The following is a 121,896-nucleotide window of genomic DNA, read 5'->3' as shown; positions in this document are numbered from 1 at the left end:
ATGGTGGGAGGAAGGAGGATCAGGGTGAGGATTATGTGGTCTAGAATCACGACTACTGAGACTGGACCGTGTGGAAGACAGGGTGATTGTCACAGTCTAACTCTTGGATCTGTGTCAGATTCTGTATTCCCTCATTTAGCCTTTTTTTTCCTTTCAGGCCTTTGGGGCTTTAATATGGGTTTTTGCCCTCCGGTGGCCACAGGTGTTATTACATGTCTGATAGTTTCTTTGCTTTACCTTTTGCCCCCGTTGGTCACTGTGGTCATTACATGTCTTTGCTTTCTCTGCTGATGGTGACCACTCCTCCTTTGCTATATAAGGTCACCTGGTGTATCAGCTGGGGTTTTGGTTGTAGCAGGTCCTCGGTGGATTCCCACCACGGTGAAGTGAGCAGCTGGCTCTGAGGTGTTTAGCCACTGCTGAAAGCTGATCTGGTGCTGAACTCTGCTGCCCGATGTTTGCAGCAGAGAAAGATGGTGAAGGTAGCAGCTGGCTCATAAGTGTTGAGCCACTGCTGAAGATGGTGAAGGTAGCAGCTGGCTCTTAGGTGTCGAGCCACTGCTGAAAGCTAATCCGGTGATGAACTCTGCTGCCCGGTGACTGCAGCAGAGAAAGATAAGTGTTTTGTTGCTTTCCCCTGTTTGGTGTATTTTCCTTCGTGTGTATAAGTGCAGCGGTGGAACCAGTGTCCACACTAACCAGTTCCCTAGTAAGGAATAGGTGCAGGGCTAGTGAGGGATTCAGGTATCCTGGTCGGCGACAGGTGAAGAGCCTGTATAGGGAACGTTAGGCGTGTTCAGGGACACTGCCTCAGGGGAGTGCAGGAGGTCTCCACGTCCCCGTTCCCTATTGCAGGGCCCACAGTTGTAACTGTTTCCCTGGTGTTCCCTTTTTGTCTTGTTGTTTCAGTTACCGACCTGCGGATCGTGTCACACAGGACAAGTATACGTGACAGTCTTGTTGTTTCAGTTACTGACCTGTGGGTCTTGTCACACAGGACAGGTACACATGACAGTTTATAACCAACTGCTCATTTTCTCTGGTGAGTCATGGGCCAAGAACAGATCTGTGACCAATTGCTTCTGGTCCTCATTGAGGAGAGTGAGGTGCTGCATGGTGTGTTGGAGCAGCAGCAGCAGTTGTCGGGGTCTGCGGCCTCCCCTCTGACTCAACCAGAACCCCAATGTGCGGCTTTGGCGAATATGCGCCCTGTGGTCCCTGCTAGGGAGCAAGACTTGCTCATACACGCGGACGCACCCGAGCAGGTGGGGGGAGTTGGTGTCCCCAATGTGCTGCCTGGTGTTCCCCGTGGTGAGGGGGCACGTCTCTGTTGTGAACAGACTGATAATTTGGTCCGCGGGGCTCACGCCGAAAATTCTATACTACCGAAGAAGCCACCTTCCCCTGGTCGTGTGGGGGAACATGACCAGGGAGTATATTTCTTTCATCTTTCCCTCCTCAATTGCAGCTCTGGCAAATATGCCCCCTGTAGTCCCTGCTAGGTAGCAGGACTTGCTCATACATGTGGACGCACCCAGGCAGGTGGGAGGAGTTGGTGTCCCCAATGTGCTGCCTGGTGTTCCCCATGGTGAGGGTGCACATCCCTGTAGTGAGCAGACTGATTATTTAGTCCACGGGGCTCACGTTGTAACTTCTATACCTTCGAAGAAGCCGACTCCTCCTGCTTGTGTGGAGTAAGATGACCAGGGAGTGTATATTTCCTCCATATTCCCGTCCCCTTCTCTAGTAGTGGCAGCAGGGGTGCTGCCAGGGAGTAGAGGCAAGTCGCAACCCTCACCACAAGCTGCCCCACAGAGTCGGAGTCCTCTTAGGAGGGGGGGCAGAGAGGAGTGGTTACCTCTGAGCCTTGTGGGGGTGTGAGTGTTACAACATGGGGGGACCCCTCTGTTGTCGGTTCTGTGAGGAGTTCACCATCTAGTGGCAAGAGAGTGAATGACAATAAACGTTCAGGTCCGGACCTGGGCGTGTACGTGTTTGTATGGGTGTCTGCCATTCTCGCGCCAGCGAGTTATCATTTGGAGTTACCCTTTTTATACCCAGGCCTAGCTCATTCCCCAGGTCGGCACTCTGGAGATTTGTGGTACCTCCGGAGTATACGTCGTCACCTCCATCTGCCCTCTCTTGCTATGACCCGGAGTGTCCGATGATTGCTGAAGTGAACTCTGGCGGAACAAGGCGTCCTCACTGTAGGTGGTCTCCAGTGTGGTACGGTGTTGAGGATCCGGAGGCCCCTCTTTGAGGGAGGGGTACTGTCACAGTCCAATTCTTGGATCTGTGTCAGATTCTGGATTCCCTCATTTAAACCTTTTTTTTCCTTTCAGGCCTTTGGGGCTTTAATATGGGTTTCTGCCCCCGGTGGCCACAGGTGTTATTACATGTCTGATAGTTTTCTTTGCTTTACCTTTTGCCCCCGGTGGTCACTGGGGTCATTACATGTCTTTGGTTTCTCTGCTGATGACCATTCCTCCTTTGCTATATAAGGTCACCTGGTGTATCAGCTGGGGTTTTGGTTATAGCAGGTCCTTAGTGGATTCCAATCACGGTGAAGTGAGCTGCTGGCTCTGAGGTGCCTAGCCACTGCTGAAAGCTGATCTGGTGCTGAACTCTGCTGCCCGGTGTTTGCAGCAGAAAAAGATGGTGAAGGTAGCAGCTGGCTCTTGTCATGGTTTGGACAGTGTTCTTGCCCTGCACTCACAGGGTTAAGTGTATGTGGCCTCTTTCTGGATCTGGGAGGGGTATTTAGACTCACTCTTTACCAGGGTTCTTTGTCAACTATACTGTTGTTCTGGCTGTTTGTCTGACCCCTGGTGTGCTTGTATACTGCATAGCTTGTTTGCTTCCCGTGTATGACCCGGTCTGTCCCCTTACTCTGTACTCCATCTCTCGTTTTGGTATTATTGTCTTTTCCGGTTCTGACCTCCTGGCTTGGCTATCGTTACGCCGTTACAGTTTGACCTATTGGACTGTCTATTGCCCGTTCAGGTTTTCTGATCTATTGCTACGTCCTGACTATCCATTCTGTCTAACCCTTTGGTACTGTCGTGCTATCTTGTGCTTTGACCCTGGCTTGATCTGGTTTCTGTCTCTGTCTATGCCTCTTGGTAACATTGTCCTGTAGTTACCCTTCTAGGAGTTTTCCTCAGCTCCTAGCTCTCTGGAGTTTAGACCACGCCCTCAGCAGTCACATGCTTCAGGTCCTGTGAGCCTGGAGCATGCATTGTCACCACTTCTGCCCCACTCCACAGGTATCTTTGTGCACAGTTTTGTACTCAGGACATGCGCACTGGCTCAGTGAGTAAGTAAGGCATAGGTTCAGGGCTAGTGAGGGATTCAGGTATCCTGGTCGGCGACAGGTGAAGAGCCTGTATAGGGAACGTTATGAGTGTTCAGGGACACTGCCTCAGGGGAGTGCAGGATGTCTCCACGTCCCTGTTCCCTATTGCAGGGCCCACCGTTGTAACTGTTTCCCCGGTGTTCCATTTTTGTCTTGTTGTTTCAGTTACCAACCTGCGGGTCGTGTCACACAAAACAGGTATACGTGACAGTCTTGTTGTTTCAGGTACCGACCTGCGGGTCGTGTCACACAGGACAGGTACATGTGACAGTGATGCTGGCAAAATGACTGGAAGCATTATCTGCTATCCATCCAACAACTTTTTTACACTGGTCTTACTTCAAGAGTGGTATTCCGTGCCCCCACAAGGTTTGACAGTTAGCTAGATCGACATGTTGTGTGTGTTGTGCTCCCACAGCAAGCACAGTTTCACTTTGCCCTTGGCCTTGGCCTCTGCTCTCACCATCAGCATCATGTCCACTGACAGTAGTCCATCAGTCAGGTCCCCAACACCACGGACACCCCAAAAGAATGGGTGGGCGCTAGCGATGGCCTGGTAGGTGAAAGGCCTCGGTCATGGTGTTCCGGACAGTAGAGGGTAACGACAGGAAGAGCAGTGGGAGGTACACGCCATAGAGTAGTCCGGGTGGACCTCGCCAACCTGAAAGAAGTTGTCACGTGGCATGCGTGCCGGCGGGTAGCAGTAGGCTGCTCGGAGCATGGTGCTCCCGGTTTGGTTCGGCCCCCCGCGTGTGGCGGGTTTGGCCCAACAACCGGTCCGACAACAGACGGTGGACAGGCTTCAGGACGACGTAGGTAGGGAGTACGATTGTCGGGGACGACAATAGGCGAAGGAAGTGGGAGTGTGGGGAAGGTGACTTGACGGACAGACTTGACTGGAGGAAGAAGGGACGGTTTGTGCACTATAGACGGATATTGGCATTGGCAGAAGGGTAACAGCTTGTGAAGATAGAAAAGGGAGTGCAAGACCTAGATTTGACCACAAGATGACAGGAGGGAGTGTAGCTTAGGACTTGACAGCAGCTTACGGCTATAGAAACTGCTTAGTAATGGGGGCGGGGAGATAGGAACCCAGGAGGGAAATTCCTGAGGGAGGGGATAAATAGGACAGGACGGGGTTCCAGGAGAGTCTAGTCCCGGGAGGAGCTCTGGAGCAGAAGACTTACAATGGTGGAGAGTTCGACCAGGGGACTGACAGGGAGAGAACATCAAGACATCAAGAACCGCAGGACAGACGAGGCCCTGGGGGTACCGATTGGACGACGACCTTGGGCAGGTGAAGCGCTGGCGGTAGATAGGTCTAGGACAGCCCAAGCGAAAGATCCGCGAGGAACGTCACTACAACTGAAGGAAAGGTGAAGGTACCCAGGCCTGAGTACGGAGAGCTGTAAAGGAACTGCGGTGTATGGCTACAGTTGTCAGGAGGATGGACAATAAAACATGGACCTGTTGCAACTGAAATCTACCTCCGTCTCATCTCTGTGTCGGCTGTGCGTGGTAAGCAGTGGACCACCCCCCAATCTGGGCCCCTACCACACTTCTATTAATCTGATCGATGCCAAAGTTGTGACTTTTCATAAGATAGGGACACCCAGGTTAAAAGATCCTGTTAAAATTGTGGCAAATGATTCTTCTTCTATCACCCAGGAGGGAATTTGTTTCATGACTTATACCTTTTCTCTGAAAGTGGGTGCCACTCACGTGGAAAAATTAAGGTGTTTTGTTCTAAATAATCTGCCGGCTGGACTGGTACTGGGTATGCCTTGGCTTCAACGCCACAATCCTACTATTGACTGGGTCACAGGGGAGATCATTCAGTGGGGTTGTATTGCTAACGGTCTATGTTGTAACTTGACAACTCTTGTCACCCGAGTAAAATCTGTGTCAGTGTCGTCTGTCAGTCTGGAAGGCATTCCGGAGTACCTGAAAGATTTTGAAGACGTATTTTCCGAAAGTGAGGCTGAGGCGCTACCACCACATAGACCCTTTGATTGTGCCATTAATCTAGTCCCTGGAGCCAAGTTACCCAAGGCTCGCCTGTTCAATTTGTCCAGGCCCGAACGTCTAGCCATGAAGGAGTACATTACCGAGAGTCTCCGCAAAGGGCATATTAGGCCTTCTGTTTCACCTGTGGCGGCGGGCTTCTTTTTGTTAAGAAAAAAGATGGTGGTTTGCGGCCGTGCCTTCGACTTTCAGGAATTAAACAAGATTACTGTGAAAAATACATACCCTCTCCCCCTAATTCCTGATCTATGTAACCAACTCACCGGGGCCAAGTGGTTCTCTAAACTGGATTTACGTGGGGCATATAACCTTATCAGTCAGGGAAGGGGACGAACGGAAAACAGCATTCCTGACGACTGAAGGGCTGTTTGAAAACTTGGTTATGCCCTTTGGTCTCAACAACGCTCCTGCTGTTTTTCAGAATTTTATTAATGTAATTTTCTCTGATTTAATTGGTCGTTTTGTGGTTATCTATTTGGATGACATTATGGTGTACTCGGTGGACAGTCAATCTCACTTGCACCATTTGCGTATGGTTCTCATGAGACTGAGGGAGAATCATTTGCATGCCAAGTTGGAAAAATGCTCATTCTTCATGAAAGAATTATCCTTTCTGGGTTTGATTGTGTCAGGGGAGGGGTTCCGCATGGATCCTAAGAAGGTCCAGGCTGTTACGGATTGGGTGCAGCCTTATGACTTGAAAGGGTTGCAGCAATTTCTGGGCTTTGCTAACTTCTATAGGAAATTTATTAAGGGCTTTTCGCAGGTGGTAAAGCCTCTAACGGACCTCACTCTCAAGGGAGCTGATGTAAAAAATTGGTCTGTAGCTGTAAAAAATTCTTTCATGACATTAAAAAATGCTTTTCTTCAGCCCCTGTATTGGTACAACCTGACCCGTCAAGACTAGAGTTGAGCGACTTTTGGTTTTTTATGGTCGAGTTTCGTTTCGTGAAACCCGACTTTTCCAAAAGTCGGGACGAGCAAGATCGGCCGATTATAGGGAAAAGTCGGGGTCGTCCCGAAACATGAAACCCAATGTAAGTCAATGGGGAATAAAAGTCGGCAGTGAGAGGAGGACAGGAAACACACCTACAGTGCTCATTTGAATGCCAAAAGCATCAATTCTTCTTACTTAAGCTGGTCAACCTTAATTAACTTCATAATACAAGTTACGCACTGAAAAATGGTGGTTATTTGGCTAAAGTTGTGGGGGGGTAGGGCTGGCTCCAGGTTTTCATGTGCCCTGGGCGAAAGAGTGCCCCTTTAACACATAATACCACAACTGATCATGCTCCGATACGGCAGAGAAATAGCGGTATAGTACAATGAAAAATACTTCACTTTTTACATCTCATGACGAGGCCCATCTATTTCTCCATACAGAATCATTGGTCCCATATAATGTTTGAAACAGTATATGATGAGCTCCACATAATGCTACAGTATATGTTGGTCCCCATGGATGAAGCTCCACTGTCTTATGGGCCCAAATAATGCTCCAAACATAATGGGCCCCATTTCTAATGCTTAGTGTATAATGGGCCCCGTAAATGCTGCTCCAGTGTCTGATGTCCACCTTTGGAATGTTCCAGTGTATGGTGGGCCCCATCTATCATTCTCCAGTATAGTGCTCCCCAAAAATTGCTGTCCCAACATTGAAAACAATCAAATAAGTCTCCTCGCTAGGGAATCCCTGTACTAGTCTGGACTCCTCGTCGTCCCCATCTTCCATCTCACTGCACAGTATTTCAACCTTGCAAGTGCTGTGATCCTGAGCAAGCAGGGGGGGCCCACTCGTTGGCGAAGGCACTGGCACAGGGCCCCTGATAGTACGGTGGTGTGTCTGATGGCGGGTGGGCCGAACCTGCACTTTCATCTGCATCTTCCTCTTTGTCACCGTGTAAGATGGAACTGTATATGGGAAGGGTAACCTGAGTTTCATCAGGGTCAGATTCAGGCCGGGTAGCGTGCGAGGGGAATGTAGTGGTCTGGGTCAATGTACCAGCAGATTCATCGAGCAGTGGCTGGGCATCAGTGCACTTGTGTCGCCCCCAGGAGTACGGTCGCCACAGTGGCATTACCTTCCTCCTAGGGAGTGTGATGTCATGCTTGGGAGCAACGAAGGATCTCTCTAGCAGGTTAACTGATTGGGCGGCGTTATTCCCATGAGTCAAGACCCTCCAAACAGCGTTCATGAAGGCAAAGTGTTTGTTTTACGTGGGCAGTATGGTTGCAAAGCTGAACCTTAAAGGAATGCCCAGGAGTGGAGCCTACGGTGTAATTTGACTCAACACGGGCAACCTAAACCATGCCAGCTACAGAACAGATGCACACATTGCAAGCTTAATTCCGTTAACGAACGAGACTCCGTCATGCCCCGCGGTCCAAGTCCGGCTTACTAGAGGGACACGTGAGGCTCTGGCACATGAGATTGGCCAATAACTGGTGTGTCATGCCCTTACATGTCCGTGGCTGCATGTGCGCTACACTGAAAAGGCCAGCGTTTGTCGCTTACAGGTGCAGATAACCCGCTGAACAACGTTAGTGATGGGGATCACTGATTACAATTATTACTCGTGAATGATGATTTCCCAGTAAGTGCAGGTCAAGCGCAGTTCCGGAATTAGGCCTAACCGTCATTCCTGAAAAAAATGAAAAACTTACGTGTGCAAACCACAGGTGCTGTAGCTTGCTTAACAGCTCGCCAGCCGTTCTCACTCCCAGTATGGGTTACACGTGATTGCACAAAGGTGAGAAAGGGTACCGTATCCCCGGATAACATGTATGGATAGCGTACACATTCAAAAGATATGTCTATACATCAGGAGGCAGGCTCAGACGGTGTAAGGCCCAGTATGGCTTGCAAGTGATTGCACAAAGGTGAGAAAGGGTACCGTATCCCCGGATAACATGTATGGATAGCGTACACATTCAAAAGATATGTCTATACATCAGGAGGCAGGCTCAGACGGTGTAAGGCCCAGTATGGCTTGCAAGTGATTGCACAAAGGTGAGAAAGGGTACCGTATCCCCGGATAACATGTATGGATAGCGTACACATTCAAAAGATATGTCTATACATCAGGAGGCAGGCTCAGACGGTGTAAGGCCCAGTATGGCTTGCAAGTGATTGCACAAAGGTGAGAAAGGGTACCGTATCCCCGGATAACATGTATGGATAGCGTACACATTCAAAAGATATGTCTATACATCAGGAGGCAGGCTCAGACGGTGTTAGGCCCAGTATGGCTTGCAAGTGATTGCACAAAGGTGAGAAAGGGTACCGTATCCCCGGATAACATGTATGGATAGCGTACACATTCAAAAGATATGTCTATACATCAGGAGGCAGGCTCAGACGGTGTCAGGCACAGTATGGATTTGACGGCCCAGACTACACAGCGGAGGAGCAGGGAGAGGTAAAGATTGCAAATGCTGGGGCCCTGCCCAAGCAAGGGGGGCCCACTCGTGGGTGTCGGTACTGGCACTGGGCCCCTCATAGTACGGCGGTGTGTCTGACGGCGGGTGTGCACCACCACCGTCAGAGACACTTGATTGCACTATGAGGGACCCTGTGCCAGTGCCCGCGCCCAAGAGTCGGCCTACCCACCTGTCCAGGGCAACGGCACTCGCACGGTGTCGTGCGCTAGGTGGTGACCCCGGCCATGGGGGAGGGGGGCAGCACAGTTAGGGAGTTTTAGAAAGTGGCATATGTTGATGTTGGACATTCAGCTGATGCAAAAGGCGAAATAGGTCAAGTCCCAGGAAGAGGTGGACCAAAGCAAGCCATTTTTCTGTCACCCTATGTGTCATCAGGGGAAGGTGGGACAAAATCCTTGGAAACCCATGCATGGTTCATTTTAATGAAGGTTAGATCATCCACATTTTGGGTTGACAGATGGGTCCTTTTTTCTGTCAGGATTGATCCAGCTGCACTGAAGACTCTTTCCGATAGCACACTTGCAGCTGGGCAAGCGAGCTCCTGTAAGGCATATTGTGCCAATTCAGGCCAGGTGTCCAGTTTAGCAGCCCAATAGTCAAAGGGGAATGACCTGTGTGGGAGAACATCGATATGGGAGGAAAAGTAGTTTGTAACCATAGTTGACAACTGCTGTCTCCTGTCACTTTCCATCGATGCTGTATTACTAGTTGTGTGAGCGGTACTTGAAAAATCAGTCCACAACATTGTCATGAAACCCCTGTCTCCAACGCCACTTCTGCTGTGTGCACCATGAACACCTCTGCCAAGCTGCCCCCGGCCCGTACGGCTCGTGTGAGAACCATCACCGCTGCTGTGTGCTGGGAATGCCTCAAGCAACCGATTTACCAGAGTTGCTTGTTTATTAGCCAATATTAGGTCAAGGTTCTCCTGTGGCATGATGTTTTGTAATTTGCCTTTATAGCGTGGATCCAGGATGCTGGCCAACCAGTAGTCGTCATCGTTCATCATTTTGGCAATGCGGGGGTCCTTTTTTAGGATCCGCAAGGCATAATCTGACATGTGGGCCAATGTTCCCGGTGTCAATGATGCACTGCGAGTGCTGGTTGGAGGAGCACTTTCTGGCAAATCCACATCCCTCCAGTCACGCACAAACCCTGTACCAGACCTTGCCACGCCAACATTTTCACTTGCCCCACGAGATGCATCCTCCTCCCCTAAGTAATCATCCCCATCATCATCCTCCTCCTCCTCTTCTTCCTCCAACTCGTCCAGGAGAGGGCCCTGAGCAGACAATGGCTGAATGTCATCAAGGATTCCCTCCACCTCTTCCTCCTCGTCAACATTGGCAGCAGACGCCTGCTCCTTAAGGTGCGTCAAAGTTTGCATGAGCAGACGCATAAGTGGGATGCTCATGCTTAGGATGGCGTCGTCTGTGCTTACCAGCCGTGTGCATTCCTCAAAACACTGAAGGACTTTACAGAGGTCTTTCAGCTTCGACTACTGCACACCTGTCAACTCCATGTCTGCTCTCAAAGTGCCTGGCCGTGTATCCTCCCACAAATGCATTATGGCCTGCCTCTGCTCGCACAGCCGCTCCACCATGTGCAGGGTGGAGTTCCACCTTGTTGCAATGTCGTTAATGAGGTGGTGGTTGGGAAGGTGGAGCAATCGCTGCAGCTTCTGCATACGAACGGAGTGTACAGGCGACCGGCGGATGTGCGCGCACAGTCTGCGCACCTTATGGAGCAGGGCTGTTAACTCCGGATAATTTTTGAGGAAGCACTGCACCACCAGGTTCAAGGTGTGAGCCAAGCAAGGTATGTGGCTGAGTTTTGAAAGGGCTATGGCTGCCACAAAATTACGGCCGTTATCACTAACTACCTTGCCTGCCTCAAGATGTACACTGCCCAGCCCTGACTCAGTTTGTCGCTTCAAGTACTCGGCCAGCACCTCGGCGGTGTGTCTGTCGCCCAAACACATCATCTGCAACACAGCCTGCTGACGCTTTCCACTAGCTGCTCGATAGGGGGACACCTCGTGTGCAACAGTGGCAGCTGCAGATGGAGTGCTCGTACGACTGCGCTCTGTGGACGAGCTTTCGCTTCTGGAGGAGGAGGAGGAGGGTGGAACGCCTACAGCCAACTGTTTCCTATACCGTGGGCTAGGCAGCACTGTCCCACCACCGCTGTCTCCTGTGGACCCTGCATCCACCACATTAACCCAGTGCGCAGTGATGGACACGTAACGGCCCTAGCCATGCCGACTGGACCATGCATCAGTTGTGAGGTGCACCTTTCCACTCACTGACTGCTTGAGTGCATGGACAATGCGGTCTTTCACATGATGGTGGAGGGCTGGGATGGCTTTGCGAGAGAAGATGTGGCGACTGGGTAGGTCATAGCGTGGTACTGCATAGGCCATGAGTTCGCGGAAAGCTGCGCTTTCCACCAACCGATAGGGCATCATCTCAAACGAGATTAGTTTGGCAATGTGGGCGTTCAAACCCAGTGTACGCGGATGAGAGACTGAGTACTTTCTTGACCTACTCATAGTGTCTGGGAGGGTGAGCTGGACTTGAGAGCTGCATATGGTGGAAGTAGCGGTGGACAGGGCGGACTGAGAGAGGGTTGATGATGGTGATGGAGTTGGTGTTCTTTCTGATGGCCTAGATTCAGTATTTTGTTGATATAACAGTGGGATTCCCTGACTGCTGTGGCCTTGCAACGACACCTCAACATTTGCTGCTGTGCTAACCGGTGGGCTTACAGTGGGGGAAACAATGTAGCGTTGCTGACTACCTTCTTTGTGATCAGTTGCACATGTGGCACTTGAGGTTTGGTGTTGTGTCCACGCTTGCAAGTGCATGCTGGTTACATGTCTAAGCATGCAACTGGTATTCAAATTTTTCAGATTTTTCCCTCGGCTAAAGGTCTTTGCGCACTTCTTACAGATAACCTTGGCCTGATCATGAGGATTTTGTTCAAAAAAGTGCCACACTGCACTCTTCCTACTTTGGCAGACATTTTGCGGCCTATCACGCTGTGATGTTTTGACCCTCTGGACAAGCTGTCCAGCAACTCTTTTGATTTTTGGAACCTGTCTTTGGAGTGCTCCGGGCCTGCCAGATAACAGCTGTTGCGATGTTGATGTCTGCTGTGGATGCTCCTCATCTGAGCTATTGGAAGCAGCACCCTCTTCCCCCAATGGATGCCAATCTGGGTCAACAACTGGGTCATCCATCACCTCCTCTTCAATGTCATGTGCACCTTCCTCTGTGTCACCGTGTATGGTGGTATAGTGTGCGGGAAGGGGCACCTGAGTCTCATCAGGGTCAGAATCTGGCTCTGTACACTGCGAGGACAATGTAGTGCTCTGAGTGAATGTACCAGCAGAATCATCTATCAGCGGCTGTGCATCAGTGCACTCCATGTCAGATTCATCTTGGCCTGGGTAATTCACCATTTCACTTGATAATCCAGGCATGGTATGTGAAAACAGCTCCATGGAGTAATCAGTAGTATGGCCTGCGTCATCCTTCAATCTTGGTTGTGGTGAAGGACACAAGGAAAGGTGTGGTTCATGAACATGAGCCTCCAATGACGACTCAGTGCTTTTACTTTTTACAACTTCAGAAGAGGAGGCGATAGAGCTGGAGGCTGAGTCAGCAATGTAAGACAAAACTTTTTCCTGATGCTCTGGCGTTAAAAGCGGTTTGCCAACTCTTAGAAAACTAAGCCTTCGAAGCCTTATGGAGCCAGACGATGACGCAGGCTCAACACCTCCTGCATTCGGTCCTATTTTGCTTTTGCCACTACCATCAGATCCACCACCAACACCATCATTACCAGCTGCCAACCCCCGCCCAATTCCACGGCCTCTTCCACCAGCCTTCCTCATTTTTGGTAGAAATGTAGACAAAATCCTACAAACTATATAGTAATGTAAAACAAGGTACAAGGTGTCTATAGGACAGGGGAGATTTAGATTTTCTGCAGACACTTGTGGACACTGGACACTTGGATTGTGTGAGGCCCACTGAATATCACAGCGCTATGTCACAGGCTCGATGGCACAGGTGTGAAAAAAGTGACTACAGGATAAGGGAGATTTTGAATTTCTGGGAGATTTTGAATTTCTGCAGACACTTGTGGACGCTGGACACTTGGATTGTGTGAGGCCCACTGAATATCACAGCGCTATGTCACAGGCTCGATGGCACAGGTGTGAAAAAAGTGACTACAGGATAAGGGAGATTTTGAATTTCTGGGAGATTTTGAATTTCTGCAGACACTTGTGGACACTGGACACTTGGATTATGTGAGGCCCACTGAATATCACAGTGCTATGTCACAGGCTCGATGGCACAGGTGTGAAAAAAGTGACTACAGGATAAGGGAGATTTTGAATTTCTGCAGACACTTGTGGACACTGGACACTTGGATTGTGTGAGGCCCACTGAATATCACAGTGCTATGTCACAGGCTCGATGGCACAGGTGTGAAAAAAGTGACTACAGGATAAGGGAGATTTTGAATTTCTGGGAGATTTTGAATTTCTGCAGACACTTGTGGACACTGGACACTTGGATTGTGTGAGGCCCACTGAATATCACAGCGCTATGTCACAGGCTCGATGGCACAGGTGTGAAAAAAGTGACTACAGGATAAGGGAGATTTTGAATTTCTGCAGACACTTGTGGACACTGGACACTTGGATTGTGTGAGGCCCACTGAATATCACAGTGCTATGTCACAGGCTCGATGGCACAGGTGTGAAAAAAGTGACTACAGGATAAGGGAGATTTTGAATTTCTGGGAGATTTTGAATTTCTGCAGACACTTGTGGACACTGGACACTTGGATTGTGTGAGGCCCACTGAATATCACAGCGCTATGTCACAGGCTCGATGGCACAGGTGTGAAAAAAGTGACTACAGGATAAGGGAGATTTTAAATTTCTGCCGACAATTGTGAACACTGGACACTTGGATTGTGTGAGGCCCACTGAATATCACAGCGCTATGTCACAGGCTCGATGGCACAGGTGTGAAAAAAGTGACTACAGGATAAGGGAGATTTTGAATTTCTGCAGACACTTGTGGACACTGGACACTTTTGGATTGTGTGAGGCCCAATGAATATCAGAGCGCTATGTCACAGGCTCGATGCAGCAGGTGTGAAAAAAGTGACTACAGGATAAGGGAGATTTTGAATTTCTGCAGACACTGGACACTTTTGGATTGTGTGAGGCCCAATGAATATCAGAGCGCTATGTCACAGGCTCGATGCAGCAGGTGTGAAAAAAGTGACTACAGGATAAGGGAGATTTTGAATTTCTGCAGACACTTGTGGACACTGGACACTTTTGGATTGTGTGAGGCCCACTGAATATCAGAGCGATATGTCACAGGCTCGATGGCACAGGTGTGAAAAAAGTGAATTGTAGAATTGGGCAGAATAGGAATCTCCCTAGAGTGTAGGTCTGTAAGAACGGAACAAGTCCTCCACTTATCCTTCCACAGTGACACACATATAGCTTCACTGTGGCTGTGATAACAGCCGTTACACGGTACTGTGTGAGGAGCGTACACCGCTGTATGGTGTGAATAAATGCACGCTCAGTACCTTAGCAGGACAAAAAAAAAATTGGGATTGCTTTTAAAAAAGCAGTTTGCAGAGCAGTGGGGAAACAGCAATGCAGCTGTCAGGAAGCCTTAGAAGGCAGCCTAACAACCAACACCGCTGATCCACCACAATATAGCCTCCCCTTGCACTGCACACACAGTGACTGGTGTGTTGCACAGGCAAAATCGCTAGCAGCAGAAGCAGTTTTTTTGTCTTCTTCCCTGCCTAACGCTCTCCCTACAGAATCAGCAACCTCTCCCTATGCTAAGATCGGCAGAAGTAAGATGGCGGTCGGCGTGCACGCCCCTTTTATAACCCCTGTGACGCCCACCAAAGCAAGCCAATCACTTGCATGCCCTTCTGAAAGATGGTGGCGACCCCTGCCTATGTCATCACGTTGCCCACAGTGTCCGTGGATCCTGATTGGCTGAAAAAGAGCGCTAAACAAACTTTTGAAACGCGACTTTGGCGCGTAAGTCGCCGACCTCGTGGCCGACCTCATCCTAGGGCCGGGTTTCGTTTCATGAAACCCGACTTTGCCAAAAGTCGGCGACTTTTGAAATTGTTCTACCCGTTTCGCTCAACTCTAGTCAAGACCTTTTGTCGTGGAGGTTGACACCTCAGAAGTAGGGGTGGGGGCAGTTTTGTCTCAGGGCCCTCCTACCCTTACTAATCTGAGACCTTGCGCCTTCTTATTTAAAAAATTTTCCTCTGCCGAGAGAAATTACGATGTCGGCAATAGAGAGTTATTGGCGGTAAAGTTGGCTTTTGAAGAATGGAGGCATTTCCTGGAGAGGGCCTTTCATCCCATTACAGTCATCAATGATCACAAAAATTTGGCCTATATCAAGTCTGCCAAGAGATTGACCCCTAGATAGGCTCGGTGGGTGCTTTTTTTTTCTCGATTTCAGTTTACCTTCACTTTCCGCCTGGGATCTTTAAAACATCAAGGCTGATGCCTTATCCCGAAGCTTTGATTCGGTGTCCCCTCCAGAACCTCCCTCCTCCATTCTTCAGCCAGGAGTAGTGGTGGCCGAAATCTCATCTGAGTTACAGAGAGGGATTTTGGAGGCCCAGGCTCGGGCTCCGGGTGGTAAACCCCCTGGTAAATTGTTTGTACCGGAACGTTTCCGTCTTGGACTTATGCAGGAATTTCATGATTCTATGTTGAGTGCTCATCCTGGGATTGCAGCTACCCGGGGGGCAATTGCGAGGGGTTTCTGGTGGCCCTCTATGGTAACAGATATTAAAAAGTTTGTGACTACATGTGGGGTGTGCACTTGTTCTATAAGTTCTCAGGTCTGGCCGGCCGGGGAGTTGGTGCCTTTGCCAATTCCGGATAGACCATGAGCACATTTGTCCATGGATTTTATCACAAATCTTCCTCCTTCCAGGGGCAACTCGGTGATATGGGTGGTGGTGAATAGGTTTTCAAAGCAAGCCCACTTTGTACCTCTCCTCGCGTTACCATCTGCTGAAACCCTGGCCCGTTTATTTATTCAGCATATAATTCGGTTGCATGGAGTGCCTATGAATGTGGTGTCAGACAGAGGGGTACAGTTTGTGGCCAGGTTCTGGAGGGCATTTTGCAAAAAGCTGGGGATTTCGTTGTCCTTCTCCTCTGCCTATCACCCAGAGTCTAATGGACAGACTGAGCGCATGAACCAACCATTGGAGCAGATTCTGAGATGCTTGGCCTCTTCCAGGCAGGAGGACTGGTGTGAGGTATTGCCCATGGCAGAGTTTGCGTTCATCGGTCGTGTGAGCCAATCCACTGAGAAGTCTCCCTTTCAGATCAACTATGGGTTTAACCCACATTTTGGAGAGTTTTCCCGCATGGATTCAGGTTATCCTGGTGCTGAGGATGTGACACAACGTCTTAGAATTCTTTGGAGGGAGGTTCAGAGGAATATTTCCAAGGCTCAGGAAAACTATAAGCGGTTTGCTGACAGGAGGAGGAGGCCAGGTCCAGCATTTGCAGTAGGGGAAAAGGTGTGGCTATCTACCTGCAATATCAAGCTTAAGATACCATCTATAAAGCTGGGCCCCAAGTTTATTGGCCCATACAAAGTTGTGGAGGTGGTTAACCCAGTAGCCTACCAACTGCAGCTGCCCACCTCCTTTAAAATTTCTGTTGTCTTCCACAGGTCCCTGTTAAAGCCTGTGGGGACTGTGAGAGAGGATTCCTCATCCAATGCTCTGCCAGTGCTGGTAGAGGGGCAGCTGGAGTATGAAGTAGGGCGCGTTGTTGACTCCCGGTGGGTGTGCAGGAGACTACAGTATCTGATACACTGGAAGGGGTACTCTCTGGAGAATCGGTCATGGGTTCCGGCCAGTTCGGTGCATGCCGATCGTCTGGTGCGGGCTTTCCACGCCAGATACCCAGACAAGCCTGGGGGTCCAGTGGCCCCCCGTTAAGAGGGGGGTACTGTCATGGTTTGGAGAGTGTTCTTGCCCTGCACTCACAGGGTTAAGTGTACGTGGCCTGGATCTGGGAGGGGTATTTATACTCACTCTTTACCAGGGTCCTCTGTCAGCTATGCTGTTGTTCTGGCTGTGTGTCTGACCCCTGGTGGGTTGTATACTTCATAGCTTGTTTGCTTCCTGTTGTGAACTCATTTTCTGGTCTGCCTCTGGTTTCTGGTGAGGGAACTGTTTGTGCTGACAGAGGAGTTGTGAGTTCTCTTTCCGGGCTCCCTCTGGTGGTGGCAGGAGGTAATGAAGCTGATCTAATTAACAGAGACCTGCCACCTGATAATGAGGACGACGATTGGACATCTGGAGTCTCAGACTGGATTTAAGACAGCCGACTCCCTATTCCCATGCTTGTGATTTTTTCTTGCCTCCTGAGGTCTTGGTTTCCAGCTCAGTTCCTGTCTTCTCAAGCTAAGTTTTCTCTGCTAATGTTCACATTTGATTTGGTTTTGTCTATTCAGTTTTTGTGTGGTCAGCCAGGCCCGGCTGGGGCTGTGCTGAATTTCCACTCTTATGTAACTGTATGTGCCAGTTTGCTTTTTGTCCCTTATTAGATTGGCCTCTTTTTGCTCTGTTCTCAGAATATGCCAGAGTGCTGCTATAGTGGGTGAAGTCTAGTGACTTTAGGGTTTTTTTTTGCTATCAGAAGTGTTGGACATTTTTGCAGGGTTTTTTTTAGTGTGATTGCAGAGAGAATCTTTGCTTTCCTGTCCTTTCTTGTTAGTGTGGGCTCCATCGTTTGCTCAGCCTATTTTCCTACCTGTGTTTGTGCTTTCATTTTATTTCACCGTCAATACATGTGTGGGGGATGTCTATTCCTTTTGGGTCTGCTCTGGGGCAGTTTAGATTTCCCCTTTTCTTGCTTTAGGCTTATTTAGTCCTCCGGCTGTGATGAGGCGTCTAGAATCATCGTAGGTACGCTCCACGGCTGCTGTTAGTTGTGTGGTTAGGATCAGGGGTCTGCAATCCGTGTAGTTACAACCTCTCTGGTTTTCTGTGACTTAGCTTGGTTTTGTTTTCCTCCTCGGTGACCCAATCATAGCACTTCCTGTGTATGACCCTGTCTGTACCCTCACTCTGTACTCCATCTCTCGTTTTGGTATTATTGTCTTTTCTGGTTCTGACCTCCTGGCTTGGCTATCGTTACTCCGTTAGTTTAACCCTATTGGACTGTCTATTGCCCGTTCTGGTTTTCTGATCTATTGCTACGTCCTGACTATCCATTCTGTCTAACCCTTTGGTACTGTCGTGCTATCTTGTGCTTTGACCCTGGCTTGATCTGGTTTCTGTCTCTGTCTATGCCTCTTGGTAACATTGTCCTGTAGTTACCCTTTTAGGAGTTTTCCTCAGCTCCTAGCTCTCTGGAGTTTAGACCACGCCCTCAGCAGTCACATGCTTCAGGTCCTGTGAGCCTGGAGCATGCATTGTCACCACTTCTGCCGGTACAGGTATCTTTGTGCACAGTTTTGTACTCAGGACATGCGCACTGGCTCAGTGAGTAAGGCATAGGTGCAGGGCTAGTGAGGGATTCAGGTATCCTGGTCGGCGACAGGTGAAGAGCCTGTATAGGGAACGCTATGAGTGTTCAGGGACACTGCCTCAGGGGAGTGCAGGAGGTCTCCACGTCCCCGTTCCCTATTGCAGGGCCCACCGTTGTAACTGTTTCCCCGGTGTTCCCTTTTTGTCTTGTTGTTTCAGTGTTTCAGTTACCAACCTGCGGGTCGTGTCACACAGGACAGGTATACGTGACAGTCTTGTTATTTCAGGTACCGACCTGCGGGTCGTGTCACACAGGACAGGTACATGTGACAGTGATCCTGGCAAAATGACTGGAAGCATTATCTGCTATCCATCCAACAACTTTTTTACACTGGTCTTGCTTCAAGAGTGGTATTCCATGCCCCCACAAGGTTTGACAGTTAGCTAGATCGACATGTTGTGTGTGTTGTGCTCCCACAGCAAGCACAGTTTCACTTTGCCCTTGGCCTCTGCTCTCACCATCAGCATCATGTCCACTTCCCTGTCCATTACCATGTGCCTTGCCCATTTTAAATTACATATGATGTATGCCTTTTGAGGAAACTTTGAAGGATTACTATAGCACCAAAATTTGACCACCTCAGATGGACTTGTTATGTAAGGGGGTGAGACATGTCCTTCTTGCTTCCCTTCTTATTGCCTTTTATTTGTTAATATGCACATATTGCTAATATTGATAATGTATATGTTGAATGCTTGCGGTACTGCTACATATAAATATGTATTACCGCTCACCTTACTGGTACTGCCACACATATAATGTGTTACCATGTTTTAGAGTCTGCATTCCTTAGAGCTACACTGTATATTGATGTTCATGTGTAGTATAGAGTAAGTGCATTCTTTAGGGGTCATTAGAGGAGGGCACTTTAGTAGATAGTTCTTATTCATAAGGTAAGTGTAGTTCTGCTTTGGGCCACTAGATGGGGGCATACTAGTGGGCCTTATCTTTATAGCTGATAGGATGTTTATAGAGATTAATTGTAGGAGGGGTTGCCGGGTAGTTAAAGGGAAGCTTGTAGGAAGTTAGGTCAGATGGGGCCAGGGTGCCCTAGTGTCCACATGAGCTGTAGGCCTGGACAGCTTGGCAGCCATGCAATGTTAAAGCGCTGCAGCCCACGTTTTCCACGGCCATTGTGTGTTATAGCAGTGGGCCAGAATAAGAAGGGAAAGCTGTGGTGACTAATCGCCTGGTCAGATGCTTTTAGGGCAGGAGTCGGTTGGGCAGAAGAGATGAAAGAAGTTAGAGCTTCAACAAGATCGGTACAGGCGGGACGGATGCTTTACCAGAGGCAACCAAACCTGGTGACTGATGATTTTGAGTCTGGGGCGAAACAGGCAGAAAGAATTGTCATCATGGCGAGGTCAGGCCAGGAAGGAATTGGGGAGCAGTCTAGGACGGTCCGGTCCGGGTGTGTACTGCACAGAAGTGACAGCCAGAAAGGGAAAGATGAGGAAACCAGCAAGTGTCATGATGTACCAACTATGGATGTAACGTGTGAAGTACTCAGTAAAGAAAATGTTAAAGTTAACTTGGATTGTGTCTCCATTGCTGGAGGCCACCTGAAAGAGGGACCGTCGTCACTTGGGAAGTGCCCAGAGGAAGCTGAATCTGGAGATGCAGGTATGCTGAAGAGTAGTTTTCTGTAGGGGAAGGACTGGTATAGATGTTGCAGTAATTTGGGTCACGACTACAGTCCTGTCCCTCCCTTACAGTTAGAGTGCAGGAGCACTCCTACTGTAACTAAATAAGTAAAAAGCAAAAATGCTTGAAATAATACAGGGTTCTTAGTAATACTGTTTTTGATCAAAAATAGCATAAAAGCCATCCCACCTCATCCCATAGGGTCTGTTTATTTTGCTTCTTGTAGGTTTTGTATGCTTTATTGTCAAAGTGAACATGTGTTTATGTGCTGCATGTATACCAACTTAAATCAAGCTCAATTTTTTATTTTTTTTTATTTTTGCATTCTGTGCAAGCCGGGGTGTGGCCTCCCTCTTTCCTGAGCTGGAAATAACATTTAAAGGCTTCCCTAGACTGGTGTCCACAGGTCGGGACCCGGACTTTTTGTCTGCCCTTATTCACACATTGAGGTCAACTCTGACACGTAGTAAGGTTTTTAATATTAGACAGCGTAGGATCGTCCCGATCAGAGTAACCTTGTCGACGATGGGTTGGCTTTAATGCTATTTTTGATCAAAAATCGTATGACTAAAAACCCTGTATTATTTAAATACATCTTTGCTTTTTACTTATTTAATTACAGCAGAGATTATGCTTATATTCTTCTTGTAGGTTTTGTATGCTTTATGGCCAAAGTGAACATGCATTTATTTGCTGCATATATTGATAGGGAGAGGGTTAAATTAACCCTTCACGGTTGATCCAGTGATTTGGAAATTATTCCACAGAGTGTTGCTAGCAATTCAAATGACTACACGGAGAAGGGGGTCTCTGTACGGGACGATCCAAGGAGATTGCTAAACCCATTTATTTTAGTCACTTCTTTCATATTATTTTGCTTAATTATGCAAAGTTCTCAACTGCCAATAGCATCACTTCACTTTATAAGCCAATAATATTGCAAGAAAACCAGAAATTGCATATATGTCCGTATTTACATAGCATAGAAAGTAGTATAATGGCATATTCTTCAGAGTAATATACCCCCGGGTCCCTTATCTTGCACCTGATGAGGAACAGTCTGGTTTCATGACAGCCTGAACTTTTCATCCCAGTTACAAAAAATTTATCTTACAGCAACAAAAATAGAGAAACGAAACCTTCAGAGAATGGAGAAAATGAAACTTCAGCTTTGATTTTAGTTTTAACCCTTCACAATCCCCCCTAGATAATTTTTTTTAACACATATGCAGCATCAGAGGTGCTATCCCAAGCTAGCAGCTTAAGGGGTACTGGTCTTCACATGACTGATGCCGTGTTACCAGTCATGGCTGTCGCGGCGCACCCATCCCCCTTGTATACTGCAATTCACGAATAACATTTTTTGATGACGGTGGTGGCGATCTTTTGTAGGTAGCCATGTGCTTGGCTTCAACATCTTCATCAAGTAGCCTTTTGAGATCGGTGCAGAGAAGAGCAGGGGCAACGACGCCTTTGTTATCATCATTAGTTGTCTTAGAGCAGAATTTCCTAATACATACAGAAATACACCAAAAAACAAATTTTAGTATCACATATACAACAAGGATACAGGCAGCAATGTGTAACAAGCTTTGCAAGATCCCAGCTATCCAGCCCTCAATTCCCTTAAACCAATTGGCTGGATTGAGAAAGGAGAAGGTGTCTGACCACCAACTGTCCTTATTACGGTCATTGCCGTTATCGTATTGATCTCTGAGTCTTTGAATGTTTTCTAACTTTAACTTCATAGTACTGTTAGGATCTATATAATGACAGTAAGCGGGTCCGATGAACTGACACATACCACCTTGTGCTGCTCTTAAGTAGTCCAGCACTATAGTATGTTGATTAGTGACTATAATCAGTTGATTTTGGACAGCAACAGTAGTATTAAGTATATCCAATATATCCCAAATTTGATCATCTAGTCTGTGGCCCTAACCAATTTATCCCACATTTGTGTAATCATAGGGTAGATGAAAACAGAACTGACAATTTTATTGGCCACACTCATCTGTGCTGTATGTGGTCTCCCTGAAGGTCGGGGTGAATTGTCCGCAGCTCTTTTGTATAATGTATGTTTGGGTATAGCCTGTGCATCCAACTGTTTGTTTGGAATAGCAAAGGTGGCCAGGGTCAAGCGACCCAGAGTACAAGTATCTCTTACCCCTACTGGCAACCATTTATAAGCATTGTCTCCACATACCCAGAACATATCATCAGGTAAATCCCATAGGGCTGAACGTTGCAGTACCTATCTACAGTATGAACTAAGTCTATGAATGCAGATGCATTCTGAAGCATACACCATGCTGGAGATTGTCCTAAAGGGCTACAATAACCTACATCAGGATTTCCACAAGTGGGGGTTCCTGGTACATATTCAGAGGACTCATTACAAGATATATTGCCAGGAATACTGGCACAGGTTTCGTTAGAACCCTGGGGAAACAAATTAGAAACTTCCCATGATGTGTTATGTAACCTTCTTTCTAACAACATTGGTTTGAAGGCAGTAGAGTGTGAAGTTACATTGAAACTGACTTGTAAACCATACGTTGGAATTTGCCCTAGATTGGTTAGGCTAGTCTTATTCTTAGGGACCCAAGCCCCTCCTTTGTATGCCAAATATTGAAGTTGTGTATTGCTTCCTGAAAGGTTACCTTGCCACCAGGGGTATCCCACCCATCCCACAATAGGTATACCAACAGTTAAATTCCATAACTTAGCATTATCTGTGGCATTATTAGCGAGTGTGTCAGAACAGTCAGTCCAAGCAAATAACTCTCAGGTGGAACAGGAATAGCCAAAAAGGGGATGCTCGTGGCTGACATTGGTGAATACACGCAGATCCAACAGTCTGCCAGAGACTGGGAATTGCCCAACAAATCTCTCAGTAATTTTTCATGATGTTGTATAAACTTATTATTCAAGGACGTTGGGGAATTTAGGCTGTCCCATGCGGTTACCAAAAATAATATGGAAAATGCGAAAGACCAAAACATTTTGCCCCCTTATTTGCTATTGGCTTGTTTAACCAGCTTGCAGTGCGATGCGTGAATCCAAGCCGGTCTTCCTTCTAGTTTCACTGATATAGGGGTGATGAGGAGGACTTGATATGGACAGTCATACAAGGGTTCTAGTCCGTGCTTCCTGACATGCCTTTTCACGACTACAAAATCACCAGGCTTCCGGTTATGACAGGTGTCGGTTTCTGTTGAATCTGAAAGAGAAGAAGAAACTAGAGCATGGGTGTTAGCAAGATTTTTACTAAGCTGAATAACACATTAAACAGCACGGTCAGTTTCTTCTGATAACTGCTGGGGCTGGAAGTTTGCAATTGGGGGCCTAGAACCAAACAATATCTCATATGGGGACAGGCCATGTTTTGCAATAGGGGTAGTACGAATGTGGTATAGTACAATGGGTAGGAGCTCTGGCCATGGAGCCGTAGTCTCCTGCATCATTTTGGTCAATTGTCCCTTCAGTGTGCCATTCAGCCTCTCAACTTTCCCACTGGATTGTGGGTGGTACGGAGCATGGAGGGCCACAGTGGATCCAAGCATTGTCAGAGCTTCTTGGTACACATGAGAAGAAAAGGCCGGACTGTCATGTCCCACGACTTGGGAAATCAATTAATATTTGCATTGTTTGTGTTGCATCTCTTTTGCTAGGCAGAAGTTTGCCTTTCCCTGTATTTTGTTCCAACTCTCTCCCTGTAGTCCTGTGATGTATGTTTGTTCCCTCCTTATTCTCCATTTTGTGATCGTCCCTCCATCTGTATGCTTCCTGTTACATGTCCTCTGAAGAATATTCCTTTTTACCTGCTGCTTTCATCATAATACAAGAATTTCAGTTAAAGCATCCCTCTTTTCCTGGAGTCTTCTTACATGAGATCGTGGCTGAGTTAAGCTGTCTGATTAATCGGTATGAACTACAGGTCAATACGGAAGGGGCCCAGAAAGAGAGGTCTATCCAGGCACCATACGTTCTACATATCCATGAGTCAGAATACGGACCTTGATCACTTTCAACAACTTCTGGAACCCCATATCTGCATATGACCTCCCTCACCAGTTTCTTCGCTGTGGTTTTTGCGGTCATGTTGGTAACAGGGAATGCTTCCGGCCAACTGGAGAACATGTCAACAACAAACAAACAGTATTCATACCTTCCAGACTTAGGCAACGTGATATGGTCCACCTGGAGCCTTTGCAAAGGATAGTCGGGCTTAGCAAGATGCTTCGGGGGTACACGTTGAAGTTGACCGGGATTACATGTCTGACAGATGTAATATGCACGATTGAGCACTGTCAAAACTGTGGAAATTCCTGGGACCCAGTAGAATATTTGCACCAGTGTGAGGGCCTGATTTTTTCCTTGATGTGTAGGTCCATGTGCCCATGTGGCAATAGCAGGGTACATCCGCTTATGCTAGTTTCACACTAGCGTTTATTTCCTGCAGCGCACGGCACCGCTAGGCCCCGCCCCCTGCCCGCCCCATCCGGTCATCGCCGCCTACTAGCGCACATGGGCGCTTGCGATCTGCGCCCTAGTAGGCGGCGATGACCGGATGGGGCGGGCAGGGAGCCGGCAGGGGGCGGGGCTTACCGGCGCCGTGCGCTGCAGGAAATAAACGCTAGTGTGAAACTACAGTCTAATACAACCCTGCTCCCCATACGATGTGTGCAAGCATCCCTCTCACTCACCATACGGTGTCTGCAACCACCCCCCTCCCAATACCGTGTTTGTACCCATCCCACCTTGATCCCCATAATTTGTCTTCAAATTCCTCTCCTCCCTATTAAAATAAATCTTCTGGTGTGTATAGCTTCACCAAAACAGCACCGTTTTGTGCGCTGCCGCCTAGTGACGTCACAGGGTCATCAGCTGATCTGAGCACGCTGCTGACGTCACCCTGACCGGGCGGGCTGCACCATCGCTGAGCCTGAGCCGCCTGATCGGCTCAGAAAGCTACCGATTCCCACTACGGGAGGGGGCGGCAGAATGCACCTGCCGGTGACACATCAGGCACCAGACGGGAACATCCCCTGCCCGCCGGACCCGATCCCCTACATACGCCCCTCACCACATCGCGGGTCACGCCTACGTATGGCGTCACGGGAGGAGCCGCTCAGCTCACTTGTTGTTTGTGATGTCAGCGGCTGATAAGGGAGGCGTGGCCTCACTGACGTTATTTCCTCCGGGAGTGGAAAACAGAGTCCGTACCGAGCGCCGGGATGGTGAATAACCGGAACACCGAGCTTGTGGGGGAGGAGGAGAGGCCTCGGTGAGTCCTGAGCATAGAGAGCCGGCGTGGGTGTTATATGTGCCGGCAGCTGTCAACGTGAGTGTGGGGTGTGCGACGTGTCAGCTCCCGTTCCGGCTGTCTGTGCAGGTGTGTCGTGCTGACCAGTTTGAGCGCCCTGTGCTGACCTTTATCCTGAGCACTGAGCTGGCGTATAGTGTGAGCGCCCTGTGCCGTGCTGACCTTTATCCTGAGCACTGAGCTGGCATAGTGTGAGCTCCCTGTGCTGACCTTTATCCTGAGCACTGAGCTGGCGTATAGTGTGAGCGCCCTGTGCCGTGCTGACCTTTATCCTGAGCACTGAGCTGGCGTAGTGTGAGCTCCCTGTGCTGACCTTTATCCTGAGCACTGAGCTGGCGTAGTGTGAGCTCCCTGTGCTGACCTTTATCCTGAGCACTGAGCTGGCGTAGTGTGAGCCCCCTGTGCTGACCTTTATCCTGAGCGCTGAGCTGGCGTACAGTGTGAGCTCCCTGTGCTGACCTTTATCCTGAGCGCTGAGCTGGCGTACAGTGTGAGCTCCCTGTGCTGACCTTTATCCTGAGCACTGAGCTGGCGTAGTGTGAGCGCCCTGTGCTGACCTTTATCCTGAGCACTGAGCTGGCGTAGTGTGAGCACCCTGTGCTGACCTTTATCCTGAGCGCTGAGCTGGCGTACAGTGTGAGCCCCCTGTGCTGACCTTTATCCTGAGCGCTGAGCTGGCGTACAGTGTGAGCCCCCTGTGCTGACCTTTATCCTGAGCGCTGAGCTGGCGTACAGTGTGAGCCCCCTGTGCTGACCTTTATCCTGAGCGCTGAGCTGGCGTACAGTGTGAGCCCCCTGTGCTGACCTTTATCCTGAGCGCTGAGCTGGCGTACAGTGTGAGCCCCCTGTGCTGACCTTTATCCTGAGCGCTGAGCTTGCGTACAGTGTGAGCCCCCTGTGCTGACCTTTATCCTGAGCGCTGAGCTGGCGTACAGTGTGAGCCCCCTGTGCTGACCTTTATCCTGAGCGCTGAGCTTGCGTACAGTGTGAGCGCCCTGTGCTGACCTTTATCCTGAGCGCTGAGCTTGCGTACAGTGTGAGCCCCCTGTGCTGACCTTTATCCTGAGCGCTGAGCTGGCGTACAGTGTGAGCCCCCTGTGCTGACCTTTATCCTGAGCGCTGAGCTGGCGTACAGTGTGAGCCCCCTGTGCTGACCTTTATCCTGAGCGCTGAGCTGGCGTACAGTGTGAGCCCCCTGTGCTGACCTTTATCCTGAGCGCTGAGCTGGCGTACAGTTTGAGCGCCCTGTGCTGACCTTTATCATGAGCGCTGAGCTGGCGTACAGTGTGAGAGCCCTGTGCTGACCTTTATCCTGAGCGCTGAGCTGGCGTAGTGTGAGCACCCTGTGCTGACATTTATCCTGAGCGCTGAGCTGGCGTACAGTGTGAGCCCCCTGTGCTGACCTTTATCCTGAGCGCTGAGCTGACGTACAGTGTGAGCGCCCTGTGCTGACCTTTATCCTGAGCGCTGAGCTGGCGTACAGTGTGAGCCCCCTGTGCTGACCTTTATCCTGAGCGCTGAGCTGGCGTACAGTTTGAGCGCCCTGTGCTGACCTTTATCATGAGCGCTGAGCTGGCGTACAGTTTGAACGCCCTGTGCTGACCTTTATCCTGAGCGCTGAGCTGGCGTACAGTGTGAGCGCCCTGTGCTGAACTTTATCCTGAGCGCTGAGCTGGCGTACAGTGTGAGCGCCCTGTGCTGAACTTTATCCTGAGCGCTGAGCTGGCGTACAGTGTGAGCGCCCTGTGCTGAACTTTATCCTGAGCGCTGAGCTGGCGTACAGTGTGAGCGCCCTGTGCTGAACTTTATCCTGAGCTGGCGTACAATGGGAGCGCCCTGTGCTGACCTTTATCCTGAGCGCTGATCTGGCGTAGTGTGAGCGCCCTGTGCTGACCTTTATACTGAACTGGCGTACAGTGTGAGCCCCCATAGCCCTGACCGGGACGCACTTTTCTGTGCCGGCCATCACCACCTATCAGCCCAGAGCAAACCTTTTTTGCTTGTTTTAAGGAAAAGTCGATTTTTGAAAAATAAAAAGCTCTGGATGGTGTCTAAGGTGATATTGGCTGTGACACCCCCCCCCCCCCCCCCCCCCCCCCAAAAACATCACCAGCTCAGGAATACAGCACTTAATGCATCTGTAACCAGGTTCACCATACTTGCATCACTGAAGGAATTTTGGACCTGGTGAGGCTGGTGTCCCTACTTTAAGCAGCTATTCTGACAAGGATTTTCAATCTCTGCACTCCCAAATGGGATAAGTGGGCAAAGATTGAGATCGAACTTTCTTAATGGATTACACTACCATTCTGACATTAAATTTTCAGTGTAAATATAGCAGCCTCATCAGGTCTGAGATCTATTCAACAATTTGTGCAGTTTGGTGAAATCTGATGACTGATCCACTTTAACGAGTTTGTCCATTTGTTGCTCTTTTGAAAGGGATGTAAGCCTCACACTTTTGCATAATGATGGATGGGTCCTCTGTCCTCTCTCCACCGTGACTGCTGCAACCAGTAAGTGGCCAGCGAGAACCATGGCAAGCCCTCATACATACAAATGTCGGGCACCCATGACAGTCACTGCTTTCCCAGTTTTCCTTCCTCCAGACACTTGTTTCTACAGCCTGTGGCTTGATGATTCAGGACTTTTTCGGGCTTGTGGATCAGCGGTGTCTGGAGTAGGAGAAAAGTATACTGAATAGTAACAGTACTAAAGTGAAGCATGACGGTGTCTCTGTGACTGGGCTTTAGAGTTACCATTACTTTAGAGTGATCAATGAGTGGAACAGGCTGCCAAGAGAAGTGGTGAGTTCTCCTTCAATGGAAGTCTTCAAACAGAGGCTGGACAGACATCTGACTGGGATGATTTAGCGAATCCTGCTTTGAGCAGGGGGTTGGACCAGATGGCCCAGGAGGTCCCTTCCAACTCTACGTTTCTATGATTCTGCTTGCATGATGGCGTCAATCAAGTATCAGGAAATCCTAGAAGGCATAAGGCTTGCTGAGGAAGCAGACACTTGGACGTCATTGGGCTTTCCAGCTGAACAATGATCTCAAACGTACATCAATGTCCACTAGTGTTTGGTTTCAGAAGAAGTCCTGGAGTAGCCATCTGTCACCTGACATGAACCAGATAGAGAATAATTGGGATTTTCTGAAGAAGACTGTTGTAGCACGCAAATCCAAGAATATTAGGGCACTCATTACCCATGAGTGCATGTGCTAAGATTCCTCAGGTACACTGGCAGAATCTGGTATCTGGTTAACAAAGAGGCATAGCTAGGGAGGCGGCACGGGATGGGGTGAAACATCTGAGTGGGCCCTGTTATGATTAGATCACCGAGGAGGATAGCCTGGGAATAATAAGCTAGGCAACCAGATTGGTTGGTAACTAAGTGGATTGCAGACCCCTAAACTAACAACACAACTAGAATTAGCCGTGGGACGTACCTACGATGCCCTAGATGCCTCGGCACAGCCAAAGAGTTAACTAAGCCTAAAGCAATAAACGGGAAAGCTAAACTGCCCCGGAGTAGAACCCCCAAAGGAATAGCCCCCAAGCATATATTGCCGGTGAGACAAGATGAGGCACAAACACAGGCAGAAAATAGAGTAAGCAAATGATGGGGCCCAAACTGTCTAGATAGTATATTTCCTGTCCTGTCTGCAATCACGCAAAAAAACTCAAGAAAAATCCAACTCCTCTGATATGCAAAAATACTGAGGCCACACGACCTCTACCCCACAAGATCAACATTCTGGTGTGAACTGGAAGCAAAACAAATTATACTGATATAACTGGGGACTAGCAATACTGAAGAGACTGACATAAGCTGTGACATATGGAACGGGGTCCAGCACTGGTCCCAGCCAGGAACAATGCTGAACCCACACAGCAAAGCAGAAAGCAGAGAAAGGCGAAAACTGGATCAAATGCAAAAAGATTCCAACAAACAAATCACTTATCTGAATGATGCAGGACCAAGCAGGGGGCAAGAGGACTTCAAAATGCACAGAAAGAAAACCAAATCACCAGCAGCAACTGAGGGAAGCTTGTTGACTTAAATCTTCCCAGTCTGTAACACCTGATCTCCACTCATCCTCTTCAGGTAATTGACTTCTGTCAACCCGACCAGCTCCATTACCTGCAGCAACCACCAGAGGGAGCCCAAACTCAGAAGTCAGGTCACAAGTGTTCACAACAGGGCCCCTTGCCTGGTCACCCTGATTATAACTACATTGGTGTACCCCAATTGTGGGTATAGGAAAACATCCGCATATGACCTTGGTGTTACTGAAAATAAATCTGTATGACCAACACCAATATTACCGCTATACTGTGGCCATATAGTGGTAGACACCAGTCCTGCAGAACTTACAAGTGATCCCAGTACAGTTATAGATAGTGACTGACAGCTGACATTCTTCCTGATGGAGTCGTTCATTCGTCTCTTCCATCGGTCCCAGACCGACATAGCAACTTCTTCCCGTTATGACTCATCTGTAAAGATTAGAACAGACACATTTGACTACTCACATTCCCAGCCCCGTCCCCATCTATTCCTGACCTGCGTAATCTCTTCATTCTTCTGATACAGCAGCGGCAGTTCAGTATTGGGGTATGTGTCCCTATTACTGCACTTATTGTGTGGTACATTAACAGTGCTCTTCTTTCCTCACATAGTGCCCCTTACATAGAGGGTACAAGGAAGGCATTACTATCAGAGCTGAATGTGGCTTTTAAGTTCAGAAAGGTTGGGGAGGTCTCTGCTCTAGTGGGTAAAATTGCTCCCTAGAAAGTAGTAATGAGTCCGGAGTTCCCCTTTACACAGTAGCCCCCACACTATATGTTGGGCCCCACATAGTCCCCTAATGTGATGGCCCTAACATGAGCTTCCACACTAGTGCCCAAACTGTATAACGGTTCCCACAGCAGCCTCTTCAGTGTATGAGCCCCCCCCCCTGCACAGTCACACCAAAAGTTTTAATATAATAAACTTCGTATATTTGTCAAATCCAGGATACTGACATGTCCACCAGCGTTTGTCATCACACATAATAACATATCGCGCCGGGACTCTGATGTCTTGTGCTCGCGCCTCTACCACCGCATTGCCCTCCCGTTCTGTAGACCACAGTTTTAAAAGGATGGCACAGACTGACCAAACTAAGTCTCACCCCTTGGAGCCCCATGGTGGGGCCTATCTCGTATATATACCCTTCCACCTGCTTGGTTTCCATAATTCTCCACCCCCTTATTTGACAGCTCTGGCATCATAGAGCCAGAGAAGGGTGGTAATAGATGGACAACAAGCAAGTGGGAAGGTGTATGTAAATGATTGACCCTACTGTAAAGCCCCGGACGCCTGGACTTTGCTTGACAAGTCATTCTGTGCCGACAGTCCCTGTTAAAGCAACGTACTGTTTACAGAACAGAGCGGTAGTGTAAGGAGATCGTCACCCTGCTCTACCACAGAACTTCACTATATCACTGTAGCGTGACTTTACGAAGTAATAAAGATGCTTGTTGTTAAGTGGTGACTAATTCTGATGCTGTAGAAGTAACTAAAAGTGGCACTATGACCATGTGTGACCAGGGCCGTGGAGTCGGTAAGCCAAACCTCCGACTCTAACTCCTCAATATCCATGACACCGACTCCAACTCCACCAAAATGGGCTCCGACTCCAACTCCACAGCCCTGTGTGTGACCATGGCCTTCGCAGTCTCCCCAAAGTACCCTAACCGGGCAGGCTGCATTAATGAGACATTGTACCCCATGAGCCCTTCCCAGGCTATTCTGGTGCTGGTGATTCCTTCTGGCTTGTCAGGTCTTGGTTCTCAGCTCTGTTCCAGTCAGCTCAAGCTAAGTTTTTCTGTTAATGTTCACACTTGATTTTGTTGGTCTATTCAGTTTTTTGTGGGGTCAGCCAGCCCCGGCTGTGGGCTGTGCTGAATTTCCACTCTTATTTATCAGTATTTTGCCAATTGGCTTTTTGTCCCTTACTAGTTCGGTCTCTTTTTGCTCTGTCTCAGAATATTTCAGAGTGCTGATATAGTGGGAGAAGTCTAGTGACTTCAGGGTTAATTTTGCTATCAGAAGTGTTGGACATTATTTTTGTAGGGTTTTTTGCAGGTTGCAGACAGTGACTTGCCTTTCCTTTCCTGTCTAGTTAGTTTGGGCCTCATCATTTGCTCAGCCTATTTTCCTGCCTGTGTTTGTGCCTTCATCTTGTTTCACCGTCAATACATGTGTGGGGGCTATCTATTACTTTGGGGTCTGCTCTGGGGCAGTTAGTTTTCCCTTTTCTTGCTTTAGGCTTATTTAGTCCTCCGGCTGTGACGAGGCGTCTAGGAACATCGTAGGCAAGCTCCTAGGTGTGTGGTAAGATCAGGGATCTGCAATCTGCATAGTTACCCACCGGTCTGGTTTTCTGTGACTTAGCTTGTTTTGCTTTTTTCTCCTCGGTGACCCATTCATAACAGACAGGAGCTGTAATCTGGCGCACAGTTACCGGCTTTATAAAGAGCTTCTGTCGTTTGTTTTAGTAACTGTTTGTATTCCACATGATATAATAATTCGGGAACATCTTTTCTTATAAGGCTGGGTTCACACGTAGCGGAACTCTCGCGGACATTACCACAAGAATTCCATTCCGCTGGAAAATCGCATTTTAAATTCCCGCGATTTTCCCGCGGAAAAACTAGCATTTTGCAAGCGTAATTAGCTTGCAGAATTGCTAGCGTTTTCCAAGCGTTTGACGAGTGTGACCAACTTTTTACTATTGAGGCCGCCTATGCCTCCGGGCTTTGGGTACCATATCCCTGTAAAAAATAGAATTTAAAATAAAAAAATATTGTTATTCTCACCTTCTGATGTCCCGCGCAGCCTTCCCGCCTCTCTCCACGCTCCCGGTCCCAGTAATCCTTTGCGACAATTACCGCGATGATGTCTGTTCTTGGGGGATTGCGATGTCTCGCGAATGACCGCGAGACTTTGCGAGAACGGACGTCATCGCTCGCAAAGGCTTACTGGGACTGGAAGTGTGGAGAAGAGGCGGGAAGGCTGCGCGGGACGTCGGAAGGTGAGAATAACAATATTTTTTTTATTTTAAATTCTATTTTTTTTACAGGGATATGGTACCCAGAGCCCGGAGGACAGTCTCCTCTCCTCCGGACCGTGGGTACCATCCGCAAATGTTCTGCTTACTTTTCGCATGGTGGGCACAGCCACATGCGGAAAGTAAGCAGAACAATGCATTCCTATGGGTGCGGGATCGCAGCGATTCCGCGAAATTAATGAGCATGCTTCGTTTTTTACCGCAAAGCGATTCCGCCGCGGTAAAAACCGCAGCATTAGCACAGCATTGCGGAATCCCATAGGAATGCATGGGATGCCTATTTTCCGCGGCAAAATCGCGCAGTTAAAACCGCCATGGAAACGTGGAAAAAAACGCCACGTGTGAACTCAGCCTAACTGTTCTTTGTTGTTCCTGGTGGAAATGTATGAATAAGTGGATAACATCTAGAGCAGTGGTCTGAAACTCCATTGTGTATATGGGCCGCATGTAGAAACAAACTGGACGGGCCACATTCTTTGAAGGATTAGATTACGTTTTTAGTGATACATTATTTACCATATTGTTTTTAATACCCCTTTCAGCATTTTTGGCATGTTATGGGGCTTATTAGCCATGTAACATTGGATCCTGGGTGAGCAGTCTGTTTTTAGCTTTCTTTCAAAAATTAATTCCCTTCTTCCCCAAGCCGATTTTCACCTTCACGGCCAGGCCAAATTTTACAATTCTGACCACTGCCACTTTGTGGTCATCACTGTGGAATGCTTCAACAGATCCTACTGATTCTGATAGATGTGTGTGTGTGTTTGTGTATATATAGATAGAATGGTTGGTGACCCAGATCAGTGCGCTGAATTTACAGAATGGGCAAAACAAAAATTGTATTAGGACCCTCAGTTTACACAGAACATTATGTTCAGTGATGAGGCAAACTTTTTTGGGTGGGCCATTTATATGGATACACCTAAATAAAATGGTAATGGTGACAGTTTTCTTGCGTAGGGTGTCTTGCGTTGAAATCTGCTGCAAAGACCCGGTACTGCGCTTACCACACATCAAAACAATTTCTATCTGCTCCTCACGTGACATGTCAATGGCTGTAAACAAAGATCTAAGGCTAGTTTCACATTAGCGTTTACGGCCGCAGAGTCGGGCTGCGCACGGCCGTCGCTAAGCCCAGCCCCCTGCCGCGCCTCCGCCGGTAGCTCCGCCTACCGACACACAACACTGCATGCATCCTGCGTCCCCTGTCTTTAGCACTGGGGACGCAGGCTGTGCGCAGTATGCGTTTGGCGGCGCATGCGTCCTTTTGATGCTGCGCCAAACGCAACAGGTTGCAATTTGGTGCGCTCGGCGCAGCGTCAAAAGGACGCATGCGCCGCCAAACGCATACTGTGCACGGCCTGCGTCCCCAGTGCTAAAGATAGGGGACGCATGCAGCGTCATGCGTCCGTAGGCGGAGCTACCGACGGAGGCGCGGCAGGGGCGGGGCTTAGCTGCGGCCCGTGCACAGCCCGACGCTGCGGCTGTAAACGCTAATGTGAAACTAGCCTTAGGGGTAAGGTATCTCCTTGTGGAGAGTGACATACCAGCTCTGGCTTGTCAAGGAAAGGAGGCTTATTTGCCGTGCAATGCTCCTCTGGGAAATTTAATATGCAAATTGCCTCTTTAGAGAGAGAAAGAGGACTTGAACTCTATAGCGCCACCTGTTGGTAGTAGCGATCCTACAAGTCAAAATCGACCCTGAAACGAGTCTTGCAATATAGCAATTTGCATATTAAATTTCCCATTGAAAAAAAATAAAGTTGGATCCAAAACGGCCAATTTCAAAATGGCTGCCATGGTCACCACCCATCTTGAAAAGTTTTCCCCTCCCTTATACTAATGTGCCACAAACAGGAAGTTGATATCACCAATCATTCCCATTTTATTTAGGTGTATCCTTACAAATGGCCCACCCTGTGTGTATGTGTTATATATATATATATATATATATATATATATAATCAGTGTGCTAATAAAATATACCACAAAAGTTTTAGGCAGATGTAGAAATGCTTTGAAAAAAAAAAAAAAAATTGGTGTTAATGAAAATTTTAAATCCAATCAATGCTTGGGGTGATCAACCTTTTCTGATTGAAGCATCAATTCCTTTAGGCACACTTGCAATCTTGACTAACTATATTTCCTGATAAGCAGCACCAAACATATGAGAAACCTCCACTATGCTTCATTGTTGTCTGCAGTCTTTAATTACTGTACCGTTTTCCAGACCTTCAGTGAACAAAACTGGTTGTTAAAGGGAATCTGTCGCCTATTTTTTTTTTTTTTTTTTTTTACTATAAGCTGCGGCCACCACCATCAGGGGCTTATCTACAGCATTCTGTAATGCTGTAGATAAGCCCCCAATGTAACCTGAAAGAGAAGAAAAACAAGTTATATTATACTCACCCAGGGGTGGGGTGGTCCGGTCCGGCACCTCTCATCTTCTAGCGATGATGTCCTCTTCTTCCCGTCGCAGTCTCTTCTGATTTATTCACACTGCGGGGCGGGATCTCTGGCCGCGCGTCCACACAGGCGCGATAAGGAAGACATCATGTGATGTCAGTGGACGGGCAGCACTAACTGCGCATGCCCAAGAAAAAAAATAACAGCGCAGGCGCCAGGAAAATTAATGAACGCTGCGGGGGCGGCGCCATGAGGAAATGACTGATGGAGGTGAGGCGTCTATGCCCGGGGGAAAGACTTGCCCCCCGGACAAGCGTCAGGTATGAGTGACAAATTTTAAAAACGCTTATTTCTGTGGTGGAATGGACGCCAAATAAAAGAGGCACCTTGACAGAATGCAGCATTAGTGCTGCACAAGGTGGTTCTTTTAGTTAAAAATGCCTGCGGGGGGTGACAGGTTCCCTTTAAATCCAAAAAAGTAATTAATGTAATAACACTTTGATCCTTGTCCAATAAATAGTCCATATAGGAATCAATTATAAATTATTAAAATAAAGATTATTTATTACTAGATGGTGGCCCGATTCTAACGCGTCAGGTATTCTAGAATATGGCCAGCGGAAGACCGACGTTCAAAAGATGGTCCAGGACGATCCACCACGATCGGCGATCTCACAGCTGGGGCCTGGTCGCTGCTGGGTGTCACACTGAGGCTAAGTACCCACGTTGCAGAACTGCTGCGGAAATTTCTGCAACATTTCCGTAACTCCCGCCGCTGGAAAAATGCATGCGAATTCGCATGCGTAATTCCCATGGAAAACATACGTTTTTCACGTGCGGAATTCAAGCGCATTCCAAGTGATTAGAAGCATCGCTTGGAATGTAATTGACAGGTTGGTCACACTTGTCAAACATAGTGTTTGACAATTGTGATCAACTTTTTACTATTGATGCTGCCTATGCCTTACAGGTTTACGGTACCCAGGACCTGGAGAAGAGTCTCCTCTCCTCCAGACCCTGGGTACCATCCACACATTGAGCGCTGCGCCGGTCATCTCCCGGCTGCGTCACCGCTGACCTCCGTGTGGCAGGAGATGACCTGCAGCAACCATTGGGAGATCAGCGGCTAGCGCTTCAGATCTCCCGATGGTAGCAGTGGCGTGCGTCGTTCGAATGCCGCGCCAATTCACGGCCGGACTGCGCCTGTCGCTGATTGGTCGCACTCGGCCGAGTTGGACAAATCAGCGACGCGGGATTTCCGTGACAGACAGACAGAATTAGATGATTATATAGTAGATATCATGGGGCTCCGAAATGGGGCTCGCTAAGATGAAAGCCGGACATACAGTATCCTTCCACTATGCAGGAGGCGTTTTGTTAGCAGTAAATGGCCTACATGCCTTACAATTTGCTCTAACAACTGGAGGTGTTGGTGTGATGAAAGATCAAGGTTCAGGCTGTGAAAATAAGCCTGCAATACCTTGAGAAGTAGTGTATTTATTATTTTTTTTTTTTTTTGATCAAATAGATTTTTATTAATCAGAATTCAAAATACAGAATATACAGTAAATCTTCCACAAACAATAGATTTACAAATTGAACATCCCTGTTCTCTCTTACACCGTAATTTACCATTAGTCATCCTTTTTACCCATATTGTCAATCAAACCATACAAAACAGAAATGTTCCTATGTCCGGGTATTAATGGTTTATCCACAACACCAGCATTGTAAAAGATAGCACATTCCCATCAGTTAAGTGTACCGTATTGTAGCCAGGGATTCCACAACCTCTCATAGGTTTTAGAATTGCCTCTTTTAGCATATATCCTTTCCTCCAGCCGGATGATACAAGACACCTGTTTCACAAACTCTCTCCCAGAAGGTGGTTCTTTCCTGATCCAGTTCCTCGCTATCAGCTTTCTTGCTACATATAGTAGTCTGGCTATAGCAAGCTTTGCACTATTAACTATTCCAATTTCCTCCACATATCCCAGTATGCAGACCAGTGGGTTTTTGGGTATAGTGTATTTATTCTTAGTGGCACTTCAATCCGTACAGAGAGCCTGAGCATAAATCACTTTGTAAAGTATAGTCGGTGCTAATAGCTCCCGTATCAGGGATGACCACATTGTGGCACATTGCATATTAGCCAAAAAGTATGTACTGGAATTAGAAGACCCTTCTGCAAATCGTGTTCTATATTTTTCTTGCTTCATGTGGTAGCACCCTCTCCATAGACCTGTTCTAGGCATCTCTTTAAGGACCATAGTATTATGGAATTTATCAAATCTATCCCTTCTGAAGGATCACAAACCTCTAATGGATGGTAATATCAGAGTTTGATGTGCTTCCAACTGCGTATTTCATGTAATGGAAAATAGTCTGCATTCTCTATAATTAAAGCTGCATGCCAATAAATTATTTTTTATATGCTCGTTTTGTCATTTTTATGCATATTTTCCTATTTAAAGCAGCATAAACTTGCTTATTGGATGAAGCAGATCTGGTGATGTGTGGAGCAGGGAAGACTAGGCCTAAGGATGTCCACTTTTGTTTTGTTTTTTTATATGTGCATAATTATTAGGCATCTTGTTTTCCTTAGCAAATTGGCCAAAACAGATTCAACTGACTCTGAAAAGTCAAATTACTGAGTTTTACAAATAAATGGAGCACTCATAAAATTACTGATATACTGGGGAGTGATCATAGAACCATTAAAAGTCTTGTTGTAAATGGTCAAAAGGGTTGCAAAAAAAAAAGCTACAAAAAAAACTGTTAAAGATTTGAGAATAATCATATGTAGCAACCAGGATCCCATTATCCTCCAGTGCTGCCATATTCTAGAACTGTAACCTCCCTGCATTGCTGAGAAGTTCAAGATGTTCACTGCTCAGAGACATAGAGACATGGGCCCAGGCCACCACTGAACAAGACACAGAGGGTGAACTGTCAAGGCTGAGCTAAGAAATATCTGGACAGATTTTTCAATTGTTTTATGAACTGCTGAGATTTGACCTCTGACAGACCGGATGGATGGGCCAGACCAGATGGATGGGGCCATGGTTGGACCATGATGTTTATGGAGTAAAAATTCTCAATTGCATGCATCGAAGAACACCAGTGCTTGGCAAACCAGTAAAGAACTAACCCCTTACCAAAATTTGCCATACATGTATTGCTCAAGGTGACAGTGGGTGTATGGAGCTCGCCCCATTCCCAGCAGGTAATGGCTGAGACACATCTAGGACCTACGTCTAAACAATCACAGGTGGAGCCTGCGATTAACAACTGGTTAAATGTCCCTGTTAAAACTCTATCTTAGAGAAGATTCGTGGATAATACCTGCGCTGCTGTAAAAGTATTATCCACGAATCTTCTCCAAGAGAACACTACGTTTGTGGTCACCAGCTTGACCAGTGGAGCTGCAGCAGCTGTCAACTGAGTTTGCATACGCTAACCTAAAGACATATATGGTGAGTGCAATCTGATTTGGTATATTTTATCCATCTGACAAAACCCTATGTGCGCTTCTCCTTCAGTTTTTCTTTTTTTCTCTACTGTTAAAACTCTGATCGTGGCTTTGGGGTGTGTCATTCAATGCAACCATCGACGTGATCTTGGTCACCGATGGGTTGCTATGACAGTCTTGTCGTTAAGTAACTCCCTTGATGCCCTGTGGCTGGGCTTCAAAGGAGACCATGATTTTCACTAGATGCAAGAATACTGAGATATTGCTGTGTATAGCACAAGTGATCTGATAATCACAGGTTAAATTCTCCTAAGAGGACTAACATGTACACATGCCGCACATGAAAGATATCTCCAGAATTCAGGGAGATGTTGCTCTCCTGTGGGTTGCCAGCTACCAAAACTTCTGCCATTTTACCCACATATGGGAATATGCTCTCAAATCGTGGATATGGCCATGGACTCTGTAATACTAGAATTATAATTCAAGAAACCTAAATGAGTTTTACCTTGTCTATGTAGGACAGATGGCGCGGCTGCACAAGATGAAAGCACTGATTCCCCTTGCACTTAACATGTTTATGCCAGAGGAGCTATACAGGGACAAATCTAGTCAAAATGATTATCCAAAACAGCTACCTGTTACTCTGTATTGTGGTAGATCTGCTCACTCAGCTGTGTACAGAAGTAGACACGGGAACACGGTCTCTGGAAGATCTTCACTGGGTTATTATATGCAGCATAAACCATGGTACCCTTTGGGCAAGAATTGGAAAACAAAGTAGTAACACAAAGCACAGGCTTTGTGGTAGCGAGAATCCACCCACTCAGGGTTGGCATAAAAAAACATTGTTGATGTTAGCCTCTCCAGTCCCACTGAACACCTCTGGATGCTTTTTGTCTAAACCCCAGACCAGCCTGGGGTGGAGATTAGGTGGACAATTTCCCACCTGCTCTATGGTTGTCCACAAAAACCCGTCCCTTAAAATGGCTAACCCCTCTCAACATCTGATTTGCTGGATGATACTTCTGGGTTCAAAACACTGAAGCTAATGGCCTCCATGAAACTTATCTCCTCTCTAGCACTTTGCCATTGACGTTTTCACAATATCTACACTCCCATGTGTAAGAAAAACAGAAGGCAGTCATAAGGTCCCATAAAAAGAATGTTATTACATACAAATACTAAAAGTACAATGGCAGGGGGCAGAGAAAAATTGTACACATCAGGTGAACTTACAAAAAACATGGGCATACACACCAAACCTCTGCAGATGCATGTATTTTAAAGATTACTAAAAATACATGATGTAGGCAGTATTGGCGATAAACTAGTGAACATCTGGCATAATGATAATTCATTGTAAATATGTTAATAAATAGAAAGCCGATGTTCATATGGCAAAAAACTAATCAAGTAAGGACATGCTGCCAATATACGGATAAAGAGCACATGCTTGTATAGCGCAAAGGATGTATAGAAAATTTTTTAGCATCACAAAAACTGTTCATGCAGGCTGCAGTGTAATTAGAGACAATGCTCATAACATGACAGGCAATATTTGCACATTATAACCAGCTGCCATGCATTCAATAGATTGTCGCACACAACACAGAAGTACATTATAGCGCCATAGAGTTTGTCAGCATGAAGAAAACAGCCATATAACAGAAAAAGTACCTGAAGATGCCGCAGAGGAAAAAGGCCGTCAGCCCTCTGCACCATCATTCAGACCCTGCGGTGCAAGGGTACCTAATCTATATATCCATTGGCTTTCTTTTTTAGCCAATCTCCGGTTTATATCACCACCGCTGATAACTAATTCCACTATATCAATTCCCTTAACGCGAAGATGTAGATTACAATGATGAAACAACATCCTAAAGTGGCAGGGTAATGTCTTTAAGGAAGTAATGTCCTGTACAGTTTTGGCCTTCTCGATGTCCAGACAATGCTCCCGAACTCTAATTTTAAGTTCTCTGTTAGTTAGTCCTATATATATATATATATATATATATATATATATATATATATATATATATATATATATACATATATATTTTCTTGCAAGGGCATTCAGAACAAAAATTACTCCCTTACTAGAGCAGGTGATATGGGCTCTAATCTCAAAATTTCTAGAGTTGTCGAAATTATTGAAAGTATGACATTTTCTCATGTTAGCGCAGCCTGTTGTGAGTTCATTTTCTGGTCTACCAGTTGTGAGTTCTCCTTCCAGGCTTCCTCTGGTGGTAACAGGAGGTAGTGAGGCTGATTTAATCAGTGGAGATCTGCCACCTGATAAGGCGGATGACGATTGGACCTCAGGAATCTCAGACTGGATTTAAGACAGCCGACGCCCTATTCTGGTGCTGGTGATTCCTTCTGGCTTGTCAGGTCTTGGTTCTCAGCTCTGTTCCAGTCAGCTCAAGCTAAGTTTTTCTGTTAATGTTCACACTTGATTTTGTTGGTCTATTCAGTTTTTCGTGTGGTCAGCCAGCCCCGGCTGGGGCTGTGCTGAATTTCCACTCTTATTTATCTATTTGCCGATTTGCTTTTTTGTCCCTTATTAGATTGGCCTCTTTTTGCTCTGTCTCAGAATATTTCAAAGTGCTGATATAGTGTGAGAAGTCTAGTGACTTCAGGGTTAATTTTGTTATCAGAAGTGTTGGACATTATTTTTGTAGGGTTTTTGGCAGATTGCAGACAGTGTCTTTCCTTTCCTATCCTTTCTAGTTAGTTTGGGCCCCATCGTTTGCTCAGCCTATTTTCCTGCCTGTGTTTGTGTTTTCATCTTGTTTCACCGTCAATACATGTGTGGGGGCTGTCTTTCCTTTGGGGTCTGCTCTGGGGCAGTTAGTTTTCCCCTTTTCTTGCTTTAGGCTTATTTAGTCCTCCGGCTGTGACGAAGCGTCAAGGTTCATTGTAGGAACGCTCCATGGCTGCTGCTAGTTGTGTGGTTAGGATCAGGGATCTGCAATCTGCATAGTTACCAACCTCTCTGGTTTTCTGTGACTTAGCTTGTTTTTTTTCCTCCTCTGGTGACCCATTCACAACAGCAGCTCTTGCACAGACCACATGGAAAGAACCCCTTCTTACCATAAATTCTTTTTTGATCCTTGTTTCTTCTCAGTTCATACGTGTACTATGAGTGAGAATATCTCAAAGATTGGGAGCACGCCTTGCCACCATTGAGGGTTGGGATGGCAAGATCTTTTTCATAGAATGATCGGTAAATAGAATTTGCCAATGTTTTTAAATGATGGCCTTAAGATCGTACCAGTTATTTGAAAATTCCGTAATGAAACTTACCTGATTCTCCTCCAAAGTGCTCGGTTTGGTTGATTCATTCTTGTGCAATAGCTGATCCCGTGATGTACACTTGGCTCGCATATATCTTTTAATGATACTCCTCCGGCTATATCCCCTTTCTCTGAATCTCTCTTTTAGCTCTTTGGACTGAATCTCAAAAGGATGGTCATCAGAACAGATCCTCTTGATTCGCAGGAATTAGCCGATTGGTATACCATTAATAGTGGACTTCAGATGGGAAGACGATACATGTAATGGCGAGTTTGTCGCAGTGGGTTTACGATAAACAGATGAACTTAGATATCCATCAGATGATACTGCAATTGATAAATCAAGAAATTCAATGTTCCTACCCGATTTATGACAAAACAATATTCGGATTATTATTAAGTCTTGTCATAAACAGCTCCAAATCTTCCACTTTTCCTTCCCAGATGAACATAATGTCATCTATAAATCTCATCCAATTATGGACATGCTCAATACCTGGAATTTCTTCTTCTTGAAAAATAGCCCATTCCCATGCCAGCATAAAAAGGTTGTCATATGAGGGGGCACACGCGGCCCCCATTGCCGTACCTTGCAGTTGAAGATAAATTTTTCCATTGAAGGTAAATGCATTATGGGTCAGGACACATTCCAAAAGAGTAATGATCAACTCAGAGATCTCCTTACTGAGATTGCTCGATGACAAATGACGGGACACAGCCCTCAGACCATCAGTGTGTCTGATGGATGAGTACAAAGCCTCAACGTCAGCTGTAACCAAGAGCATATTCTCCGTCAATTGTACCCCTTCAAGATGTCCCAAAGCTGCATTTGTATCCTTAAGGAAGGAAGTTCAATTACAATTGGATGGAGAAAATACTCTATCACCTGCTCTAGTAAGGGAGTAATTTATTTTGCTGAATGCCCTTGCAAGAAAATGTATATAGGACTAACTAGCAGAGAACTTAAAATTAGAGTTCGGGAGCATTGTCTGTACATCGAGAAGGCCAAAACTGTACAGGACACTACTTCCTTAAAGACATTACCCCGCCACTTCAGGATGTTTCACCATTGTAATCCACATCTTCTCATTGTTAAGGGAATTAATATAGTGGAATTAGGTATCAGGGGTGGTGATATAAACCGGAGATTGGCTAAAAATGAATGCCAATGGATATATATATTAGGTACCCTTACACCGCAGGGTCTGAATGATGCTGCAGAGGGCTGATGGCCTTTTTCCTCTGCGGCATCTTCTTATTATTCAGGTACTGTTTCTGTTATATGGCTGTTTTCTTCATGCTGACAAACTCTATGGCGCTATAATGTACTTCTGTCTTGTGTGCGACACAATCTATTGAATGCATGGCGGCTGGTTATAATGTGCAAATATTGCCTGTCATGTTATGAGCATTGTCTCTAATTACACTGCAGCCTGCATGAACAGTTTTTGTGATACTAAAAAAATTTCTATACATCCTTTGCGCTATACAAGCATGTGCTCTTTATCCGTATATTGGCAGCATGTCCTTACTTGATTAGTTTTTTGCCATATGAACATCGGCTTTCTATTTATTAACATATTTACAATGAATTATCATTGCGCCAGATGTTCACTAGTTTATCGCCAATACTGCCTACATCATGTCTTTTAGTAATCTGTAAAATACAGGCATCTGCAGAGGTTCGGCCTGTATGCCCATGTTTTTTGCATGTTCACCTGATGTGTACAATTTTTCTCTGCCCCTGCCATTGTACTCTGTGTATTTTTAGTATTTGTATGTAATAAAATATTCTTTTTATGGGACCTTATGACTGCCTTCCGTTTTTCTTTAGCATGCTTTTTGCAGTTGGTCCCTCCTATGTCCATGTACTAGACACATGTTTGAGTGGTTGATAGCAATTTGCTTTGTACCCGTTGTGAAATTTTTCCACCTACATGTGCTATGTTTACCACATTTTTCTCATACACTCCCATGTGTGCTGTTCACCAGGTAACTTGCTTTAACCCCTTCACAACATGCGCCATACTGGTACGGCGCATGTCGTGTCTCCCCCTTTGATGTGGGCTCTGAGCCCACATCTTTTCTAGCACGTGTCAGCTGTTTTGAACAGCTGACATGTCTTTAACAGCCACGTGTGGAATCGCGATCCACCCGCAGTTGTTAACATGCCAAAATCAATCTCTGAGAGTGACATTTAATTCGCGCTTCCTGCAAAAGTGCTGGAAATCCCGCCCATCGGTGACTCCATCACAAGATTGTAGGTCACTGTTGGTTTGGCATGACAACTAGCGGTCTCCAGCAGACCTCTATGGTTGTCATAGCCGGATTGCAATGAGTGCCACCCTGTGGGTGGCACTAATATCAAATGAGCATTTCTGCTGCATACAAGCGATCTGATCATGAAGGGGTTAATTATCTTTTCATAGTGGGGGAATTTGGGCAGTGTTCCAATACCTCCAGCCTTTGATCCGTATAACTCATAAACCCGCTTATGACACAAAGATTGACAAAATCCGTCCTGTCATGCATGTAAAATAAAATGTGTATATCCCAGACACTAGTGTTTTTTACATTGTTAGCTTGTTTCTAGCATAGCTCTACTCCCCTGCACGCCTCCACATCAGAGCTTGTACTAACTAGGAAGTGCTGAGCTGTGTTTGTCTGTTGCTGACATATCAGAGATGTGAAACTCCCAAAGCCACTTTATTGGTGCATATGAAAAAGATGGTCCTTTGCCATATGCTTCAACAAAGTGGCATTTGCTGTTTCACATCACTGATCTGACAGCCACATACATCAAATACAGATCAGCTATGTACTGCCTAGATACTGCCAGCTATGGTGTGTGTGTGTGTGTGTGTGTGGTAAAAAAAAAGCCGAGCTCTGCTGCTCCTGCTAACACCTGATGTGAAAGATAAAATTGCTGAAACTCCACAACTCCTATATATGCCCTATTTTCTGTACATTAAGCTAATTACTTCAGAATTCTTCTGTTACTTATGGCAGGACAAAAAAAAATCGACGTGCACTATATATATGAGGCGTCCAGACATTTTTTTGCGACTTCGATTTAGGTGAGGTGACCTTACTAAATGGGTTGTGACTTGTCTAAAGTATGTTTAGTGTGCTACAGTGTGTGATACTTAGGCTATGTGCACACAGTGCGTTTTTGATACGTTTTCGTGGCGTTTATACTGCTCAGAAATGGGCTAAAACACGATGGAATCCTTATGCAAGCCAATTCAATGACAATCCTGAAGTGTTGTGCACATGATCAGTAATTTTCCTTAAAGGGAACCTGTCAGCAGGATTATGCATGGTAACCTACACACAGTGTCAGGTCGGCGCCGTTATACTGAATAAAATGATACCTTGGTTGATGAAATCCGTCTTGTGGTTGTTTCTTTATCTTCAGTTTTGTGTTAATGATATGCTCGTGTCCAAAGGCGGGGCTGGTGTATGTGGTGCTCTGATTAGCTATTCATGATGCAGACTGCTGACAGGTCACTGATCCCTCACTGACCAGCCCCCTAGTTTGCATAGTTAGCCCCTTCAAGACACTGCCTGCCCTTTTTTATTTTTGCATTTGTCGCTCCCCTTCTTCCCAGAGCCATAATTTTTTTTTTTTTTTTTTTTTTTTTTTTTTTTTTTTTTTTTTTCTCCATCAGTATGGCCGTGTGAGGGCTTGTTTTTTGCTGGACAAGTTATACTTTTTAACGACACCATTCGTTTTACCATATCATGTGCTCAAAAAATCCCTAGTGCGGTGAAATTGCAAAAAAGTGCAATTCCACAATGGTTTTTTTTGTCTCTTCGCCACGACAGCACCCACTGAGAGAGGGGATCCGCCCCTAGGAACAGGAGACCTACAGAGAGATAAAAGGGGCGGTCCCCCTCGCTCCCTCAGTTGGTTTGAACCCGTAGAGAGAAGAGGATACCTGGCCTGGTTGCCGCCTGTACAGCATCCATATGAGCTGCAGGGGCCCCAGAGCTGGAAGCAACGTCGGGGGAAATCTGATATTCAATTCCCCCCCCCCTCAGCTGGTAATGCAGCGTGAGGCCTGGTAACGGTGTGCCTGGCTCACGTACGGTGCATAGAGCGGCAGGAGCCGGCACCTATGGAGACTCCCCTTGGAGAACGCATTACGGACCACAGAGCGTCCTGGCTCAGAGTTTGCGCAACTCAGCGTCAAGGCTACCGGATGCGAGGCCGAGAATGGAGCAGTGAGCTCGCAAAGGACGCGGTAAGATGCTGAACGCTGATTCCATACCTGACTCCTTGCAGATGGTCAGTGGTATGGTCCGGTCTGACAGCGTAGATCGGGAGAGGCCGTCCTGGCGTGTATGAGAGGCGCAGAAAGCCAGCAGCCGGGGGCTTGGCATGGTGATGCAGCACGATATGGCTGGAGTGGAACTGGCTCCGGTCCGACAGTGTAGACAGGTAGAGGCCGTCCTGGCCCGTATGAGAGGCGCAGCATGGCGCAGAAGGCCAGCAGCCGGGGGCTTGGCATGGTGATGCAGCATGTGGCAGGAGTGGAACTGGCTCCGGTCCGACAGCGTAGACTGGGAGAGGCCGTCCTGGCGCGTATGAGAGGTGCAGAAGGCCAGCAGCCGGGGGCTTGGCATGGTGATGCAGCATATGGCTGGAGTGGAACTGGCTCCGGTCTGACAGCATAGACCGGGAGAGGCCGTCCTGGCGCATATGAGAGGCGCAGAAGCCGGGGGCTTGTCATGGTGGGCTTGAGTCCCAGAGGGACGATGAGAGCCGCGGCAGATTGACTCCCCCCCTCGGCTGATAATGACGGCGTGAGGCAGGGGTCCGGGTGGGGCTGTCCTCGCTCACGGATGCAGCACGATATGGCTGGAGTGGAACTGGCGCGCGTTTGCGCAGAAGGTCTGCAGTTGAAGGCCTTGTATGGCCACGGATAAAAGTGGTAGACGGGAAAGAGAACCACGTCTCAGAACGCCTCGTATGGCGGTGCAAGGTACACCCACATGAAGTGGTGGAGGTGCTACCGTAGAGCAGCAGAAAGAGGGGATGCTCTAGACAGAGTGGTTCCACGGAAAGAGGTGGTAGACGGTGAAGCAGACCATGTATTAGCCTGAGTTTCCACAGCCGGTACTGTGTGTTTAATCATCAAGGAGACGCGGGGCTGCTCTCTTTAGGTGGCTGCTGAGCAGATGAAGGCTGGGCAATTACCAGAGTGGGAGACCAGCTGAAGATCCCTAGTCTGGTTGATGTGTGGGGAAAAAAAAAAAGTGCACAGGCCAAAGGTCTAACCTCACCCTGCTCCCTGGAGGGGAAGCTCAGTATAGCTAGACCCTCAGCTTGCAATTGGTGGCTACAGCACCCAGCATGGGTCAGTGAAGCAGTGTGCAGGAGTTCACTCACTCTTCCTCCTGCTCTCCGGGGTTCGGCAGCCATTCCAGTCCGAATGTGACTGCTCTCGTTACATGGCAGCAGCTAAGTAGCTGGAAGCCGGGCAAGTACCAGAATGGAATACCAGTCATAGATCCTGGTAAACAGCAGCATACTGGTAGCAGTTTTAGGGGCACACACAATTTCATGTGCTGAGGTACGCTTACAGGGATGCGCTTCTATGCCTTGGTAAGGCTACATCTTTTGATTTGACCAGTTAATTGCATGTTTGTCTGCACAGAGCCTTATGGGGGACTCCAGAATGACTTTGTGAAGCGTATGGTTTGATTTTATAGTTTAGACCTTTTCTTGCAACTTAACTACTCCACCCATAAAGGGCATAAGGGGTTGCCAGCTGCGGCTCTTTAATTGGCTCCTTCGGGTGAGGTCACTCTGACAAATGAGATGTACCATTCAAAGTGGAGGTTATCTGGAAGTCTGAGAGGGTGCCCCCTTGAATGTAACTGTGGGCCTGGTCTCTTGTTAGGCACCTTCAAGCGGGGCTGTAAGTCTATCTGTACCCCATGGGGCCTATGTATATCATATGGTATAATAGACTCTGGATACATCGTATTACATCATAGAATACTTCATGGTGCTTCATAGTACGAAGGATATGCAGTGAAAGGTGGACACCACTGTATAAATTACCAAATACTACGGCCCGGTGCAAACATGCGCCAAAGATGAATCAAAAGAGAAAAAGGCGCAAATAATGAAGCACACGCAGCCAATAATATTCATTGTACGTCATATTGCTTCATGGTACTTCGTGGTATGTCAAAGTACTTCTGGTTGCATCATAGTGTGCCATAGCGCATCATATTGCTTCATGGTACTTCATGATATGTCATAGTACGTCATTGTATGTCATTGTACTTTGTAGTATTTCTTGTTGCATCATAGTATGCCATAGCGCATCATATTGCTTCATGGTACTTCATGATATGTCTTTGTACGCCATCGTATGTCATAGAACTTCATGTGCTTCTTGTTTGCATCATAGTAAGTCATATTGCTTCATGGTACTTCATCATGTTTAGTATTGCATCATAGTACTTCAGATGGCTTAATAGTGCTGCATAGTGCATCATTTTGCTTCATAATTCATATTACTTCATGGTACTTCATAGTACTACGTCATACTTAGTATTGCATCATAATACTTCATAATGCTTCAGGGTACTTCATAGTACTACATCATACTTAGTTATTGCACCCATAGTACTTCATATTGCATCATAGTACTTCAGATTTCCTCATAGTATTTCACAGTACTTTATAGTGCTTCATATTGCATCATGGTACTTCATTGTACTTCATATGGCCTCATATTACTTCATGATGCTTCATGGTATGGTACCTTCATAGTATGAGGAGTAATACGGTCAAGAACTCTATCTACCGGAGAGAGAATCCTGGAGAGAGCCAAAATACACCTGTTGTCCCTATTGACCCTCCTGGTCAGGGTAATAAACAACTTCAGATCCTGTCTCTGTTTGCTCTCCATGTCAGAGGAGTGGACAACTCCGGAGCACACCTCCTCAGCCACCATACCCTACATCAAGGGGAATGGGTGCTCAGCCGGCGCATCTTCAGGATGATAGCGGCTATATGGGGCATGCCAGAGATAGACCTGTTCGCTACAAGGGCCAATAGGCCGGTCGAAAGGTTCGCTCCACTGTACAGAACAGACAGTTCGGATGTACTCGACGCCCTTCAAACCCCTTGGACGGTTCACCAGACCCTCTGATCTTACTGTCACCAACTGTTACCAGGATGATAAGGTAATAAGGAGCGAGAGTCATCTTAATAGCCCGTTTGAGCCAAAAAGCCGTGGGTTTCATGGCTGAGAGCTTTGTCATGGGTTCTCCCTCTGGATCGGAACCTACACTCTCAAAGACCCTGTTACCACCCTCAGGTCAAAGGTCTACGCCTCAAGGCACGGAATTTGAGAGGCAGTTACTGAAGCTAAGGGGTTTCTCAGATGACTTAATTGGCACCCTCTTGCAGGAAAAGCTTTAAATTTCCATTCAGCAGACCTTTCCGGGGAGGGTCTTATCCCTGCCATAGTAGAGCTTCTGCAGAAAGGGCGCGAGTTCGGACTTGCAGTTAAACCCTAAAAGTCCAAATTTCGGCTCTGGAGGCCTCGTATAATGACGTGCGGGCAACGAAGGGGTAGCTCGATCTATCTCTGCTTGCCAGCCAGCAAACACTGTTCACATTATTCAAAAACTGCCTTGAGACCTTAGCTTAGTCCTAGATGCTTTCACACAGGGCCCATTCGAGCCCATACACTTGGCCTCAATAAAGTGCTTTTCATTGAAGGCAGCCTTATTGGTAGCTTTAGTATTAGCATGAAGAATGCATGATCTCCAGGCCCTGTCATTGGATCCTCCTGCCTGACAAGATTTCAGGACATAATAGTGTCAAAGACAGACCCGTCCTACCTTCCTAGAGGGGCTGCTAAATTCCATTAAATTCCGTAGATCCAAGAAATCTACCTTCCCTCCTTTTTATGATAGCCCGGCAACACCAGAGAAGGAAAGGTAGCAGTGCCTAGATGTAAAGGGGGCCATTTTAGTCTATATAGATAACTCTAGGCCCTGGAAGCAGAGCCGGGCTCTTTTTGTCTCTTTTCCAGGGTAACAAGAAGTGTGGATCAGAAACGCAATTACATTGGCATATTCGGCAAAAAGAAGGCCCGCCACAGGGCGTGAGGGCACATTCTGTACGAGCCATATCTTCTTCCTGGGCCGAAAGGACTGATGTCCCAATTGAGCTAACGTGTAAAGGGGGTTTCACACATGGCGAGATCGCTAGCGATATCGCTTGAGCGTCACCAATATTGTGACGCAACAGCGATATCGCTAGCGATCTCGCTAAGTGTGAAATGTAGCGGCGACCGGACCCCCCGCTGGCTATCGATCGAGCTATAATGAGCAGGTCCATTTTTCCATCGTTGGGGTCCCGCTGGCCAGCACTCATCGCTGTGTTTGAAGCTTAAAAACGACGAGCGAAGTCGTTAGCGACGCAGAGCTCAGCGATACAGGTCTGAATCGGTTACAATTAAGTTGTGTGAAGGGTACTCAACAACCAACGAGGTCGTTATGCGGATCGCTGATCTGTCTTGCGTCGTTGATGAGATTGGACTGTTTGAAAGCTATCTAGCGATCATGTAGCGACGCACCAGCTATCTTTGCCAGGTCGGATCGTTATCGCTGGTGCATCGCTATGTGTGAAGGGGCCTTAAGGCCGCAACCTGGTCTTCTCCTTCTGCCTTTTATAGTCACTACAGGCTAGATTTAGCTTCTTCCAATAACTTTGGTAGATCTGTCCTTGACATGGGGGGGCTCTGTCCTTGACATGGGGGGGCCCTCCCAGGTGATTATCTCTGAAAATCTCTCAGTGGGTGCTGTCGTGGCAAAGAGAAAAAAAACGGATTACTTACCGGTAATACTATTTTGTAGAGCCACGACAGCACCCGCACACTTCCCTCCCTTAATATATGTATACGTGGTTCACTCTGGTGGGTGAAGGATAGAGGCTGTATAGAAATGTGAAATGTATACAGCAAAAGATGTATATATATGTGTGTGTGTGTATGTGTGTGTGTGTGTATATATATATATATATATATATATATATATATATATATATATATATATATATATATATATATATATATATATATATATAGCTAGAATCGCTTACTGAACAAATTGACCAAAGCATGTGTGGCGGTTCCTCTTGTTCTCTGTAATCCAACTGAGGGAGCGAGGGGGACCGCCCCTTTTATCTCTCTGTAGGTTTCCTGTTCCTAGGGGCTGATCCCCTCTCTGTGGGTGCTGTCGTGGCTCTACAAAAGAGTATTACCGGTAAGTAATCCTTGTTTTATGTTTTTGTTGTGTGTTTTTTTTTTTTTTTGTTTTTTTAAGCATGTTCACCAAATGCTAAAACTGACCTTCCATTATGATTCTCCAGGTCATTAAGAGTTCATAGACACCAAACATGTCTAGGTTCTTTTTTAAGTGGTGAAAAAAAATCCAAAGTTTTAAAAAAAAAAAAAAAAAAGCACCATTTTTCGAGATCCGTAGCGTCTCCATTTTTCATGATCTCGTGTCAAGTGAGGGCTTTTTTTTAGCGTATTGAGCTGACATTTTTAGTGATAGCATTTTGGTGCAGATATGATCTTTTGATCTCCCGTTATTACATTTTAATTCAATGTTGTGGCACCAAAACGTAATTCTGGCTTTTTGACTTTTTTTTTTTTTTCTTGCTACGCCATTTAACGTTCAGGTTAATCTTTTTTTATTGACCAGGTGATTTTTAAAGACTTTTTTTGTTTTACCTTTGGCATGCTTCAATAGTTTTCATGGGAGATTAGAAGCTGCCACAACCCAATCGGCTCTGCTACATAGAGGCGATGATCAGATCGCCTCTATGTAGTAGAATTACTGATTTGCTAGTAATCCGGCGCTGACAACCATAGAGGTCTCCATGAGATCAACAAATCTGCGACCCACGATCACGTGACGCGGGTCACCGGTGTGCATATTTCCGGCGCAATTGCTGGAAGCGCCATTTAAATGCCGCTGTCAGTGTTTGACAGCGGCATTTAACTAGTTAATAGCCATGGGTGGATCGCGATTCCACCCACCGCTATTGTGGGCAGATGTCAGCTGTTCAAAACAGCTGACATGTCCCGGGAAAGATGTGGGCTCAACGCCGGAGCCCACATCAAAGGGAGGGAAGCGACCTCTGCCATGCTAGTATGGCGGAGGTCGTAAAGGGGTTAATACCATCACATACGGAAAAAAAAAACTTCTGCAGGCAGGTGCTGGCTGTGGCACTTGCGCTGCAGAATAATTGCATGGTTACTGTGCACTTAATCCCTTTTGCAGATTTACTTTGTTTAGACATCCGATAGCTGCTGTTGCACAGTAGCCGGCGACGCCGTGTTGCTGGAGAAGAAAAAAAGTCCTCCAAGAAGGCGCCACCTGCGCAGTAGCAGCTCTCGGAGGTCACCGACAGCTGCTATTGCGCAGGATCGTTGTGGGACATTATGGATTATCTTTTCTGCGGATAGGTGAGGAATATATATATATATATTTTTTTGTTGTTGCAGGAGACGTTGGCGTCGGTAAATTAGGCATTTGGTGAGTATGGTTTAATAAAGATTTGTTAAAGTTTGTCATTCTGGATGTCTGTTTTTTTTCTTTCTTTTTTTTTGGGTTACTATGGATAGGTAACAAAAATCAATTTAAATACTCAAGGGTCTCAAGACAAATCATATAACGTACCCTAAAACTAATATTTTATTAATAAAAAACCCACCAGGGTCACACCACAAGTGAACACAAAAAACAAGACAAAAAAAGTGTCCAAAAAATACAAAACACATAAAATTGTGGGGAATATTCTAGGAGTCCCTATTAATGTCTCCTGTTATCACCTTCCTAACCGCGGAGGTTGGCACCCTAGGGGGAACGTTGTGGCGCCCCCGCTCAACGGTGGCTGTCCCTAGGGGCCCTATTGTACCCTGGCACCACTAATGAAGTCCCTTCCCCGATGCTAAGGGAACCCCTGCCAAATAACAGACAATCCTACGATGAGGGGGACCCTAGAACCCACAAAATATTGCACATATAATAGAACACATCAATAAATAGGCATTTAGGGAAACAGTTCTATCCCGACTCATGGCTCAGACATATAGATATGACTGAAAAAGACACAATACATCATGACTCATCAGCAGCAAACAATGTGTGTCAATCCACCTAATTGTAGCAGCATGTGTATTGATTCACAGATATGTGTGTGTATATATATATATATATATATATATATATATATATATATATATATATATATATATATATATATATATATAATCCAAGATGCCACATCCAAAATGGTTTTTTTTTTTTTTTTTTCCTTGAAAATTATCATATGGCCGGTTACAGCCTCTGTATGTTCCGTTAGTGCTCCTACATAGGCTGGTGACAATGTGTGTGTTTGTGTTTACTTATCGGCTTAGTAATGAGGGTGTCCTAAGGCCCCGTCTCACATAGCGAGATCGCTGATGCGTCACCGATTTTGGGACGCTACAGCGATCTCGCTACATGTGACACACGGTGGCGACCCGCCCCCCCCCTGCTGGATATCGCTGATCGTGCTCGAATGTCCTAGGCCATTTTTTTTTCATCGTTGGCGTCCCGCTGGCCAGCATGCATCGCTGTGTTTGACGCCGACGAGCGACCTCGTTGGCAACGCAGAACTCATGCAGGCTGAAATAGTTCAGAATAGCTGCTGTGTGACAACGCACCAGCGATCCTTGCCAGGTCGTATCGTTGTCGGGATCGCTGGTGCGTCGTTGAAGAGATCTGCCTGTTTGGCAGCTTACTAGCCACCATGTAGCAACGCACCAGCGATCCCTACCAGGTCATATCGTTGTCGGGATTGCTGGTGCGTCGCTATGTGAAACGGGACCCTTACTCACACCTTTTAATTACTGAGTCTAGAGATAGATGTCAGTGACAGCTGTGGACACCAATCCTTAATCCCATTATTCTGATGCCACAGTATCAGCATGAAAAAGGTGGTGTTGAACCAATTAAATTACATCACATAACTTTTTTTTTTTTAAACATCTTTTTTTAGCTCAAAAAGGCATTAATTGCTGTACAAAAATGCACGTTTTTTCCGCAGCGGTTTTCCTGCCAGGAGATGCAGAAACCTTGCAGAAATTTCTGCAAGCAAATACACAACGTGCGCACATAGCTTATATTAAACGATTGCACCTCACACTTCTGACACCAAGTAAGGCTTCTAATAGGTGGTGCAAGCTTAGACTACATAGTCTTAAAATTAGACCCATTTATCAATGGCATAAGCCACTTAATAAATTTAGCTCCATTAAAGACTGTCTAGTTTAAGTTTGTACTGTTTACGGCTGGATTCTCACTAGCGTATGACATCCGATGGGAGGTGCTAAGGACCCTCGGCTCCTGCTCTGCTGCATGTGTGAGCCAGTGTCAGTGCTCCGTCCTCCGATCCTCGCATTAGTCACAGCACAGGCATGGAGGAAGTAATTTCTCAATTGCCTATATCTGACTGCATTGGGATGACATCTGAGTGCAGGCCGATGTCTCACACGCACCTATAGATCTGTATTGGTGCTTGTAAGCCGCCAAGTCTCTTTTCCAATCGCAGATTGCCGAAACAGCGTGATAAATTAATCACAGATCTGCTCTGTCTGTAGTATGACATTGGTTGCGTGCTATGCAATGAAGCCTCACATAGCACTCTGCCGTCTGATACACTCATGTGGACTCAAAGCACAAGATGAAAACTCCGATTTCCAATTTGCACACTACCTCCGATCAGATATATAGGCAGTTGTTTAAAAGCCTGTTTGGACAGGCTGTGAGATCACTCCACCTGACGGACAAGCATTTCTTGTTTATCTGGAAAGCCACAACTTCCTCCTAATTGTGCAGCGTAAATGCACTTTACCATGTGTTTGAGAGATAACCAAGTTGTATAGGGCAGATGGAGGGCAGTGTGACTGCAGGATTAGACTAGCTATGGTTTCTACAGTGTCTTATCACCATGGATTTCTAGCTTTTTAGACCCTCTAAGAGCCTATTTAGACCTGCCGACCTGCGGCACTATTATTTACTCCATTGCGCTTTACATGTGAGGAGGGGTGTTCATAATAAAAAAACAAGTACAGTAATCTTAAACACAGGTCACGACTGGTAGAGGGGGAGAGAGGCCCCTGCCCACGAGGGCTCAGAGTCTGCGAGGGCTGAGTGAGGGTAGACCTGGTCGTACTGCAGGTGGTAGGCTTGTCGGAAGAGGTAGGTCTTCAGGTTCTTTTTGAAGGTTTCCATGGTAGGCGAGAGTCTGATATGTTGTGGTAGAGAGTTCCAGAGCAGGGGAGATGCGCGGGAGAAATCTTGTGTGCAATTGTTGGAAGAGGAGATGAGAGGGGAGCAGAGAAGGAGATCTTGTGAGGATCGGAGGTTTCGTGCAGGTAAGTACCAGGAGACGAGGACACAGGTTGTGGATGGCTTTGTTTGTCATGGTTAGGGTTTTGAACTAAGCTGCTGATCGTCTACCTGTTAGATCTGCAGTTGTTTTCTAGCCCATCTATACAAGCGGTCTGCGCTTCTGATGTGCATGGAACGTTCTACATAGGGCCCGAGGAACCAGCAATCCTCTTGGGTGGGCAGTTTGTGTGCGGTTTCCCCTCTACTGTTAAGTTGCGCTCTTATTTTTAGTACGTTTGTGCTCTATCTGGCATAAATATGCCCAGACCTTTCAGAGCAGGGCACATGCCTACTTATTTGGATAGCCATTCCATTTATTTCCTACTTTATAAAAACCCTCTTTTTACATGGCTGCATTGTGTAAATTGTACGTGGAGCTTTTAGTGCTCCTCCTGCCTTCCATTAATGCAGCTAAAATTACTGTAATTTTTCGTTTTAAAGTGTTCCATTAGGGCACACTTACTGCTGTTGAGATTGGACTTGAGTGCCGCGGTAATGTTGCTTATCGTAAGGTCGTTTTGGAAGTACAAAGCATACATGTGTAGGAATTGTGTGGTGTGTTTGTATCAATTTGAATAACGTCCTTCGAATTAGACACCATAATTAAAGAGGTTCTGTCGCCAAATGTTTCATGTTGAATTGTCACACCATGTACAGCCCCATTCACAGATCATGTATCTGTTATAGTCTATAGAACGATTCACATGTCCATGTGTCTGATCAAAATTTCGAGACATATGTTTTTCGGGTATCTGTCCATGAAAAACACGTACAACGTTTTATTTTATTTTTTTTTTCCAAGAAGTGAAAAGTTAACTTGTTTTTTAATTATATAAAAATATGAAAAATGATAATTTTTATTTTGCGAATTAAATATTGGGGGAAGCAGCTGCTGAAATTGGCCATGTACAACTAGCTCATATTACAACTGCCGTAAATGTGGGCGTGGTCTGATCGCGTGTGTGTGTGATGTCACTCCTCCTCCCCTTCTGGGTGTTTACGAAAGGATGAAATGACACCCCTGCAATTTTGTCAGATAATACTCAGTTTCTTCCTGAAAATGATTGCAAACACAAATTCTTTGGTATTATTATCTTCATTTAATTTGTCTTAAATGAAAAAGCAAAACATTGATCATTTCACACAAAACTCCAAAAATGGGCCAGACAAAAGTATTGGCACCCTCAGCCTATTACTTGGTTGCACAACCTTTAGCCAAAATAACTGCGACCAACCGCTTCTGGTAACCATCAATCAGTTTCTTACAATGCTCTGCTGGAATTTTAGACCATTCTTTGGCAAACTGCTCCAGGTCCCTGATATTAGAAGGGTGCCTTCTCCAAACTGCCATTTTTAGATCTCTCAACAGGTGTTCTATGGGATTCAGGTCTGGACTCATTGCTGGCCACCTTAGAAGTCTCCAGTGCTTTCTCTCAAACCATTTTCTAGTGCTTTTTGAAGTGTGTTTTGGGTCATTGTCCTGCTGGAAGACCCGTGACCTCTGAGGGAGACCCAGCTTTCTCACACTGGGCCGTACATTATGCTGCAAAATTTGTTGGTAGTCTTCAGACTTCATAATGCCATGCACACGGTTAAGCAGTCCAGTGCCAGAGGCAGCAAAGCAACCCCAAAACATCAGGGAACCTTCGCCATGTTTGACTGTAGGGACAGTGTTTTTTTTCTTTGAATGCCTTTTTTTTTTTTTTTCTCCTGTAAACTCTGTAGATGCCTTTGCCCAAAAAGCTCTACTTTTGTCTCATCTGACCAGAGAACATTCTTCCAAAACCTTTTAGGCTTTTTCAGGTAAGTTTTGGCAAACTCCAGCCTGGCTTTTTTTTTTTTATGTCTCGGGATAAGAAGTGGGGTCTTCCTGGGTCTCCTACCATACAGTCCCTTTTCATTCAGACGCTGACGGATAGTACGGGTTGACACTGTTGTACCCTCGGACTGCAGGGCAGCTTGAACTTGTTTGGATGTTAGTTGAGGTTCTTTATCCAACATCCGCACAATCTTGCGTTGAAATCTCTTGTCAATTTTTCTTTTCCGTCCACATCTAGGGAGGTTAGCCACAGTGCCATGGGCTTTAAACTTCTTGATGACACTGCGCACGGTAGACACAGGAACATTCAGGTCTTTGGAGATGGACTTGTAGCCTTGCGATTGCTCATGCTTCCTCACAATTTGTTTTTTCAAGTCCTCAGACAGTTCTTTGGTCTTCTTTCTTTTCTCCATGCTCAATGTGGTACACACAAGGACACAGGACAGAGGTTGAGTCAACTTTAATCCATGTCAACTGGCTGTAAGTGTGATTTAGTTATTGCCAACACCTGTTAGGTGCCACAGGTAAGTTACAGGTGCTGTTAATTACACAAATTAGAGAAGCATCACATGATTTTTCAAACAGTGCCAATACTTTTGTCCACCCTATTTTTTATGTTTGGTTTGGAATTATATCCAATTTGGCTTTAGGACAAATCTTTTTGTGTTTTTTCATTTAAGACAAATTAAATGAAGATAATACCAAAGAATTTGTGTTTGCAATAATTTTCAGGAAGAAACTGAGTATTATCTGACAGAATTGCAGGGGTGTCAATACTTTTGGCCACAACTGTACAAGCTTAAAAAGACTGACACCTCAGGATCGTAGGCTAGACATAGACCAGTAACCCCCTATCTGCCTCCTTATAGGGAATCTTCTGTCTGGGGTTCTGTCTGAATAGCATATTTCAGAGATTTACACGGAAACCTCAGTGTAAGTGTTCAGCGTAGGATAAATGTGCGCCGAGCCTTACTGCGATCTTTGGGAGGCGGAATGGAAAGATGAACAGCATGTGAAGAATTGTTTTGTTTTTTTACCCCATTCCCTGTGCCGTAAATATATAGTGGATTTTTTTAAAAAAAAAAGTTTGTATCCACATTTTCAGTCCTGTCATTAAAATTTTTATATATATATATATATATATATATATATATATATATATATATATATATATATATATATATATATATAATATTAGCTGAAGAGCCCGGCACTGCCCGGGCATAGTAACGAGCTGTGGTTAGTTAGAGCAAATTATAATTATCCTCCATCCCATAGTCCCGTGCCCATATACCCATCACACATCCTCCATCCCATAGGCCCGTGCCCATATACCCATCATACATATCCATGATCCCATAGGCCCGTGCCCATATACCCATCACAGATATCCTCCATCCCATAGTCCCGTGCCCATATACCCATCACAGATATCCTCCATCCCATAGGCCCGTGCCCATATACCCATCATACATATCCTCCATCCCATAGTCCCGTGCCCATATACCCATCATACATATTGTCCATCCCATAGTCCCGTGCCCATATACCCATCATACATATCCGCCATCCCATAGTCCCGTGCCCATATACCCATCATACACCACATCCTCCATCCCATAGTCCCGTGCCCATATACCCATCACACATCCTCCATCCCATAGTCAACCATTATGACATCCTAATGAGCGGCGGGGCTTGCAACCTATGATGACATCAGCGTCACCATGGCAACCGTTGTGACATCATAATGAGGGGCGGGGCTTGATACACACACTTTTTCCCCATTTTGTAGATAGAGGCAAAATTGTTTGGTGAATTGAAATGCGCGGAGTAAAAATTTCGCCTCACAACATAGCCTAGGACACTCTCGGGGTCAAGACGTGTGACTGTGCCAAATTTTGTGGCTGTAGCTGCGACTGTGCGGATGCCAATCCCGGACATACACACACACACACACAGACATACACTTGAGCTTTATATATTAGATCTATCATTTAGTTTTTTTCCCCCTCTTATTACTTAGTCTTTCTATGGGACTTTATCTTTTATTACTCTGATCTTTGGTATAATGCATTGCAATGCATTATTCCTGTCAGTATTACGCTGACAGATCGCCTTTTAGATCGTGCTCTTGGCTAGGGCCGGCTCCAGGTTTTCGTGTGCCCCAGGCAAGAGTCTCAGTGGGCCTCTTTAACACGTACCATGATTCATGATGCACAGATAAGAAATATAGGTATAGTACAATGCCAAAGATTTCACTTACTACTTACATTACATGAGTGATATCTATTGTAAATTCTGCTGTACCACAGAAACCGCTGGTGGGATTCAAAAGTCTGCAGTCACACAGTTACTGAAGTCTTTTCATTTTAGACTGGACAGTATAGTCCTCTATACAGTGTTATGGGCACCGCATGGTCCTCTATACAGTACTATGGGCTCCGCATGGTCCTCTATACAGTATTATAGGCTCCGCATGGTCCTCTATACAGTATTATGGGCACCGCATGGTCCTCTATACAGTGTTATGGGGACCGCATGGTCCTCTATACAGTACTATGGGCTCCGCATGGTCCTCTATACAGTACTATGGGCTCCGCATGGTCCTCTATACAGTATTATGGGCACCGCATGGTCCTCTATACAGTATTATGGGCACCGCATGGTCCTCTATACAGTATTATGGGCACCGCATGGTCCTCTACAGTATTATGGGCACCGCATGGTCCTCTATACAGTATTATGGGCACCGCATGGTCCTCTATACAGTACTATGGGCACCGCATAATCTTCCATACGTGTTAAAAAATAAAAAAAGTAAAATGCTCTCCTCCTCGCTCCCCATTGCTCCGGTCTTCTCAGCATCTTCTGACTCTGCACTGCTTAGCACAGAGGGCGTGTTGTAGTGACTAACACGTCACAGAGCGTCAGAAGACGCTGAAGAGACTGAAGCAGAATGCAGTGAGGAGAGGTGAGTAATTTGGTAGGTGGGGGCAGTTCTTGCCCAGGTGCGCCAGGGTGATGCCAGCCCTGGTCCTGGCATAGTCCAACAGGCCATTGTAGCTGACAGAACCACAGGTCGTCATTGGACTTCAGACTCCCTCTCCCTGCCTATTGATCGCAGCATCTAGAGGGTTAAACAGCCTTGGAATGGTGCTCGGCTATCGCAATTGAATGTACCGGTACATCAATTTATGGGAACGTGCCACAAAATAGGACATACTGATACGTCCAATGTCGGGAATGGTATAACAAATACTTGTAGCCTCTGAGCTACAGGGTGGGCCATGTATATGGATACACCTAAATAAAATGGGGATGGTTGGTGATATCAGCTTCCTGTTTGTGGCACATTAGTACATGGGAGTGGGAAAACTTTTCAAGATGGGTGGTAACCATGGTGGCCATTTTGGATCTAACTTTATTTCTCTGAATGGGAAGAGGGTCATGTGACACATCAAACTTATTGAGCATTTCACAAGAAAAACAATGGTGTGTTTGGTTTTAACGTAAATTTATTCTTTCATGAGTTATTTACAAGTTTTTCTTTGTTTACAGCCATTGACATGTCGCAGAGGTTAACACGTGAGGAGCGGATAGAAATTGTGTTGATGTCTGGTGAAATCCTTGGATACAGGCATTGTAGGCTGCATCCAAGGTGTATACATTCTGTTCAATATTCTGTGTCTATTACTGCAAGGGAAAGTCTGCTATAATGGAGTGACTGGGTTATATGTAAAGCACAATTGATAGCGTAACCTTTTTTATTATCTGCGGTATTGGTCCTGTTCATTGTTAGTGTTTTTGTTTTCTTTGTTCAGGTTAATTGAAGATTGTATATCCCCTTTACCAAGCTCTCCATCCAAGAAGACTTCTAGCGCAAAACGCAAGCAATACTATATAAATCGTGCAATCCGAAATTCTGATCTGATTCCCAAAGCCAAAGGACGCAAGAGTCTTCAACGTCTGGAAAACAGTAAGAAAATCCATGGGTGGGAGAGTTTTGCAGAATAGAAAAAAATTCTACACCCCTTTCCATTAGTAATAAAACTTAAGCTGGCACCATTAAAGAGGTTGTCAGTTTGTGATAAGTCACCAGTCACTCTGCAAGTGTGTGATATGCTCATTTCTGGCCACATTCCAACTAGACATTCGCAGCTTCCTTCAATTCACATGTATTGAGCAAGGCTGCGCACGTCTGGTCTGTATGTGGCGAGAAGTGTGCATATTTGTGGTCATATGATCGCCCAGCTTCTCTTATCTCAATAATGTGAAAATCTATCTAACTGCATACAGATTTTGCTTGTAAATTGAGTGGAGATCTATCCAGGAGGGGAAAGAGGCATATTTTTAAATACAATATATCTTATTATCATGTGTCCTATTTGATTTCTGAAATAGTTTATAACGATGGATACACTTGAATGCAGGTAATGTCACTAGCGTCACACATGGCTTAAATGGGTTGGCTCCATGCAGGAACCCCTCTATTAAATAACTGCTCGCAGCAGGTCCAGCTCTTGGAAAGGAAGTTTCAAAAACTGATCCAGCTCGCTTGGGCTAAGAATACAAAATGTATTGTGTTGGTTTAATTTCCACCATCCAAACTAAAAGATACATATGAAAAAAAAACAATGTTTCAAAAGTAACAACTGTGCTTGTCATTGCATAAATTACTGTTTGTAATCCAAAAAGGGAGTCAGATTATACACCGTAGTTATGGGACTTCCTATCACAACAACTCCGTGTTGTAGGGGAATAACAACGCACAGGACCATCGGGTGATATTGCGTATAGGGAAAGTGCCCACCTGAGCAGCTTGTGTGTAGGCACAACTCCTAGACTCCTGCTGCCTTGTGGCTTGGGGATGACCTCCTCCAGGATCATTGAGCAGTTGGCCTGGATGCGCTGCTGTTATGAAGAATCTTTAGGACCAAGATAAGTTGAACGTGTTTGTTTGTTTTGTTTTTTTTTCCCCACAATGCATTTCACCTCTTAACTAGTGTCTTTTCAAGGGGAAAAAAACAATTGCATGGCAAGTTTTTAAGGGCTAGGAGTTTAAAAAAGCTGGAGGTGTGACTGATACTGAAGAAAATGCCCACAAGAAAATTCGAGGGGGAGAAAAAAAGGAGGCGTGAGGTGTTGTAGAAGAAATTTAAGGGGTAGACTGATAATGGGATTGCAAAGGCAGATAAGAAGGAAGAGCGGGGGCGATGGGAAAGAAACAAAATGAATCCATGAGGGAAAAATTGGAAGAAATGGAGGAGTAGGTTGAAGGCTGGGATCAAACCTGCGCAGTGTTGGGGAGAGTCCAGCATTGAAACACGTTTCAGAAATAAAAATTTATTTTTGGTCCTAAGGATTCTTTACAGCACCGTAGTCAAACAACGTTTTATCGTCTATCGATCCTTCCTCTCATAGGCTGTGGGCTTCTATTTTTACCTTGGGGTGAGGCCAATATCCATGGCCCCTTTTCAGCCTGAGAATACCAGCCCCCAGCTGTCTGCTTTAGCTTGGCTGGTTGTCAAAAATGAGGGGGACCCCACGCCTTTTTTTTATTTATTTATTTTTTATATATAATTTAAAAAAACCGCATGGGGACACCTCTGTTCTTGATAACCAGCCATGCTGAAGGTTGCAGCCCATAGCTGTCAGTTTTGCCTGGCTGGTTATCAAAAATACAGAGGAACCCACTCCATTTTTTTTTATTTATAGCGCAGACGCCAGCTGATGACTTACTCCCAACAGCCGGTGCCTGATCTTGCTGTTATCAGTGAAAGCATGCGTAGGCTGATGGGAGTACTACGCCTCTGTGACCGGAGGTAAAAATTTTACCTCCAGTTAGAGCTGCAGTCAAATGACAGCGTGGGAATCGCAGCTCTTTGGCCGGTGGTAGTAATCTTGACGTCAATCGGAGCCACAAGCGTTTCTCGCGCTGTCCTCCAGTTGACAGTAAGGGAATCGCCCAGTGTTAGGGGTGCCAAACCCGAACAGTAACACAGACTCCCTGGAGAAGTATTTGTTCGGGTTCAGTACCTGAACAGTAGGTGTTCAGTACGGACCCCAAACTTTACTGTTTAGGGGTCGTCCATCTCTATTTATAAGATTATCTAAGCAAGGAAAGGGAGACTTGGTAAGTTCAGTTGCACTGGGTATGTGCAGCATCGGTGGATCAAGTAGTCAGATAAAACATTTATTATTCATTGAATTTGGTTAACCGTCCCCCAGCACCCAAATGCATTTGTAATTTGACTTTGGTGTTAATTTGGTAAAGCTTCCCAGAGGATCCTGCCATAGTTACTACAATGGAGTGGGAACTGGAGGACTGTTAAACTAATTCATTGAATAGTAAGTGTTTCTCTAGCAACGTTCCACGACAGCATAGGAGGTTGTCTCCACGCCCTAATGGGGGACAGGAAGCACAAAGGTTAAAAGGTCCCTCCCTCTCACCAGTGTCTTTCCTGTCCCCCATGGGGCATGGAGAGGTTACGGGTATGCTGTGTGGCCGGCTGCTGCAGTGTACCTCTTGGATGGAATAGCTGGGCAGTTCAGTTTAGTAAAATATTCAATAAAATTACTGGGATTATAAAAAGTATATACCATTCACTCTTTGAACATAAAATGTTGGAAAAAATGTCTTCTGGAGTCCAGTTTGTAGCCAAGAGGGGTACCATCGCCAGGTGTTTCTCTGATCTACAATATAACCTGGCTGTATTATGGAGGCATATATGAATTTGATCCCACTCGTCGTAAGCTGTGTAATACAGAACATTACTTTTCTCTAATTCTATGAGGTTTCCGACATATACACTACCGTTCCAAATTTTGGCGTCACCCAGGCAACTTTGTGTTTTCCATGAAAACTCATACTTTTAGTAATCAAGTGAGTTGCCAAATGAATTTCAAATCTAGTACTGACATTTACAAGGTTCGAAAAAGATTTGAAATAATAAATTTATCCTTCAAGCTTTTGCTTTCATCAAATAATGCTCCCTTTGAAGCAATTACAGAACTGCAGATCTTTGGCATTCTAGCAGTTAAAGGGAATCTGTCACCCCTTTTTTCGAATATCAGCTGTCGGCACCGACATCAGGGGCTTATCTACAGCATTCTGTAATGGTGTAGATAAGCCCCCGATGTAACCTGAAGGATGAGAAAAAAAAAGTTAGATTATACTCGCCCTGCAGTTCCGTCCAGTCTGATGGGTGTCACCGTCCCGTCCGGCGCCTCCCATCTTCTAACAGTGCCGTCCTCTTCTTTCCTTCCTGTCGTGGCTCCTGCGCAGGCGCACTGCTCTGCCCTGTTGAGGGCAGAGCAGAGTCCTGCAGTGCGCATACGCCGGGAGAGGTCCGGCGCCTGCGCACTACAGTATTCTGCTCTGCCCTCAAAAGGGCAGAGCAGTGCGCCTGCGCCGGAGCCACGACAGGAAGGAAAGAAGAGGACAGCATCATATGAAGATGGGAGGCGTCGGACCGCATCACCCATCGGACCAAGACCGGACCTCCCCCCCGGGTGAGTATAATCTAACTCTGTTTTCTTATCTTTCAGGTTACATCTTGGGCATATCTATAGCATTACAGAATGCTGTAGATAAGCCCCTGACGTCAGTGCCGACACCTCATATTCGAAAAAAGGGGTAATAATAATAATAATAATAATAATACATTTTATTTTTATAGCGCCGACATATTCCGCAGCACTTTACATTTCAGAGGGGATTTGTACAGACAATAGACATTACAGCATAACAGACAATAGACATTACAGCATAACAATAATCACATACAGTAGATTATAACAAATACCAAGAGGAATGAGGGCCCTGCTCGCAAGCTTACAGTCTATGAGGAAAGAGGTAGACACGAAAGGTGGGTGGTAACAGTTGCCCTGATTGTATGGATCAGCCATAATGTTAAGTGTGTAACAGTACAGACACAGAGGGCTAATGGATGCATAAAGCATGTGGGAGCATGATTCAGGAAATCTGGTTATGGTAAAACTTTTGACTGTGCCACACAGGGATAGATTAGGTTAATGTGTTGAGGCGATAGGCCAGTCTGAATAAATGCATTTTCAGGGCACGCTTAAAATTGTGGGGATTGGCGACTAATCGTGTTGACCTGGGAAGTGCATTCCAAAGAATTGGCGCGGCACGTGTAAAGTCTTGGAGACGGGAGTGGGAGGTTCTGACTATTGAGGATGCTAACCTCAGGTCATCAGCAGAACGGAGGGCGCGGGTAAGGTGGTATACTGAAACAAGGGAGGAGATGTAGGGTGGTGCTGAGCCATGAAGAGCTTTGTGGGTGAGGGTAATAAGTTTATACTGAATTCTGGAGTGGATGGGTAGCCAGTGTAATGACTGGCACAAGGTAGAGGCATCGGTGTAGCGATTGGTGAGGAATATGATCCTGGCTGCAGCATTCAAGACAGATTGGAGAGGGGAGAGTTTGGTAAGAGGGAGACCAATTAGAAGAGAGTTACAATAGTCCAGACGAGAATGAATAAGAGAAACAGTAAGAGTTTTTGCAGAGTCAAAAGTAAGAAAAGGTCGAATTCTAGAAATGTTTTTGAGGTGCAAATGACAAGAGCGAGCCAGTGATCGAATGTGGGGGGCAAAGGAAAGCTCAGAATCAAGTATGACCCCAAGACAGCGGGCCTGTTGCTGGGGAGTAATAGTGGAGCCACACACAGAAATAGCAATGTCGGGTATAGGTACATTAGTAGAGGGAGGAAACACCAGGAGTTCAGTCTTTGACAGGTTCAATTTCAGAAATAGTGAGGACATGATATTAGACACAGCGTTTAGACAATCGCCGGTGTTTTCTAGAAAGGCTGGCGTAATGTCAGGAGAAGAAGCGTATAATTGGGTGTCATCAGCATAAAGATGGTACTGGAAACCAAATCTACTGATTGTTTGACCAATAGGGGCAGTGTACAAGGAGAAGAGGAGGGGGCCTAGAACCGATCCTTGGGGACCCCAACAGTAAGGGGGAGGTGAGATGAGGAGGAACCGGCAAAAGATACAGTAAAGGAGCCGTCGGAGAGATAGGAGGAGAACCAGGAGAGAACGGTGTCCTTGAGGCCAATGGAACGGAGCATAGTGAGGAGGAGCTGATGATCCACAGTGTCGAATGCTGCAGAGAGATCCAAGAGAATTAGCATGGAGTAATGACCATTTGATTTAGCTGTTAGCAGATCATTAGAGACTTTAGTGAGGGCAGTTTCAGTGGAGTGTAAAGAGCGGAAACCGGATTGGAGAGGGTCGACAACAGAGTTTTCTGAGAGATAGCGGATAAGACGGGAGTGGACCAGGCGTTCCAGGAGTTTAGAGATGAAGGGAAGATTAGAGACAGGTCTATAGTTGGCGGCACAGTTTTGGTCGAGGGATGGTTTAAGTAGTGGATGTATGATGGCATGCTTAAATGAGGAGGGAAAAATACCAGAAGAGAGAGAGAGAGGATAAATATTTTAATTAGGTGAGGGGTGACAGCAGGGGAAAGGGACTGGAGGAGATGTGATGGAAGTGGGTCACTGGTGCAAGCAGTTGGGCGAGAAGATGCAAGGAGCCTGCTTACTTTTTCTGTGACTGGTTCAAAATCAGAGAGTGAGCTAGATGCAGTGGGGGAGGAAGGACAGTGCATGGTATGTGGTGATTGGGAGATAATTTCCTGTCGAATCTGGTCAATTTTTTTTCTTTGAAGTAATTGGCCAGATCGTCAGCTCGGAGCTCCGTGGTTGGGGCCTGTACTCTTGGATGGAGTAGAGAATGAAAAGTGTCAAAGAGACGTTTCGGGTTATTGGACAGTGAGGTGATGAGGGTGTTGAAATAGGTTTGTTTGGAAAGGTGAAGGGCAGTGTTGTATGTTCTAAGCATAAACTTATAATGGATGAAATCTTCGTGTAGATTGCATTTTCTCCACAGACGTTCGGCGCACCTGGAGCATCGCTGCAGGAAACGTGTTTGCACCGTGTGCCAGGGTTGTCGCCGTCTGCGTTGTGGTGTTCTATTTATAGGGGGTGCAAATTCATCCAGGGCACTTTGAAGTGTTTCATTGTAATGCTTCAATGCAGAATCAGGACATGAGAGGGAGGAGATGGGGGCCAATGAAGACTGCAAGTTCTTCATAAGTTTCTGGGAGTTAATGGCCTGTATGTTTCTATAAGTCTGGATAGTGGGGGTGACCTGAGCAGCCTGGCAGTTCTTTATAGAGAATGAAAGAAGATTGTGGTCAGAGAGGGGAGTTTGCAAAATCATCCACTGCACAAAGCCGAGAGAAGACCAAGTCGAGGGAATTTCCGTCTTCATGCGTTGGAGAATTAGTAAGCTGCGAAAGGCCAAACGAGGAGGTTATAGATAAAAGGTGAGTAGCAGATGGGGAGAGTGGAAGAGCAATGGGGATATTGAAATCGCCCATGATGAGGGTAGGGATGTCACAGGAGAGAAAATGTGGAAGCCAAGTGGCAAAATGATCCAGGAACTGATGGGAGGGGCCGGGAGGACGATACACCACCGCCACTCGCATGGAGAAGGGGGTGTAGAGTCTGACGGCATGGACCTCAAAAGAAGAGAAGACTAGTGAGGGTAGTTGAGGGATAACCTGAAAGGTACATTTTGGTGATAGGAGCAGACCAACGCCTCCACCTGCTCTATTGTCTGATCTTGGGGTATGAGAGAAGTGTAGCCACCCCGTATTAAAGAGCAGCAGCAGCGGTAGTGTCTGATAGCTGGATACAGGTTTCAGTAAGAGCCAGGAGGTTAAGAGAATTAGAAAGGAAGAAGTCATGGATGAAGGAGAGTTTGTTACACACTGAGCGAGAATTCCAAAATGCACAATTAAGAGAGACAGATGGCAGGCAGGGAATATTAATCAGATTAGAGGGGTTTCTAAGTGTAGCAGTCGGGGGGGTTTGACTTTCTATAACATGGGGGACCAGGGTTGGGAGCAATGTCTCCTGTGACTAGGAGAAGGAGGATAGAAAGAGTGATCAGATGGTTAAGTGATTTGTGAGAGCGTCTCTGATGTAGAATGGTGGGACTAACTGGATCTGTGCAATTTAACAACGTGAAAAGAGCGTGAGTGCTATACATAGGAGAGGAAAGGAGTGAGGGGCCAATATGGATGGAGTGTAGAGAGTTAATGCCAGGGCGGTGGATGTGTGTGAATGCAGCAGCCAGAATAAAAATTACACAAATGCATATGGTATATATTTGTTGTACACCTAATGTACAGGGAGTAGATGTATATAAATGTCTTACCTGTCTCCTGCCCTGTCTAACTGCCATGTTATAACTGCCAATAGTACTTTGATACATGTACTTCGATTACATGTGCATAAATGCCCCCTGCATAAATGCTCCCCATAGCTATGTCTGAATATATAGGAGGTTAAGGCTAAGTTTTTTTTTTTTTTGTTTTTTTTTACCTCTCTCTCTCTCTTCTCGTTAATCAATCACACTAAATTGAGACACCAGGACCCAATAAAATGTTGTGGTCAAATAAACACATGTCCAGCACTACATGGATCATAAAGCACTTTGAAAAGTTTCTTGACCTCACAACATAAGGGGACAAGCAGAGTAAGTTGAAAAAAAACTATATACCAGATATAAGCTTGCAGAGTTGAAAACACAGAGATAGCATTCAGGATTAACTGCTTGCTGACATTGAATGGAGACACAGGAGTGGATTCAGAGCAGAGATTGGAAAAGCTGGTTACCTGTATGAAGAGAATAGAGATGCGTGTCACATTCATCCATGTTATAACTGCCAATAGTACTTTGATACATGTACTTCGATTACATGTGCATAAATGCCCCACAGATTCCTTTTAATTTGCTGAGGTAATCTGGCAAAATTTCACCCCATGCTTCCAGGAGCCTCTCCCACAAGTTCGTTTGGCTTGATGGGCACTTTTTGAATACCATACAGTCAAGCTGGTCCCATAACAGCTCAAAGGGGTTGCGATCTGGTGACTGTTCTGGCCACTCTATTACAGATAGAATACCAGCTGCCTGCTTCTTCCCTAAATGGTTCTTGCATAATTTGGAGGTGTGCTTTGGGTCACTGTCCTGTTGTAGGATGAAATTGGCTCCAATCAAGCGCTGTCCGCAGGGTATGGCATGGCGTTGCAAAATGGAGTGATAGCCTTCCTTATTCAAAATCCCTTTTACCTTGTACAAATCTCCCACTTTACCAGCACCAAAGCAACCTCAGACCATCACATTACCTCCACTATGCTTGACAGAAAAACTTTGATTCGTCTGTCCATAGCACTTTTTTCCAATCTTCCTCTGTCCAATGTCTGTGTTCTTTTGCCCATATTAATCTTTTCCTTTTATTAGCCAGTCTCAGATATGGCTTTTTCTCTGCCACTCTGCCCTGAAGGCCAGCATCCCGGAGTTGCCTCTTCACTGTAGATGTTGACACTGGTGTTTTGAGTGTACTATTTAATGAAGCTGCCAATTGAGGACCTGTGAGGCGTCGTTTTCTCAAACTACAGACTCTAATGTACGTGTCTTGTTGCTCAGTTGTGCAGCGGAGCCTCCTACTTCTCTTTCTACTCTGGTTAGAGCCTGTTTGTGCTCTCCTCTGAAGGGAGTAGTACACACCGTTGTAGGAAATCTTCAGTTTCTTGGCAATTTCTCACATGGAATAGCTTTCATTTCTAAGAGCAAGAATAGACTGTCGAGTTTCACATGAAAGTTCTTTTTTTCTGGCCATTTTGAGAGTTTAATGGAACCAACAAATGTAATGCTCCAGATTCTCAACTAGCTCAAAGGAAGGTCAGGTTTATAGCTTCTCTAATCGGCCAAACTGTTTTCAGCTGTGCTAACATACTTGCACAAGGGTTTTCAAGGGTATTCTAACCTTCCATTAGCCTTCTTACAGTTAGCAAACACAAAGTACCATAAGAACACTGGAGTGATGGTTGTTGGAAATGGGCCTCTATACACCTATGAAGGTATTGCATCACAAACCAGAAAACCAGACGTTTGCAGCTAGAATAGTCATTTACCACATTAACAATGTGTAAAGTGTATTTCTGAATCATTTAATGTTAGCTTGATTGGAAAAAAACTGCTTTTCTTTCAAAAATAAAGAAATTTCTAAGTGACTCTAAACTTTTACACGGTAGTGTACCATTAAGAAATATGGTAATCGCAATAGCGAAAATGATATTCTAACATGTACATTATAATTATGTAGGTTACACAAACCAGAAGACTAAAAATACATAAACGTGAACAATGTAATGATATAGCTACGCTAATGCGAGTTGGTCACTTTATTTCCGTACACCACTTTTAATGCATTTGGTATTAAGAGAATTCATTCTACACTAAGAGGTGGTGTTGTGGAAAGGCTTCTGTCTCTTCAAATTAGACACTATTTTTTCCTAATTGCATGAATCTACTAAAGGAATTAATGTTCCATTACTAGTCAGCTGGATTTCACCCCACAAACTATTGGAACAATCCCATGTAGGTCTTTCAAAGACAACACCGCTTTCTCCTGCTTGTCTGCCTGCCCTATGGTCTGTGACTACATTCAAAGGAGCCATCTGTCAAGCAGGAGGCGGCATTGAGCTCGAGTGACAGGCTTCAGATCTCCAGCCTCATTTGCATATCATTTTAAATGTTGATTTCTCTGTAATGGAGGAACAGTCAGGCCATGTAAAGATAATGCTGGAATTGTCTTTGAAAAAGCTACATGCAGATAAATATTCTGTCAGTATTTTGTACACTTGCTAGTCAAGAAATGCAGATGACACATTACAATTATGGAAACATTGAGTAACTCTTGGATACATCTACTGCTTTTATTAGTCACAGTCCAAAATCTGACTCCTATTCAGAAGTTCTAGTGAGGCTATGTTCCCTAACTGTGTGTTTGGTGCAATTTGGGTTTTGCTGAATTGGGTTACTTGTATATTTTTATTTATTTTTTTTCCCCTTGCAGTTTTATGGAGTCTTCAGCTGCAGTTGTCGTTGTTTTTTTTGTTTTTTGTTTGTTTTTTTTTTTTTGGTTTTTTTTCATCAAATTTTAAATCAAAAACTGCTTTGTTCTGGATACTTGAATGATGAGGACCTATCCATCAAAGCTTTTACTTCAGTATTCTCGCTTTAAAAGCTTTGAAAAATTTTGGTGCAACTGGAGGCTGCACTGAAACTATGTGGACGAGGGACGAACGAGACAGGACAAGGATGTGTTGTCCACTGCTCATCACATTCATTATGCTACACCACTAATCTTACTCTAGCAGGAACTAGAGTAGGATTTGTGCCAAGGGGACAGTGATGTGCTCACCGGGTGCTCCTGATGCATGAAGACGCGTACGACTCAGTAGCGTCTGACTCCAGCAGGAGCATTTCCAGGCTTGATGAATCTGGAATAGTTTTGCCACCATCTCATATTTTCCAGCTGTAGATTCCGAATTTGTTTTCTCCCGCGGTTGTGCATCCTATTTGTTTCAAACTGATATTTCTGTTTCCTTCATTTTGGTTTGTGCCATGGCTTAAGAACAGCTATTGCATTTGAAATGCGTTGGCTTTGGACGGTGAAATTTTAGCTAACTTCATTAAATTTTTAAATTTAGTACTGTATGCTTTAGTCCTTGTCATTTGGAACAGTCTTTAAAATGTCCTCCTAGAATGGACACACGATCCCTGCAGGCTCTGTAAACTATGTAACTAGGGGGGGGGGTGATTGCTTTTTCATTTTCTTTGTCCAACTCTTGGATAAGCTGATAAAGTAGGGCAGAAGGGCAGGGAGTCTCAGGCACCTGAGCAGTGCTTGGGAAGATCGGTCAAGGGATTCCTTGGTCATGGACGCTCAAATGGTGGGGAGAATATTGTAGCACTGCTGATCTTTCTATAAAGATTATTTAAAAGAGTGATCACTCAACTTGACAAATTATCTTTTTGTTTTCCTCTCTCACAGATCGCTATCTATTGAGTTTGCTGGAAAGGGATGAATGTGTTGCCGATGAAGTTGACTCTTGCATATGTTCGTCTCCAAGCATATTTGCTGAAGCCTGTAATAATGAGGTGTACATTGAGGTACCATATTGGAGCATATGTGGCATTAACCAATTTAACTGTAGTCTCAAATAACTTTTCTGAATAAGCTGTCCTGTTTGTGTACATGAGGAATAACACTTCATCTGAGCATTATGTGGTGAGGACATTGTCCAGCAGAGCTGTGCTGTGTTGATCTGTATACAGTGCCTACAAGTAGTATTCAACCCCCTGCAGATTTAGCAGGTTTGATAAGATGCAAATAAGTTAGAGCCTTCAAACTTCACACAAGAGCAGGATTTATTAACAGATGCATAAATCTTACAAACCAAAAAGTTATGTTGCTGAGTTAAATTTTAAACATACAAGTGTGGGTCAATTATTATTCAACCCCTAGGTTTAATATTTTGTGGAATAACCCTTGTTTGCAATTACAGCTAATAATCGTCTTTTATAAGACCTGATCAGGCCGGCACAGGTCTCTGGAGTTATCTTGGCCCACTCCTCCATGCAGATCTTCTCCAAGTTATCTAGGTTCTTTGGGTGTCTCATGTGGACTTTAATCTTGAGCTCCTTCCACAAGTTTTCACTTGGGTTAAGGTCAGGAGACTGACTAGGCCACTCCAACACCTTGATTTTTTGCCTCTTGAACCAGGCCTTTGTTTTCTTGGCTGTGTGCTTTGGGTCGTTGTCTTGTTGGAAGATGAAATGACGACCCATCTTAAGATCCTTGATGGAGGAGCGGAGGTTCTTGGCCAAAATCTCCAGGTAGGCCGTGCTATCCATCTTCCCATGGATGCGGACCAGATGGCCAGGCCCCTTGGCTGAGAAACAGCCCCACAGCATGATGCTGCCACCACCATGCTTGACTGTAGGGATGGTATTCTTGGGGTCGTATGCAGTGCCATCCAGTCTCCAAACGTCACGTGTGTGGTTGGCACCAAAGATCTCGATCTTGGTCTCATCAGACCAGAGAACCTTGAACCAGTCTGTCTCAGAGTCCTCCAAGTGATCATGAGCAAACTGTAGACGAGCCTTGACATGACGCTTTGAAAGTAAAGGTACCTTATGGGCTCGTCTGGAACGGAGACCATTGCGGTGGAGTACGTTACTTATGGTATTGACTGAAACCAATGTCCCCACTGCCATGAGATCTTCCCGGAGCTCCTTCCTTGTTGTCCTTGGGTTAGCCTTGACTCTTCGGACAAGCCTGGCCTCGGCACGGGAGGAAACTTTCAAAGGCTGTCCAGGCCGTGGAAGGCTAACATTAGTTCCATAAGACTTCCGGATGATGCTCCCAACAGTGGAGACAGGTAGGCCCAACTCCTTGCAAAGGGTTTTGTACCCCTTGCCAGCCTTGTGACCCTCCACGATCTTGTCTCTGATGGCCTTGGAATGCTCCTTTGTCTTTCCCATGTTGACCATGTATGAGTGCTGTTCACAAGTTTGGGGAGGGTCTTAGTCAGAAAAGGCTGGAAAAAGAGATAATTAATCCAAACATGTGAAGCTCATTGTTCTTTGTGCCTGAAATACTTCTTAATACTTTAGGGGAACCAAATAGAATTCTGGTGGTTTGAGGGGTTGAATAATAAATGACCCTCTGAATAAACTTTTCACAATTTAAAAAAAAAATTAAACAGAGAAATAACATTCTTTTTTGCTGCAGTGCATTTCACACTTCCAGGCTGATCTACAGTCCAAATGTCACAATGCCAAGTTAATTCCGAATGTGTAAACCTGCTAAATCTGCAGGGGGTTGAATACTACTTGTAGGCACTGTAAACCTTGCTAGAATGTCCTGAACCATGCGTTTTTGTTATTTTTTGTGTGTGTGTTCCCTTCCCTGCTGTTCACTCCTACATGATGTGTGCTTCGCATTGGGGTGTGCATGATTTGTATGTACTGTAAATATTCATAGTTATTGACATTTTCACAATATGTCTTTCTCTTCTGAACAGATTTGGAATGATTTTATGAACCGACCTGGGGAAGAGCAAGAGAAACTGCTTATGTACCTTGATCAGAAAGTGAGGAAACCTAAAGAGAAGGTTAATAAATGCAAGGATGAGAGGACAGGTATTTCGGGGAGCCTTTTTTTTTTTTTTTTCTTTTTTTTTTATATTAATATCTCCATGTCTTTTAAAACTTCTTACTGATCAATTGTACTATACATGGCAAATGTACGTCATGTGTTGTGAAGGGGTTAAAGCACCATTCAAGCTTTATCTGCTCTTTTGTTTTAGAGCTGGAATAGTGTTACTAATCAAAGGTACCTGACCCTAGTCTTGTACTTACCGACCTCCATCTTCATCTCTTTTATTGTTGCCCCTCTGGTCCTGCCGCGCCCTCTTGTAAACACAACTTACGACTGGACGGAAGTCAGAAGAAACGATCACTAGCACTCAGTGTAAGTCTTTAAGAGCCAGAACAAGGCTCTCCAAAACTTGCATTTAAAAGTGACCTCCAGATTGCCCAGCAAACTTTGGAACGATCCTACAGGTCACAAACTGATGGCGACTGATGAGAGCAGCAGCGGGTAAGTATCAGCCTAAGGTCAGGGACCTTCCACTAGAGGCAACACTCCAGCACTACAATAAAATGGTGTGTGGTACTTCTAACATTTCCCTCAAACTTCTACGACAAATTTGTGTGTTCACTTAAAATATATTACCTACCTGCTCCTGAAAGATGTCACTTTTTTAGATTTTGATGTAAAAGGGTTGGTCCAGTACCAGAAATGTCCTTTCTAAATATTTTTGCACCCTAAACACTTTTTTTTTTTTTTTTTTTTTAATTGTTTTTTTTTTTGTTTGTTTTTTTGTTGAGCCATACTGCTGGAATCATGTTCTCTCTTCCAACTTTATTTTTGACTAACTTTTGATTAAGAAGCATGAACCTAGTGACGGATTCCGTTTTTAAAAGGAAACTGTCAGCCATAATATGCTTCCTGAATCATAGGTAATAGGAAGTCCAGGCAGACGTCCACAATACAGAAAGCATGTGTTAATCTCAAATGTGGTGCCGTTTCAGAGAAACTGTCCGTTGAAAATGAGGAGAAACAGGGGAGAGCTTGTCCTTGCTATGTTACCTGAAACTCAGCAGGACACATCCGTGGCCACCACTCCTTTCACCATGTTTGAGTGGTGCATACAACACCACAATACTGCACTACACGCTTGAAGTAAAGCGAGTGGTTGTTCAGGGCTGTGGAGTCGGTAAGCCAAACCTCCAACTCCTCAATTTCCATGACTCGGACTCCACAGCTCTGGTTGTCATGCATGCACACCACCCCTCCGTTCTCTGTTCTCTTGACTGGTGGAATTCTAGCAGTCAGACTCTGATAACAATACACTTATCGCCTATCTAATGATAGATGATTAATATTTGTAGGATAACCTCTTTAAAGTTAGTTGAAGGCTAGTTTTAAAGCTATTTGGGCGATGAGTCACTTTGTAAAAAATGGAGTGAGAAAAGGACATTCGCTTGAGGTACCCAGACCTAAAGTACTGCTGCCACAAAAAGCACAGTGCTATATATCCATGTGTTTCCTGCCTGTTGTGCACTATAACACTATTGTAATTAAAATCACTTAATTTTATGCAAATCTGCTCCATTAATGCCTTTCTTCTGCATTTTAGAGCATCCTGCTTATACCCCTGAAGAGTGTTATCAGCGGATAAACCGGAGACTACGCTTCACCTTGAAAAGACGTCATGTACCAATGGTTAAGAATTTTTTCTTTTTTTTTTTTTTTCTGTGTGAAAATTGTGCTGGCTGCAAATGGGTTAAAATGAAGAAACACTATAAACTCTAAAGGGAATCTGACACCCCATTTTCGGCCTATAAGCTGCGGCCACCGCCATCAGGGGCTTATCTACAGCATTCTGTAATGCTTTAGATAAGCCCCCGATGTAACCTGAAAGATAAGAAAAACAAGTTAGATTATACTCACGGGGGCAAGGGCGGTGGGTGTCATGTTCCGGTCCGGTGCCTCCCATTTTCTAGTGATGTCGTCCTCCTTCTTACTTCTCCCTCGGCTCCTGCACAGGCATGCTTTATCTGCCCTGTTGAGGGCAGAGTAAAGTACTGCAGTGCGCAGGCGCCGGGAAAGGTCAGAGAGGTCCGACGCCTGCGCACTACAGTACTTTACTCTGCCCTCAACGGGGCAGATAAAGTACGCCTGCGCAGGAGCCGCGGCAGAAGTAAGAAGGAGGACGTCATCTCTAGATGATGGGAGGCACCGGACAGGACCCCGGGGTGAGTATAATCTAAAGCCCTGCGGCGCTTAGAAACCCGCTGTTTACCTTGGATATCAGCTCCCAACGCCAGCACGCAGGTATCTAAGGTGCACAGCCGGGTAACTAAGCGACACGCGCGCTTGTAAACCTGCGTTGTCGCTTGTCCTGAACGCTGGTGAGATCTGCCTGTTTCGCAGCTCACCAGCGATCATGTAGCGACACACCAGTGATCCTGACAAGGTCATATCGTTGTCGGGATCGCTGGTGCGTCGCTATGTGTCACGGGGGCTTAACTCGTTTTTCTTTCAGGTGGTCATGTAACCGCAAGTATGCAATATGCAAGCTCCAGGCCAGCTATATGGGTGCCACCTTGCTCAGTGCAAGTGTACTGAGCAAGGCCGGAAACTGTCTTCGAATTTTGGGCGGGAGTATTTATATCTCATACTTGTGGTCATCTGACTTGCAGCTTAAGACCAGACAACCCCTTTAATTTTTGATTACTGTAAAGAAGTTACACATTGCTAGCACAACCCCTTCTCAGTCTGAGTGTTCGGCGTTGATGAAATAAAAACGCATATACTTGTCTCCCGGTGACAGGTGAGCCCAATCTGCACCAGCTTTACTATCTGACTTCTCCTTGATGATTAATTTTCTCTGAAGGCGGGGACAGTGACACCAGCGCTATGTGGGTGCAGAGTTCATCTGCCATAACAACCGCATGTGAGCGTGGGAAGGAGAATTCCGACACTGCTGGAACGGGAGGGGAGTATAGGTGTTTTTATTTTTACCAGCACCAAACATTCAGATCAAGAAGGGGCTGTCTTGGTAGTGAACAACCCCTTTAACTTTTTCTTTTCTCTTTTTTTTTTTTTTTGCGGCAAGGGAAAGTTTAACATGTTAGAGAAAATGCACCTCGGGGTAGGATTTCATATTTGTTACATGCCTTTCAGCACTTTACCACCAATGGCCATCTTTGACTTAAACAGAGCCGAAGACGCGCTTCCTAAAAGTCCGAGATCCACAGGATCCAAACGTGTAACTTTAAAAGGGAACCATTCATGTAAAATCATTCTATCAATCAGCAGATATGGAGTTAATCTGCAGGGTAATGGCGTCCTGACAGTGTGACGTCGGCACTGAGATCCCAATGCTGGGATTCTCTGGCAGAATTTGACGTGACAATGATATGTCCTATTAATCAGATCTTGCTATAGCGCCTATTAAAGGGAATCTGTCACACCTTTTTTCTAGTATGAGCCGCCGGCACCGCCATCAGGGGCTTATCTACAGCATTCTGTAATGCTGTAGATAAGCCCCCGATATAAACTGAAGGATAAGAAAAAAGAGTTTATACTCACCCTGGCGTCCGGTCCGATGGGTGTCGTGGTCCAGTCCGGCGCCTCCTATCTTCATACGATGCCGTCCTCTTCTTTCCTTCCTGTCGTGCCTCCGGCGCACTGCTCTGCCCTGTTGAGGGCAGAGCAGAGTCCTGCAGTGCGCTGACGCCGGGAGAGGTCCGGTGCCTGTGCACTGCAGGACTCTGCGCAGTGTGCCTGCGCCGGAGCCACGACAGGAAGGAAAGAAGAGGATGTCATCGTATGAAGATGACACCCATCGGACCGGCACGCCCCCCCCCCCCCCCGGTGAGTATAATCTAACACTTTTTTTTCTTATATTTCAGATTCCCTGTAAAGACTTGTCAGCTTTAGTCCATGTAGTAACAGTCGTATGCAGGTGTTGGATATACGCTTAGATTTCTGCTGCTGGTTGTCTTGTAAGATCATTTTGAATACATGTTTGTCTCTAAACAGGGCACACTGGAGGTCTTGGAAGAGGAGATGCTCTCATTTTTCTCTGTCAGCCCAGAATCTGTGTATATTGCTATGATGGAGAACAGGTACTGGCTGTGCCCTCAGCTTTTCCTTGTCTGTTCTTCTGCATTAATGGATCAATGGCTATTTATCACAAATAAACAAAAATTACCTCCGTAGAGTGTGATAGATACATAGAAGTTTTATCGTAGTTACACTTCAAGGCAGGCATCACACTAGCATAGTATACGGGCCAGTGCTATGCGAGAAGACATCGCATAGCACTCGGCCCAGTGTTAATCAACGAGGCAGCTTGCATCACCGTTTATTTTCTCGGGCGTATTCAGCCTGCCGTGTAAAATAGCAGCATGCTGCAATTGTCGCCAAGACTCTCCAATGCAAGCCTATGGGTGGGAGAAAAAAATCGCACAGCACTCGGTGTCCTTTGAAAAGCCGGCAATTCATGTGCCGCCTACAGTAAAATCACACTGACCGGTTAGAATAGATATATACACATAGAATGCATAGATATATAGGTGTCAGTAACACACACACATATATTGTGTATATAACATAGATAAAGGAAGAGCCGGCAATTCATCTGCCATGTGCTGTAAAATCGCTGCCAAAGCCGACAGAAGAGAGATTGCAAACAGTAAATAGAATAGGTAGCTATACAGATGTCTGTGACAAATACAATTAGTACAGTGTGTGTGTGCAGTTTACTGTGCATGCATTTAATAAGATTATTTTTCAGAAAAAAAATGGCTTGGGCTCCCGCGCAATTTTTGTAACCAGCAGAGGGAAAGCCGACAGTTGGGGGCCAATGTTTATAGCCTGGGAAGGGGGTAATACCCATGGAGCTTCCCAGGCTATTAATATCCGCTCACAACTGTATACTTAAGCCTTAACTGGCTATTAAAATGCGGGACCCTAAAAAAAAAAAATGACGTAGGGTCCCCCTATAATTAATAACTAGCAAAGGCTATGCAGACAGCTGTGGGCTGATGTTAATAGCCTAGGAAGGAGACATGGATACTGCCCGCCCCCCCCCCCCCCCCCCCCAGCCTAAAAACTATGTTAACCTTGTCCAACTGATCCAATAAAGGACTCTGGTTTTTTAACGGAGTTGAAGAGTGCTGCATTTTTTTCTCTTTCTTGATCTTTGTTTGCATACTATTTTTTATTTTATTTATTTTTTATTTTTTGCCTCTCCATTGCGGAGATGTAGTGTGATGTGACTTGGCTGCACTTCCCCACCTCCAATACTGACTTTAACGAAAAGTAATTCATTGGAGAACAAATTCTTTGATTGCCCATGTCCGCAACAGTGAGGTGAAATAAGTTATATTGTGCTCTACAGACACAATTACATCACGTATACAGTTTAACTTGAAAAATTTGAAGAAAGATCCTTTTAAGTTTGTATCCTCTTAATATATTGCAGCCATCATATTATATAGCAATGTGTACTTAGTTACTCATTTTCCTTTCTACCCAGCTAATTCTTCTCTTTTCTCTGCTCTATGTAGAAACAGGAAGTCTCTTTTCCCAGCATTTATCATTCCGCTCTGCAACTCCTGACCCAGCTGCTTCCTCTTCCCCTGCCAGGGACATTTGCAGTGACTCATGACTCACGCAGGAAAAAACTGACCTCCTTTTTCTACATAGAGCTTAGAAGGATTCAGCTAGTCAGTTTTTAATCATGTGATATCATAGACTTAATGGAAAAGGGAAGAATTAATTGAATAGAAAGGCAAAATTAGCAATTGTAAGTACACAGTGTTATAATATAATAATTTGCAATTTTTTAAGTGTATAAACACTGATGGGTGTGCGTCTTTAAACTGAATTCTTTATGGTTATGTTTCAGTCTTATTGTTTCCTATGTGGCTCTTTTCTAGTTACCATCGCCTTCTGCTGCATGCGGTGTGTCAGTACATGGATCTTGCTTCTGCCAGTAAGAACTCCTATATTTCTGTGCATTGTAGAACTGCAATCCTCCATTGTAATGTCTTCAGTAGCGGCTGCAGTCTATACTCCTGTTTCAGCGCAGTCACACAATAGGATTTCTTACAATGTGTTTTCCAACTGAAAGAATACAGGCTGCTGGGCCCTTGCTAATCACAAATGTGCAATGAGTAGTGATGAGCGAGCGTGCTGGGATATGGAGTGATCCGAGCATGCTCGTGTGCGCCAACAGGGTTACTTCGAAAAATATGTTCGAGTGGCTGTTGGACAGCCACAACAAATGCATGGATTGCCTAACAGGCAGCCCCTGTATGTTGCAGTTTTCTAACAGCCGCGAGACATGCAGCCGTGGGGACTCGAACATATTTTTAAAGTCTGTTGTTCCATATAGGGGGTCAGCTGCTATCACCCTTGTTACTGACATGGACAATTCTCTTGAACTGATGACTGTCTATTCAGACCGAAAGGTTTTCTCATTTTGGATTGCAATTGTCTAACTTTTTTTGCATTACAAGGGAGTGCCATGTTTTAGTACTTTTGGTAGAGGGGCTAGTAAAAGCAAAGACAGCAGATTCCAGCCCTAACACACAGCATAGACATCTCCCTAGTTTTTGCAAAATCCTTTTTATTGTGGGTGGGGGGGTCATTTACTCCACCAATCTTATGAAGCGTTGAGCCAGGAGTGAAGGTGAGGAAGGACACATCTGTCATAACATTGAAAGATTCTCTTCAAACATCCTGTTAACATGTTGTCTAACCGTCGACCTTGATCGGAGCAGAGCCTTTCAGACAAGGCATACATTCAAAAGACTAAGGGTGATTAAGAGTGCGTAGGCACCTGAAACGAATCGATGTGATATTAGCTGTAGGGCTGACTTAGTTTGTTCTCTTCTGAGCACTTTAGTGAGTATAAAGATCCAGAGATCCTTCTATTCTGTGATTGCTTCACGCCTTGATGCGGCGTCCTCTGAACACCCCCAAGATGTCTTAAACGGTGAGCTGGATTTAATCTGCTCTCCATTAGGGCAGAATATCCACTGTTGGTACATCTTCCTACATGTGAAGGGATCGGTTGGAGCTCCTACTGCACATGCTCATGTGAAGGGATCGGTTGGAGCTTCTACTGCACATGCTCACTGGCTCCTGTCCTAACATTCTAGGACCGGTTTCTGTCAGGGTAACAAGGTGGTGTCCATTTTAATTTTATAGTGATTAGAAAATCACTTTTTTTGTTGTTTAGAGAGCAAGTTTAAAAATTATGGAATTTATTTATAAAGAAAATTTCCATTTTAAGCTTTTATTTTTTTCCTAATCCTGCAGAACCCCTTCAAGTAATTATATTTTCATTTTATTTGCTAAATTTCCTTCATTTTCCATGTAGGTTCCAACTTTGAAGGCAAACGTCAGATGCGTGTGGTGAACAGGAACCGAGAGTTCTGCCCTCCCGAATTGCTGCTTTCATCCTACCTCCAGATGAAGTGCTGACCTCCGCCATCCCTTGGAGATGCCTTATCCAGCGTAAAGTCTGTGTACCGCAGCCTTTGTTCTGCATTGCTCTTCACCTCGTATTCTTACTTTGCTATTTTCTTTCTGGCTAGTTATGTACATTGCGCTGTACATGGCAGATAAGATCCTGCCTTGTAGTTCGCAGCTCATCAGTATTTGTTGCAGTGCCATAGGCAACGGATGCTGCAAGTCAAAGGTGTGTAATTGTACATGTACACAAGTATAGCTGGCTGCGCAGGCAAGGGAAAACTGCTAAAATCCAGAGCAATGGTTAGTGGCTAGGGCATGCATGATTACGGAGCGCTCGTCGTTGTCAGTGAAGTGTCTAAAGAGATTTCTGTCTTAAGGAAACTTGCATCTCTACATGTAAGGTATTGCCCCTTCTTGGCTTATCTGGATGACCAGTAACCACTCACATATCACTGGGATATGCCAGAAGTATTGCTGGGACTTCCAAACACCACGTTAAAGGGGCCATATAGTTCTGTGGAGTTTTTTTTCTTTGCATAGCACCGCTTTCAACCTGTACCGGAACTGCATTTTAGGCTGCTGTCTTACCACACTGTGGTAGCACATACATTTTACCCCAATAAGGACTCCGTCCTTACCATTCTTTTCCAGAATCGAGTCTCGTGCATGGGATGAGGTCTAACCTACTTGTCTGCTGAAACCCCCATGGATCTGTTTCTGCAGGCCTTTTACAAAATGCTTGCCTTCTACTCCATTCTCTGTCTATGTGGCGGAGAAAGCGGAGCACCAAACTTGTTTTGTTTTTTTTTCGAGGTGGGGAAGGATCACTTTAAATCTTGAGAATTCCTTTTTAAATGGTTTGTCAGGTATTAGAAAAATGAGTGCTTTTAATAGCAGCTCTGCTCCATTGGCTTGGTTGATCCGTTCTGCCACACACAACCTGTGGACAAGTGTCAATCCTTTTCTTAAAGGCATTAGCCATGTTTTCCTAATCCTGGACAAATCCAGCCTTCTACTAGAAAGCTTGTGTTGGCGTTTTCTTGCTTTCTTGTTCACATGAGGGATTTGAATGATCTTGAATCTGTCTTGTATGTAGCTGGCCGGTGCTAAATAAACTACGTGTTGGTACAGTTTGTGCAATAAATGGGTTCAGAAAAATGGATCTTTCTTTGTTTTATTGCCTGTATTACAATTTGTCAACAGCGACACGTTCATGTGATCCAGCATCATATCGTGATGACTATCAATGCTATTTTTTTTGACAAGTCTATAGACACACTGACCGATGTAGATGTGGCTTAAACAATGTCACGTCTTCCTTTTTGGCAAATGCCTACCTACCTTTTCTTAAATATGGGTTGGTTGTGGTCTATTATGGTACATTCCTAGGTAAAAAAAAAAAAAAATTCAAATAGCACTATGGGGGAACACATAAGATAATGTAGTTAAATGTGCTGGTGTGAATTACAAAGAACTAGGTGATTCTTGTGTATATAATTATATTCAGGGGTTTGCTCCAAATAAATAGATCTCCTTATATATGAATTAAGTTGGACCCCCACAGATCTTCTAGGGGAATGTACAGTACAGACCAAAAGTTTGGACACACCTTCTCATTCAAAGGGTTTTCTTTATTTTCATGACTATGAAAATTGTAGATTCACTCTGGAGGCATCAAAACTATGAATTAACACATGTGGAATTATATAATTAACAAAAAAGTGTGAAACAACTGAAAATATGTCTTATAGTCTAGGTTCTTCAAAGTAGCCACCTTTTTGCTTTGGTTACTGCTTTGCACACTCTTGGCCTTCTCTTGATGAGCTTCAAGAGGTAGTCACTGGAAATGGTTTTCCCTTCACAGGTGTGCCCTGTCAGGTTTAATAAGTGGGATTTCTTGCCTTATAAATGAGGTTGGGACCATCAGTTGTGTTGTGCAGAAGTCTGGTGCATACACAGCTGATAGTCCTACTGGATAGACTGTTAGCTGCTTTTTTCTTGTCATAATACAAATTCTAAGTAAAGAAAAACGAGTGGCCATCATTACTTTAAGAAATGAAGGTTAGTCAGTCCGAAAAATTGGGAAAACTTTGAAAGTGTCCCCAAGTGCAGTGGCAAAAACCATCAAGCGCTACAAAGAAACTGTCTCACATGAGGACCGCCCCAGGAAAGGAAGACCAAGAGTCACCTCTGCTGCGGAGGATAAGTTAATCCGAGTCACCAGCCTCAGAAATCACAAGTTAACAGCAGCTCAGAATAGAGACCAGGTCAATGCCACACAGAGTTCTAGCAGCAGACACATCTCTACAACAACTGTTAAGAGGAGACTTTGTGCAGCACGCCTTCATGGTAAAATAGCTGCTAGGAAACCACTGCTAAGGACAGGCAAGTATTGTGAGGAAAGAGGGAGACAAGCGCAATATAGGGTCTTATCCCACAAATACAGTAAGCGGTTTGACAAAAAACTGCTCACCTGGTAGTAGGTATTCAAAGCATGTATAGATGAGGGCTGCCACAGATCCACAAGTCGGTCACTTGACGATGTGAAACAGAACTCTGCAAAGGAATACGTGGATTTCGTCCGCGCTGCCCAAATGATGAAATTCCAGAAGGTTAATAAAGTTTGACATTCGTTAGTTCATTATCTATAAGCGCTCCACAGTAATATAATTAAATCGATGGTGCTGCGTTTAGAAAATTGAATGAGTAACGCAAACTAATTGTCCCCCTTGTTAGGTGTTATTGGTCCTTCCTGATACATTTTGCACCATAATTACAAATATAGCTTCACGCTTTTTTTCCCGCAGAGCGGGTAAGGGAAATCCCTAAACCCCGTTTTTTTTTCAATTTTTTTTCTATTCTATCTCCACTCAGAGAAATAGTAGTTCTACAGAGCATTAATGCCTCTCCTCTTTCCGGACTGTCTTTGGACCCCAGTATAATTATAAAAATAATTACTGGTATATTTTTTTAAAGTTTGTTAATATTACTCTCAGAAATATTTGTATATAGCCAATCATTCCTTTGTCCTAAAGAAATTGTCCTCTGACATGATTTGCTATCCTCAGGTGGTGTTAATAACGCTGCTGAAGGAGTGATTTTTTTTTTTTTTTTTTTTTTATGGTATGTGTTTAAAGGCCCCTTTACATTTAGCGATGCACCAGCGATCCGACCCCGTCAGGATCGCTGGTGCATCGCTAAATGATCGCTAGTGAGCTTTCACACAGAAAGACCTCACAGCGATGCAGCAGCGCATGATACTCACCTTTCACACACATCGATGAAGACATCCGCCCGCCCGCCTCCACGTGTCGCTTATCGTTACAGCAGGAAGCTGACAACGAGAAATGGAACCGGACATTCTCATGCGATCAGCGATGGACAGCGGGGGAGCCGGTCGGAGGTAAGTATCACACATAGCGATATCGCTAGCACGTCACAAAATCGGTGACGTTATAGCGATATCGCTATGTGTAAAACCCCCTTTACACTAGCACCGGTCGCTGTGTAATCTGACTCTGCAGGAGTTTTTAACAGCCATGTGGTATTTGGGGAAGCGCTGTGTGCTCCTCCTGTGGTATGATCCTGAAGGTGTATGCAATATTGCAGGTGTGGAGCACATCGTCCTTCCCACTCTGCCACTGAGCTTTGGCAGATGAGTGATTTCCTTTTCTTTTTTTTTTTTTTCCTTTATTCTAATTCATTATTAAATAGGAATAATAAGCCACACCTAAGATTTAAAAAAAAATATATATAATTTTATATTAATAAAACATTTATTTTTAATTGATTAAAATTTAGATCCTTACAATTTAATTCTTAACTAATGGTTTATTTCAACATATGTCTCTTCCACATTGGATACACTTGCAGGAACTTGTTAGTATAGCCGAGTGGTCTAATTGTCAGGCGGCAGATCTGGAGAAAGCTGAGGCGTATCTTTAGGAGATTGTGTCCGAGATTTGCTTTTTTGCTCAGTATATATGTGTTATATAATTTTGACTGTTTTAGAGCTTTTTTTTTTTTTTTTTTAAATCTGTGTACTTAATGCACCACCTATGTATGCTTCATGTGGTATTTCCTGAAGAAGAGGTTGCAAAAACCTTGAAACGCGTAGACTAAACCACTGTCAAACTTTATTAACCTTCTGGAATTTCATCATTTGGGCAGCGCGGACGAAATTCACGTATTCCTTTGCAGAGTTCAAGGGCAGGCAACAAGCAGAAGAGACTTGTTTGGGCTAAAGAACACAAGGAATGGACATTAGACCAGTGGAAATCTGTGCTTTGGTCTGAGTCCAAATTTGAGATCTTTGGTTCCAACCACCGTGTCTTTTTGCGACACACAAAAGGTGAACGGATGGACTCTACATGCCAGGTTCCCACCGTGAAGCATGGAGGAGGAGGTGTGATGGTGTGGGGGTGCTTTGCTGGTGACACTGTTGGGGATTTATTAAAAATTGAAGGCATACTGAACCAGCATGGCTACCACAGCATATTGCAGCGGCATATTATTCCATCCGGTTTGCGTTTAGTTGGACTATCATTTATTTTTCAACAGGACAATGACCTCAAACACGCCTCCAGGCTGTGTAAGTGCTATTTGACCAAGAAGGAGAGTGATGGGGTGCTACGCCAGATGACCTGGCCTCCACAGTCACCAGACCTGAACCCAATCGAGATGGGTTGGGGTGAGCTGGACCGCAGAGTGAAGGCAAAAGGGCAAACAAGTGCTAAGCATCTCTGGGAACTCCTTCAAGATTGTTGGAAACCATTTCCGGTGACTACCTCTAGAAGCTCATCAAGAGAATGCCAAGATTGTGCAAAGCAGTAATCAAAGCAAAAGGTGGCTACTTTGAAGAACCTAGAATATAAGACATATTTTCAGTTGTTTCACCCTTTTTTGTTAATTATATAATTCCACATGTGTTCATAGTTTTGATGCCTTCAGAGTGAATCTACAATTTCCATAGTCATGAAAATAAAGAAAACTCTTTCAATAAGAAGTTGTGTCCAAACTTTTGGTCAGTACTGTACAATATTGCCGTCTGTTAAAGTGCTTTAAAGCATGCTACTGATTGTGCTATCAGACGTAATACTGACCGCCATCATGGCCCCACTGGAGAATCGTCTCTGTATCGGAATCTTTGCTGTGAGGTGTATCTGACCAGATGCTAAATGCTTGAACTATCAGAACTGACACAGACCGCCGTCTCAGTCCCGCTGGAGAATCGTCTCTATATCAGGATCTCTACTGCAAGGTATGTCTGCTACGGGTTGTGTCAGAGCAGATATTAAATATGGGTACCTTTTTATAATTCCATCCAAAAAGTGCTGGTAAATCTTCTTATAGTCCAAATGACCTGTATGTTATAAACCCAAAAAAGGCTAAATAAACAAAAGCCCACCCATGGTACTACAACAAAAATCCATAAGAAAAATAGGACGAAGGAGCAGTAGATAAAATATTAGAATTTTATTATTGCAAAATTAATGATAACATTTTTTTTTTATACATAATATAGCAATGTAAAAACAAGAGAGAATCAGCGACACCTAGATGTCACAAGGTCGATACAAATATTACCAGAGTCTGTATGTGTAAAATCTAACCCTAGCAGTAATACAAAAACTCACACTCAGCTATATGTATGATGAACCACCAGTATGAAAGTACAAAAAGGGAATAGCTGTCAGATATGTATATATAAAATGTGTATGGTCACAAAAAGACCTTCATGAAGTAAATATATATACACAGGTAAAACAGCAAATATCGCTCAACAAGTAAATAATATACAATATAAAGTGCAATAGTGCAGTATATGTGGACCAAACAACGGACCTACATAGAATGAATAAAGAGATGTACGGAATGGCAGCTATGTTTTTGCCCGTAAGATTCAGTGGTTCTAAAATTCAATGTAAACATACACTCACTGGCCACTTTATTAGGTACACCATGCTAGTAAGGGGTTGGACCCCCTTTTGCCTTCAGAACTGCCTCAATTCTTCGTGGCAGAGATTCAACAAGGTGCTGGAAGCATTCCTCAGAGATTTTGGACCATATTGACATGATGGCATCACACAGTTGGCGCAGATTTGTCGGCTGCACATCCCTGATGCGAATCTCCCGTTCCACCACATCCCAAAGATGCTCTATTGGATTGAGATCTGGTGACTGAGGAGGCCATTTGAGTACAGTAAACTCATTGTCATGTTCAAGAAACCAATCTGAGATGATTCGAGCTTTATGACATGGCGCATTATCCTGCTGAAAGTAGCCATCAGATGTTGGGTACATTGTGGTCATAAAGGGATGGACATGGTCAGCAACAATACTCAGGTAGGCTGTGGCGTTGCAACGATGCTCAATTGGTACCAAGGGGCCCAAAGAGTGCCCAGAAAAAATTCCCCACACCATGACACCACCACCACCAGCCTGAACCGTTGATACAAGGCAGGATGGATCCATGCTTTCATGTTGTTTACGCCAAATTCTGACCCTACCATCCGAATGTCGCAGCAGAAATCGAGACTCATCAGACCAGGCAACGTTTTTCCAATCTTCTACTGTCCAATTTCGATGAGCTTGTGCAAATTGTAGCCTCAGTTTCCTGTTCTTAGCTGAGAGGAGTGGTACCCAGTGTGGTCTTCTGCTGCTGTAGCCCATCTGCCTCAAAGTTCGACGCACTGTGCGTTCAGAGATGCTCTTCTGCCTACCTTGGTTGTAACGGGTGGCAATTTGAGTCACTGTTGCCTTTCTATCAGCTCGAACCAGTCTGCCCATTCTCCTCTGACCTCTGGCATCAACATGGCATTTCCGGCCACAGAACTGCCGCTCACTGGATTTTTTTTCTTTTTCGGACCATTCTCTGTAAACCCTAGAGATGGTTGTGCGTGAAAATCCCAGTAGATCAGCAGTTTCTGAAATTCTCAGACCAGCCCTTCTGGCACCAACAATCATGCCACGTTCAAAGGCACTCAAATCACCTTTCTTCCCCATACTGATGCTCGGTTTGAACTGCAGGAGATTGTCTTGACCATGTCTACATGCCTAAATGCACTGAGTTGCCGCCATGTGATTGGCTGATTAGAAATTAAGTCTTAACACACAGTTGGACAGGTGTACCTAATAAAGTGGCCAGTGAGTGTATAGAGCAATACAGAGCTTATAGCATCAAGGACCAACCTGGCTGGAGTGTGCCATTCCATACATATCTCTTTATACATTCTTTGTAGGTCCGTTGTTTGGTCCACATATACTGCACTATTGCACTTTATATTGTATATTATTTATTTGTTGAGCGATATTTGCTGTTTTACCTGTGTGTGTGAATATATATTTACTTCATGAAGGTCTTTTTGTGACCATACATTATATACATAGATATATATATATATATATCCCCTATTTGTAATTTCATACTGGTGGTTCACCATACATATAGCGGACTGTGAATTTTTGTATTACTGCTAGGGTTAGATTTTACACATACAGACACTACTAATATTTGTATCGACCTAGTTTGTGTGACATCTAGTTGTCGCTGATTCCCTTGTTTTTACATTGCTATATTATGTATAAATAAAAAAAAAAAAATGTTAAAATATTATAATTAAATTTTGCAATAATAAAATTCTATCTACTGCTCCTTCGTCCTATTTTTCGTTTGGGTTTTTGACCTGTATGTTAGTTGCTAGTATTCTAAACGCTGCCCTGGCCGGTGGTGCGCTCTTGAAAAGTTTGCTGCCGGTTGAAGTGCACATCCAGCTGAGCAAAGGTGAACGTGTCTCTGCTACGGTAAGATCTGGTGGTCCTGCGTGACGTCACAAAGGTCCGATCGAACGCATTTCAAAAGCGGCCAGCTTTCTTCCTCAGAGATGGCTCACGCTAGGAGGAGCCATCTCTTTTATATAATATTTTGTTAATTAGCAACATAACCATGCATATCAGTTTATTGAGATGCAGTTCTCTCTACCTCACTGTTGAGGCCATTCGGTTTTAGAGTATTAAGTTGGAATATTCATTGACTCTCTGTGCGTGACTTTTTTTAATGAATTCCCCTCTTCGGCAATCTTTCATTACTTGAATTCCTCATGTTTTAGTACCTGAAGTGGTGCCCTTATGTTTGTCTGCATAGTATTTAGCCAGGGGGTGTCCATCAAACTTTTTTATAGTATTCCGAATGTGCTCCCCTCTACATTTTGTTAATGATCTTTTAGTACATCCAATGTACTTTTTCTTTTTTATTTTTACATGGACATGCGATACAATGAATGACCTTTTTGTCTGACACATGATAAAATCCTTTTCCATTTTTGAATCACGAAATGAATACAGTGGCGCTTATGTGCAAGAGAGTTTTAGCAGCAAACGCTAGACTTTTGTCACCCCAAATGTCAAAAAGATAAATCAATTACAGCATAAAAAAAGCATGCGCATAAAACACTCATAGATATAATGGGGTGTGACCACATATACAATAATTACGAAAGAGGTTAAAGTTCCATAGAAACTGCCAATTTGTCCCACAAAAGTTCAGATAAAAAACAACTTGTGTTGCGTCCAAGAGACGTTAATTAAAAAAGGGTTGGTTATGATCCCATGCATACATGCAGCATAATCTCAAATCACCATGTCAGAGGCTAAATGGTTAAAATGTACCTGTGAAGCTGATGCAGCAGGATTCCTCCTTCTGATATATAATATAATAGAATCTTCACTGTAAAACACACCGTGTTATCCAAAAGTCTTATACAAGAGCTGTCCCGGCCAGTGACAGCCACTTGTCAGTGTACCTCCAAATAATCGCAGCCGCTGTGAGTCTCTCGTGTTCCCGGCATTAGGTAGTCTGCCCAGCCGTCCAGGACCTGCATGACGTCAGGCAGCATGTGACACCGCCGCCTCCGTTAGCTACTGATTGCAGCAGGGACCGGAATACCTTCCAACGCGTTTCGAAGACTGTCTCCTTCCTCACGTTGTGTGGCCATTGAGGTTAGAGACAGCTGGTTAGAGGAATGGCACATTCCTGTCTGCAATGAAAAAAACAAAAAATTCTACAGGTTTCATCATTGTGCGGTTTCCACACCATCAATTTTTCTGCTGCAGATTTTACCCTTGACAATCAATTTACATTGTAGATTTTCTCTGCATGTATGGATGAGCTTTCATGAAATCACACCTAAAATGCTGCTAGTGTCACACACAATGGCTTTTCTGCATGCCTAGTGGCCTGGTGCGAGTGTGGCCTTCAGCTCGAGCTATGACTCCCAACTGCTCAGGTATAGGACCTCGAGGTCCTAGTTATTTCTGTTGTCCACAGGCTCAAGGTATTGCTCTGCTTTTTCAGAGGCTAGAGATCTATGCCATATAGAGTATATCATGGCAATTAAGAGTTTCCAGTAGAAAAAGGGGCTTTATTGGACTTCCACATTCTGTTGCACAACATTTTATATGAAACATCACCTAATGACCCATCTATGGCGCATCCGTTGGAGAGATGGGTGGGTGGATCTAGCCTCATGCTTCCAGCTCTTCTTATTGTTCCCTACTTCTGACTTCTATAGCTAAAGAAGTTTCACCACACTGTTGTTCTTCAAGTAGATTTCAAGGACTGAGGGACTTTTTAACTCTATACTTTAAAGCTTGTTGCCTAGGTTACTGACTACTGTGTTGTGCATGGCCTGTTGCCTAGGCAAGGAGCACGTGCCGAACACAGGCTTCGGAGCCTGCACGATCTGCCCTTAAGCCACCTGGATCCCAGCAGCTTTTGTGCTTCTCCGATGCTACCTCTGCTAGCAGATGCATGTGAGAGTAGTCCGTTCAGACCAGGAGCAGGACCACAGCCCCCCTAACTGGCAATCTTTAGGAATGCACTGCCCCCCCTGCAAAGAGAGAAGCTGGGGACAGAACGGTGCACTTCAAGAGAAAAGATGAGATGGCGAGGACTGCACTGTAGACAGTATCTGATGCATTTATTGGATATTCATCACACTTCTATTCCGCTATCAAATTTAGTTTTGAAGTCACTTAGCATTTGGAAAACTAGGTGAAAGAACTTGAATGATTGATTTGAAAACTGAAAATAAAAATTAAAGAACAACCACAAAACGGATTTCATCACCAGGTATCATTGTAATCAGTATAACGGCGCCGACCTGACACTGTCTGTAGGTTACTGTGTACAATCCGGCTGACAGGATCCCTTTAAGAGCGCCACAGGACAGAAGGAAAAGTATAAGATTATCGCTCAGGATTGGTATGATTTCTTTCATCAATTAAATTCCAGTGTGTCTATTGACTCATGTTTTCCAGCCAATAGACTAGTGTATTTTAGATTAGTAGGCACTGAAGTACAAGGTTGGGAGGCAAGCAACCTCATTGAGGCACACCCACCAAATTCGTGCAGCAAAATGGTTAACAGCCTAGCACTTGAGATTAAAATGTACAAAATAAAACCTAGTAAAGATACAGTGCCACTCGCACAAGGCCAGCTGCAGCTAACAGTAACAGGTCAGGTGTTGACCCACCAAAATTCTTGTGTTTAATGAGAAAGTTCCGGTAACCTTCCCCACTTGATGTGTGCGTAAAACAAAGGCGGCCTTGCTTTTCTCTGGTCAATATACTGTTACTCAGTCAGAGTTGGATTTGTAGAATTGCCCGGAAGTGGAACAGCTGAGAACATAGGAAATGAAGGATTGATAAACTTCTTGCCTGAGCAGCTTTCAACAATACGGGAAGTCAAACATTGCTTGTTGGCAGGAGGCAGTCTCGCAATAAATATCCTGGTCGGTGAGTCACCATATTATTTTCAACAGGTCATTTACATGAATTGTGCAGCTGGCAATTTTTCCCTCCTGTATAAAAGATGGGATCACGCACGAAGAACATTAATTTGAACATTTGGTTTGCCCATCAGCGTAAAGGGGTCTTAAATAGGTAATTCAGATTCTTTCACTTCCATAATTCCTGTCCTTTACTTACGCAAGCCACAGACATCTGTAGATGTGATGGATGTGGAAACAAATGGAGCTAGATTACAAGTACAATATTACCCACTGACATTTCGCCGGTTGCCCAGGGTGGTACAGTTGTGATTATGGGAGACTTTTCTTCCGATATTGTCGACAAAAAAACGGCACTTCAATTGAATTATAGTGAAGTAAAGTTACTTTTATTTGCAATCAAAAAACATTGAACGTTTTCGGTCTTGATTCAGACCTTCAGAACTAAAGGGGAGGAAGTATACAGAAAAAAGATGGGGTCCTATAATAAATAAAAATGGCAAACTTGTAGCAAAAAGTAAAACAATTGTACAAAAAACGTATGGACGATAAACTGCCATTAGATTTATAAGCGTGTCCTCCAATAATATTCATAGTATAAAACAGTAACAATAGATCAGAGAAGTAAATAACATTGTTCAGTCAACGAGAAATAAGAAATAGTAGCTATACAAGTGAATATGATGGTAACTAGTGGTAAAAGGATACAGGAACATCCTAGGAGGGACCTGGGGAGAGATCCAGTCGCCATCTCCAGGTGGTAAGACGTAAGGAACTCTGCACCTATATATTGTTTAAGTGCAGACATCCATGGGTGCAGTGATTTAAATGGACCCTTAACCCCCGCAGCTTTTTTTTGGTTTGGAGTTTCCATTTTTCACTCCCCTTCTTCCCAGAGCCATATTTTTTTTTATTTTTCCATCAGTAGGGCTTATTTTTTTGCTGGACGAGTTATTCTTTTGAACAACGCCATTGGTTTTACCATAGCATGTACTAGAAAACGGTAATAAAATTCCAAGAGAGGTGAAATTGCAAAAAAAAGTGCAATCCCACACTTGATTTTTGCTTGACTTTTTTGCTAGAGTCAGACAATGCTAAAACTAACCTGCCATTATGATTCTCCAGGTCATTACGAGTTCATAGACACCAAACATGTCTAGGTTCTTTTTTTATCTAAGTGGTGAAAAAAAATTCTAAACTTTGCGCCATTTTCCGAGACTCGTAGCGTCTCCATTTTTCGTTATCTCTGGTTGGGTGGGGGCTGATTTTTTTTTTTTCTTTTTGCGTGCTGAGCTGGCGTTTTTAATTATTCCATTTTGGTGCAGAAACGATCTTTTGATCGCCCGTTATTGCATTTTAATGCAATGTCTCGGCGACCAAAAAAATCTAATTCTGGCATTTAACCTGTGCCACCCTGTTTTTAAAAGGGACCAAAAGTAATTGGACAGATTAAATAATTGTAAATAAAATGTTCATTTCTAGTACTTGGTTGAAAACCCTTTGTTGGCAATGACTGCCTGAAGTCTTGAACTCATGGACATCACCAGACGCTGTGTTTCCTCCTTTTTGATGCTCTGCCAGGCCTTCACTGCGGTGGTTTTCAGTTGCTTTTTGTTTGTGGGCCTTTCTGTCTGAAGTTTAGTCTTTAACAAGTGAAATGCATGCTCAATTGGGTTGAGATCAGGTGACTGACTTGGCCATTCACGAATATTCCACTTCTTTGCTTTAATAAACTCCTGGGTTGCTTTGGCTTTATGTTTTGGGTCATTGTCCATCTGTAGTATGAAACAATGACCAATCAGTTTGGCTGCATTTGCCTGGATCTGAGCACACAGTATGACTCTGAATACCTCAGAATTCATTCGGCTGCTTCTGTCCTGTGTCACATCATCAATAAACACTAGTGACCCAGTGCCACTGGCAGCCATGCATGCCCAAGCCATCACACTGCCTCCGCCGTGTTTTACAGATTATGTGGTATGCTTTGGATCATGAGCTGTACCACGCCTTCGCCATACTTTTCTCTTTCCATCATTCTGGTAGAGGTTGATCTTGGTTTCATCTGAATGTTCTTCCAGAACTGTGCTGGCTTTTTTAGATTTTTTTTTTTAGCAGAGTCCAGTCTAGCCTTTTGATTCTTGATGCTTATGAGTGGCTTGCACCGTGCAGTGAACCCTCTGTATTTACTTTCATGCAGTCTTCTCTTTATGGTAGATTTGGATATTGATACGCCTACCTCCAGGAGAGTGTTGTTCACTTGGTTGGCTGTTGTGAAGGGGTTTCTCTTCACCATGGAGACTATTCTGCGATCATCCACCACTGTTGTCTTCTGTGGGCTCCCAGGTCTTTTTGCATTGATGAGTTCACCAGTGCTTTCTTTCTCAGGATGTACCAAACTGTAGATTTTGCCACTTCTAATGTTGTAGCAATTTCTCGGATTTTTTTTAAACTTTTTGCAGCTTAAGGATGGCTTGTTTCACCTGCATGGAGAGCTCCTTTGACCGCATGTTTCCTTCACAGCAAAACCTTCCAAATGCAAGCACCACACCTCAAATCAACTCCAGGCCTTTTATCTGCTTAATTGAGAATGACATAACGAAGGGATTGCCCACACCTGTCCATGAAATAGCCTTGGAGTCAATTGTCCAATTACTTTTGGTCCCTTTAAAAACAGGGTGGCACATGTTAAGGAGCTGAAACTCCTAAACCCTTCATCCAATTTTAATGTGGATACCCTCAAATGAAAGCTGAAAGTCTGAACTTCAACTGCATCTGATTTGTTTTGTTTAAAATTCATTGTGGTAATGTCTAGAACCAAAATTAGAAAAATGTTGTCTCTGTCCCAATATATATGGACCTAACTGTAAGTATGAATAATAATGATATCACGGGGGGGGGGCATAAAATATGGAAACAATGATATCACTGTGGGGGGGACAAACAGTGCCTTGCAAAAGTATTTGGCTCCCTGGAACTTTTCAACCTTTTCCCACATATCATGCTTCAAACATAAAGATACCAAATGTAAATTTTTGGTGAAGAATCAACAACAAGTGGGACATAATTGTGAAGCTGAACGAAATTTATCGGTTATTTTAAATTTTTGTAGAAACTCAAAAACTGAAAAGTGGGGCATGCAAGGTTATTCGGCCCCTTTACTTTCAGTGCATCAAACTCACTTCAGAAGTTCATTGTGGATCTCTGAATGATCCAATGTTGTCCTAAATAACTAATGATGATAAATATAATCCACCTGTGTGTAATCAAGTCTCTGTATAAATGCATCTGCTCTGTGATAGTCTCAGGGTTCTGTTTCATGCACAGAGAGCATCATGAAGACCAAGGAACACAACAAGCAGGTCCGTGATACTGTTGTGGAGAAGTTTAGAGCCAGATTTGGATGCAAAATGATTTCCAAAACTTTAAACATCCCGAGGAGCACTGTGCAAGCGATCATATTGAAATGGAAGGAGTATCATACCACTGCAAATCTACCAAGACCCGGCCGTCTCTCTAAACTTTCATATCAAACAAGGAGAAGACTGATCAGAGATGCAGCCAAGAGGCCCATGATCACTCTGGATGAACTGCAGAGATCTACAGCTGAGGTGGGACAGTCTGGCCATAGGACAGCAATCAGTCGTACACTGCACAAATCTGGCCTTTATGGAAGAGTGGTAAAAAGAAAGCCATTTCTCATAGATATCCATAAAAAGTGTTGTTTAAAGGTTGCAACAAGCCACCTGGGAGACACACCAAACATGTGGAAGAAGGTGCTCTGGTCAGATGAAACCAAAATCGAACTTTTTGGCAACAATGCCAAACGATATGTTTGGTGTAAAGGCAACACAGCTCATCACCCTGAACATACCATCCCCACTGTCAAACATGGTGGTGGCAGCATCATGGTTTGGAGCTGCTTTTCTTCAGCAGGGACAGGGAAGATGGTTAAAACTGATGGGAAGATGGATGGAGCCAAATACAGGACCATTCTTGGAGAAAACCTGTCGGAGTCTGCAAAAGACCTGAGATTGGGACGGAGATTTGTCTTCCAACAAGGCAATGATCCCAAACATAAAGCAAAATCTACAGTGGAATGGTTCACAAATAAACGTATTCAGGTGTTAGAATGGCCAAGTCAAAGTCCAGACCTGAATCCAATCGAGAATCTGGGGAAAGAGCTGAAGACTGCTGTTCACAAACGATCTCCATCAAACCTCACTGAGCTCGAGCTGTTTGCCAAGGAAGAATGGGCAAGAATTTCAGTCTCTCCATGTACAAAACTGATAGAGACATACTCCAAGCGACTTGCAGCTGTAAGGCTAGTTTCACATTAGCGTTTTTTAGCGCAGCACTACGTACGCAATAGAAACGCATGCAAAAAACTCATCATGCGCTTTGCATGCGTTTGCTTTTTTTAGGCGCATGCGTTTTAACCAGTTTCTAGCCATGCTAACTCTTAAAACACATGCGATTTTAAACGCAGGCGTGCTCATGTCCATGCGCACACCTGTGTTCCCATAGACTGTAATGGGATTTTTTGGCGCATTCCGTGCACATGCGTTTTTTTGACACAGGTTGGACGGACCAAGCATCTAACAGGTTGCGTCCGGCATGCCTAGGCGCACACTACAAAAAAACCATGCGCACGAAAAAAACGCTACTGTGAAACCAGCCTAATCGCAGCAAAAAGTGGCGCAACAAAGTGTTAAGTTAAAGGGGACAAATAGTATTGCATGCCCCACTTTTCAGTTTTTGAATTTCCACAAAAATTTAAAATAACCAATAAATTTAGTTCAACTTCACAATTGTGTCCCACTTGTTCTTGATTCTTCACCAAAAATTTACATTTCGTATCTTTATGTTTGAAGCATGATATGTGGGGAAAGGTTGAAAAGTTCCAGGGGGCTCAATACTTTCGCAGGGCACTTTATATGGAAATGATGATATCACTGTGGGGGGGGGACATATAATATGGAAACATAATGTTATCACAGTGGGGGGACATATAATATGGAAAAGATTATATCACTGTGGGGGGCCTATAATATGGAAACAATGATATCACTCTGGGGGAGACAATATGGAAACATAATGATATCACTGTGGGGGGCATATAATATGGAAACAATGATATCACTGTGGGGGGACATATAGAAACAATGATATCACTGTGGGGGGCATAAAATATAGAAACAATATCACTGTGGGGGGACATATAATATAGAAACAATGATATCACTGTGGGGGGCATAAAATATAGAAACAATATCACTGTGGGGGGACATATAATATAGAAACAATGATATCACTGTGGGGGGGACATATAATATAGAAACAATGATATCACTGTGGGGGGGGACATATAATATAGAAACAATGATATCACTGTGGGGGGGACATATAATATAGAAACAATGATATCACTGTGGGGGGACATATAATATAGAAACAATGATATCACTGTGGGGGGGCAGATAATATGGAAACAATGATATCACTGTGGGGGGGACATATAATATGGAAACAATGATATCACTGTGGGGGGACATATAATATAGAAACAATGATCTCACTGTGGGGGGACATATAATATAGAAACAATGATATCACTGTGGGGGGCATAAAATATGGAAACACAATGATATTAAAGAGGGGAGACATAAAATATGGAAACAATGATATCACTGTGGGGGGCAGACAATATGGAAACATAATGATATCACTGTGGGGGGGACATATAATATGGAAACAATGATATCACTGTGGGGGAGACAATATGGAAACAATGATATTACTGTGGGGGGACATATAATATGGAAACAAAATGATATTACTGGGGGGGACATATAATATGGAAACATGATATCACTGTGGGGGGGACATATAATATGGAAACATAATGATATCACTGTGAGGGGACATATAATATGGAAACATGATATCACTGTGGGGGGACATATAATATGGAAACATAATGATATCACTGTGGGGGGCATATAATATGGAAACAATGATATTAATGTGGGGAGACATAAAATATGGAAACAATGATATCACTGTGGGGGGCAGACAATATGGAAACATAATGATATCACTGTGGGGGGGACATATAATAAGGAAACAATTATATCACTGTGGGGGGGACATAATGATATCACTGGGGGGCATAAAATATGGAAACACAATGATATCACTGTGGGGGGGATATATATGGAAACAATTATATTACTGTGGGGGGGATATATATGGAAACAATTATATTACTGTGGGGGGCATAAAATATGGAAACAATTATATTACTGTGGGGGGCATAAAATATGGAAACAATTATATTACTGTGGGGGGGGACATATAGTATGGAAACAATGATATCACTGTGGGGGGGACATATAGTATGGAAACAATGATATCACTGTGGGGGGCAGATAATATAGAAACAATGATCTCACTGTGGGGGACATATAATATGGAAACAATGATATCACTGTGGGGGGACACATAATATAGAAACAATGATATCACTGTGGGGGGCATAAAATATGGAAACACAATGATATTAATGTGGGGAGACATAAAATATGGAACGCTTCACGAATTTGCGTGTCATCCTTGCGCAGGGGCCATGCTAATCTTCTCTGTATCGTTCCAATTTTAGTATATGTGCTGCCGAAGCGAGCACGATAGCCTTGCTGACTCACTCGGTATATATAGTCCAACGACTGATACAATGAAAACTTATGGCGACAATTATGATAACTGATTTCTCTCGGAGTTACTGATACATGATGCCGGTAACACTGTGTATGTGTCAATTTCCGTGGAGTTCACGTTATGTTTTGATACGCTTCATCTCTCAGCTTTCCGTGATGGATCATGGGAGAGGGAAATATGCAAACCTCTGTGACGTCATTGTTAAGCGCCGCCGCTCAGCCCAGGCTTGTTGCTGCTCTGCCGTTGGTCGGTGTGCCCCGGGCAGGACGCAGACAGCGGTGTGTCCGGGCAGTATCGCCCGGTCTCCCTTCCTTCCCCCCGCACTCGTCTCCTCCCCTCCGGCGGGCAGACTGTCACCATGGACGTAGCGTACATCTGTGAGTGGGACAGGAAGCCCCGCACCAGCCACTGCCCCTCCATCCCGCTAGTGTGCGCCTGGTCTTGCCGCAATCTCATTGCCTTCACCACGGACCAACGCAACGAGGAGGAGAAAGGTAACGCGGAGCGGCCGCTGCCCTGGTGGGGACGCATTGGGGGCTGCGGCTCTGGCAGCGGCTTTGTTTACATGGCAGGCACCTGACAATAAAGCTGATCCTTTCCCTAATGTGGTTGTCCAGTTAGTAGTGTTCTTCATTCCTAGGGGTGTACTAACTTATTGCTTTGTGGGGTCTGACCGCTGGGACTCGCTGGCATGGCGGGGAATTTCTGCCCACCATGGAAACCTCTCCCCGTTACCGAGGCTACGTGTCGCCGACCACTGTCGTCATTCTGTATGTGCTGCCCCATCAGTGTAGGACTCGGCCTCCCCATAGGGAGCGGGCGACTGCACCGCCCTACTCACTGGGGTCCAGGCTCCCCCATCTTTGGGGGTCCCAGTGGTCAGACCACCACTCTACTGTGGAGAAGTTGGGTCATCCCCTTTAACCCTGCGTCAGGCGCGGCTCTGGCGCTCCCGATTTCCTGCGCAGTAGCAGGCGCACATTAGAAAGCCGCCTGTAATATCTCACTTCTGGGCTCTGCAAGTATTCAGTGACCTTCATAGGGATGGAAAGAGAAGACACAAAATCAGAAACAGAATGTAATAACCATAAATGTAATACAACAATAAGTCCCCAAACTTCACCGCTACCCTGACACCCTCTTATGTGTAAGAAAACCCTACTGATTTCTACTAAATATCCATAATCTTTGCATTATTCATAAAGCGAGCAAAATAAACACTTGTGATGAAGAAGAAAAAAAATAGTACGAGTCTCCAGGCGCAACGAGCCCGAGATGCCACGGAGGTCTCACCAACTCTCCACAAGGACGGCGGTAACACTGAGGGAGGGTTTCTAGCAGCACCTAAGGATAGGTCAGTACTGGGAGGGGCAGGATCCCCTGTCATCTTAAAGAGCATGGGAAAACAAATGTCTGAGCTGTGCCCCTCAAGCCTATAGTGCCTGACACAGGGTTAAATATGGTCTTTGAGACTCTGCATATATATTAGGCTTTTTATGCTGTATATCAACCCCCTGATAGCAAGGGTCTGCTCAGTGGCGTAACGATCTCTGTTCAAGAGGGCACGATCACAACTGCATCCAGCGGCCATCTCGGCTAGATATGCTTCCGAGGATGCACATTCAGCTGGTCTACTGCGGTGCAGAGACCCGCTGGCTCCCTGCCCTGCAGTACATGTCTACCATCCTGTCAGGTGCTGGCAGCTGTCTTTGGTGCGCCGGTCACATACCGCGCATGGTAGTGATGTGACACGAAGTACATGGGGAGCACACCAAAGTCAGCTGCAGGCCGCTGTGGTGGCTACAGAAGAGGACAGGGCCGCCATCAGGGCATCAGCAGAGGGGGCCCGCATCGGACCCCGTCACCTCAACCCATCGGGCCCCACTCCCAGTGGCAGGATTCTGCCGATCAAGTGACTGAACCTGTATCCAAGACGCAAGTCCAGCTACTCTGTTGCCGTGCTGGCCCGCCAGTTAAAATAGTTAAAGCCACCAGCCAATCGGAGGCTTGCAGCTGACGTCAGCGCGCACGTCGCCGGCGTCTGACGTTATTGTCAGTCGCCGGCAAGTGCGCGCTTTCATCCTGGAGGGAAGATCGCTCGCCACAGGAGCCCAGCAAGGTAAGAGGAAAGTGTTTTTTTTTGTTTTTTTTTAAATTATTGAAAGCGGAAAGCCGGCAGGATGCAGACACTGGGGGCATGATTGGAGACACGGGGCAGGATGAAAGACATGGGGGCAGCATTGGAGACACAAGGGCAGGATAGAGATAGATGGGGCAGGACGAAAGACATGGGGGCAGGATGGAGACATGGTGCGGGATGGAGACAGATGGTGCAGGATCATGGGACAGGATTGGAGAAACGGGGGCTGGATGAAAGACATGGGAGCAGGATTGGAGACAGATGGGGCAGGATGGAGACATCGTGCCGGATCATGTGGCAGGATGGGGAGATCATATGGGGCAGAATGGATACTCATGAGGGCAGGATAGGAGAACATATGGTTGAAGCCAGGAATGAGAGACGGGGTCAGGATGGGGGATATTATTACTATAGGGGCTAATTAAGGGACATTATTATTGTAGTGATGTATTTATTTTTTGAGGATACTGTTTTATATGGGGGGCGGTCCTGTTACTGTATAGAGTGACACTATGTCGCCTTTTTTTCTTCTTGTGGTGTAGTGTTGAAGTTGGGTAAAAAATAAGTAATGTGTTCTGCAAACGGTTCTCTAGATAACTGTTATTTCCTGCACAGACTAGCCCTGGCTGGAAGAAGTGATGGCGGTCTGTCCTGGATGAAAGATGAAAAGCGAAGGACTTCACCTAGAGACGTCACTGGTGTGTCAGTGTGTTGCCTGTACACTGACACTATACACTGTATACTATATACAGAGGTCCTGTGTATAATGTCACTGGTGATCACTGTATTACCTATGCACTATATACAGAGCTCCTGTGTATAATGTCATTGATCACTGTATTACCTGTACACAGACACTGCATACTAAGTACAGATCTCTTGCGTATAATGGCACTTATCGTGATAGTATTGTGCTTTTATATTACTGATCAGTATTGTAGTATTCAGTCACTATGTGGTGGTAATATTGTGTCTGGTCATGGTGCGGTGGTATTTGTCCCTTGTATGTGATATTATAGGTCATTTTAAAAATTGCAAAATATATAAAAATATACCTAAACTGTATTGCATATTTTGACAAATATTTAATAGGTTACAGTAGAGTAGAGCTCGGCCAAAAGTGTCTACTGTGTTGTGGTGGCGGCTTAAAAAATGTTTTGGCCAAAACAAAAGCTGCCGGCTATATGTGTGATCTGGTGATAGGAACTGTTAGGGTGAGTACACACAGTGCAGATTTTTCCATGCGGATTTGCAGATAAATCCATAGGTAAAATGACCTGCGGATTTTCATGTGGATTCCCCCTGCGTTTTAACACCTAGACAATGGAACAGGTGTCAAACCGCAGCAGAATCCACAGAAAGAATTGACATGCTGCGAATTTAAAACAGCAGTAAATCCACAGCATGTGCACTGCGGTTTTTAAAAGCCATTGGATAACATTGTACTGTACTTTGCTTGCGGATCCGCAGGGCCAAATCCGCTGCGGATCCGCAGCAGAATTCGCACCAGAATCCGCACCGTGTGCACATACCCTTAATGTGTGAATGGTGAGAAGTGGAGTTTTTCAAAGAGCGGTGGAGCTGTGGACAGTTTGAGGGGTGGAGTGTCAAGGGGCCCCTGAAAATTTTGCCAGTATGCCTCCCCGAAATTCCTAGTGGCAGCCCTGGAAGAGGATGTTGCACACCATGCATGGGTAGGAAGAATTGTCTTTTTAAAAAAAAATGTGTTGGAGAAGCATAGAAGAACGGGGAACATTATTACCGGAGGTGGCCCACTAAGGGGGACATTATAGCAGGAAGGGGCTCAGGACTGTTGAGTGCTACTCGAATAGTGGGCAACATTACTGAAAGGGGCTCATGATGAAGGACATTATACCCGGAAGGGGCCCAGTATTGGGGACATTATACAAAGAAGTGGCCCAAGATGAAGTACATTATTAATGAAAGGGGCCCAGGATGGGAGAAATTATAGCAGGAAGGGGCTCTGGACTGGTGACATTACTGAAAGGGGCTCATGATGGAGGACATTATACCAGGAAGGGGCCCAAGATGGAAGACATTATACTCGGAAGGGAGGAAGGGGCCCAAGATGGGGGACATTATTCCTGGAAGGGGCTATTGGTTATGGACATTATTACAGCAAAGGTCCAAGGATGGGGAACGTTATAGGACAGGGATGTTATTACAGGAAGGAGCTAGGATGGGAGACATTATTAAATGGGAGCGTTATACACGTATGTTTTTATAGGCTCTACAAAAAGCTACTAGGGCCCATACATCTGACCATCATGCAGGTGGGAGCCCACCTCCAAATTTTCAGCCCTTTAGACTCTAGATATGCCACTGGGTCTGCTGCTACTGCTAAGATTATTTGCTGGTGTAAGTCTACCTACATAGGGCCTCATTTATAAAAACTAAGAAAGCAGAGTAATTGCCTATGACTTATCATATTCAATCTTCCTTTGAAGATGAGAAAACAGTGACCAGGATGATTATCTTAAGAAAGGTCTCCACCACGCCAACCTCCACTAATGGCCACTCAGGATGGACATTGCCCTGTGATCCGTGTCAGGGTGTTTAGTCATTGGAATAGAAGCTGTGTTACAAAATGAGCGGATAATGAATATGTTTCTCAGAAGGTTCGAGCTCCATTTTGGTTGTGACACAGTAGTTCCACATTGTACACCGTCTTTATATTGTATTCTCCATTATCTTAGTGATGTAAAGTAATGGCAGCAGTAATAAAAAGCAATATTTATCTGCATGGTTGTGTACAATTTTAATACAATGTGAACTGGAAAGTTAGTTTTTATTTATTTATTTTACAGGCACCTTCCAATTATACTCATCTTTTAAGTTGGAAGTAACACTTTTAAAGGTGTCTTAGATCTTAGAACTTGGCATATTCTTTAGTGTTTATTAGGTACAGGTCTTATCTTAAAGATACTGGTGGCATGTTGCTGGGGATCCTGTGTGGATATGCTATAAATGTTTAAAGGGGTTGTCTTGTGAACATCTCTGGTTGCAAAGTGAAGCAGCAGGATGGATTCCAGATTGGCGCTCCAGTCTCTGGGACTGCCGGATAAAGCCGATCGCAGTGCTCATCAGCCCCATGTAGCAGCGGTAGAGCATGCATACGGTCCATAGGAATAGAAGTGCCTTGTTCTGCCAATTAGTGTCTATACCAGTAGTCGGATTTCTACCCATAAGTTATCAGCTATCCTGCGGATAGGCGATAACATGTTTTCACTGGACATACTGTATACTTTAAATCTCATTCAGAGATCTGTGTTTTTCTTCGGCCAAAGTATTGACAATAAACTGGAAACCTGTCATTTTTACTGACTGCTAGGAGAAGCTTGAGAAATCTCCATCAATTTTTTTTTTGCGTACTATAACATTTTTTAATAAAAATGGACACTGACAGAGTGCTGATTAAAATGTTATGCAGGAAACTGATGGATTTTTTTTGCCCTATGAAATAAAAAAGGGACTTCTGAATGAGATGTAAAGGGGATCTGTCAGTAGGATTTCATACCCAACACTATCTAAGCATGTAGCTCTTTCAAAGACAAGACCAGTAATACCTTCACATGGCCAGTTCGTTCCTCCATTACTGAGAAATCGCACTGATTTGCATATGGAAACATAATGATATCACTGTGAGGGGGACATGTAATATGGAAACAATGATATCACTGTGAGCGGATATAATGTTATGACTGTGCTGGGGACATATAACATGGAAATTAATGCTACTGCGGAGCAGTTGCACGCAGCCACCACCAGGGGGCGCTATTAGGGGAGAAAGGGTTGCACTTACTCTGTAGCACTTCGGTGCAGAAATGCAGGCTGCCACCAGGAGGCAGAAGAGTAGTCAGACAGGCCGGAGTCAGCAACAAACAGGAAGATGAATTACCAGAGGTCACAGCAATGCATGATGTCAGGGAAGAGCCAAAAGTCAGTGCCAGACGGGAGTGTGGTATCCAAAATGAGAGACGGAAAGAGGCTTCGAGGTACAAGCAGTCGGGGAGCGTAGTACCAGAGACAGAGAAACCGGAGGCGGAGTTAAGAGTTCAAGCTGAGTCATACAATGTAGGGAAATCACCAAACGTACACAAAGTCAGGTATAGGGAACGGGTCAGACACACACTAGAAGTCAGAAGCAGAAGGATTACTAGGGTATACGGATCAGCTGCTCAAGCCAAAGGACCAGAACTATCACTGACAAAAGCTACCAAAAACAGCACCAATAAATAGCCACCCAAGAACCAAAGAGGGAGGAAAAGTTAACCCCTCCATGACCAGGGAAAGAAAAGCAAGAAGCAAACCCTGACCTGAATCATGACAGTACCCGCCTCTCAGGGGTGGGGGCCCCGGAACCCCAGACTTTCCAGAATGCCGAGCATGAAAGGCCCAGACCAACCGATCGTGCCAGAACTCAGGACCAGTCCTCCAAATTGTAGCCCATCCAATTAGGGAACAAGAAAAAGAAATCCGCTCACCCCTCTATTGCTCCAGGAGCCCAAGCACGGAGATCTGCAGTGCAGCAGTAAAGGAGATCCAATGAAGAAAAAAAGTCCAACTCTTGGTCCCTCAAGATTATTCTTTATTGAAAAAAGAAATTAAAATCCAACTTCATATGAACAGCGTTTCGAGCTCAAAGGCTCTTAATCATTGCCCAGCCACTACCACACCATGCTGAAGAATGGAGGAAGGAGGTTCAGGAGGTGATATTGGGCCCAGACTACGGGATAAGGCATCAGCCTTGACATTTTTAGAACTGGGCCGAAAGGTAATAGGGAATTGAAACCGTGAGAAAAAATGTGACCATCTCGCCTGTCTCGGTGTCAACCTCTTGGCAGACTCTATGTAAGCCAGATTCTTATGATCTGTAATCACAGTGATTTGATGGACCGCCCCCTCCAAAAATGCCTCCATTCTTCAAATGCCAGTTTAATGGCCAATAACTCTGTTGCCTACATCATAATTCTTTTCTGCAGAAGAGAATTTCTTCGAGAAGAAGACACAGGGTCTTAAATTGGTTAAAGTGGTAGGTCCCTGGGACAATACCACCCCCACCTCCGAGGCATCCACATCTACAATAAACGGTTCAGATGGATCCTAAATCAATACAGGGGCAGACATGAAATGCTTCTTTAACACCGAAAATGCCGCTGCGGTTGGAGCAGGCCAATTCTTGATATCAGACCCCTTTCAGGTCAAATCAGTGAGGAGCTTAATTTGAGAAAATCCCTTAAAAATTTCCTATAATTAGCGAACCCCAAGAAATGCTGAAGACCTTTAAGATCCCTGGGTTGAACCCAGTCCACAATGGCCTGAACCTTTCTAGGGTCCATACGAAATCCCTCAGCTGACAAGATGAACCCCAGAAAGAACAACTGCTGGACCAAAAACAAACTTTTCTCCAGTTTAGCAAAGAAACAGTTTTCCCAGCGTCTCTGGAGAACTGCACGCAGATGACCTATGTGGGCCTGCTTCTCCACAGAGAACACCAGAATATCATCAAGATTCACTACCATAAAGTACCCATTAAAGTCAGAAAAGACATGGTTGACATGGTCAAAAAAAACCAGGGGAAGAGTCTTGAGGAGATCATTTGCATATTCCCAGTGCCTTCTGGGATAAGTGAAGAGTCTCCGCGAGCTCAACGATCACTGGGTTTTGGCAGTTGCAGCTGAAAAGAGGAAATCGGAAAACCAGGGGAAGAGTCTTGAGGAGATCATTTGCATATTCCCAGTGCCTTCTGGGATAAGTGAAGAGTCTCCGCGAGCTCAACGATCACTGGGTTTTGGCGGTTGCAGCTGAAAAGAGGAAATCGGAAAACCAGGGGAAGAGTCTTGAGGAGATCATTTGCATATTCCCAGTGCCTTCTGGGATAAGTGAAGAGTCTCCGCGAGCTCAACAATCACTGGGTTTTGGCGGTTGCAGCTGAAAAGAGGAAATCGGAAAACCAGGGGAAGAGTCTTGAGGAGATCATTTGCATATTCCCAGTGCCTTCTGGGATAAGTGAAGAGTCTCCGCGAGCTCAACAATCACTGGGTTTTGGCGGTTGCAGCTGAAAAGAGGAAATCGGAAAACCAGGGGAAGAGTCTTGAGGAGATCATTTGCATATTCCCAGTGCCTTCTGGGATAAGTGAAGAGTCTCCGCGAGCTCAACGATCACTGGGTTTTGGCGGTTGCAGCTGAAAAGAGGAAATCGGAAAACCAGGGGAAGAGTCTTGAGGAGATCATTTGCATATTCCCAGTGCCTTCTGGGATAAGTGAAGAGTCTCCGCGAGCTCAACGATCACTGGGTTTTGGCGGTTGCAGCTGAAAAGAGGAAATCGGAAAACCAGGGGAAGAGTCTTGAGGAGATCATTTGCATATTCCCAGTGCCTTCTGGGATAAGTGAAGAGTCTCCGCGAGCTCAACGATCACTGGGTTTTGGCGGTTGCAGCTGAAAAGAGGAAATCGGAAAACCAGGGGAAGAGTCTTGAGGAGATCATTTGCATATTCCCAGTGCCTTCTGGGATAAGTGAAGAGTCTCCGCGAGCTCAACGATCACTGGGTTTTGGCGGTTGCAGCTGAAAAGAGGAAATCGGAAAAACCGCGCGCCGATGAAATTTGGCTCATCTTTCATCGTTTTTAAGAAATCTCAAGATGGAAGAGGCCAGGAGCCATTTGGTGAGCTGCATTTCTTGCTACATGTTCACAGATTTACCAGTGGAAAAGCCAAACTTCACATGCCACAAATGCAAGCTTGTGTCCCTGTTGGAGGAAAAGTTGCAAAATCTCGAAGAGAGGTTAGCTACGTTGAAGATCATTAAGGAAGGTGAAGAGTTCTTGGACAGAGCAGAATTATCTCTTCATGTTACAGAAAGAGAAGAAATTCGAAGTACACCTGAAGAAACAGAGGAATGGAGACATGTGACCCAGAGAAGCAGGAGGATCAGGAGGCAGTCAGCACCCATACTGCTCAGAAACCAGTACCAGGCTCTCACGCAGGAAAACGATGAAGAAATACATCAGGATAAGACTTTGCCAACAAACAGCAACCTTGTACGCCTTCAGAGTCCTCCTGGATGGAGAAAGAAAAATGTTGTGAAGAAGAAACGGAGAGTGGTGGTCATGGGGGATTCCCTGCTGAGAGGAACAGAGGCCGCTATCTGCAGACCGGATATAACTACAAGAGAAATGTGCTGTCTTCCAGGTGCAAAAATTAAAGATGTGTCTGACAGGATATCAGGACTCTTCAGACCTACAGATGACTACCCATTCCTGCTACTACATGTGGGGACAAATGACACCGCAAGAAACGACCTGGAAATCATCTGCAGAGACTTTGAAGACTTAGGCAAGAAAGTGAAAGAACTGGGAGCGCAGGTGGTCTTCTCTTCCATCCTCCCAGTGGATGGCCATGGAACAAGGAGGTGGAATAAGATTCTGCAGGTGAACAACTGGCTACGTCGATGGTGCCGTCAGCAAGGATTTGGATTTCTGGATCACGGAGTGAACTACTTATACGATGGACTACTTGCTAGAGATGGGGTGCACCTTACGAAGACTGGAAAGCATGTATTTGGAAGTCACCTTGCTACACTTGTAAGGAGAGCTTTAAACTAGAACAACATGGGAAGGGAAGCAAAAGACCAGAAAAAGCCATACACCTGACAAATGCTATTGAGAACTCTGCTATTAGAAGTGGAAAGGAAGAACAAAGACGAAAGAATCTAATTAATAAAAATATTGGAGAAAGAGAAACCAATCACAAACTAAAATGTTTCTATACTAATGCACAAAGCATGGGCAACAAACAAGGAGAATTGGAACTACTAACACAGGAACAGAAATATGATGTAATTGGAATCACTGAAACTTGGTGGGACAATACACATGATTGGAATACAAGACTAGAAGGATACAACTTATTTGCAAGAAACAGACTTGATAAACGAGGAGGGGGTGTCGCATTGTATGTTCGAAATGCGTATATCTGCACAGAGATTGAAGCTTCAGAGACTGGGAGTTCTGTGGAAACTGTTTGGGTAAGAATACAAGGACAGAACAATGGAAAGGACACCATTGTAGGCATTTACTACAGGCCGCCTGTGCAAGCCGAATATATAGATGAACTCTTTATGCATCAGATGGCCAAGTTCTCCAAAAAATATGACATAGTTGTCATGGGAGATTTCAACTATCCAGACATTTGTTGGGAATCTCTCTCAGGCAAAACTAACAGGTCAAGGAAATTCTTATCCTCTCTTGCTGACAACTTTATCTTCCAAAAGGTAAAGGAGAAAACAAGGGGAACTGCTACCTTGGATCTAATCCTTATAAACAGGGAGGAAATGGTTGAGGAGGTAAAAGTGGCTGGGACCCTAGGAGGTAGCGACCATGCTATTTTAGAATTTTGGATTACTAGAGGTGGAAGACCTGTGAAGACTCAGACGTCAAGGTTAGATTTCAGAAAGGCAGATTTTAAGGGATTCAGAAAGAGAATTGGAGGGATCCAATGGCTGGATATCCTTAAAGACAAAAATGTCCAGGAAGGATGGGAAATCTTGAAAAATGAAATTCTCAAAGCACAGTTGTTAACAATTCCGAAAAGAGGGAAGAATAGGAAGCATTTAAGGAAACCAGGATGGATGAACACAGAACTTAAGCACATGCTAAAAAGGAAGAAAAAAATGTTTATAAAATGGAAAGAGGGAGGCATATCTAAAGAAGAATATAATGCTGTCTGCAGAACCTGCAGGGCACAAATCAGATTAGCTAAAGCTGAAAATGAACTGAGGCTTGCAAGAGATGTCAAAAGCAATAATAAAGGATTTTGGGGATATGTCAAAAGTAAAAGAAAAGTCAAAGATGCTATAGGATTTTTACAGGATGAAAATGATGAAATGGTAAGACAGGATGTTGAGAAGGCTGAACTTTTAAATTCCTATTTTGCATCTGTTTTCTCTCAGAAAGGAAATGCAACATCAACTGTTATTCACTGTCCTATTAAGGGAATAGAAGAATCCAGGATATCTATAAACAGAAAGATAGTGAGGAAACACTTAGCTAACCTAAATGAATTCAAGTCTCCAGGTCCAGATGAATTACACCCCAGAGTACTGAAGGAGATAGCAGAAGAAATTTTTGAACCCCTCTCCATAATCTTTGAAAATTCTTGGAGAACAGGAGAAGTGCCAGAAGACTGGAGAAGAGCAAATGTTGTTCCTATCTTCAAAAAGGGGAAGAAGGTGGACCCAGGCAACTATAGGCCGGTGAGTCTGACTTCTATACCAGGAAAGATCTTTGAACAAATTATTAAACAACATGTATGTCAATACCTGGATAAGAATGAAGTGATTAAACAGAGTCAGCATGGGTTTCTAACTAATAAGTCATGTCAGACTAACTTAATTTCCTTCTATGATGGTATCACTGATTGGGTGGATCAAGGAAATGCTGTAGATATAGTATATCTTGACTTCAGCAAAGCATTTGACAAAGTCTCTCATACAATCCTTATTGAAAAAATGACTAAGTATGGAATGGACAAGGCAACTGTTAGGTGGATTCATAACTGGCTTAGTGATCGGACCCAAAGAGTGGTCGTAAATGGCTGTACATCCAGTTGGAAGAATGTCTCAAGTGGGGTACCACAGGGCTCTGTCCTGGGCCCTGTATTGTTCAACATCTTTATCAACGATTTAGATGAAGGAATTGAGGGTAAACTGATTAAATTTGCTGATGACACAAAGCTAGGAGGGATAGCTAATACTAGAGAAGAGAGAGAGAGGATTCAAAAAGATTTAAATAAACTGGAGAAGTGGGCAGCAACTAACAGAATGGTTTTTAACAGGGAGAAATGCAAAGTACTACATCTGGGCAATAAAAATGAAAAAAGCATATATAGAATGGGAGGAATAGGGCTAAGTGACAGCACATGTGAAAAAGACTTGGGTATACTAATAGATCACAGACTGAATATGAGTCAACAGTGTGATGCAGCAGCAAAAAAGGCAAATGCAATTCTAGGATGTATTAACAGAAGCATACAGTCTAGATCACGTGAAGTCATTATTTCCCTCTACTCCTCTTTGGTCAGACCTCATCTGGAATATTGTGTCCAGTTTTGGGCACCACATTTTAAAAAAGACATCAACAAACTGGAGCAAGTTCAGAAAAGAGCGACCAGAATGGTGACCGGTCTGCAAACCCTGTCTTATGAGGAAAGGTTGCAGGATTTGGGAATGTTTAGTTTGCAAAAGAGAAGACTGAGAGGAGACTTAATAGCTGTCTACAAATATCTAAAGGGCTGTCACATTGTAGAAGGATCAACTTTATTCTCATTTGCACAAGGAAAGACTAGAAGCAATGGGATGAAACTGAATGGGAAGAGACACAGATTAGATATTAGAAAAAACTTTTTGACAGTTAGAGTGATCAATGAGTGGAACAGGCTGCCACGAGAAGTGGTGAGTTCTCCTTCAATGGAAGTCTTCAAACAGAGGCTGGACAGACATCTGACTGGGATGATTTAGCGAATCCTGCTTTGAGCAGGGGGTTGGACCAGATGGCCCAGGAGGTCCCTTCCAACTCTACGATTCTATGATTCTATGATTCTATGATAATATTTTGGAAAACAACTGGCTCATTAGTCAACCCAAAGGCCATAACCAAATTTTCAAACAGTCCCTCAGAGGTGAGAAATGCAGTTTTCCACTCATCCCTCTCACGTATACGGATAAGATTGTATGCCCCCCGAAGATCCAATTTAGAAAACCACTTAGCCCCAGACAGTTGGTTGTATAAATTAGGGATAAGTGGGAGGAGGTAAGTATTTCTCACAGTGATCTTATTCAACTCTCGGAAATCAAGACAGCGCAAACTACCATCTTTTTCACAAAAATGAATCCAGCCGCCACAAGGGACATGGAAGGGCGAATGTGCCCTTTGCGAAGTTTCTCAGAGATGTATTCCTTCATGGCTGTGCGCTCGGGACTGGATAAATTATACAATCGGGCCTTGGGCAATTTAACATCAGGAACAAGATCAATAGTACAATCAAATGGGCGATGTGGTGGTAAAACCTCATCCGTAAAGTTCTTCAGGTACTCTGGAATACCCTCCAGACTGACAGATGTCATAGTAATAATAATCTTTATATAGCGCCAACATATTCCGCAGCGCTTTACAGTTTAACAGTTTCAAAACACAAGTCATAAGTAACAACGTTAACAATGCAATAATTGAAGCAAAATAAGACGAAATGAGACGACCCTGCTCATGAGAGCTTACAATCTACAATGAGGTGGGGGAGATAAAAAGTACAGGTGTGTATTTACAATTGTGTATTTACAATGAAGGTCCAGCCATCTTGAGGGAGTGAAGGATGGATGGATGGAGATAGTGAATGGGCTACAGAAGCACACTTACACAGAGAATTACTTTGATCAGTGAACGTGATAGGCCGCTCTGAACAAGTGTGTTTTGAGGGAGCGCCTAAAACTATGCAAATTGTGGATAGTCCTGATTTCTTGGAGTAGAGCATTCCAGAGGATAGGAGCAGCACGGGAGAAGTCTTGGAGTCGGGAGTGGGAGGTACGGATTAGTGCAGAGGTTAGTCGAAAGTCGTTTGCAGAGCGCAGCGATCGGCTAGGCCGATAGACATAAATGAGAGAAGAAATGTAAGGGGGTGCTGCACTGTGGAGAGCTTTGTGGGTGAGAACAAGTACTTTGAATTGGATCCTATAATGAATGGGCAGCCAATGTAAGGACTGGCGAAGAGCGGACGCGTCCGAGTACAGATTAGCCAGATGGACGATCCTGGCCGCTGCATTAAGTATGGACTGGAGGGGGGATAGTCGAGTGACGGGGAGGCCAATTAATAGAGCATTGCAGTAATCCAGGCGGGAGTGGATCAATGCAACAGTGAGGGTTTTTGTTGTTTCCATAGTGAGAAAAAGGCGGATTCTAGAGATGTTCTTTAGGTGTAAGCTGCAAGAGCGGGCAAGAGATTGTATATGGGATGTGAAGGAGAGATTGGTGTCAAACAAAACACCCAGACAGCGTGCCTGCTGCCGGGGTGTTATTGTGGTACCATCCACGGAGAGGGAAATATCAGATTTAGGGAGGTTAGTAGACGGCGGGAGCAGAAGAAGTTCAGTTTTAGAGAGGTTGAGTTTCAGATAGAGAGTGGACATGATATTGGAGACTGCGGACAGACAGTCACTGGCGTTCTGTAGTACAGCGGGGGTGAGGTCGGGGGAAGATGTGTATAGTTGTGTGTCATCAGCATAAAGATGGTACTGAAAGCCAAATCTGCTGATGGTCTGTCCAATTGGGGCCGTGTAGAGAGAGAAAAGAAGGGGACCAAGGACTGAGCCCTGAGGTACCCCAACAGGAAGAGGAGATGACGTGGAGCCAGAGAACAAAACACTGAAGGAGCGGTCAGAGAGATAGGAAGAGAACCAGGAGAGAGCAGTGTCCTTAATGCCTAGTGACTGGAGCCTAGAGAGTAGGAGATGTTGGTCAACAGTATCGAAAGCTGCAGATAGGTCAAGAAGAATGAGCAGAGAGTGGTCACCGTTACGTTTTGCTGTCAGAAGGTCATTGGTCACTTTGATGAGTGCAGTTTCAGTCGAATGTAAGGGGCGGAAGCCAGACTGTGAAGGGTCTAGAAGGGAGTGAGTGGAGAGGTAACGGGTAAGGCGGGAGTAAACTAGGCATTCCAAAAGTTTAGAGATGAAGGGGAGATTGGAGACTGGTCTGTAGTTGTTTGTGCAGGATGGGTCAAGAGCAGGTTTCTTTAGTAATGGAGTAACAATGGCGTGTTTGAAGGAGGATGGGAAAATGCCCGAGGAGAGGGAGAGATTAAAGATTGTAGTTAGGTGGGTTGTGACCACTGGAGAGAGACTGGAGGAGATGTGAGGGCATGGGGTCGGTAGTGCATGTAGTCGGACGAGAAGAAGAGAGGAGTCTGGAGACTTCTTCTGTGATGGGATCAAATGTGGAAAGTGAGCCAGGGGAGATGCAGGAAGGGATGGGAGTCACAGCACTTGGTGGTTGGGAGCAGATTTCTTGACGGATATTATCTATTTTTTCTGTAAAGTGGGAGGCCAGGTCATCAGCACAAATGTCTGTGATAGGGGCTTGTGCTTTTGGCCTGAGGAGGGAGTGAAAAGTGTCAAAAAGTTTCTTGGGGTTGTTGACTAGTGAGGAGATCAGGGTGGTGAAGTAGGTCTGTTTGGCGAGGTGAAGGGCAGCGTTATAGGTTCTTAACATAAATTTGAAGTGGATAAAGTCTTCTGGTGTGCGGGTTTTTCTCCATAGGCGTTCAGCACTCCTGGAGCATCGCTGGAGAAGTTGAGTTTGCGATGTGAGCCAGGGCTGTTTTACTCTGTGTTTGGAGGTTCTGAGGGTGAGGGGAGCTACTTGGTCAAGGGTGCTTCTAAGAGTGTCATTGTAGTGATGAACAGCCAGATTAGGACAGGAAAGGGAGGAGATTGGGGACAGTGATGAGTGTAGGGAATCTGAAAGTGTCTGAGGGTTAATGGCTTGTAGATTTCTGAATGTGTGATAGGTAGGAGTGTGCTGGGGTGGGTGAGGATTTGTGAGTGTGAAGGAGAGAATGTTGTGGTCAGAGTGGAAGCGGTGAGTTATTTAGGTGGTAGATTGAACAGAGCCGGCAGAAGACCAGATCAAGGGTGATACCGTCCTTATGTGTCTCAGAGATTGAATGCTGTGAGAGGCCTAGAGAGGTGGTTAGTGATAGAAGCTGGGATGCAGATGTGGAAGTAGGGCTGTTAATGGGGATGTTGAAGTCTCCCAGGATGAGGGTTGGTAGTTCTGAGGACATGAAGTGCGGCAGCCAGGCTGAAATTGGTCAAGGAAGTGGGTGGGTGAGCCTGGGGGCCGGTATATGACCGCTACCCTGAGGGAGAGGGGACGGAAGAGCCTGATGGTGTGGACCTCAAAAGAAGGGAATAAGAGTGATGGAACTGGGGGGATGACCTGGAAAGTGCATTGTGGGGACAGGAGTATGCCAACTCCACCACCATGTCTGTTTGTGGGTCTCGGGGAGTGAGAGAATTGTAAGCCACCGTAGGAAATGGCAGCAGGAGAGACAGTGTCAGAATCCTGAATCCAGGTTTCAGTGAGGGCCAACAGATTAAGAGAGTTGTTCAGAAAGTAGTTGTGTAGGAAAGGAAGCTTGTTACAAGCAGACCGTGGATTCCAGAGGGCACAATTAAAAGATGTAGATGAGGGAGAGCAAGTAATGTTAATAAGATTATTATGGTTTCGATATGAGGTAGGGTAGGGGTTGAGGTTGGGGGATGGTGGACCAGGGTTGGGGGAGATGTCCCCTGAAATCAGTAGTAGTAGGAAGATAAAGAGCAAATAGTTGTTGGAATTGTAAGTAGTTTTTTTCTGTGATGTGTTTGAGCAAGATGGGCTGAGGTTTCTCAGGAAGGTGAGGAGTGCGTGGGAGCTGTACATGGGAAAGGGAAATATAGAGGGGCTGATGTGTATGAGTCGTGATGGAGGGGGGATGGGGTGGTGAATGTGGATGGCAAGGGAACACAGGAGGATAAAAATAAAGCACATGGTTAAAGGGGAGAGCAAAGTGTGGGTTACCTGACTCCTGCCCTGACTAACTGCCATGTATAACTGCCATTTTGCTGGATGCTTAGCTTCTGTGATGCTTTGCTTATGGGATGCCTGCGTGCACCCCACACTGCGTGAGTAAGACAACCTTCAGAACAATTAGGTCCGCACTTTACAAAATCCCGGGACTCCGAGTCAATAACCTGGTTATGAAGTTGCAACCAAGGAAACCCCAACACCAGGCCAGCAGGGAGATTATCTAAGACAAAATATGAAAAACGCTCCTGGTGTAGGGCCCCCACCTTGAGGGTGAACTCTTTAGAGATTAAATTAACCCTGCCCTTGGTGAGGGGTGTAGAGTCAATAGCCACGATTTTAATGGGAGTCCCCAACGTAACTCCCTAACTTACAGCTGACAATTAGTTTAGAGTCAATTAGGTTCATGGATGACCCACAGTCCACAAAGGCCAAAGTGGGAGTGAAGCAGTTCTCAACACCAAGTTCCACTTTTAACAGTACTCTAAGGAATGAGGAAAAAGGTACCTGTGAGCAGGGCCGGACTGGGACAAAAAAGCAGCCCTGCCACTCAAACCCCACCAGCCCACAAGCTAGAACACTCCTCACCCCGATCAGTGAATTTTGCTTTACTTTGTTGTGCTCCTCACTCTCCTAAAAGGAATTATTTGAAGAGCCACATGTGAATGGCGCCTTAGTGCATATGATCGCCCACAGCTGCATTTACACTGTGTTCCTAATTATTATGCAAAAAATATTTCCTCATATTTTCTCTAAATTACCTATATGAATTGCAGTCATTGTTATTTTCCAGTCATCTAATATTCTAGTATAATTGCAATGTTTTTGAACAAACTGCCTATGAAAACAGTATATTTTTAAAAATAAGAAACAGTCAAAATGCATGTTCCAAATTATTATGCACAGCAGAGTTTTCAACCTTTTTTTTATTTTGAACAAAAAAATGGTCAATTGAGAAATTATAAGCATTATCAGCTTATTACAAAATGAAATCAAACAGTTTTCAAGTCAAAACTTTATTCTAGGTGATGTTACATTTGCACATAGGACCCCTTGTTCGAAAGAAGCTTCTGAACTCTCGTCCATTGAATTTGTCAGTTTTTGAATGGTTTGTGCTTCAATTGTTTTGCATGTGGACAGAATACCCTCCCAGAGCTGTTGCTTAGATGTGAACTGCCTCCCGCCATCATAGACACTCCTTTTGATGATGCTCCAGAGGTTCTCAATGGGGTTGAGGTCAGGGGAAGATGGTGGCCACACCATAAGTTTGTCCTCTTTTATGCCCATAGCAGCCAGAGATGCAGATGTGTTATTTGCAGCATGAGACGGTGCATTATCATGCATGAAAATGATCTTGCTGCGGAAAGCACGGTTCTTCCTCTTGAACCATAGCAGGAAGTGCTGTTTTAGAAACTCCACATATATTATGGAGTTCATCTTTACCCCTTCAGGGATCCTAAAGGCGCCGACAATCTCTCTCCCCATGATTCCAGCCCAAAACATTACTCCACCTCCTCCTTGTTGGCGCCTTAGCCGTGTTTTCATGGGGTGTCCATCAACCAGCCATCCTCCACTCCATCCATCTGGACCATCGAGCGTTGCACGGCACTCATCGGTGAACAAAACAGTTTGGAAGTCAGTCTTCATGTATCGTGTGGCCCACTGAAGCTGTTACTACTTGTGTGCAGTGGATAGAGGTTATCGACAGGATGGCTTACGCACAGCTGCAAACCTCTGAAGGACCCTGCATCTTGTTCGGGGGACGTTGGAGGCACCAGCAGCTTCAAAAACTTGTCTGCTGCTATGACAAGGCATTTTTGCAGCTGCTCTTTTAACCTGACGCAATTGCCTGTTGGAAAGAGTCCTCAATTTTTCCTTATCGTGCTGATAAGGAAAAATTGAGGACTCTTTCCCAGCAGCTACATACTTCTTGATTGTGCGATGATCACAATGAAGTGTCTTGGCAATGTTGATTGTAGTCGTGCCTTGACCTAAATACTCCACAATTTGTTGCTTCTCAGCAGCCGACACAGCCTTTTCTTTCCCATTTTGGCAAAAAATGTAGGCTGCTTAACCCCTTCATGACCCATCCTATTTTGACCTTAATGACCTGGCCATTTTTTGCAATTCTAACCAATGTCCCTTTATGAGGTAATAACTCAGGAACGCTTCAACGCATCCTAGCGATTCTGAGATTGTTTTTTTCGTGACATATTGGGCTTCATGTTAGTGGTAAACTTAGGTCGATAATTTTTGCGTTTATTTGTGAAAAAAATGGAAATTTGACGAAAATTTTGTAAATTTTGCAATTTTCAAATTTTGAATTTTCATTCTGTTAAACCAGAGAGTTATGTGACACAAAATAGTTAATAAATAACATTTCCCACATGTCTACTTTACATTAGCACAGTTTTGGAAACAACATTTTTTTTCGTTAGGAAGTTATAAGGGTTAAAAGTTGACCAGCAATTTCTCATTTTTACAACAAAATTTACAAAACCATTTTTTTAGGGACCACCTCACATTTGAGGTCACTTTGAGGGGTCTATATGGCAGAAAATACCCAAAAGTGACACCATTCTAAAAACTGCACCCCTCAAGCTACTCAAAACAACATTCAAGAAGATTATTAACCCTTCAGGTGCTTCACAGGAGCTAAAGCAACATGGAATGAAAAAATGGACATTTTAATTTTTCCAACCAAAATTTTCTTTTAGCATCAGTTTTTTCATTTTCACATGGGTAACAGGATAAAATGTATCCTAGAATTTGTTGGGCAATTTCTCCTGAGTACACCGATACCTCATATGTGGTCATAAACCACTGTTTGGGCGCACGGCAGGGCTCAGAAGGCAAGGAGCGCCATTTGACTTTTTGAATGGAAAATATGCTTGAATAATTAGCGGTTGCCATGTCGCGTTTGGAGAGCCACTGTGCGCCTAAACATTGGAGCTCCCCCACAAGTGACCCCATTTTGGAAACTAGACCCTCAAAGGAACTTATCTAGATGCATAGTGAGCACTTTGAACCCCCAGGTGCTTCACAAATTGATCCGTAAAAAAAAAAGTACTTTTTTTCACAAAAATTTTATTTAGCCTCAGTTTATTCATTTTCACATGGGCAACAGGATAAAATGGATCCTAAAATTTGTTGGGCAATTTCTCCTGAGTACATCGATATCTCATATGTGGTCATAAACCACTGTTTGGGCGCACGGCAGGGCCCGGAAGGGAAGGACGCCATTTGACTTTTTGATTGGAAAATTAGCTCCAATCGTTAGCGGACACCATGTCGCATTTGGCGAGCCCCTGTGTGCCTACACATTGGAGCTCCCCCACAAATGACCCCATTTTGGAAACTAGACCCCCGAAGGAACTTATCTAGATGTGTGGTGAGCACTTTGAACCCCCAAGTGCTTCACAAGTTTATAACGCAGAGCAGTGAAAATAAAAATCATTTTTTTTGCTCAAAAATGATTTTTTTTAGCCCGCTATTTTTTACTTTCACAAGGCTAACAGGAGAAATTGAACCACAGAAGTTGTTGTGCAATTTGTTCTGAGTACACCGATACCCCATATGTGGGGGGGAACCACTGTTTGGGAGCACGGGAGAGCTCAGAAGGGAAGGAGCGCCATTTGGAAAGCAGACTTTGATGGAATGTTCTGCGGGCGTCATGTTGCGTTTGCAGAGCCCCTGTGTGCCTAAACAGTAGAAACCCCCACAAGTGACCCCATTTTGGAAACTAGAACCCCCAAGGAGCTTATCTAGATGTGTAGTGAGCACTCTGAACCCCCAAGTGCTTCACAGAAGTTTATAAACGCAGAGCCATGAAAATAAAAAAATATTTTTTCCCTCAAACATGATTTTTTTAGCCCGTTATTTTTTATTTTCCCAAGGGTAACAGGATAAATTGGACCCCAAAAGTCGTTGTCCAGTTTGTCCTGAGTACGCTGGTGGGGGGGGACCACTGTTTGAGCGCACGGCATGGCTCAGAAGGGAAGGAGCGTCATTTGACTTTTTGAATGGAAAATTAGCTCCAATCGTTAGCGGACACCATGTCGTGTTTGCAGAGCCCCTGTGTGCGTAAATTTTGGCGCTCCCCCACAAATGACCCCATATTGGAAACTAGACCCCCTAAGGAACTTATCTAGATGCATAGTGAGCACTTTGAACCCCCAGGTGCTTCACAGAAGTTTATAACGCAGAGCTGTGAAAAATTTTTTTTTTTCCTCAAAAAATATTTTTTTAGCCTATTTTTTATTTTCACAACGGTAACAGGATAAATTGGACCCCAAAAGTTGTTGTCCAGCTTGTCCTGAGTACGCTGGTTCCCCTCTAAGTGGGGGGGAACACTGTTCGGGGACACGTTGGGGCTCGGAATGGAAGTAGTGACGTTTTGAAATGCCGACTTGATGGAATGGTCAGTGGGCGTCATGTTACGTTTGCAGAGCCCCTGATGTGCCTAAACAGTGGAAACCCCCCACAAGTGACCCCATTTTGGAAACTACATCACCCAAGGAACTTATCTAGATGTGAGGTGTGCACTTTGAACCCCCAAGTGCTTCACAGAAGTTTATAACGCAGAACCGTGAAAATAAAAAATCATTTTTTTTCCACAAAAATAATTATTTTAGCCCCCATTTTTTATTTTCCCAAGGGTAAGAAAAGAAATTAGACCCCCCAAGATGTGCAATTTTTCCTGAGTACGCTGATACCCCATAAGTGGGGGTACACCACTGTTTTGGGCACACGTCGGGGCTCGAAATGGAGGGAGCACCTTTTTGAACGCAAAGTTGGCTGGAATAAATGGTGGCTCCATGTCGCGTTTGGATACCCCGTCATGTGCCTAAACAGTGGAAACCCCTCAATTCTATCTCCTACCCTAACACACCCCTAACCCTAATCCCAACCCTAATCATAACCCTAACCACAACCCTAATCCCAACACACCCCTAACGAAATCCCAACTCTAACCCTAACCACAAGCCTAACCGTAATCTCAACCCTAATCCCATCCCTAAGTCCAACCCTAACCCTAAATCCAACCCTAACCCTAGTCCAACCCTAACAAATCCAACCCTAACCCTAGCCCTAACACTAACCCTAGCCCTAATGGAAAAATAATAAAATGTATATTTTTTTTATTTTATTATTTGTCCCTACCTATGGGGATGATAAGGAGGGCGGTGATTTACTATTTTTTTTTATTTTGATCACTATGAAAGTTTATCATAGTGATCAAAATAAATGAATGAATCTGCAGCGTTGCAGATTCGATTCGGTGCACTGACGCTGGACGGCGGGACACTCGGAGGGTGAGGGAGTGATCGGAGGGTGAGGGGATGATCGGAAGGCGGGGGGCAGATTATGATGGCGACTGCCGATCGGTGCCATCAGACGGTGGCGGCAGCCTATCGGTGCTGTCAGTCGGTGTGTGGGGGGGTCGGGTCTCGGTCTCCAGCCATGTCCGATGCTATTTCAGCATCGGCCATGGCTGGATTGTAATATTTCACCAATTTTCATTGGTGAAATATTACAATTGCTCTGATTGGCAGTTTCACTTTTAACAGCCAATCAGAGCGATCGTAGGCACGTGGGGGCTAAGCCACGCCCCCAGGTGTTAACTCTGAAAGGTCCTTTGTGTGCGGGTCGGGTGACCTTTCAGTGACCCCGGTCACCCGACCCGCAGGGGGGCAATCAAATCATTCACATAGGCGTCATGGGTCATATTGTCACGACTTTTCATGACGCCTACATGGCGTCAAAGGTCGTGAAGGGGTTAATAATGTGGAACAGCCTTCTTAAGTAGTCTTGCCTTTATTTGGACACACCTGCCATACTAATTTGCACAGGTATCTGCAATTGCTTTCAGTGATATAAAGAGCCCTGACACACATCACCATCAATGAGTTTAAATGACAAACAAATTCTAACCTTATCACTCCTAAACTCTTTTTGCATAATAATTTGGACCACAGTTTACATGCTGCTCTGCAGAGCTCCGATTTTCAAGATGATGGAGGTCCCAGCAGTCAAATCTCCAGCAATTGGAAAGTTACCACCT

At 44.9% G+C, this 121,896-nt stretch overlaps 1 protein-coding gene, 1 long non-coding RNA gene and 1 other non-coding gene across 8 annotated transcripts; 1 reads left to right on the top strand and 2 right to left on the bottom strand.

Annotated features, from left to right (window-relative positions):
- Positions 1–20,912: 20,912 nt before the first annotated feature.
- Positions 20,913–24,615, bottom strand: LOC141050058 (uncharacterized). The gene is made up of 2 exons (XR_012220475.1): positions 24,277–24,615; positions 20,913–23,328 (listed from the first exon to the last, which is right to left on the bottom strand). It is a non-coding gene; the product is annotated as an uncharacterized lncRNA (long non-coding RNA).
- Positions 24,616–25,021: 406 nt separating this feature from the next.
- On the top strand, positions 25,022–82,713 carry R3HDM4 (R3H domain containing 4). 6 transcript variants are annotated; one of them, XR_012220477.1, is made up of 10 exons: positions 25,024–25,395; positions 60,595–60,694; positions 60,858–61,012; positions 71,979–72,097; positions 74,014–74,131; positions 75,694–75,779; positions 77,975–78,027; positions 78,105–78,190; positions 80,009–80,064; positions 81,457–81,537. XR_012220477.1 is itself a non-coding variant. In XM_073546940.1 (9 exons), exons 2-8 carry the CDS (start codon positions 60,603–60,605, stop codon positions 78,178–78,180), a joined length of 699 nt encoding a protein of 232 aa, XP_073403041.1. In that variant the 5' UTR covers positions 25,022–25,395; positions 60,595–60,602; the 3' UTR covers positions 78,181–78,190; positions 81,457–82,713. The 6 variants fall into 6 exon arrangements, 5 of the variants coding, with proteins under 5 accessions (XP_073403041.1, XP_073403048.1, XP_073403013.1 ...); XM_073546940.1 differs by lacking the exon at positions 80,009–80,064 and having other exon boundaries at positions 25,022–25,395; positions 81,457–82,713; XM_073546912.1 differs by lacking the exon at positions 77,975–78,027 and having other exon boundaries at positions 25,029–25,395; positions 81,457–82,713.
- Positions 82,714–98,913: 16,200 nt separating this feature from the next.
- LOC141054426 (U6 spliceosomal RNA) lies at positions 98,914–99,020 on the bottom strand. The gene has a single exon (XR_012221419.1). It is a non-coding gene; the product is annotated as a U6 spliceosomal RNA (small nuclear RNA).
- Between the last annotated feature and the right edge of the window lie 22,876 nt (positions 99,021–121,896).

This window comes from Dendrobates tinctorius, unplaced genomic scaffold (assembly GCF_039654945.1).
Source record: "Dendrobates tinctorius isolate UK_male_01 unplaced genomic scaffold, ASM3965494v1 ptg000011l, whole genome shotgun sequence".
Lineage (NCBI taxonomy): Eukaryota > Metazoa > Chordata > Amphibia > Anura > Dendrobatidae > Dendrobates > Dendrobates tinctorius.
Note: the sequence above shows the minus strand (reverse complement) of the source record. Positions and strands in the feature narration are given on the sequence as shown.

Excerpts from the sequence above, each read along its gene's own strand:
- R3HDM4 (XM_073546912.1), top strand. The coding sequence starts at position 60,603 with ATGTCGCAGAGGTTAACACGTGAGGAGCGGATAGAAATTGTGTTGATG. Across the intron at positions 61,013-71,978 it reads TCTTCAACGTCTGGAAAACA|ATCGCTATCTATTGAGTTTG; the intron begins GTAAGAAAATCC and ends CCTCTCTCACAG. Across the intron at positions 72,098-74,013 it reads ATAATGAGGTGTACATTGAG|ATTTGGAATGATTTTATGAA; the intron begins GTACCATATTGG and ends TCTTCTGAACAG.